The sequence below is a fragment of the Thunnus maccoyii genome, chromosome 5 (genome assembly GCF_910596095.1).
Source record: "Thunnus maccoyii chromosome 5, fThuMac1.1, whole genome shotgun sequence".
Taxonomy (NCBI): domain Eukaryota; kingdom Metazoa; phylum Chordata; class Actinopteri; order Scombriformes; family Scombridae; genus Thunnus; species Thunnus maccoyii.
The window spans coordinates 35,287,668-35,431,846 of record NC_056537.1 but is presented as its reverse complement, the minus strand read 5'-3'; the positions used below and the strand labels follow the sequence as shown (position 1 = coordinate 35,431,846).

Below are 144,179 nucleotides of genomic sequence, written 5' to 3'. Positions count from 1 at the left end.
TTACATGGCTAGGCACCTACCTGCATTAAAGGTAATTTGGACTGCATTTATATATAGCGCTCTTATCTAAAGCGCTTTACAATGTCTCATTCACCAATTCACACACATTCACACACCAATGGCAGCAAGCTACCATGCAAGGCCCTGGCCTAACCTGAGCATCAGGATCAGTTTGGGGTTTAGTGGTTTGCTCAAGGTTGTGTGTGTGTGTGTGTATGTGTGTGTGTGTGTGTGTGTGTGTGTGTGTGTATCTGTAACAGGTCATAAGTCATGACCATGACTCTTTCTTCTCACCTGCAGAAAAATACATGATAACCATGATTAAATTCAAATTAATCTAACATGGGTGGTTCAGTTCTGAAAGCGATCACTGTCATAATGATTTTAGTTATTTCATGAATGACATTTATTTTCTAAATGATGACATATAAATCCAAATCTACACTGTCTTCAGCTAATCACCCAAATACCCGATTTACATTAATGGTTCAATTTGACCTCAAGTGGCCTCTATACATATTCATACAGAGCACATCTGTTTTTCACCCAGGGGGTATTGGAAACATAATAGCACATGAATGATATGAGTAATTGGGTGATTGCATGGTAATCCTGCATACATTTCTAAAGATGGGATCCTAATAATCAAATTACTTTAAGTCATTTTGACTTGATTAGGCCCATATTCAAGATTCAAGATTCAATTGTTTGTTTTCTTATTTCTTAATGTTTTGTTTTTCTATGTTAGGTTATGTGAAGGGATGGGGGTTGGGGTGGGGATGGGTGAAGTCGGGATGGGAGAAGATGGTGGAAGGCTAGAAGGGGGAGGGAACGAGAGAAGGAAGGTACGTAGTCCTTAACAATTTCAGTGATTTCAATGATGCTACACTTACAGTATACTGCATTTATTTGCACTTGATAATGAAGAGAACAAACATGCAAATTTGTTCAACGCGTTTTCTCTTGCCTAATCAATAGCAAAAAGCTATGAATTATATCTTGGAATGTGAATGGTGCTAACAATCAGTTTAACTGTGGTAAAATTTTAAAACATTTAAAAAGGTTTTCTGCTGGACAGCCTTCAAAGAGATCTGGTGTTGCTGTATTATTTAACAAGAAATTAAATTTCAAGTTAAAAACATATCAAGAGACCCATCAAGAAGATATATTTTTTTATTAAGGGTTCCTTTGAGTCAAGAATAAACAGCAGCACCAAGAAGAAAACAGATTGTTAATAGAAATCAAGCTGTTACAAAATTCACTGTCAAATGAACATAAGGATGAAATATGGAATGAATTGTGTAAGCTAAAAATTAAATATGATGACATTATAAGGAACAAAATTGAATGTAAACCAAAAAGAGCAAAATTAAATTATTATGAATGTGGGGAGAATGCAGGAAAGTTGCTAGCTTCAAGACTTAAAAACAGATGACTAAAAATACCATATCTTGTATTAGATTACCTAATAACTCAACTACCACTGATCCAGATCAAATAAGTAAGGCCTTTACTGACTTTCATGAAAATCTTTACAAGTCTGACAGTGATGATGACCCTGATTCAACACAGGAACTCTTAAAGAGTATTCATCTCCCCTGCTTATTAGAGGAAGAAAAAAATGCATTGGAAAAGCCAATAACTCTATTTGAAATAAATAAAGTCATTAGCTCATTTTCTAAGAACAAAACTCCAGGGCCTTATAGTTATAATGCTCTACCAGTTCCACCAAGACTTCTGTGAGGACCTATCCCCTCTACTTTTGCAGGCTTTTCAAGCATCTTTCGACAATGGAAGTTTTCCACCTATGTTTAATTATTCCCACATTACTTTAATTAATAAAAAAAATAAAGATCATTTAATTTGTAGTAACTATCATCCATATCATTAGCAAATTTAGATAATTTTGGCCAAAATTCTTGCAGACGAATTAGTTCAGGTAATCGGAAAGCTGATACACACTGACCAAACTGGTTTCATGAAAAATCAACATTCATCTGACATCACAAGGAAATTATTCAGTATCATTCATTATGTAAAAAAGCTCTCTCATCGGGCAGCACTGTGTACTTTAGATGCTGAAAAAGCCTTTGACCAACCTTTAAAATTTATGGTCAATACCCTGCAATTTCATGCAGTGGATTAGGATGATCTACTCAAAGCCATGGCTTCAATAAGAACTAATGACTTTATTTCAAAACATTCCATTTTACATCAAGAAGCTAAACAAGGATGTCCAGCTTCAGTACTTTTACTCAATCTAATTACTGAACCATTAGCTGACAAAAAACAAAATCTGAAAAGAATATTAAAGGCATAAAATTTGGAAGTCAAATATATAAAATGATGTCGATGACCCCCGACACGCTGTTGTACGAGTCCTCTCCCCGAGTTGTCCCCTTCAGGGATTCCATTGCCAAAAACTCCTCCGTTATCTCAAAATTGTCCGTAATCCCTCTGATAAAAATTGAAAGTTGAGCGGTGTCCTTTGTGTCATTACTTTTGTCCAGTGCCAAAGAATATAACATCAATGATTCCGCTTTTTTTGTTTAGCTTGCTAGCTAAGTCTTCGTCAATTAGCTCAACACGGCGAGTCACTGTCTGGCGTGATAGGCTTATTTTTTCAAATTTCTTCTTGCTCTCAGGACACAAGATACCTGCTGTCTCTACCATGCACTCTTTGAAAAACTCCCCTTCGGAGAAAGGCTTCGTCCTTGATACTTCGATGGCAGTTTGTTGGATAAAGGTGTTTTGCTGAGCCTGTAAACTAGCTGCCAATGTCTGAGCCATAGCCGTCCGTTCTTGCGTTGACTGGTTATTAGCATAATTAGCATGCTTGGTGGAAAAGTGACAGCTGATGTTGTATTCTTTGAAAACTGCATTGGTTTCTTGGCAAATGAGACATACAGCCTTCGACCAGACTTCAGTGAAAAAGTATTTAGTTGTCCATTCATTATTAAACACTCGACACTCACTGTTGACTTTTCTTTTCTTTGGCCCACTCATTGCTGCAGATAGGTTCAGAGCAGTGGCAGAGTATTAACAGAGAGGCGGGCTGGCAAAGTCAAGTCAAAGTATCACTGTGCCTAATGCGCCACCTGGTGGCACGCCAGGCATCACAGGACATAGTCAAATGAATGCAGTCATAATTATGATTTGATTTGTTTTGGGCAATTCTGTACCAACCTTCGGCGGGCCGGACTAAAAAGACAAACGGGCCGGATGTGGCCCGCAGGCCATATTTCCCCCCCCGATCTAGAGACCTGATTTTCTGGTGACAGTTCTGCCTAATTCAAAGACTTAATAATGAGCTTGAATTCATTTAGGACACAAAACCATATGGAGGTTTAATTCAAGTAAATAATGACACCAATGGAACATTTTCACACAACAATGGTTGTTCTCTTTTAGTTTATTTCTACAGAATAGCATGATGATAATGCAAAGTTTCATTTATGTGGATCAGACATAGAATGTGGTTGTGTAAAGGAATAGAATGAGAACAGGGGCGTCGCTGGGCCTATTTTAGGGGGGCTTTAGCCCCCCATAAATTGTCTTTAGCCCCTCCACCCCCCAAAATAAATGTACATTATTAGTTTAAATCATCAATAGTTTTTCCTCATTCATTTTTCATTAAAGTCGATTGAATTGTGCCATTGCATCTCCAAATTCACAGTGTACCTAAAGCCCCAGGCACTAGGACCTGGGAGAGGCTGCTGCTGTTCTAATCCAGCATTTCCATTGGCTGTGCTCATATGTGATGCCAGCTCAGAGCCCACAGTAGAGACTGTAACGATTGTTGGAAACCACTGAAGTGACAAGATGTTGACAAAAACTTTACCAAGATAAACACAATATAAAGAGTGAAATAGTAAGTAGTAACAGAGTGAAGATACATAGCTCCAATATGAATCTGTGGCAAATGATGGTCAATGTAGCAAGCTATCAAGTTATTACTCATTTGTTACTTGCTTAACGTTAGCTAACTTTAGGGTTAAGTGAGGAAAAGATAAGACGGTAGGCAATATAACACTAATGTTATACAGTGGAAACCGCTCATATAATCACAGTTACAGTGATCAACCGCTTATATGGAACAAAAAGGACAGAATCATTCCTATACAAATGCTGTCTAAATAACGGTTGTCGGAAACCACTGTAGTGACAAGATGTTGGCTAAAACTTTACCGACATGAACATAATATAAAGAGTGTAGTTACAGAGTGAAGATACATAGCTCCAATATGTGGCAAATGGTGGTCAATGTAGCAAGCTATCAAGTTGTTACTCGTTTGTTACTTGCTTAACATTAGCTAACTAACCGCTTACATAATCACAGTTACAGTGATCAACCACTTATCAGGACAGAATAATTCTTTTACAAATGCTGTTTAAATAATTCGCTTATAGTAATCAAGTAGTCCGCTTACAGTGTTCATTTTGGGTCTTTTCATACATGAAAACATGGGGAAAAAATTAAATTTATGGTAACTCTATTTTTATTTTTATTCTTTACTTTACTCCCATGATACACATATGATATTGTAATTAGCGGCTGCTGCACCATTATCAGGGGTGCGGAGGTGAGGGGTGTGGGTGTGTTTATTTGTAACCATGGTGAAACAATCAGAAAATAATGTTTCCTTCCTCTCATTCACTGGCTTTCTCGCTACCGTTGCTCAATCTCCTCATCCACTCTCTAGCTCGCTTGACCGCTCGCTGCTTCTCTCTCTCTCTCTCTCTATCTCTCTCTCTCTCTCTCTCTCTCATCTGAAAATGAGTCAGGAAGGCCGGTTGTCTACTGATAGCGTTGTTGCTGCTCTCAACTCAGTTGATTTTCCTATATATCACATTACTGTGGATTAATACCTGCTGTATATTTAAACTTTCGCTAGTTCCACACAAGCACTCTCAGCACTTTTCTCTTAGTGACTTTTCTCGCCAATCGCACAAGTTGTTAGTTATTTTAGCTCTGCAGCTAGCATTAGCAGCAAACTTAAACTAAGCAATTAGCAATGGCTTCTCTCTCTCCCTCTTGTTCTCCTGCTCTCTCTTGCTCGGTGTGTCAAATGTTTAGTTATTCCTCTGCCTCCTTTAGTGATAGTGGTATGTGTAATAAGTGTAGTTTATTTGCAGTTCTGGAGGCAAGGCTCAGTGAATTGGAAAGGTGGCTCTGCACCATGGAAAAACAATCAGCAACTTATGTTGTTAGCCAGTCCCCAGTAGCCGGTGCGGGCCGACCTAGCATAGCTCCCACTCCCCCGGTAGTTCCCGAGCAGCCGGGAAGCCAGGGTGGCTGGATGACTGTCCGAAGGAAGCATAGCCCTAAGCAGAAGCCCATGGTTCACCACCAACCAGTTCGCATTTCAAACAGGTTCTCCCCACTCAGTGACACACCCGCTGAGAAACAAACTCTGATTATTGGCAGCTCCATAGTCAGAAACGTGAAGTTAGTGACACCAGCAGCCATAGTTAAATGTATTCCTGGGGCCAGAGCGGGCGACACTGAATTAAATTTAAAACTGCTGGCTAAGAAGAAATGTAAATATGGTACGATTGTCATCTATGTCGGCGGCAACGACTCCCGATTACGCCAATCGGAGGTCACCAAAATTAACATTGAGCCGGTGTGTACATTTGCAAAAACAATGTTGGACTCCGTAATTTTCTCTGGACTGCTGCCTAATCTGACCAGTGATGACATGTATAGCCGCATGTCACAATTCAACCGCTGGCTGTCGAGGTGGTGTCCAGCAAATGATGTGGGCTTCATAGATAATTGGCAGACTTTCTGGGGAAGACCTGGTCTGATTAGGAGAGATGGCATACATCCCACTTTGGATGGAGCTGCTCTCATATCTAGAAATATGGCTGAGTTTATTAGTAGACCAAAACCATGACAACCCAGAGTTGAGACCAGGAAGCAGAGTTGCAGTCTTACACACTTCTCTGCGCTTCCATTAGAGCAGTTACCCACCCAAAACCACATAGAGACTGTGTCTGTCCCCCGACCACTTAAATCAATTAAATCCAAAGTAAACAAAAGAAGAGTCATTCATAAAAATCTAGTAAAAATTAAAACCACTACTGCAATAGTACAACAAAATTAGATAATTAAATGTGGACTCTTGAACATTAGATCTCTGTCATCTAAAGCTGTATTAGTAAACGATTTAATCTCAGATCATCATATTGATTTATTTTGTCTTACTGAAACCTGGCTGTGTCATGAAGAATATGTCAGCCTAAATAAATCCACTCTCCCCAGTCATGTTAATACTCATATTCCTCGAGATACTGGCCGAGGAGGAGGAGTTGCAGCCATTTTCAACTCAAGCCTAATCATCAACCCTAGACCTAAATTTAATTATAACTCATTCGAAAGTCTTGTTCTTAGTCTCTCTCAGCTAACCTGGAAAACTTTACAGCCAGTTCTATGTGTTATAGTGTACCGTCCTCCTGGCCCATACTCTGAATTCCTATCTGAATTCTCAGAGTTTTTATCAAATTTAGTTCTTAGTACAAATAAAGTAATTATAGTAGGTGATTTTAATATTCATGTGGACGTTGATAATGACAGTCTCAGTACTGCATTTATCTCACTATTAGACTCAATTGGTTTCTCTCAGTGTGTAAATAATCCCACTCACTGTCTTAACCACACGCAAGACCTTGTTCTGACTTATGGCATTGAAATTGAACATTCAATAATTTTTCCACAAAATCCTATTTTATCAGATCACTTTTTAATAACTTTGGAATTCCTATTACTGGATTACACACCATTAGACAAAAATGTCCTCACTAGATGTCTATCTGATAGTGTTGTAGATAAATTTAAGGAAGCAATTCCATCAGTACTGAATTCAGTGCCATGTCTCAATACTACAGAGGACTCTTATGTTAACTTTAGTCCCTCCCAAATTGATAATCTTGTTGATAGTGCTGCAGGCTCATTAAGAAAAACACTCGACTCCATCGTCCCCTTAAAAAGGAAGATAATAAAACATAAGAGGTTAGCTCCATGGTATAACTCCCAAACCTGAAAATTAAAGCAAAAATTGCGAAAAATTGGAAAGGATTTGGCGTTCCACCAAAGTGGAAGATTCTCGCTTAGTCTGGCAAGATAGTCTTAAAACATATAGGAGGGCCATCTGTAATGCCAGAGCAGCATTAATAGAAGAGAATAAAAACAGCCCTAGGTTCCTTTTCAGCACTTTGGCCAGGCTGACAAAGAGTCATAACTCTATTGATCCATGTATTCCTATAGCTCTCAGTAGTAATGACTTTATGAGCTTCTTTAATGATAAAATTCTAACTATTAGGGACAAAATTAACCACCTCCTGCCCTCAACAAGCACTGTTCTCTCCCCAAACACAGGCACCTTAGAAACAGCTGTAAATCCTGACATATATTTGGACTGTTTTTCTCCATTCCACTTTTCTGAACTAACTTCAATGATTTATTCAGCTAAACCATCAACCTGTCTCTTAGACCCCATCCCAACTAGGTTGCTTAAGGAAGCCTTACCCTTAGTTAGCACTTCTTTACTAGATATGATCAATCTGTCTTTAGTAACAGGCTATGTACCACAGTCCTTCAAAGTAGCTGTAATTAAACCTCTTTTTAAGAAGCCTACTCTTGATTCAGGCATTTTAGCCAATTATAGACCTATATCTAACCTTCCATTTCTCTCTAAGATCCTTGAGAAAGCAGTCTCTAATCAGTAATGTGACTTTCTACATAACAATAGTTTATTTGAGGATTTTCAGTCAGGATTTAGAGCGCATGATAGCACAGAGACAGCACTGGTGAAAGTCACAAATGACCTCCTTACTGCATCGGACAAAGGATTTGTCTCTATACTTGTCCTGTTAGATCTTAGTGCCGCATTCAACACAATTGACCATCAAATCCTTTTGCAGAGATTGCTCCATTTAATTGGAGTTCCATAAGGTTCTGTACTTGGACCAATGCTATTCACCTTGTATATGCTTCCTTTATGTGATATTATCCGAAAACACTCCATAAATTTGAATTGCTACGCAGATGATATTTATCAATGAAGCCTGATGAAACCAATCAGTTAAACAAACTCCAAGCATGCCTTAAGGACATAAAGACCTGGATGACCTGCAATTTTCTACTATTAAACTCAGATAAAACTGAAGTTATTGTGCTTGGCCCTAAACACCTTAGAAACACATTATCTAATGATATAGCTACTCTGGATGACATTACCCTGGCCTCCAGCACCACCGTAAGGAATCTGGGAGTTATCTTTGATCAGGATATGTCCTTTAACTCCCACATAAATCAAATCTCAAGGACTGCCTTTTTTCACTTACGTAATATCGCAAAAATCAGGCACATCCTGTCCCAAAAAGATGCAGAAAAACTAGTCCATGCATTTGTTACTTCTAGGCTGGGTTATTGCAATTCCTTATTATCAGGCTGCCCTAACAAGTCTCTAAAGACTCTCCAGCTGGTCCAGAATGCAGCTGCACGTGTACTGACTAAAATTAGAAAAAGAGATCACATTTCTCCCATTTTAGCTTCGCTACATTGGCTTCCTGTAAAATCTAGAATAGAATTTAAAATCCTTCTCCTAACTTACAAAGCCCTCAATGGTCAAGCACCATCATATCTTGAAGAGCTCATAGTACCATATCAATCAATCAATCAATCAATTTTTATTTATATAGCGCCATATCACAACAGAAGTCATCTCAATATTATCCCACTAAAACACTGCGCTCCCAGAATGCAGGCTTACTGGTGGTTCCTACAGTCTTTAAAAGTAGAATGGGAGGCAGAGCCTTCAGCTATCAGGCTCCTCTTCTATGGAACCATCTACCAGATTCGGTCCGGGGTGCAGACACCCTCTCTATGGTTAAGAGTAGGCTTAAAACTTTCCTTTTTGATAAAGCTTATAGTTAGGGCCGACCAGGCTCGCCTTGGATCAGCCCTTAGTTATGCTGCTATGGGCCTAGACTGCTGGGGGACTTCCCATGATGCACTGAGCTCCTCTGTCCTCCTCCTCTCCATCTGTATGCATTCATGTAACATCAATGCATGTCACTAACTTCGCTTCTTTCGCGGAGTTCTTTTTGTGCTTTCTCATCTCGCAGGAAACCCTGGGTTCTGGGCCGAGCCTTCGTGGTCATTCACAGTCGTGTTGGCATCCTTCCCTGGCTGCTGCTGTGTCATTGTCATTGTTGTTATGATTGTTGTTATTCTGTCCAGCCAGGTTCTGCTTGAGGTTTCTACCCATTAAAGGGGAGTTTTTCCTTACCGCTGTCGCCAAGTGCTTGCTCATGGTGGAATTGTTGGGTAAATTAAATTATTGGTTAATTAAATTAAAGAGTACGGTCTTGACCTGCTCTATGTGAAAAGTGACTTTTGTTGTGATTTGGCGCTATATAAATAAAAATTGATTGATTGATTGATTGTTTATAATTAGTTAATGTCAGTGAAAAGGTCACATTGTGTTGATCATAACGCAATTTTATATCATTCAATTCCTCAACCTGTAGATGGATAAACGACATTTCTTCAAAAAAGGCAGCAGTTCTACTGATGGCCAGTCAGGTGAGAAGATTTTGTCAGTTCAGACAAATACAAATTTGAACTGGTTCATCACTCACTAAGCCCTGAGTTCTTGTAAATCTGAGTTTAATAAAATAACGCGTTACTGAAAACAGGCAAGGAGAGGGAGAGAAAGAGGATTGAGGAAACTGATAGGGCTGAAGGAGCAGGTCTGATGGAGGTTAATGATCAAGAGGAAAGCGAGTGGAAGTTGTTTCAGCTTTCAGTTAAAATTAATACTGAATTTTATGACAAAGGCATAAACCAGCCTAAATGATTTTATGACATTTTTAGTTTTAGAGGTTCACACATCAAACATCATAGTGTGTATGAATATCATACTTAGGACTTGCAACTTGTCTAACAGAGAGGAGATAGCATTCCTTGACTTCAATACCTTTGCTTGATCTGTGCCTGTTGTAAGTGGATGGATGGCATTTAAGTCATTTTGTGGCCATTTTTATAAAAAAAATTCCTCCCCCCAGGCCCCCTCCTATCCATAAATCTCTAGTGACACCCCTGAATGACAGTGTTTTTTAAATCATTCACATGGGGCTTATGTGAAAGTTAGATGCCTTTGGTCTCAAATATGACATGTCAGAAACTAAAAGCAAGCTGTTCTAAAAAAATGTGTTGTGTGTGTGTCCTTCATGTTCTTTCTTCTGTACAGTACAGAGCAGCAATACACACACAGAAGCCATGTTTGTTTACTTCTGTGATCATAAAAATGCTCTGGTTAGCTTTAACTAGCTTATATCGCCTCCTTGAGGACTTAATTTGATCACCTCTGTTAGCACTGGCTAAGCCAGATGCTGCTAGTTGCATTTGTGTATTAGCACAGAGCTTTTCAAGGCCAGATTTAGGTCCTGCCCCAGACCTGCAATTATGTTTTTTTTTTTAACCACAACCATGATCTTTAATACCGTTCTTTAATACCACTGCTGCCATACAACAGTAGAAAGTAGAAAGTGAGAAATTTAAAAATGTTGTCAATAGATGTAATCCAGAGTTTTTCAGAATTCTTCAATATCAACATTGTTGGCTATGGATATAATACAGAAAAGCCTTAAAACGTAAACCAATCCTTATACAAAAAAAAGCAGTCCTTGAATCCTTGATTTAAAAAAAAAAAAAAATGAACATCTGCTATTAGCTGATATACATTTTCATCACATCATCTGAATACAGAATTTTACATATATATGTATGTATAGGCACTTTTCCCCAAGGAATGTTTGTTTGGTGGCTCGTTTAACAAGCTGCAAGACAAGACATGTGTTCATGTTTATTAGTTATCATCCGGTTTTGATGATGTGGACACAGGCTATTGTTTCATTCACTACCATGTTTAAAGGAGGAAAGTATCATGCCTCATACTGCAATTTAATTCAACAATTGAGCATTGAATATTTTATATTTATTTTATTTAAACATTGGACATCTTGAATGTTGTTTTCGTTTAAGACCATGGGCAAAAGTTCCTTGCTGTAAGTGTTTTACAAAATATATGGAAAGCAAAGTTTTATTTGTCTCCCCCTTTCTTTTTTTTTTTTGCTGATCTGAAAAATGATCCGATCCGTGACTAAAATCCATGATACGATCCGAACCCTGAGATTTGTGATCCGTTGCACCCCTATCTTCTTCCACAACTCCTAAACTTAAAGAGTACGGTCTAGAACTGCTCTATGTGAAAAGTGCCCTGAGATAACTTTTGTTGTGATTTGGTGCTATATAAATAAAAATTGATTGACTGATTGATTGATCGCCTGTACAAAGTTCTCCCCTGGATTATAACTCTTTGGGCTGTTGTCAAGTTCAGCTTGGAAAGACATTCTGGGTTCATCTGGTTGATAAGGCAAATAATTTATTCTTAGATGCTGTAGTTTTACATGCTTGTAGTTGATCAGTGAATAGAAGTTATAATGCTGTATGTTTTGTGCTGGTCAGTCACTATGCCACATTCTGAGTTGGTCTGTTGCTGCGGTCAGTTATTTTTTATGTGAGAAAGTCTTTTCAAAGCATGTATATAATTTTGTCTTTGAAGAAGACATGAGACAAATATTGCATTTCCTCTTGCATCGGGTTTAGGTCTCAAATTCTGCAGTATGGGTTCAGTTGGGTCAGGTCTGAAAGGCTTCGGTATGGGCGGCAGTTTCAGGTCTCGATATTAGGCGTGTGCAATACTCTACTTTGGAGTGGAGTGGTAAGAGTGAACATAAATTGGTGTCTCCAACATTCTCCAAATGAGTGTAAGTCGAAGAAATGTTCCTGAAAGTGATGTAATCGAAGAAGTGTCTGTCTGACAGTCTGTGTGTGTGACTGTTTGAGTGTGTGTGTGTGTGTGTGTGTGCTCTGTGCTGGGTTAAGGACATACAAAAGCAAGTCAAGAACTAGGCTCCAGCTCACAATATTGTAAAGACAAACTCCAGCCCCTCCCTCCTCTATGTAATTACTGTCCATTTAGATGATTACCTGTAATTACTTGTTAGCTGTCAGCATCAGACAGGAACTCAGCCTCAGACACCAGGAGGAGGACAGGGAGGGCGTGATGGTGGAGCAAGGTAGAATTGGAGGAAAAGTTGGAGGGGACAGAGGTTGTGAGAAAGATGACAGAGGGAGGAGAACAAAGACGGGGAAGTGATGGAAAAGGAGGAGGGAGTAGTGGGGGAGAGGAGTAGAAGGAGATGGAGGAGAGGCAGGGGAGGTGGAGGAGAAGCTGAGTACAGAAAGCAGAGTGTTGACATGTGTTTCTGGCAGTGAGGGTCAAGCGCCTGCTGTCTCTTCTTTCAGCTGCTGTCCATCAGAGCCTGCCAGTGAATTAATCTCCCTTCATTTACAGAGATGAAGCAGACCTCTGACCACAGCAGTAATTGCAGGGCTACTGATCTGCCCTCTGATGACAGTGATGCTGTTTTTCCACAAGTCATATGACAGTCTATTAATGGTAAAAAGTGGAACACTGTCATTTCCTCTTTTTGTATATTCTTTTCTGGTGGTACAAGCACTTATTGCTGTGTTGTTGTTGATGCTTGCTGCTGGTGAGCATCTAAAATTCTATATATTTTGTTTAATTGTATAATATAATATTTTGTAAAATATATATAACAAATTCTCAAAAAACATAAAAGCAGGTATTCAACTATTGTCTTAGCCTCAAATAATAGCTGAGGTTGTTGCCAGCACAAGAAAATGAGGGCCAAATCCCTAAAAGCTTGGTATAAAACACTGAAGGGGATGGAATTATTTCTTCTATAATGGCTCATGATTTAGCATGTTTATTTGCACAGCACATCAGTACAACAGTCATGTCATACTCACCATTGTACTAGATTTTCTATTTTTCACAGACATACTTAGTCAATTCAGCTGCTTCGACTTTGCCATTCTTTTCTTTCATGTTAAGCTGCTAGAAATGAAACTCAGCATATCCTAGATATATGTTTTTAATTAAAAACCTTGTAGAAACTTATGATTTAATAACTGCATGTAATGTAATAAAAAATGCAAAAACTATTAATGTAATAATCCACCCTATAATGTAATAAAAATGTACAGTATGTAACATAAATTTTTGTGATAATGTAATGTCATTATATTTTGTAATTGTAATTACATTATGATTTTGAATAAAAACTACTTCTGTTAGAAAAGAGAAACTCAAGCAACAAGTCCACTAAACCATCTTTGATACAATGGCTAAAAGAACATTCAAGCTTGTTATCTATGGAAAAATTTACATTTGGTTTAAGAGAAAATCCAAGGACTGAAAAGATGTGGGCACCACTCATTAATTTCCTAAAAATGAGCCCCATGGAAGATTTTTCAATAGTTGAGACTTAAGTTTGACCAAACTGTTCACCATTAATACATTAGTACACAGATTTTTGATTTGTTTGTTTTGTTCCTTTGACATATATTATGTTTATAACAGAATAAATATAATACAGAAAACAGATTAGGGAAACATTGTTGCTACGGTTAATAAAAACACAAACATTAATTGCAGTTGTGACAGGATGGGAACTTCAGTCTTCTGCATGAAAGTCTAATGTGCTACACAGCCACTCTTACTTCCTCCTACAAAAAACACACTACTTCCTGTATTGACACTGAACAATGACATTTAATATAAATCATGAGGTGCTGAATTGTCCCATACGAACATAATCGCAGGAACAGTGGGCTGCATTGCAGGCCTGGACTGTTCCTCAGCTGCAGGAAAACAGAAAGTAGCTGAACATGAAGTAGCAAAACTGATCCCCACATTTTCCATAATGAAACTTGATAGCACCTTTAATTAGACCTTGCCTGCCTGGTAAACATCCATATCTTTCAACTCTACACCTCCAGTTTATAACACAGGTTTACTGTTATAAATCTTTAGCCTCCAAGCCCAAACTGAGATATGACATCACTGCAACTTCACCAGGGATATTTTCTCACTTGAAGCTCCTCCAGAACCACAGAAGACAATATACAACTGTTTTATAGGCAGGTTGGAAATGACTATGACCAGTGAACTGAACATGTGTGTGAATTGCTCACTTGAGGTGACACAGGAAGTCAAGTGAGATCCTGAGCCAAAAATCAGCTTCCTGCTGCAAAGAAATTACCTTGATGTTGCTCACACTTCCTGATCACTGGGCCCATAGAGCACGTGCTCTACAGTCTTCCGCTAGCTGAGCCGGCTAACTTCCAGTTGGATCATCGCTCACTTGAATGGAGATAAAATGATTCAATCATGTCACTCTTCTAGACTTTTTAAATGTTATTGGACCAAATGGATCAAATTCTGATAGTAAAATGAATCATTTTGCGGGGTCTGTGATGTTGTGATGTAATTACATAGTTTTGCTACTAGGTCACATTGGCTTCACACTTCCTGGGGGCTTAGTAATTCTCCTTCTACTGGGCATGTGCGGAGGACAGAGTCAGCCACAGAAAGCCAGCAAAAAAGAAATGGCATACTATTTGCGTTTCTGTGGTTGTTTCGTGACATTTTTGTTTTATTGCAAACAGATTACAACAGTTTCAGCAGAGAAAGGTGGTAGATAGTTATGTTTAACTCTAAACAAGCTATCAAAGTAGACAATAAAGAGAACAACGCTTGCATGAAGCCGTCCACCACTGTTGTTAATGTTATGTTTCTTCTTCGTCCTCTTCCAATTAAATTCAGCGCTACTGCCACCATCTGTTTTCTTCAAAAACTCTGTTTTCCTTACACACTACAAAGCCAAGCCAGCATTTTCACAGGAGAGAAAAAGATGCGTTTATGAATTTAAGATGGCTTAGTGTGGACATGGTCTGAGTCTGATTCCAGATTTAACCTCCAATTATCAAGCTGCCCCACTGCTGCAGTACATTTGAATCACTGTGTTGTTGCAGTAAATGGGAACAAAGGGCATGGAGTATATTGTATATAAAGGTGATACTACCTTTCAAGCAGCATTTAAAAAAAGAAATTAATAATTTGTTGTAGTCAGTGTCTTACTTGGCATATAAAGTTTAAACTGAAAAGAGCTTGTGAGTAATACAGCCAGAGGAGGGAGACAGTTTCAATATTATAAACTGAGCCATCAGTCTGCTAATCTATACTATGAGAAATTCTCTGGATGCACACATTAACCAAAATATTGTACTCCACATCCACACAAGCTTTAAACCTAGCAGGCTCTCTAATCACCTGCAACATGCCAAATGACAAATCCCTAATATCGGACTAGACGTAGAAACCTGTCTATATTTCTAGATAAAATAGCGGGACCATTAACATTAGGATGACGGGTTATTAACAAGGGTTATTAACAAACCCAAATTCCTGCCCATGACAGTAACAAGCAAGCCAGCAGTTCAATGAAGTGAGCCTACTATACATCTCATCATTACCCCTTGTGGGTAAGGGACCAGAGACAATTAATTGATTCTGACACATCTTTCTGGCAGACTCAAACATCCTGACTAGGCTTTCTTTTGTGATCTCTGACTGCTTCATCCTGGCATTATTGGCATCAACATGAATTACATTGTTGTTTGCAATAGTGGTGTTGTTTGCTGCGTGATGCCAGCACCTCAGATTAGCATCTATGTCGGAGTCTCTGGCCCCAGGTAAACAGTAAATTGTGGCTGGCAAAGCTAACCTAACATTGTGGGTAATGGAGTCTCCTATCACTGTGTTGTTTAACCCTGTTTGCAGGGGTGGGAGAGGAAAGCTGGCCTGCATGACTACCAACAGGACTGGCGAGGGTTGAAAACTGGTTTGCAGTCAGGAGGGGTGACTGCAGACCAGGCCGCACAACTTGTTGCTTGCTCTTGAAAGCTTTCCCACCCCCCTGATCAGTGACAAACTGAACATAGACATGAGATGAATGAAGAGGCCAGGACAGAATATTGAGGAGGGAGAGTGTAGATGAAGAGTTTAAAAACAGATTGGATTCCGGAGGAGTGGCTGCACTGGGAGTGAACTCCTGATTACATATCAAACTTGAACGAAAAAAATTGAAAATGGGAAATTTTGCAAATTAACACTCAAAAATCTTCAGAAACGACTCTATAGAAGAAGTATTAGCTATGATCAGCAAGAACAGAAGAGAAAACATCATCTTTGGATATATTTTTCAAATCAAAACAACTAGCTAGCTGTCAACTGCTAACTGCTACCCGCTGTTACCAATATTCCAAAGGAAGCTAACAGAAGAGTATTTTTTTGAAAACAAGAAGAAAACTTAAAGGATCCTTGCTAGTAATGTAATCCACGCATGCTGGAGCCTCTCTATGAACCCTGGACTCAAGAAGTGATGGCATATGACTGGGGGTCACTCATCGGGATGGAGAGATGGTCAGCTCATCCCCCTGCCGACTCTGCTACCAGATCAGTCCAGGTTTTCAAATGTGAATATCAGATTAAACATCAAGTAAGACCATCTGTACATCCATCTCAACATCGAAGGAAACGATCCTGGCCACATGGATCTTCTGGGGTTCCTAACCACCCAGATGGCAGCCTTTTCTCCCTGCTGAGGTCCAGAGGAGGTTCAGGATGCACCGGGCTGGTGCTGAGGGGCTTAAGAGGAGCTTCTACCCTCTGGCCACTGGGATCCTGGATGGGATTGCTACATAGGACTGTCATCCCAGGCCGTTTATCGTACCACAGAGCATGCCTGTCAAAAAGAGTTCAAAGCAGTGTTTCATCAGCAAAAACACCTGGGCTGTGTTTCATGGAGTGCTTTTTGGACTACTGTTGGCACTCATTGCTGTATTGCCTGTACATGTCTGTCTGGCCAGAGCAATCAACACTGATGGAAAACAACTGGGACACCGAGTGATTGAGTTTGGGACAAATGCTGGCTCATGGCCAGTTGATGCTCCTACAGTGAGTTTTCATCATAACATACTGGGATATTTTGCAATCTATTCCCCTGTACTGTGGCACTGACGAGCCCAGGTACCAGAACAAATCACTGATTGAGTGGACCGGTCATCTGCCACCCCATTTCGGAGAATAGCGGGTCTCCTCTTCATGCTGATCCTGCTCTCCGGAGATGGTCAGCTAAATCCTGAACCCGTGACCCCTGGAGTGCTGCAGAACTTTGATGCTGATTTGTGCCCGAGTGTTTCTAGGACTCTGGTGCCAGCGATGAATGAGCAGCAACTTTCTGAGCTGGGCTTCTCTCTTAACAGACTAAACTTTGTTAACACGAGGCATGATGTCTCAATGAATAACTTTTCACCACTGGGCTGTGGAAACCTTGATAGGTCCGGTGTCTCTCTCACAAAACCTGCTGCTGACACCATTGTGTGTCGAAACCCTGCAGTGAGGAGGCAGAGGTTATTCAAAACCTGTCAATCATGCAAAAGTCTTATGGGACCTGAAGCTGAAAGTGAGGGGGCTATTTGGTGGACATTTTAACATCAGAGGCATACTACAAAAAGCAATCAGACTCATCTTGTGTCTGACTCAAATCTGGACTTTCTCTGTCTGACTGAAACATGGTTGAAACAAACAACATCAAATGTGAATGTGTGGTTTATAATGTGGGTAAGACGTTAGAATATGTTGGGATAAAAATAATGTTATCCCAGCAAATGTCTTTTAACATAGGTTTCTGTAGGCCCCCTTCTGCAGATGACACTTTCTATGATCAACTCACAGAAGTCTTGAAAGAGTGCAATCTCAACAAAGAATTATTACTTATGAGTGATTTTAATGTGAACTGGGAGGATAAAACTAAGAGGAAAAAACTAAAAATGGTCACAGAGAAATTCCAGCTATAACAACTAGTAAAAGGCCCAACTAGGATTGCAAAATACTCCAGTACACAAATTGATCAGATATTTACTAACACACCAGAAAGAATAACTAAAAGTTATAATTTAATCACTGGCTTATCAGATCATGACCTAACCCTATGTGCGAGAAAACTGACTAAAAGTAGATTTAAGACCACGACAACTAAGACAATGATCCGTCAATGCATACCCAGAGCTAAGGAAGAAGAATTTATCAATGAAATTAACAGCTTGAATTGGGATGATGTACTGTCCTCTGATGATCTGGACAATGGCTGTGATACTTTTACTCACAGAATCAACTCTGTTAGGGAAAGATTTAATGTGAAGATACAGATAAAATCTAAAAATAAAAACAATTTACATTAAACTAATGAAATCTAGAGATGCTGCATTAAGGAAGGCAATTACAACTAGAAGAGTTGCTGACATGCTGATTTATAAATGTTTGAGGAACAAAGTTATCCAAGAGCTAAGAGAAGCTTAATCTCGTTTTTATCTCAATATTCTGAATGAGGCAAAAGGCAACAGTAAATTGATCTGGAAAAACATTGATAATCTCCGAAGGAGGGACGCAAAATCTTTAGGAGATTTTAAACTCAAAGTACAGGGAACGTTAATTGAAGATCATTTTGCTGTTGCTTCTGTCTTTAATAATTTTTTTCTTGTGTCTGTATATGAGTTAGGAAAAAAAATTATGAAAAACAAACTGGATATTGTTCCTATAGATGCTACAGGTCAGGTTTTCGAGCTGGTAGAGACTAATGAGTTACAAGTAAACAAAATCATCAGCTCCTTAAAAAACTCCAAAAGTAGAGATGCTTTCCAATTTGACACTATGTTTGTCAAATCACACAAATATATTTTAACTCCCCCCACTCATTTAATTAACTTTTAAACACAGCTCCTTTCCTGATGAATGGAAATGTGCCATCGTCACACCTATTTTTAAATCTGGAGACCGCCTTGAGGCCAGTAACTACAGACCAATAAGTATACTGCCAGTACTCTCAAAGGTTGCTGAGAAAGTTGTCATTAAACAACTGACAACATTTATTTATTTACTATACAAGATTGTACCATAACATTTCGTCACACTGCATTCGGGCAGTCAGCTTTCTCTGTGAAAGCCACAACTCAGTGGAATGCCCTACCTGATGATAGGAAGAACTGTAGTTCTATCAATACATTCAAGGCCAAATTAAAAAATCAACTAAAGACGAATAAGTTGTGTGACCACTGAGTCTAGTTTACATTATTAATTTTTAGTTGACATTGTGGGTGTATGTGATGTGCTGTTGTGTATGGTCTGTTCTGTGTGTTTTTTTTTGTTGTTTTTTTTGTTTGCTTTGTACTGTTTGTTGTTCTGCTGTTGTATGTTTTGACTGTGGAGGACTACGGATGCAAATTAGCTTCGAGTTAACTCCAGTGCAGTGTATCTTTAATATTTAAAACTGCACACTGTCCCAATCAATAAATCAAAAAAAGAAAAAAACAACAGTTTTTGAAACAGCTTCTGTGTTCTTGAGTCCTGACTGATAGAAAAAAAGTGCTGCAGGCACAAAAGATGTTCCAAAAGATATACATTAGTTTGAAAGTCATGCTGAGTCTCAAGAAAAAATGGAAATTTCGTGTCCATGAACACAAATAGATTACATTTCGTGATTATTTCACCAACTGCCGTGATATTGGTTGGCGTCCATAGCAACCACCACAGCAACCTGGCAAGACCTGAAAAAATCTTCGTAATAACCATGAATAAATCCATTTGTAGCTTTCGGGAAATACTTGACTGCATAGGGAATTGGCCGGGTTACCTCTTGGAAATATTCTGCATACGTTTTATCAGAAGTAAGTATGTTTGGTAAAAATAATAGTAATAGTAAGTAGTAGTAGTAGTAAGTATTGTTGGAGTCAAAAAGCTATACACGTTTCACATTAGTATCCTCTGTAATAGGGGCGTTGCTAAGCCTGTTTTAGGGGGGCCTCAGCCCCCCCATAAACTTTCTTTAGCCCCCCTAAAATAAATGTACATTATTAGTTATAACGACTTCAAAATCAGTGTGTGTCATCTAGACTAGTTTGTGATCAAAAGTTATTAAAAGATATAGTTATCATTGAAGCATGTGGCTGTGGCGTGGCTTTGAGTTTTGATGTTTCGCCATTCCAGAGTAAATTGCTATAACTTTAGTGTAAATGCTCCAATCTGCTCCAACCTTTCCATGTTTGATAAGAGTCCCAGCCTGAACACGTCTACATGACAATATTCAATCAGTAATGCAAACTGGCTCCATAGCGCCCCCTATGAAATTTCAAGGAAGCAGCCCAAGCAGCATGCAAAATAGTGGACAAAGGAAGTGATGTTTATCTCCTTATTGCACTGTCTGAAAACAGCCTGGGTCTGAACACATCTACATGTGAGTGACAGAAGCCCTTTGACTGCGCCATACGGCGACACACACAAGGGTGTGAGGGCCTGACCATCACTGCTTGCAGCTTTAATTGTATTTGTATTCAAATAAAAGTGGAAAGAGGCTTAAAAATCCTGTTTTTTTTTTTCTACACTTTTAATTTTAGAAAGTTAAAGTGTTACAATAAGTGTTTAAGAATAAACTATCTTACGAAGGAGATGCCCACATTGGGTCTCGAACTGGAGTCTCCCAGATCATAGATGACTGCACTGACTACTGAGCTGAAACTTTACTCATCACCTCATTGCAGACAGACCTCTACTTATTTATACTTATTTCATCAAAAACCCACTATTTGTGCTTTGCTGAATGATGTATTTGTATTCGGCACACCCCCAGTGCAGATACAATCAGAAGATTCAAGATTCAAGATTCAAGATTTAGTTCATTGTCATTTTCTTGTGTATTTGCATACACAAAAAAAGAAATGCTGTTGGATCACAATACAATGTATATCTAAAAATTCCCTTTAAAAAAAAAATGATAAAAACATATACATTCCAAGAGAAAAAAACAAAACAAAGCAAAAAAGAACGAGCAGTTAGCAGCACAGTGCATTGTTATAAAGATTATGATTACACTGTGTATGAGTGTTACTATTTTACCTAGATCATGATGAATTGTTCCTGTCTTGTACTGCAACTCTGCAACATCAGGAGATTCATCTGCTAAGATTAAAGGAAGTTCAGCATTATATTTGTAAAGAGGAAGATGTAGAAATTAAAATTGAGTGTGATATGGAACAAAGCAATTTTGCTATCTGGGGAGAGACTGAGATAGCAATGTAACTGACCTGCAAGCTGGTTTTTGACATGTTTTTTTTCTTCCCGAAGACAAATCATTTTAAAAATATTTGTATAAAACAAATATTCATAAAAAAAAAACCCCACTATTTGCGCTTTGCCGAATAATGTATTTGTATTTGGGCACACCCCTACTGCTACCCACCTGTGGGAAAACAGAGTCCCATCCTTGTCTTAATGAACAATGACCATTGTTGTTGTGTTGTGTTTCTTGTTAGGACAGTCTTCGGCTCCAAGCCATATGAATATGACAACAATCTGGCTTGCTTGTGTAGACTAGCTTCTTTATTTGTGAAGACATTCTTCATGGTATTAAATCTCATCACAGTTTCCTGTTTGTTTGTCCTATTATAATGTGTTTTAAACATGATGAAAATATAAGTAAAAAAACCTTTCTGTTCCTGAAAGGGAGCAAAGAGAGTGGCATAATGTGCTGCAGATTATATTTAGATCATATCAAGACTATTTGTAGGGCTGACTACAATGTCATGAACATCAAGGTGAATGTGTGATTAATATGAACAGGAACAAGCAGTGGATAAGGTATTATTATTTTGTCAGCTATATAGAGAAGAGAGGGAAACCTTTTATTCAAACTGAAAGTGAGTTAAATGTAAAAAATAGTCTCTGACATGAAGTTAAAAGTGATCAGAAGAGGTTAGTGCCAGTAGAGAAGAAATTCATAAATCACTTAATCAAAATATGTAATTTTGTGTGATATTTTATTTCCCAGAGTTCCCTGTGCAACACAGTGTAACACAGTTATTCAAGAAATTCATTGTGAATTCAGTTGTTCAGTGTAAAGATCACAAAATATGCAACTAAAATACATTTGTTACATATTTTTTATTCAGCTTATTACACAATACAATTGTTTAGATTCATCACAAATATATGTTATTGTATATATACACAATTACCACAAAGATATAACGCTACAAAAGTACTCCAAAGAATCAAAAGCTTAACTACTTCTACTACTAATTGTTGTGGATGGTACATGCCATCAAACACCACAGAAAAAAACCCCAAAACCATCAAAAGTAAAAAAGAGGGCCTCACATCATATACTATGTCATTGCAATGTGGTACATTGGAATACATTTGCATAAACAGCCTTGCACTGACACCCTGTGTCATTTTTCTTTGCCCATTATTTGTCATATCCCATGTCGTCATGATGAGAATAAAACTCTGACATGGTCCTCCAATCACAACACTGATTACTCCCTGTATCACGACAAATATATGAATAAAGCTCCAAAAGTCATTATTTATGTTGTTGGGAGCAGGTTTGGTCATAAGCAATAAGTAATAACTATTGAAGATAATTATTAATTATTAAAAATATATACAATTATTAATATGGATAAATCAAAACGGGGCACCACCCTGAGGTAAGGGACCAATAACCAAACAGTGAATATTGTCTCAAAAGGGGTGGTCATCCAAGAATGTCTGGCTGGGAGATATTAACATTACCAGATGAACAGTGAAGGTTTGAATTCGAGCACTGACCCCATCACCTAGCTGTTACCGCAGTATGTATGCAAACCACAGAAAACCTTCAAATGCACAACAGAGTTTATTAATATTAGCAATATCAATTATGAATCAATAATGCTTAAACTAACAAATATCTATCATAAAACTGTGAGTGCGTGTGCAGGGGAGGTGTGAGAGAGGAAGGAGGAGGACCAAGATGGCAGATGTGAATGTGGGGTTAAATCATGTGAGAGTCCCGGTCAAAATGGCAGACGTGAACCATGTGGGGTTATGTCACATGAGAGTTTCAGTCACCGCAAGATTTGAATGGAGGTTGTGATTAAATGGCGACTGCCAGTCAACATGTGCCTCTGATCTCTATGATGGCGTTGGACAAAGTTGAGCATCTGTGTTGCCTAGCAACACATGTCTGACTATGAAATAGCATGTGGATGAGTGTCAGAGCATGTGTGTGTGTACATGCAAGTGGGGTTAGTAAAGGAAAGATGGCGAAAGCACCACAGAACAAAAGATCTCAGTGATCAGAGATCAGTGGGAGATGTGGCACTTGCTTTATGCCCCACAGAAATGTGGGGTGTGAACGTACTTATTTGCTGGCCGTGGTCTGATTACACCAAATGAAATGCCACCCATGGTCTCTCACACGATGACGAACCAACACAAAGCGGTCCAAACAGTAGGACAAGCACCAAAATCAATTTAGCGTGACAAACACAACCAAAGCCAACAGCAGCAGCAGTAATACTTCAAAAGCATTCACAGTAGCACAACCGGATGCACAGTTCGTGGTATCACAACAATTAGCAATCAAACTTATAATAACACACTGTCAATAACCACTGCCCAGATGTAGCCTCCTACTTGGACCAGTTAGGAGAGCAAGTAAGTGAGTGTGTAGTCCATCGGTTAAGTCCAAACTTGGTTCTCCAGCTGGATGCTGAAGGAAGCTGGTGTCTTCACGTTATCATTCTGTCGCAGCTGGTCTTCTCGGTGGCTGAGCAGAGAGAGAGGTGAATTGACTCAACTTAAAGACGAGCAGGGCACAGAGGTTTGCTTCCTTAAGCGGCACAAGCCACATGAAAAGCATGGATATCTGCTTGGCTCTCAGTTTTATATCCTCAGTTATGTCATGGAACCCCTGGTGGGTTGCCGGCAGGTCACGTCCAATGGGGGACGAGAGTTTGAGCAAGCTGGATGCAGGTGTGAGTTTGCTAAGTCTGCTGGGAGCTGGAGTCCATTTCGGACTCTCATTGTCTAAGTTGGAGCTCTTTTCATTGTTCTTAGGGAGTGAGAGCTCCATGAAAGCCTGGCTTAGGCTGCTGTGTGGACACACAGGCCTGACACTTTGTTTTGGCCATGTGTGTGGCCCAACATTCCCCCCTTAGGTCTTAAGAGTGGGGTGCTGGCCACAGTCTTTAGAGCAACCCAAGGGTTGAATTGTTCTGTGAATTGGGTGTAATTTGAGATTTAGTCAGATTCAATCCATAGATTCCTGAGCCCAAGGAGGTGAAACAGTCCATGTATTCTTAAGCAAAAGGAGTAGAAAGAGTTCACACAGTTCATGGAATTCACAGGGCTATGGCATCTGGGCAGTCAACTGAGGTAACATCTGGGCAGGTTACTTCTAAGTAGTTTAGTTACTGTTCCCAGTCGTGTCTGTCAGGGTTGAGATAATGGAGGACAATGTTGTCGATGTGTGTGGTGGCTCCTGGAGGAAGCGTTAAGAACACCATCTGGTTTGGTAAGGTTAGTTTAGTGGTGTGTCATAGGACATTAGGACTTTGATGGCAGGTTGTAATGGTACAACTGGTTGCTTGGGGTGCCACTTAGGTCAGCACCTAACAATATCTTCATCAGGTTTGTGACTAACTTATTTTTAAGTTAGTCATCTGCACACAGGACTCATGTACAGAGCACAATAAAACAAAACAATCATATCTTGAACCCTCCAGAGCACATATCCAAAAGTAAAAGACCTCCCAGAAAACCCTGAAAATCTAGTCCAAATTTCTCTTTCCAATAATTCCGCAAAATGAAATAGTATTCCTTCCAGTTCAATTCAATTCAGTTGAAACAACAGTTCAGTTCAGTTTCAGAACAGCAAATTCAGTTCAGTTACAAAACAATAAGAAAAAATAACAAATAAGGAAATCAAAATATATTTCTCAGGAATTTTACCAGAGTACCTGCGAGTCCAATGAGTCCAGCTTGGTAGGGACTTTCTGAAGATCCCCACTGGGTTGGCAAATCTGAAGTAGAGAACCCTGTTGCCCACTTCATATGCAATGAGACGCTTTTGTGTTGTAGTAGGCTTTGGATCCCTTGGTGCTGGCTTCCAGGTTCTTCTGGGCCCACACAAACGTGGCCTGAAGGTGGTTGTGCAGGTCTGCACATCTTCTGGATGATACAGGAAGTGCAGCGAAGGGTAATTTCTCGCCCAGTAATCATCTCAAAGGGGATGACTATTGTGGAGCAGTGCAGGGTGGCCCTGATGGCCATCAGCACCAGGGGAAGTTTCACATCACCATCTTTGCCACAACTACTAACGTACTTTTTGAGCATGTTAATAATAGTGCGGTTGGCCCGTTCGACTTGGGATGGTATGGGATATGTAAGTAAATTTCCACCCCCAAGATTTTGTGCATGGTGGTCACAACATTTGATGTAAAATGGGTGCCTCGATCTGAGTCAACGGTGATGGATAATCCCCAGGACTTTGGTCGTCATGGCCATATCATTGGGCGCACTCAAACCACTTGGTGAATGTGCACGTGATGGTGAGGAGGTACTTGTTACCCCACAAAGACTTGGAGACCAGTCCAATCCAGCCAATCTGGAGATGGAACCATGAGAACGTGATTCCTTTGCCCTGAAGTGGCTGATTCAGTGGTTGGGACAGCTGGATCTGGCAACAGACCAGGCATCCTGCTGGAGGGTTTTGAGAGTTGCGCTGTAACTCCGGAGACCTCTGACAGGGTAGTCATGAGTGTGGGCCAGCATCACTCCCCTATGGTCCTTTGGGATGACCCAATGGGCTGGTCCCTGGCAGTTGGGAGTATAGACCAGCAAACCGTTTTCAAGTTTCAATTCTGGCTGGTCGCGGCAGAGAGCCTTTAGCTCTTTGGACTTCCACGATAGGGTCTGTGGGGCCCCTTGTGTTGTAGGGTTCAGTAACAGCTGCCAGATGGCTCCAAAAGCAGAGTTCCACTCCTGCATGGTGACCAAGTCTGCATTGCTGGGTTTCCGACTCAAGTGCAAGGTCTGTGTACAGGTTTGTTGGTTTTCTCATCTCTCTCTTGCCTGCCTATGGGTGATGGCTTTCACCGCACAGGCTTGGGCATTCAGAACTCCCAGGGCATGTCCTGTTCAGCATCAAGCTTGGCAAGTCAGTCAGCTTCATCGTTACTGTCTTTGTTAGGGCCGGAGGTCTGGGAATGACTCTTGACATTCTTCCAGTACATGGTCCAGAGTGTTTTACTTCCTTGTTCCTGGCATTTCTCATACCATTTTCATTCCAAATGGGGAAGTGAGAAATGAAGCTGTGGTGAATGTAGTTGGAGTCTGAGCAGATCACCAGCTGCACAATAGCCAGCTTAGTGGCTTGTTAGAGTACTGAGTATTGCAGTGATCTCTGTGTGATCATCCTGGTGCTCAGTTGGTAGTGGTTTGGCGTGGTTGACCAAAACAATACAGACTCCTGCCCAGATCTGGCTTTCATGGTGAAATGAACAGCTGTATACATAGACTTTGGGGAGGCCTAGGCAGACATTCTTGTCATAGCAATGGTGGTTGGAAGGAAGCAATGCAGTAGTGATGAGTAGGGACTGGAGAGTTGACTGTTTCTCACAGTCACAATGCTGACATTCGCCCAAGGCCATTTTGTGGTTCTGGATGTACTTGATCTCAACGTCATGGCCTTGCAGTGCCATCATCCAAGAGGCAATGTGGCTGTTGGATACCTGTCCCTCCCTCAGCTGATGGCTGTCCAGGAAGGCTGCTCAAAGCTGCTCAGGGGTTGGCTTGCGTAGGTGACAACCCACTTGTTGGTGTCGCATATCTGTGCCAGGGCAGAACTGAGGCAGTGGGAAGAGAAGCTTGCCTCTTAGTGAAACTCTGCACCTTGCCTGGCCTACCCAGACAAAGACAGAGTACAGTTTGTCCTTCATCCAGCCAAAACACTGCTCTTAGGGCTTTGCCCACTTGAAAGGCTTGTCTTTGGGGCAGCTGTGGCTCAGGAGGTAGAGGTAGAGCGGGTCATCCACTAATCAGAAGATCGGCGGTTCGATTCCCGGCTCGTCCAGTCCACATGTTGATGTGTCCTTGGGCAAGACACTTAACCACGAATTGCTCCTGATGGCTGTGCCATCAGTGTGTGGATGTGTATGAATGATTAGATTTCCACTGATGGGCAGGTTGGGACCTTACATGGTAGCCCCTGTGCCATTCAGTGTAAGAATGTGTGTGAATGGGTGAATGTGATTCGTAGTGTAAAAGCGCTTTGAGTGGTCAGAAGACTAGAAAGGCGCTCTACAAGTACAGTCCAATTACTTTACAAAGGAGCTCTATGAGGGGTGTTGCTATCTCTGCATAGTCCTTGATGAACTATTGGGAGTAGACAACCAGCAAGCTCCTGATATCTGACACACATGTTGGGGCTTTAATGACACAGACAGCTCTCCCAGCTTGGGGCCATCAGCACCCACTGTTAGACCCACATACTCAACATTGGTGTGGCACCACTTTCCCTTGGAGAGTGCCAGTTTGGGTCCGGAGGTGGAGAGCTGGTTGAGCACATGCCAGATCTCAGTCAGGTGCTCCTTAAAGGTTCGCAAGGCTCATGGCTTTGTGGAGGAAGATGTTGAACTCAGGTGCAGATTTTGAGTATCTGAACAGGCAATGGTTCCAGGTGTGCTGGTGGTTTCCAAAAGTGAAGGCCAGCTTGTACTCGTCAGCTGAGTTGACTTTCATTGTCCAGAAACCATTGGCCATGTTCACAGTTGAAAAGAAGTGGGCCCCTTTCACCTTGTCCAGCTCTTGAGCCAAATGGATCATGGGCCAGCAGGAAAGTGGGACCTGCTTATTTAGCAGGCGGTAATTTACAGTGAGGTGCTGTTTGCCATTTGGCTTTAACAGCAGCCAGGTTGGCAAGTTGTAGGTCGAGTTGCATTCTGTGATGATCAGCTTCTGCAGCAACTGGTCAAGGATCCCTTGGATCAACTTGTATGCAGCCAACGGGATTTTGTACCTGCGTACAAATGTCGGTGGCATGTTTGAGTCAGTAGTAATGTGAACAGTGTGGAGGTCAGTGACCCCGCAATCGTTTGAGTCGCTGGAGAAGATTGGCCGGAAATTGCAGAGCAATTCATCTGGTGGAGACTGGTTCTCATCAGCACCAGAGCAGCACTACAGATGGCTTTGCTCTGCAGCATCTTGTGACGGGTGAAGGTGATCATTTGGTAGGAAAGGTGAAGAGGACATTGGGCAAACTGAGTAGTGTAAGTTTCCTTTAATTTCATGTCTATAAGGTATGTAAGGAAGTAGAATAAGGATACTCTGTGATTATCTGAACTATTATAAGGATGGGTGTGCTCCAGTCCAGCAGTTCATACAAATAACTGGATATACAGTGCTGCTTGAAAGTTTGTGAACGCTTTAGCTCAGGCGGCTGTGGCTCAGGAGGTAGAGTGGGTCGTCCGCTAATTGGAAGATCGGCGGTTCGATTCCCGGCTCCTCCAGTCCACATGCTGATGTGTACTTGGGTAAGATACTTAACCCCAAATTGCTCCTGATGGCTGTGCCATCAGTGTATGAATGTGTGTGAATAGTTAGTTTCCTCTGATGGGCAGGTTGGGACCTTGCATGGTAGCCCCTGTACCCATTCAGCGTATGAATGTGGGTGAATGTGATTTGCAGTGTAAAAGCGCTTTGAGTGGTCAGAAGGCTAGAAAGGCACTATACAAGTACAGACCATTTACCATTTAGAATTTTCTGTATTTCTGCATAAATATGACCTAACATATGAGCAGATATTTACATAAGTCCTAAAACTAGATAAAGTGAACCCAATTAAACAAATGAGACAAAAAAAACATTTTTTTCATCTTTTTCATTTATTTATTGAGGAAAATTATCCAATCTAACATATTTGTGGGGGGAAAAGTATGTGAACCCTTGCTTTCAGTAACTGGTGTGACCCCCCTTTTGCAGTAATAACTTCAACCAAAAGTTTCTGGTAACTATTTATCAGCCCTGCACATCAGCTTGGAGGAATTTTAGCCCATTCCTCCTTACAGAACAGTCTCAACTCAGGGATGTTGGTGGGCTTCTTTGCATGAACTGCCTGCCTCAGGTCCTTCCACAGCATTTCTTTAGGATTAAGGTCAGGACTTTGACTCAGCCATTCTAAAACATTAACTTTCTTCTGCTCTAACCATTCTTTGGTAGAGCGACTTGTGTGTTTAGTCGCGTTGTCTTACTGCATGACTTACTTTCTGTTGAGCTTCAGTTCACATATAGATACTTTGACAATTTCCTATAGAATGTGCTGGTACAACTCAGAACTCATAGCTCCATCAATGATTGCAAGCTGTCCTGGTTCAGAGGCAGCAAAGCAGCCCAAACCATGATACTACCACCACCATGTTTCACAGATGAGATAAGGTTCTTATGCTGGAATGCATTGTTTGCTCATCACTAAACATAATGTTTCTTATTCAAGCCAAAAAAATTGATTTTGGTCTCATCCATCCACAGAACATTGTTCCAATCACCTTCTGGCTTGTCCATGTGGTCTTGAGTGAACCGTAGACAGCAGCAATGTTCTGTTTGGAGAGAAGTGGCTTTTTTCCTTGCAACTCTGCCATGCACACCATTGATGTTATCCTGTTGTTGGACTCATGAATATTGACTGTAGCCACTGCACAAGAGGCCTTTAGTTTCCTAGACGTTACCCTGGGGTCCGTTGTGGCCTCCCAGACTATTACACACCTGCTTTTGGTGTGATTTTTGTTGTTCAACCACTCCTGGGGAGGGTAACAATGGTGTTTGATGTCTTCAATTTGTACACAATCTGCCTGACAGTTGACTGGTGGAGTCCAAACTCTAGAAATGCTTTTGCAACCCTTTCCAGCTTGGTGAGCATCAACAACTCTTCTTCTAAGGTCCTCAGAAATCTCCTTTGTTCGAGCCATGACACACCTGTGTTGTGAAGCTCAGACTTTTATTGTGAAGACCCAGATTTCTCTTCTTTAAATAAGGCAGGACCTCCCAGACTCACACTTGATTGTCATCCCACTGATTGAACACCCAACACTAATTTCCCCTTCATATAAATTGCTAATCCTAGAGGTTCACATACTTTTGCCTTACACAAATATGTTAGATTGGATAATTTTCCTCAATAAAAAATGCAAAGGATGAATTTTTTTTTTCTGCCTCATTTGTTTAATTGGATTCACTTCATCTAGTTTTAGGAATTGTGTAAATATCTGATCATGTTTTAGGTCATATTTATGCAGAAATACAGAAAATTCTAAAGGGTTCACAAACTTTCAAGCAGCACTGTAGGTAGTAAACTGCTACGAGACCTTCAATAAAATCTCCTGAGTTGTTTTAATCATATGGTCCCAGTCTGGGCCGTAAAGTATACCCCCGCAGGTAGGGGGGCCCCGCCCACCTGTAAAACAACTATCAACTATCAACGTAGGGTTCAAGTCATGATATTGTCTGTATTTTGAACATAAAAATAAAGCAAATATTTAAAATAAAATAAAAACTTTACTGGTCCATAGTTTTCTTTGTTTGATACGTCAGGGATTTTTGGTCCAATCAATACATTAGGCGGGAAATTCAAATCAGTACAGCTCAGGGACAGCATTGGCACCGCTGTCAGAGACACTGAAACGAAAATATCAAAGCGGTGCCCAAAAATGGCACAACAAAGAAAAATCTGCGGAATTTTCTGCCAAACTTAGGAAAATCAATACTATATTTGGAACGGTAAATCCTGTCAGATGTGAAGAAGGATGCAGTATGTTAACAGGTGGGTTCCTGCATAGTTGACAGTGTTTAGTTACTATACAGTTATCGACCATTTTTGCAAGATGAACAGTTGTTAAACAGCCTTGTTGTGTGAAGTTAGTTAGCCTATATGTTATGCTGAGTTTTTTCAGAATAATATAATGTTATAAGGCTTTCACATAGCCTAACCTACAGGGAATTTGTCTTTAGGCACAAAAACGGCTATAGCCCACATAAAGAGAAAAATATAGCTACTGCCACACAAGTGTCATAAATACAGGATAGACTATTTCATAAATAAAAACACAAGCTATGATAAAAATGTTAAAGGAATGTTAAAAATTCATCTTCAGCACCAGGACAGGGAGAGCGCAGGCCCACAGGGTCCAGTTTCAATGTTCAGAGCCACTACAGGAAGTAACATGTCCTTTATACAGCAAGACAGGAAATCAAGTCAAGCCAAATTTCATTTGTACAGCCCAATATTACAAATTTACATCAAGTGACTTTAAAATCTGTACAGCAATACAACATCCTCTTTCCTTAGACCTTGGATTTAAGGAAGTAAGCTTGTGGAGGTCAGGTAGTTATGTATACACATATAACATGTATACACAGTTGACGCAATTTTTATTGCTCTGTATTGAAAGCCTGGAAATGGCAAAAAGTGCGCAAAACTTGCAAAATAAATTCAAAACGGCCAACTTCCAGTTGGACTTAGGGTATGGCTCCAAGAGGATTTTTTGTGTGTCTGGACAAGGTTATGGTTGAGGTTAGGCATCAATGTCTTCTCACTCAGCTGACCAAATTTTAGATGGATCTGGTTAACCTGCTAGGAGTAGTTAGTAAAAGTATGGAGCCTATGACTTCCTGTTGCCAGTAGGTGGTGCGATTACTATGGTTCACTATTTTCATATATATATCTTCAGACCACGACTGTTATCAAACATGTGAAATTTAGAAAAGATCTGATCATGTGGAGTCATGTTTTGCAATGGCGAAACATTGAAATTCTCCGCGACGCCACGGCAATGGAGTTCAACGCAATCTAACAGTCTTGACAATATAGTGTCATTAAGGTCTTGATAAAGGACCAAATTTGAGGTGGATCAGTTCAATGTTCTAGGCAGAGGTTGTTAAAGTACAGCACCTTTAACTTGCTGTTATTGCTCGGTGGCGCTATAGGTATGACTCAATATTGACACACAGATGGGTTCAGGTGAGGATCCTCATAAAGCATGAGAAATTTGGTGCAGACTGGACAATGTACTTTCGAGTTACAACAACTTCCTGTTTCATGGTGAAACATCGAAATTCGACGCATTGCCATGTGAAAGGCATTCAGTGAAATCTCAAGATTTTGATAACTTTTCATGACAAAGGCCTTTAGATCAGGGGTTCTCAACTGGTCTCACTTTGGGACCCATATTTTCCCATGCTCATTAAGTCGCAACCCACTTTTATAGAATTCAAATCAAGCAAATTTATTTTTCAAAAATATCCTTTGAAAACACATGTATGTCATCTTTTTTTAACATAAATTAGGGATGCACAATATTATCGGCACGTTTCGGTATCGGCCAATAAAAGCTCTAAAATGAAAAATCGGCATCGGCTATTTCTGCCGATTATGAGAGGCTGATTTGTTGCCATCTCCTCCGCTGCCTGACTGTGCTTCCCTCCACGGACTGCTTCACCCTTACGGTCCCGGTGCTTCCTCCGCAGGCTTCCTAGCAGGTGGATGTGACTCCCCTCGTTGAGACCTGCTGATAGACATAACAGTGGAGCAGCAGAAAGAGACTGAGATAGCGATGTAACCGACCTGCACACTGGTATTTGACATGTTTTTTTTTCTTTCCAAATACAAAATATTTAAATATTAAAACATTTGTATGAAACAAATATTTGTAAAAAAAAACCCCACTATTTGTGCTTTGCCGAATAACGTATTTGTATTCGAGCACACCCCTAGTATGTACCTTATGAAACACAGCTGGCCCATAGTATGGGATGCACTGATTTTCAGTGTTCTCCTTTTTCATGGGATGAGGTGGTAGATATGCAAGAGTGGTAGGAAAGGTGGCATATCACTGCATCAGCTTTATTTGAATCACAACTATGTTCCCTTTTAAAATTTCAATTTAACACACTGCCCGTGACCGCTTTCTGAGCTGTGTTCCATTCAGTTCCATTATAAGAACTGTGTATGACCTGATACATTCAAAATCATTTAATTTGGTCTTATACTGAATACCTGGATGATCCTTGGAGGATTCATCATTGTAGTGATTCCTGGCAGACTTCAGCAAACACTGGAGCACTGTGGCGGAAGTAAGGCTCTCTGCTTCTCTGATCACCTTTCCTTTAGAGGAAGTATGCCACTTCTCCAGCAGTTTGGTGGCTATTTCTGGTCCAAAGAGGAGGCTAAAATCTTGAAGTATCTGCAGCAAGACAGAGAAAAGAACATCTTTTGTTTAATAGACATTATCTGATCATCAAATAATAAGCTTTTAGCTATGAATTGTGGAAACAGAAAAGGATGCTAATACTTATAAGCCCTTTAGTATCCAGCAGCCTTGAAACACTGAGAATACAGTGTGTGATTCATTGGGGTTGTGTATGAGGCACTGTTTGTACTTAAAAGTCTCCTTCATCTTCTGCAGGATGATTTCTCTGTCACTGGTGTCAAGGATATGACTTCTTTACAACGCTCTTCATCTAGCTCACCACCAGTCAGAGGCAGCTCCCTTTCCTGTCTTGGACCACCTCCTCCTGTGGTTTGTGTTTTTTGGTTCCTGGGACACAAGTTTCATCTTTCTCTGAAATGTCTTGATCCACCATGCCAGAAATCCAGTGCCACTTTGGCCGCCATAAAAGTGTTTCTTAGCAAAGACAGACACATAATCCAAGTTCAACTTCATAATCAGCAAATCGCAGCAACCTCCTTTTAACAATCTGTTCATAGAATAAATAAAAGTCAGGAATCAAATAGTCAGCATTGAGGGTGATTCTGAAATAGACATTCCTCTGTAATTGCTGATATCAATAGCAATGGAGAGTATGCATTCATGCAACTTTTTTGCCTGATATCATCCCCCCTCACAGAGTGGCCAAACAAAGTTGCTAAGGCTGCTATGAATGGGGAGAGCTATGCACCTATCTAAATCTAATGCATTCCGATTCAGAAGTCCTGCAGTAAATCCTAGCTCCATGAAGGTTGTAATGTTCATTTTTTGTTGAAACTCATTTTGGAGGCTGTAGTTTGTTCTGCTGTTCAATTGCATCATCTAACACAGGTGGTATTTCTAGTATTTTGTGCAACCCATTTATATCAGTGAGGGTAGTCAAAATATTAGAAACTCCTCTCTATATACACAATATAATTTAAAACAGCACAGTACTACAGCCTCCAAAATAACCATAAAATTGAGAGCACCTCTCTAAAAGTTTTTTTAAAGCAACTTTAGAACCTTGATAAAGGGCAATAGATACATGTAAGGTTAATTATTGATGTCCAAAACTGGCACAACAGGTCTATCCCAGCAGGGGGAACCACAACCACATGATGTAAGTTACTAAAACATAAAATAATTTATAAAAAAATAAATAGAAGATAAAAAGCAAAAGATAAAACAAAAGAAACTAATAACAAAAAACAAAACAAAAACAAAAACAAAAACAAAAACAAAACAAAACAAAAAAAACCCCACACAAACCCATTGTGTTCAACCCATTGGGAAGTGAGGGTGCCAAGGGAATGTATCCAATACACCTCCTTCTGAAAAAGGATTCTGTTCCTGTTACCACCTCTCTGTGGCATATTGACTGTCTCAATGCCTTTGCCAATGAAGTTCACTCAAGCTGTGGTTATGACTATTAAAATGCCTATAATACATTATATTATATATATCTTATACATTATATAATGATATGAAGTGATTTGGGTAACACAACTCAAGAGTTTCATGCCAGAGCCACATCAATGCTCAAACCTATCTTTAATCATGTCAAAAACTTCAACTTGTATTATTTTTAATTCATAAAGATAGATCTTCACTATGACATCAGAGAAGTAAAGATGTTTTCAATCCTGCCATGTTTGAAACATTTATGTATATATATTTACTATACTAACTGCTTCAGATTCACAACTGTTTTTCACCTAAGTTACTCCACTACTACTGCCAGGCTGCAGCTAGTTGACAACGCGTTATACAGCTTGAAGTTGAGGGCTGCCAAATCTTCATGTCGATTGTTGACATATGTTACGTCAACAACATTAGGTTCTCTCACTGGTACAGAGTTAATTCCTCAGAGCCAGCACAAGAACCTCAACATGTCACTCTAAAATAGCCTAACACTAGAATTTTGACTCCAGTGAATTTGCTGTGCGGTTATTTGTCACACCTGAAAGGCTTCTCAGTGCAAATGTACTATTCATCCACTTGCTGAGTCACTGGCAAGCCTCCAACAGTGTGACAGAAAACCTGCTTAAATATACACCGCAATACCTGTTAAATCCTGTTGAGGTCAGCAGAGAACAAAATCAACACAAAAATGTACGCAGAAAGAAAACTGATTTTTTTAGCTTTGTGGGGACTTTTATTGAGAGCCGAGAGCCACCAAGCACATCAGGGGAGTCTCTAGGACTTCCAGCATTTTGGTCCCCATGAAATTTTCTGACCCACAAAGATTGAAAAACAAGAACACACGCACACACACACACACACACACACACACACACACACACACACACACACACATACACACACACACACACTTTTCTCACACTCCTGAGCAAACTCTCAGTTCACACTACTCTAACTCAAAACCTTCCTCCCCCTCCTCTCTCTCTCTCTAGCAGTCTCTCGGCCCTCCCACTCGCTCTCCCTCCCTCCTCAGAGGATCAGCTCTGTCTCTCTCTGCACTTGTCTCTTCAGTCAAGGAGAAACTAATTGGAGGAAAGAATAGAAGAAAGGAGCTGTTGGAAAACTAAACGAACCAAAACTTTAATTCTCTACAGCATGCCACAAAAAGGTAAGTTTGCTCTCTCTTTTTTTTCTCTGTCTCTCCCTCTCCATCTCTCTCTTCTCTATCTCTATCAGTTAAATGATGAAGTTAAAAAGTTACTGTTTGTTAGCAGATGAGACCAAGTTGGTTAAGTGTGGAACCTGAAAAAGAGAAAGTGAAGATTAAAATGTTTCTGTTCAGAAAGAAAGTTAAAGGAAATCAAGAGCAGTTTAGAATTTCTAAATTTAGAAATAACAACTGAACAACTTAGCAGCTTTAAGAACAGACAAACAAAAGAAAAGGATAAGCAAAGAAGGAACAGTTGACAGGTCTGAGGGACAGAATAACAAAAAAGAATGAGGAAGGAAGAGAGAAAGTTTTCTGATCACTTTTCTGCCTCTCTGGTGCCTGAAAGGTTTTATGAAGACAAAGGTTCAAAAAGACAAAGAGAGCAAAAGTGGTAAAAGTTTGAATTTATCTTGAAATTATTCAAATGCAATGTGCTAAAATGATGTAGTAAAAATCTAATAACTGCATTATTGACCAATTTATCCCAAACTTGAAATTCTTTGTTATCGAAATTTAAGATTAACAGAAGCTTATGTTTAGTTTCTGAGAAATGCTGAATTTATTATTATTATTATTATTATTATTATTATTACATTGAATCACAGGGTCCACCTTGAGAAAAAAGTAAAAACAAAAGAATACATGCATTGATGACTACCTAAATAAACTGCATTGCCCAGTCACCTCTCCATAATATTGGTAGCCTAACATGAAAATTACATTTGTGTTAACATTCTGAATACTGAATCGGCTTCAGATATATACAGTTTTGTCGTATTTGCAACTTCAAGCCCTAGAAATGTAACATGTATAGACTAGCTGTAAAGATATTGATTTGTGTATGAACAGCATCTTTAACATTTACCAAGTATTGTTAGTGTTACATATATAGACAGTTTTTCTTATCCTTCATTAATTTCAGTGATTGGTTTTCAAAGTCAAAGACCTTCGCCCAGTCCAGGGTCGGGCAGCAGAGCTTAGTGCGGGTTAAGTTCCGCCTATCCCCGCGGAGGAGACAACATGCTGACTGAGCTTAGCACTAAAAAACAAAAAGTGACGCTGCGCTGCTGCCGCTCATTGATCTCATCAACTGTGAGTGATGCGGATTATTATCCGCTCAGAGCTGCTGGATCATGCCAGCTGGCAGGAAGATGACAGTATTTGGAGATTTTCTTAAGATTCAATAAACTAAAAATAAATGAAGGTAAACCTTCTTTTATTTTTAGTCTATTGACCATCTCTGAAATCTACTCTGAGAATGTTTGGACTTAGAGATCCATTCAGACCTCATCTATTGTATTACATAACTCATTTCCATGTCTAAATTCTGATATGACAAAATTGCGGATGTTATATGAGCCCCAATGATCATTAACTTCAAGTGAACACTTTTCTTAAATTCGTTTTCAAATATTCCGCACCAGCCTGTGTCTTTTTACCCGAACGGTGTGGATATGAACTTTATAAAAACATTAAATTAATTTAAAGCCGGCATATGTTAGTTCCATTAATGTCGGCTTCATTCATACAGACACTTCATTATATATATACATATATATATATATATATATAGGCTTAATAAAATATAGGTGTTAGTTGTAGAGCAGCTGTTTCTTTAGTTGGTATTTAAACTGAACATAATGACGGTCCGTGGCTGTAAATCAATTTACGACTTACCCTCATCAGCTTTTTAAACCGATTAAATTATCTGGTTATCCAGTGATGGCCCTCCTTTATTTCTTTTGAGCTGAACTCAGAAGGCCTAGACTAAAATTGAGCGAGTGTTGGAAAGGCCTGCATGCTGATAAAAATAAAATAAAAGAAAAAAAATGTAATTTTGATATTGAATCACATTCATAAATTCCTAATCAGAAAAATCCGTCTGCTCTAAGTGTAATACAATACATGCTCTTTGGAGTGGGGGCTTTTTAAATTTCAAAGCCAGCCTGTATACAAGACAATAAAGTTCGTCTAAATTGATTATCTAATTAAGTTAGGCGTTAATTAACGTCGTAATTAAATCGAAACCAATTAACCGCACGATTAATCAGACCGGAATGAATCCATCCAACATGTGAATTTGAAACATTTCATTTTTTGTGTGTCAGGGATGGGGCCGATAGCGGAGCGGGCTGCTCTCATGTGCCATATGTTCTCAGGGAGACACGAGATTTACTCCAAGTGCACAAACGCCTCTGTATCTGCCGCGCGCGCACCTGACCCACACACACACACACACACTCGCACACACACACACACACACACACGCACGCACACACACACGTATAATCCTAATGTAATGCTGTTACATTACATTAGTGGAGAAGACAAGCCATACCACTGAGAAGTTATATAATTATTATTTTAATAAAGATGAATCAGACTTGTTTCCTTCCTTTTTAGATTTTTTAAAAATTCATTCATTCCCTAAATACAACTTTTTTTTGTTAAAACATGTCACAATGTGGAAAATCGATCGCGTAAAGTTGACCTCTTCATCTAAACATACACAGTTTCTTGGTTATTTTTCCTTCTTTGAAGTGTAGTGGACAGATCTCCCAAATATATTGATAATAGCCGACATATAATCTTGAGTAGAATGCAAGAACAAACTGTAAGAACAAATCGAGGAGCATAAGCAGCATTTAGAGCTTGACTTTGAACTTCTGAATTCAGTTGATTTAACTTTTATCTTTGCGTAAAACATTAGTGCAGAGAGGGCGGAAAAACATACTCATAAAAGTGTGTTTATAATATACAGACATTTAAATAGGCCGCACAAAACGCCACAAATAAAAGCTACTTTAATATAGAAACGGAGAGTTTTCCAGACTTTACCATTTATTCTACTGAAACGCTCATACTTACATAATACATTGTTCGTTAAGTGCTTCGAAATATGAAGACATGACAATTTTATTGAACAGTTATCAGAGATGGTGATATTGATGTGTTTTCCAAATCCCCGTTAAATGTTTACAAGGGTTATTACATATTATTACGATAACTGTATTATTGATACAGCCTAATAATAATAACATACTCTTATCTTAATAATAATGATAATAATAATAATAATAATAATAATTATTATTATTATTATTATTATTATTATTATTATTATTATTATTATTATTATTATTATTATTATTATTATTATTATCATTATTAGTGTTATTCCTATATGAACACGCAGTCTCAGTCTTTAAAGTAGAGTAAATCAGCGGCACTAGCTGGAGTTTTTGCGGCAACAGCACTTCTCTCTCGGCTCTTTTCTCTTCATATCAGCGCGCTGAATGCGGCTGAATGAAACTTTTATATTGTCATCAGTGTGTTCAACAGAACTCCTTTATGTCAGTTGTACTGGTCAAATTGGGCTCCCCGCCGTGGTTTTGTAACGCTGGTTTTTTAACGAGCCGCAACTAACGAGGCAACGACACCAAAATCCCGCCGACACACAAAGGCGGGCGGGTATTTACCGAGCAGAGCTGTTGCTCCGCTCCTCCAGCTCTTTGTCTATTTTCAGATAGAGAAAAGCGCTGAGTTATAGCGGGGGATAAGGTGCCTATAGCCTGCCTGGGTGTGTGTTTGTTCCTGTGTGGACCTGCTTCATGTTCATTATGCAGGTTGTTAATGACAAGAGCCCCAGAAAAGGAGAAGCTTTGAAGTCTTTTTGGTTAACTGCTTTTAAACTAACCAAAAAGGCCTTGGTTTTTGAGAACTGGGATGAAGTGAGAAAAAAATATGCATGTCTATACATAACTGAATGTCATGTACGTTCTACATTAATGACTACACATAGTTAAACTAGTCATCCTGCAATGCCTAATCATCTCTCCATAACAATGCACTGAAAATTTTTTGAAAATGAAAAAGTTTTTGAAAACTTGGAAACATGGATTATTATTATAAAGTGGGGGTCAACCAGCAAGATGAAGTTTCACCTGTTTCAAATACAAACATTTAAAAAATTACCATTTTCCTTGAATGTAGTGCATGTGATCTGCATTTTCTGCTTTATTTTGATACTGCCCACATTCAAGTTGATTTGAAAATAAAATAAAAAAAGAATGGAATGTAAAATAAAATATGTGACTGATAACAGACAAAATTACCTGTTAAATGATTTGCAGTGCGGCAGCCTTGTAGGAATTACAAATATTGTGTAAAAGCACCAAACTAATTAAAATTTTGCTTTGTATATGTTGACCCAAGACTTTACATAATGTTGTACTTACCATTTTATGCACAAAAATGTAGAGATTAAAATATTATTAAGAATCTTTACTGCCTTTTAATATACTTATGTCTTAGAAATATATTATGACTGCACATCATTACCTGTCAATCATAACAATAATATATTTTTTAAATCAAAGACAAATGCAATGACCAGAATTTATTTTTAAAAAAGTGATTAATTTGGCTCAGTTCCAGCAGACTTGGGCTATGTTCTGGCCCCCATGTAGCTCCACCAATCTGAGGTTTAGTTCAGAGGTAGTTAAGATTAGGGTCAGAAGTCAAGGTTGAGGTTAGTGTGAGGAAATACTAACAGTGGAAATAGATGAACAACAGTGTATCTGGATTTCTCTCATCTGCATTATGCAAAGCACACAGAGTTTACAGTTTACTGTGAATGGAGTCATTTCTCCAACCTCCTCCTCAGTATCTTTAGAATGTCTCTTTGAGCTCTGCAGAACTGCATCCTACAGTCTGTATTATTGCAGCTGAGAACAGCCATATTCATAGTCCATCAAATGCCTCACAAAGTTCACGACTTGTTGGACTTACAGCATTGCCCTTTCAAGAATACTCTTTATAGACTCACATACGTAACAACTGGAGTCAGATTACATGTCTTCATTCAAAGTAAACCTGCTCTATTAACTATTGCAGAGAAAAAAATAACTTTGAAATCTCTCCTCTTTCACCTGTAATTAATGCAATGAAAATGGATTTCAGCCCCAAATTTATTGATTTAGTTCTCTTCTAAATGTCTAGATATTCTTGCAATAACTGAGTTGTAATAACTTACATCATATTATATTATGTAGGCAGTGTTTTCGCAGTTAGTGTACTCAGAAATCAGTCTGCTTTGCCATTTTGGACTGAGAAGAAATCAGAACTTACAGATGTCAATCAAACTACAACTCTGGAAATGTAAAAACCTAGAAAATAGTAGGGATGTGCAGAGGGCCCAGTTCTTGTGTTTGTATCTATATTTGTTGAGGCGGCAAAATTATTTGTATTTGTATTTGAATAAAATTGGAAAAAGGCTTAAAAATCTTGTTTTTGTTTTTATTACACTTTTAATTTTAGAAAATTAAAGTGTTACAATAAGTGGTCATGAATAAACTACCTTACGAAGGAGATCCCCACACCGAGTCTTGAACTGGAGCCTCCCAGGTCATAGACGACTGCGCTGACTACTGAGCTAAAACATTACACATTGCCTCATTGCAGACAGACCTCTACGTATTTATACCCCCATAACACAGAGACAGCACACTGTGTAACATGTAGGGAAGAACTTCAAAGGCGATTCTTGCTTTGCACTTTTCATTTATTGTCTATTTTTTACAACCTAACTTTGTGGAAAGGAGAAGGGATACAACACGTTATGGAGAGTCCCTTAGGAGCACTTTGCTTGTGTCAGTAGCTCAGCTTTATCTGGGGAACACCCTCAACTCCAGGAGTGATGCCCAAATTAGGAAATGTGCGTTATGTAGCAGGTTGATGTGACTCCCCTCATAGAGACCTGCTCATAGATATAACAGTGGAGCAGAAGACATAGACTGAGATAGCGATGTAACCGACCTGTGCGCTGGTATTTGACATAGGTTTTTTTTCTTCCCGAAAACAAATCATTTAAAAAATATTTGTATGAAACAAATATTCATAAAAAACCCACTATTTGTGCTTTGCCGAATAAAGTATTCGGGCACACCCCTAGAAAATAGTCAGCATTTTTAGCTCCCCAGACAGTGTCAATAATAATTTCAAGACCAACCGTTTTAGATAAGAGTTTACACAGGTGATATGATCATTTATTGCTAATCTGAATTTGGAGACAAAAGAAATCACAGTTTAAAGTAAATACTGTGTCACTCTGCTGGTTACTCACCTTTTATGTGTTCTCTATTGAGGAAGTTTTCTTCCTTGTGTCTGCAGTCAAAGGGACCGATCTTGTCGTCAAGATATCAAGCTGCACTAGTTAGGAGGTCAAGATACATCAAGAAGTTACTGTAACTCTGTATGAGAAAAGTAATGATTAAAATCTCAAAATTCTAAACTGGTCATACTGCAATGTCAATTAATCACATGAGTAATCCTTTGGACAGATTAAAACAGTGGTTTACACTTGGAGCACTGCAATAGGTGCAACTTCCAGGTTCTTTGCAGTAAAACACATCTAATCTTTTTTTGTCTTTTTTTGGGACATCACAATTATTATCAATAATTTTAAAGTGATTTAGAAATGGTCAGCCCAGTCGCTAGAATAAAATGTTGGCATTGTACGTTTCTGCAAACCATGGATACGTTGAATCTCTATGTTTCAATGTGTTTACAGTTTTTCACAGTTGCTAAGACACATTTCTTGAAAGCTTCCACCCTTTTCTCAAAACTGTAAACACAAAACCCAATTTTCAAACTATGCTTACTAAACCTCTGATTCTTCTTGCAAAATCAAACAATCACCTCAAAACAGTTTTATCTGTGCTCAAAATCAACAGTGTTTTCAGATCATACACACAGCCAGTCAAAATAAAAACACTACTGAGCATTCATTACACACTACAACAAAAAATGGAAAACACAGTGTTCAGGGCATGTAGCTCCAGAAAAAAATGTTTATTGTTTATAATACAGTAAATGCATTTTGCATTTTCCAAAGGAAATATTCACAACTCAGTGACACAGTTTACATATCGCATAATGTAAGTACTGCAAGCAATACAGTACTGAATGTCTGTGGATTCAGCACTTGCATACAGTAAAAATACTGTACTGCAGAAGGCCAAAGGACAAAGACAAAATGTAAATGAAAGGCACATTACAGTACACTGCAAATGTCACTGCAAAATCAAAGTCAACAAGTGATTCATTCAGCCTCAGCTTCATGTCTTTGTGCTGGGTCAGGCCAGAGGATTTCATCTACAATGTTCTCCTTAGCCAGGCAATGGGGGAAAAACCCTCTGGTGTGCCACATCCAGCCTTGGCAAGACTCCACACCTATGTCACCACAGGCCAATTCCATGGTCTCCAGATTTTCCCTGGTATAGGGTTTTCTGTCATAAACCTTCCACTGCCATACACAGAAAAACTCGTCTATTGGGTTGAGGAATGGGGAGTATGGTGGAAGGCAAACATTTATGAATTGCTGGTTGATGTTGAACCACTCCTGTATAAGGACACTGTGGTGAAAATTGACATTGTGCGAAACTATGATGTAGACATGATCCTGCTCCTCACGCCCAAACAAGACATCCTGAAGACCATCCAGAAATGGAAAAAGATGTTGGGTGTTATATGGCCCTAAGGTGGCATGACTGTGGAGAACCCCACAATTACTTATGGCTGCACAAAGTGTTGCCTTCAGGGACCCATTGGTCAATTATCTTCCTGCCTAACCTCCTCTGTGTCAGACTTAACCCATCTTCATCCGCAAAAATGTATTCATGGGGGTTTTCCATGCAATCCAATTCAAACACTCTCTGTTTGTAACAACTGATATAGCTTTCTAAGTGCTACAGAAAGATAGACCTATGCGGTAGTGATGAACTGAAACATCTATATAGTAAATTTTCAACGACCAAAAAAGCAAAAAACGAACAAAAAAACTGTTCTCTTCTCTGCATCTCCTGATTATGGTGGCCACAGAGAATCTGCTGATATTGTGTCTTTGTCCTGCTTCCCTCACTGCCATTCCATGAACAAGAACATGGTCTATCTTGGTCTTGCTCTTCCTCGTCCTCATCCTCTTTCTCCTTGTCCACCACCTCTTACACACACTCTTTCTCCTCTGCCTCTCAGATTGTTTCCATCCATTGTTGGTATCAACCTTCAACTCACCTGTGCCGCCTGTGGACTCTGAACTGACTTATATTGGTTTCATGACATCATTAGCAACAAGTGTGAACAAAGTGTGAACAATTTAGAGTCATAGTATGTAAGCTATGACATTTGTGCTATAATTGTGTTTAATATCTGCCACCTGTGGTCACTATTATGCATCAGAAGTGTATCACAATGTAAATTTGTTTGAGTGAATGAGAATGTGTTTAGAATTTTGCAAAAAGAGTACATCAGATCTGCACATTGTGTCTTACTAGGTAAAAGGTTTTGCCAAAAGAGTGATCGATTCAATAGATGGGTTCAGGCCACTGAGCATTTGGTTTTGGAGAATGGGGTTTTGTGTTTTAGCAGTTCAGAAAAACTGTATCATACTAACATTTCAACAATAAGTATCATAGGGAAAGTGATGTAGTTCAGATGACATCTATATAAACTCACCTCCATGTTAGGAGGAAGATGGTTGGGTGGTTAGCTAGGTGGTTGCACAAAGTTCGAAAAGAATCAAAGCAGCAGAGACCACTGCTCACTCCCCATTTGAACTGACAAAACCAAATATTTTTAGCGAGACATTGGGACATTTACAGCTGTTTTTCTGATGACGAAACCAGGTATTTTGACCTAAACCATGATCTTTTCCTAACCCTAATCAACCAAAGGTTAGGCTTAGGTTTTTGTGCCAAAGCCTAACTCAACCTTAATGACAGTGTAGTCACAACATAAAACATAATTATTCAACTGAGAACAGCCATTTAATGCAGCATAAAAGGTCACGTGAAAAGAGTCAAACACAATCAACATTGAAACGTAGAGATTCACTGTATCTGTGGTTTGCAGAAATTTACAATGCCAACATTTTATTCTTGCGATTGGGTTGAAATTACACAGAATATGGAAATTCTGCATCATTGTGACCAAATATGTGATAATTATTATTATTGAATTCACAACATTTTTATTCAATAGTATCTCAAGCCTAATTTTCTACTTTTTTAATCTCTTTGCCTGTATTGTCTAACAAGTTTGTGCTAAATTTCTATAGAGACCCAAACTTTTCAAAATTAAATCAAAGACTTTTCAATTAAATCAATCGAGCAAAAAAATATATTTTTGGTCATAATTATATGATCCCCCCCCCTCCCCCCCCCTTTGTAGCAGGTGAGTTTCAATTCATCATCACCAATCTCTAGGGGCTATCAGTAGGTGATACCAAATCAGATATAAATAAATCACGTTTTAGCTTTATTGCTGCTTAGTTTATTAACAAAAACAAGCCCTCCACTGTGTTTGATGTAAAGCTGCACTGCTTTTCAGTTTGTGTCTGCAAGTCTAAGAAATGGACACCCAGTCTGCGCTCATAACTTTAATTCTGTCCAGACAGTGTCTCAACATGTTTTTCTATAGTTTCACTATTTCCTCCATATCCCTACAAACACATTTTAAAAGAAAGGAATTTATGTTTTCTATTTTTCGCTGTTGAGAATTCATCTCCTTTGGAGATCCAGGAGGATACTTTCTCTAACTTTACTCTTCAGTTCAAAAACAAACATCAAATGCTTCTTAAAATGATGGACAATGTGGGAAAACACTGACCAGAAATTATAATGCTTAGGATTTTTTCCAGGTTCCACATTTTACTTATTTATCAGTTGTAACTGACCATGTCTAGGGACAAATGTGTGTGTGTAATGTCTTGTCTATGCATGTACTGTCCATTATAACACATTCAAAGAGGATTCCTCTGTTTGTACAGATTACAGAAGTCAAACAAGCTGGGAGACTGGAGTGGCCTCCATGATGCAAAACAGTGAGTTACATCTCAACATTATATATTGCTACAATCATGTATTGTTTTACTGTCACTGTATCTATACCAGTGCAATGAATACATGTATTTCATATATCATCAACAGCTTGATAAACAGACAGATTTAAGCCCAAAGTGTTTTCATAATAAATGTATGTATTTAAACAAACAACACATTCTTCCATACCAATCCACATAAAATACTCCAGCTGAGAACTACCACGTCAAATTAAATCAAACATTAACCAAACCAATATTTGTCTGTGGGACTTAGTTATCCTCTCAGGCAGTGCTTACTCCCAGGTTGTGTGTAGCCTCCAACAAGCCTGACACATACTAGCAAAACATTCTACCAATCTGAATCATCTGGAACCCAAAAACCTACATTGACCATTTAATGGAGACTGTTTGAAGTGCTTAACAGTAGAGGTCGTTGTGGGCCTGATTACAAACAGTCACGGAAAACCTAAATTGCGCATAGATTAAATAAAAAAATTTGGAGGTAAACACCAACCTGACAAGCTGAATTCAGAGCAAATAAACCATGACACATTTACCTAACAAAATAAAATGTGGAGTAAAATGTTTGAAGATCCTTTGGCGCTCACTGGAACTGATCACATATTATGATTATCAGTGAGCTCTTCAAACAAGTTCTTGCTAATCTGGAAAGCTATGTATAATGTGCATTCTGTACATTTCAGTCTATTTATAGTTTTGGCATATGGTGCCATGATGTGATTATGTATAATAGTTGATTCAATGAATGATGTCAGTCTGTAGTGTAATCTGATTGGTCGACGTGGGTCAACCAACCTATTTAAGATGGTTTATCCTTTTGTCTTGTAAAATAACCTAATGAAGGTCTGCTTACCAAAATGTTGTCCCCATTAAATCTGTTCCAATTGCAAGGGAAGAAGACAATGTGTGTAGTTCTTTGTTCTACTATAATCTGGAATTTTTAAAAATGAAACAAAAACAAGCAACAGCATAGATGCACTTGAGATCACAAGACTGCAACCTACTATCGTTCCATTTCATAAGTGACTGTCATTTAGGCCCATCTGAATTAAAGTGAATAAGACAAAATAAAATATGTGTTGACATTAAACAATACTTTATACTTTTATTTAATTTATTACAACTTTGGTATTTACATGCCAAGATTCCAGATTTACATGCAAGATTTCTGTGTTTACGTTAACTCCCCACAAGTTGTAGCTTTGTGGGGTGGAAACATACTTTCAGAGATGTGTTGTTTCTTCTGAAATGAAATCCATGTCTATTCAATGACATTAAAAGATTGGGGGTGAGGCAAAAGCATGAGTCTGTCATTGTCCACATCTTACTTATCTGAGTCTGAATCAACAACAAAAGCTGTCATATGAGGGTGAATGACAGAAACAGGAAAGTCCAGATTTTTAAAAAGTTGCTGAAACTCACCATCCTCCAGTCTCCTCACAGACTCACCTAGTGTCTTAAGAAGTGGGAAAAGCAAAATATCATTATCACTGCTCAAACCTGGAATATTGCTAACCAGATGTGTGAAAAGAAAATGAAATATAACGTAAAGTATACATGTTTGTCTCTGAGTTTGCCTGCATTGTTCCTGTGTGCGACTTAGGCTTTTTAGAATTTTTCACATTTTCATATCATAATTTCAGATTGGACCAGCTGTGCAGTCCATCATTCTCATTATCAGCAACAATAACATACTGAGACTGTACTCACCATTTTCATGGTAACATGGTGAGTACAATTTCATTATTACTGATAAGAATTATGGACAAAACTATAAAAATAAGACCCAAGTTGTAATAAACCGCAATTATCCTTTAATGTTTGCTTTAAAATGGATCAATACATTGAATTAAGACCTGTTGAGATACATTCTAAATGCCAGTGTCCATCAAAAACTCTTCAATTATGTGCGTAAATATACCTCAAATATTATGTTTTATTTATTTTAATTTAAAATGCGTTAAATCAAACTGCTGCACTGTTTAAATGGTACATGCAGTATATGGACTGTTGGGTGGGACTGACAATGAACTCCACCTGATTTCTTCTTTCTTACTGCGGGACAAGAGGTCCATGCTGTCTGCAGTGAAGGTGTGTGGATTTCTTCTCTCTCTGTGTCTTTGCTTGTTTCTTTGTCATGCATTTCTTCTCTGACCAATATCAATCCCACACAGCATTGCTTCTACCTCCTGCACTCATCTCACCCTGGATGCTGCTGTTGGATGAAAACCTGGGAACTGCTCTGAATGACTGAATGACTCATTTTTGTTTTGATGTGAAAGACAGCGGTGTGTTGGTCTTGTAATGTGCCGGTGAAGCATCCAGGAACACACTCAGAACAGTTTTTGGTTTGTGTTGGGCAGTAGCATTTGGTTGCAGGTAAAAGACAGACAGAGTGCTATTATCACATCAGCTCCATTTTAATCAATTCTAATTCCAAATAGTGAAAGTGGAGCAGCTGGAGGTCGTACCTGAAGGTGAACACTAATATTCATTTACTAAGATCATTAGTGAATGAAACACAGGTTACATTAGGAACTGACTGAAATGAAAGTGTGCTTCATGAGTGCTGACATTCTGTTCAGCATCCCTGTCTTATGTGTATGTGTGTGTGTATACATGGGTATACAGTATGTGTACATAAGAGAGATAGGCGATGTCTAGGTGACCTATTAAATGCATACTAGTTTGTGTAACAAGAGTTGAGTGGAGTGTATTTTTGAATCTGGCTGGTGATCAGCTAAACACACAACCATGGAGATAAGAGACTTGAAGCTAAAGGAGTGAAGAGAAGAGACGTTTTTATGGAGGTTTTATAACAGCTCAGCAGGTCAGGCTCTCAGCTGTTTCTCAGGCCATGTCCAATACTAACTTGAAAAACACATCTATGCACCTCCACTATGGGCTACCATTCCACTAATCCAGATTTTTTTCACAACTAAAAACAGAAATTTTTGAAAACACCCCAGAGTGCATGAATCCAAAATCGATGGAATCTTAGTTTTAGTGTAAACTTAAGAAAAATTGAACAAATTCATCAAATCATTGTCCGTTCACAAAATCCTGGTCAATGACCTGTTCACAGTCAGCTGATGTCTTTTTCCTGTCTTCGGGGTGTACCAGCAGAGAGCAGGTGTTCAGACTGAAAATGGCCCTGCATTAAACCAGCACAAGGTACTGCCTTTGTGGCAATGTGTTGCTTAAGGTACTGAATACTGTCCAGGAAGGCCTGTTCAAGTAAACAGATTTGTGAATCTGAAGGCTTGTCAGATGAATAAATGCTGCACATGGACTTATAATACCCAGAGATAGGGTTTTACTATTCAGGAAAGTCACAGTGACAATTATCTTATTTTTAGTCAAAACAAACTGTAGAGATATTTAGGGCCTGAGCATGAAAGTGCCATGTCCAATGGTCTCTGGCACTGAAAGTGGAAGGAGTCTATCCTAAGGATATTATAAGATTATTATTTATTTGTATTGTTCTTCAAAGCTTTTTTATTAAGGTGAATGCTGATAAGTATTCACACTAGGGGCCCAGTGGTCCCTGGCACTGAAAGTGCGTGGAACCTATTGTTTTTGTAGAGATTATTATTAGGGCCTAAACACAAAAGTGCCAGGGCCCAACTGTTGGTGGCACTGAAAGTGCAGGGAACCTGTTGTTTTTGTAGAGATTATTATTATTAGGGCCTGAGCATGAAAGTGCCAGGGCTCAACAGTCCCTGGCACTAAAAATGTGAGGGACCTATTGTTTTTGTAAAGATTATTATTTTCCCTCCATGCCATTGCATTTTTGAGGGGCTAAGGATGTTTGAAAACTCATGAAAATTGGCACACAAGTCAGAACTGGTGAAAATCGCAAAGTTCTGTAGTGATTGGGTTCGGGTGTCGCCAATGGGCTCCATAGCACCCCCAAATGGCATGACATGGTTGTAGCAAAATGGCTCAAGGGCACCCCGTAGCAAATTTCAAAGTCAAAGTCCCCACCTTTAATTCCGATGTAGATTTATGAAATTTGGCAGGCAGATGTATCATCTCCAGGCTTTAAAAAAAGTCTCTTGGAGCCATACCCTAAGTCCAACAGGAAGTCCGCCATTTTGAATATTGCAGTTGTGCATTTTTTTTTCGCAAAGTGAAACCATTGACAGGAGTTGTATTTTAACAAACTCCTCCTAGAGATTTAACCTGAGTGACTTCAAATTTGGTAGGTTACATCTAAAGACCTTTGTGATGCTACATTGCGAAGCTTTTTATATTTCATGGAATGCCCTTGGCGTGGCAAAAGATGTTTGGGGCAGTAAATAAGAAGTTGCTGTAACTCCACTTTACATTGTCCCACATGTCAATATTTAGTCATAGTCATAGTGCCACCTACTGACAACAGGAAATCAGCCTTGTGTGACAAACATTATCCGACTTACATGAAATTTACATGGTGTGGTCTACACACAATATATATATATTATATTGACATATACTTAGTGGGTGCTCTCTGGCACCACATAGTGGACACAGGAAGTGGTATTTAACTCCTTTGTGCAACGTCAGATATTCATGACAATGCATACACATGTCAGGCAACCTTCACTTATTGTATTGCTACATTAATGACCCACTTGGGTAGCACCGTCTACTGACAACAGGAAGCAAGCAAGTTCCTTTTATATCAATGAAATTTGTAATGTGTGGTGTACATTTGACATACAGCAAAATATAAGGGTTTTCCACTGGCACTTTTGGCTCCACTGATTCAAACCATGCCATGTTGATTTGCGTTTCCATTACCAGTTTTACTGCACCAAGTTGGCGAGCCAAAGCGTGCCTGACCGGCCTCCAAATGGTTAGCAATGGCGACTCTCTGACTGCGGCCAACTCGTGACAATCCCCTTCTCCCTGTTTCTCCCCCTCAAACAAGCAGTGTTAAAAGACTCCATACATCTGTGTTGGAGACCAGAGAGACAGATGTTTTTGAATGCCTGTGTTCAGCTCTCAGTATTGTGGTAGTTTCTAACTAAATCTCTGTGGTTTGGAGATTAGTTTCTTTCCTGTGTCCCTGTTTGTACTTTCAGATATCTCCTTTATTTTACTGTTTCCTGATCACTTTCAGTCGCATCAGAGCCATATTAAGTTACTGCAGATGAAAACATTTCCTGATGCTGACCTCTACATATTAAAAGCTTTTAAATAACAAAATAATGGGGGAATCTTATTGTGAAGAATATATGAGAAATTAAATTTGTCTATCCACTGTTTTACAGCTGCAGCTTTGAACCATGTTGCTTGGCAATAAAAGCACTTAGATTGCGGCACGCCTTGACGTGCACAAATGTGTGAGGGCTCAATCATCACTGCTTGCAGCTTTATTATTATTATTATTATTCCCCCACTCCATTGCATTTTTGAGGGCCTTGGGATGCTCGAAAACTCACAAAACTTTGCACCTATGTTCGAACTAGTAAATATTTTAATTAGTATAACAGTTGGGCTTGGGTGTAGTATTTCGGCTCTATATACAGTACAGACCAAAAGTTTGGACACACCTTCTCATTCAAAGAGTTTTCTTTATTTTCATGACTATGAAAATTGTAGATTCACACTGAAGGCATCAAAACTATGAATTAACACATGTGGAATTATATACTTAACAAAAAAGTGTGAAACAACTGAAAATATGTCTTATATTCTAGTTTCTTCAAAGTAGCCACCTTTTGCTTTGATTACTGCTTCGCACACTCTTGGCATTCTCTTGATGAGCTTCAAGAGGTAGTCACCTGAAATGGTCTTCCAACAGTCTTGAAGGAGTTCCCAGAGATGCTTAGCACTTGTTGGCCCTTTTGCCTTCACTCTGCGGTCCAGCTCACCCCAAACCATCTCGATTGGGTTCAGGTCCGGTGACTGTGGAGGCCAGGTCATCTGGCGCAGCACCCCATCACTCTCCTTCTTGGTCAAATAGCCCTTACACAGCCTGGAGGTGTGTTTGGGGTCATTGTCCTGTTGAAAAATAAATGATGGTCCAACTAAACGCAAACCGGATGGAATAGCATGCCGCTGCAAGCCGCTGTGGTAGCCATGCTGGTTCAGTATGCCTTCAATTTGGAATAAATCCCCAACAGTGTCACCAGCAAAGCACCCCCACACCATCACACCTCCTCCTCCATGCTTCACGGTGGGAACCAGGCATGTAGAGTCCATCCGTTCACCTTTTCTGCGTTGCACAAAGACACGGTGGTTGGAACCAAAGATCTCAAATTTGGACTCATCAGACCAAAGCACAGATTTCCACTGGTTTAATGTCCATTCCTTGTGTTCTTTAGCCCAAACAAGTCTCTTCTGCTTGTTGCCTGTCCTTAGCAGTGGTTTCCTAGCAGCTATTCTACCATGAAGGCCTGATTCACACAGTCTCCTCTTAACAGTTGTTCTAGAGATGTGTCTGCTGCTAGAACTCTGTGTGGCATTGACCTGGTCTCTAATCTGAGCTGCTGTTAACCTGCGATGTCTGAGGCTGGTGACTCGGATGAACTTATCCTCCGCAGCAGAGGTGACTCTTGGTCTCCCTTTCCTGGGGCGGTCCTCATGTGAGCCAGTTTCTTTGTAGCGCTTGATGGTTTTTGCGACTGCACTTGGGGACACTTTCAAAGTTTTCCCAATTTTTCGGACTGACTGACCTTCAGTTCTTAAAGTAATGATGGCCACTCGTTTTTCTTTACTTAGCTGCTTTTTTCTTGCCATAATACAAATTCTAACTGTCTATTCAGTAGGACTATCAGCTGTATATCCACCTGACTTCTGCACAACACAACTGATGGTCCCAACCCCATTTATAAGGCAAGAAATCCCACTTATTAAACCTGACAGGGCACACCTGTGAAGTGAAAACCATTTCAGGTGACTACCTCTTGAAGCTCATCAAGAGAATGCAGAGTGTGTGCAAAGCAGTAATCAGAGCAAAAGGTGGCTACTTTGAAGAAACTAGAATATAAGGCGTATTTTCAGTTGTTTTACACTTTTTTGTTAAGTACATATTTCCTCATGTGTTAATTCATAGTTTTGATGCCTACAGTGTGAATCTACAATGTCAATAGTCATGAAAAGAAAGGAAACTCATTGAATGAGAAGGTGTGTCCAAACTTTTGGTCTGTACTGTACCTCATTTTTGAGGTGCTAGGAGAGCCCAAAAAATTAGCTCATGCATTAGAAATTGCGTAACCTGATATCTGCTATGATCTTGGGTTTGGGTGTGGCAAAATGGTCGAAGGGCTCCCCCTAGAAAATTTCAAAGTCAAAGCCCACAACTATAAATTTGATGTTGATGTACAAAATTTGGTAGGCAGATGTAAGATCTCAAGATTTAAAAAAAGCCTCTTGGAGCCAAGTCTAACAGGAAGTCAGCAGTTTTAATCTTACTGTGCAATTTTTTTTGTGCAGTTTGAAGCCATTTAAAGGTGTTGTACTTTAATGTCCTTCTCCAAGAGATTTAAGCTGAGTGACATAGTTCATCAAATGTATACACAATTTCAAATATGTCATCTCCACCACACAGGAAAAAATATTTTACCCATTCACACAGTGTCCAATAATCCTGAAAATTCAAAGCCGTGCCAACAGACCTCCAATAGTGATACCACAGCTGCGGAGCTGGGCCTGTTCATCATTACATGCAGCTTTCATATACATAGTACATTTCTGTTATAAAGTAATCTACCAAGATTGTGCACTGCGAGGTGCTGCATTGGCAGCACCTCGCTAGATAGTGTTGTAGTGCAGTCTGGCAAAAGTTAAGCCAGGACTTGCGTTTTTTTTTACTAGAGCCCCCTGCATTGGCACCTTTTGTATTAACCAATTATATTTTCATGCGGGGCTAAAGTCAGTCTGAAGGCAGTCTGAGGTGTTGAATGGTTTGTGTTTAGTGCTAACACAGGTAGCATAGACCTGTTCAGACACTGTCAGGAGCTGCATGGCGTGTGTGATCACTTATGTGGAATGTCAATGTTGCTGATCACAGAGTACAGTTTTTGTCATTGATCTACATTTATTGTATGTTTCTGTTCTCAGACAACTTCGCAGCAGAGCAGAAATTATTGACCTGCCAAACAAGTAGATTCTATCACCCGTGATTAAATGAAATGTTTTATGGTCATTCAGTTGTCTGACAACAGAAACAGAGTATGTCAACTAAACATTGAGTTGGTGTCTATTAAAACACAGTATGATCAGAGACACAGGAGGATACAGGACACAAATTTAACCTGCTGAGACCCAGCAGAAGAACCACACATGATGGCTGATCAACAGTTTTGCTGTTTGCTGACAGAAAGCAGGAGGAGGATTAGATGTGGCCATTTTAATGTTGTTCATGTGTTTCACTGTCACTTTATTAAATGACCTGAAAACACTAGTGTCAATGCAAGTTGTTTCCATAAACCAAACTTGCATATTCATTCAATGCAGAGAGAGTTATCCACCAAGTTGGATTGATTGAGATACATACTGTATGTCACTGAGTATTTGTCTCCATGTTTGCACTATTTGCTGTTTTGTTTCAATACACAGAACTTTGCAGTAACCCCATTGTGTTGTTAGAAGTATGATAGTGGACAGATTCCCCCTTAAATTCCAATAAGTTTCTCTGAATGTACTGATTTGCAGCAAAGCTCACTTCTTGCTTTCCTCTTCACTCATTCATGATATGAAATACATTTTTATATAATGTGTGATTTAAACTAAACAGACATGCATAGGGTATGATGTAAACAATAAATATCAACATATTATAACAGTATAATAACAGTACATGGTTGAAGGAAATTGAGGTGAAAGTTTTTTGTTTTTTTTTTAAGTCAAGTTCACTTTGAGTGAGCTGATTTAACGTGAAAGCTCTCATCTGCTCTGTGTGTGTGTTTGTGCGTGTGTGCGTGTGTGCATATATATGTGTGTGTGTGTGTGTGTGTGTGTGTGTCACAGAGGGACCATAGCCAAATTGACTCCATATGTCTGTCTATTAATTGTGTGACAGCAGAGGAAAGCCTGGGTGTTGTCCTCTGGGAAATGACACTGTGATTAACATTTCTATGGCAAAGCGATTGAGCCTAAAACATAAAGTGAACATGATGGGAGTCAGCATGAGGGAGAGTTAAGGGGTGAAATAATCCACTGTCACACTGAAAGTCAACAGTAGCTTCCTGAGGAGCCAGAATGACTCTGGTCTGAAATTTAATTAACCAGAAGAAAAGTTCAAAGCCTTGACAGTGTGAGGTGTATTGGAAGGTAAACCATCTGTGGTCCAGGTCATCCATCGGTTTTTCCAGTGGAGTAGCTCCACTGCAAAGGAGGAGGGGGTTGGAGTCAGAGAGAGTCTGCATTTGCCCCTCCCCTTTGTCCTCTAGATGCATATAAATGAATGAAAAATAGACCCAGAGCAGGTCTGTCTTCTTTGTTAATTAAATAACTAATTATTTCATTAACCAGTAAAGATATGATTACAAAGACTTCCAGGAAATTACCATTTACCTTTAGCTCAATTTCACTGTTGTTATATTACTGCTGCTAATGCTGCCTTTTTGTGTGTGAACATTCTCTCTGTTACTGTATGTTCCCTTCTTTGCTGCATGAATTTCAGAATGTAACCTCTGTCTCCTGTGTCTTTTGTCACCACTTTGACAATGTATGTAGCAGGGGTGTGCCCGTATACAAATACATTATTCAGCAAAGCACAAATAGTGGGTTTTTGACGAATATTTGTTTCATACAAACATTTCAAAAATTATTTGTTTTTGGGAAGAAAAAAAAGCCCATGTCAAATACCAGCACACAGGTTGGTTACATCGCTATCTCAGCCTGTCTCCTCTGCTCTGTTGTTACATCTATCAGCAGGTCTCAACAAGGGGAGTCACATCCACCTGCTATTTTCTATGCCTTCATTTCAGATTTGAGTGGCTGTGTTTGCTCAAAAGATTTGTGCTTTGTCTTGTAGTTGTGCTTCACAATCACCATGGTCTCAGAACATATGAGACATACTGGTTTGCCTGTAGGAAAAATGAACATGTAAGAGTCTGTCCATTCATGATTAAAAGTTCTGTTTTCACTGTCTATTTTCTCTTTTTAGAGCAAGCCATTTGAAATTACTTTTCTCTGACCTGCTTGTTTCTCCAACTGCTGTCTCTCATCTCTCTCCTATGTGTGCATCTCACTGGAGTCACAATGCTTATCAGAATGCACAGATTTGATTGGCTGAGTAGCATCACATGAGATGATTTACAATGCATGCAATTGATCTGTGAGCTTAGAAGATGCTAGAAAAGCTGCACCAGTTAAAATAGAAATGCTCTGTCAAAATTTAATAATTCTCAATAATTTATTGGTTATATATCCATGTCCGGATAGGACAGCATCTGGGTCTGGGCCCAGACCGCAGTCCACCTATTAATGACCTTGGGTCTAGGGTTTTATTATGTTTAATTATGTTAGGGAAAAATTATGGTTTTGGTTAAAAGAAACCAAAGTTGACCTTTGGTATAAAATAGGAAACCAAAAGTAGTCTCCCATCTGTACCTCAGAGATAAAGCTGAGCCACTGACATAAGCGCTCTCAAGGGACTCTCCATAACCTGTTGTTCCCCTTCTCCTTTCCACAAAGTTAGGTTGTAAAAAATAGGCAATAAATGAAAAGTGCAAAGCAAGAATCGACTTTGAAGTTATTCTCTACACATTACACACTGTGCTGTCTCTGTGTTATGGGTGTATAAATAAGTAGAAGTCTGTCTGTACATTTGGGATGCACTTGGTTTTAGCTCAGTAGTCAGCACAGTTGCCTAAAATCTGCAAGTGCCATAAGATAATAAGTAAAAAAAGTACCCTCTTAAGTTCTTGAATTGAATTACATTGATTTTTCTGTATTCCAGTACAGTTTCTTGAGATACACTCATCTCTAGAGAATGCTGATGTTTGTTTGAAACAGATTTTTTAAGAAGGTCTCTTGAATAAAATGGGAATTTTTGCAGTGTGTTTGCCACCTCGCCTATATATTTAGAGTGCAAGAAACATTGCTATTCATCCTTCTGTTGATGACTGAATGGAGCATCTAATGAAACCTCTTCCTCCAACCTCCTTTGTGTGTGTTGGCTGGTTGTATGATTTATTGAGAGGTTTATAAATCTGCAATATGCTTTCCCCCACAGAGCCATTAACAGACAATAGACAATTGATTTGGTGTAAATCCCTTCTTAACCTGCACAGTGTCACAGCAAAAACTGCTGTTGCTGAGGGGAACATATCAGACTTGCAACATGTTGATCAGCAGACAGAGCATTTCAAATTTCACACAAAAACCTACAGAACTGCTTGTCTGCAGCTTGATCCTTTCCACTTACAACAGCTTTTGTCCCCCTCCTGTTAAAGTTGGAGTTTGGCTTAAGTGCTTCAACTGAACAGTGTACTCTTAACTGCGCCGCTGCCAAAAGTGTAGATGACCAAATGCTCTGACATGTTTATTTAAACCCAACTCATCTGAGTTTACCAGGCCTGGGAGTGTTTTGCCCCTAGTTACGCCTCTCAGGCTGTGCCCAAATCCCCACACTCCTCAGGTGGGATTGACAGAACCACCAACACTGTTGCATGTTTGATGACAACAGTTTGATGGATGGATCATATTTTGGGCTGCATGACCATGTGTAATTATAATTAACACTTACAGTGTGGGTCTTATTCCAAAACAATACTATTTTAAAGGAAGTAAAATAAGGTGTTTCGAATTGTATATTACGTTAAAAAAAAAAAAAAAAAAAACCCTATTTTGATTCAGTGTCATGTCCATGAAGTCAAATTAGATTTTCAATTGTGGTAATGAATCAACACATAATCTGTATTTTTGATGGTATTTCTGAAAAAGAGAGCCTCACTATTAGTGAAAGTTAGTTAGTTAAATAAAAGTTACAAAAATGTCTTTAGATATACACATACTGTATATAAATGAATAGTGGTTTGGCAGCAGTCTGAATCTAGATCATATTGCTTTATCTGAGTAAAGATAATATTCATTTATAGTTGTAGACTTCGGTGTAGTCAGAAACATCTGTCCTTACATGTAAAGGGCATGGGCCAGAATCAGTAATATTCAATGTATTACTGCAACACACCCTTAACATCTTAAGAAGCTGGATTATAACATTAAAATTTTAAAGTTTTGCGTGTAAAGACAGAAAAATCTTCCATAAAACACGTGTGACAAGATGTTTTTGGCCTTTGTTCTCTTCATCACACCTGCTGTCCTCTCTCCTCTTCTAATGCATGTGCCTGATCAGTGTAGCTAATCAGCTCATTGTAGTTAGACTTCTGTGTTCATTACTTCTCAGATTCCCCTGCTTTAAACCAAAAAAACCTGAAAACTTTTTTTTGTTTTGTGTGTGTGTGTGTAGGTCACAGTGGAGTAAACCAGCTGGGAGGTGTGTTTGTGAATGGGAGACCTTTACCTGATTCTACCAGGCAGAAGATAGTGGAGCTGGCACACAGTGGAGCTCGACCCTGTGACATATCCAGAATACTACAGGTAAACTCATCAACTTTATGCACTTCACTAACAATGGTAGTGGGGTTAGGTGTTCTGCATCCAGTTGCCCTGAGTAAGTCATTGTACATCAAGACTGTCTTCACAGAAGAAAAATTATGGCATCTCAAATGCTTAAATGTGACCTATGTTTACATTTAACTGACACGCTCTGGTGTAACTTATGACTGCTATTTGTCAGGAACAAAGGAGAAAGCGGTGTGACATTGACACAAAGCCATGCTGTGTAGCAAGGAGGTCGGTTGATATTGGGTTGATAAAGTGACTTTGACATGGGAGACCACTGCTGGTTCTTACCATTAGTCAAAGTGTTCTATACACCATTGCCATGATCATTCCCTAGATTTTAAAATCATCTACAAAACTTGGTACTTCACCCCATTTGCCCTTGTGATAAATAATGCATGTGCTGTTTTTGTGTCCAGGTGTCTAATGGCTGTGTGAGTAAGATCTTGGGCCGGTATTACGAGACAGGCTCGATCCGTCCTCGTGCAATCGGAGGGAGTAAACCCAGGGTGGCCACTCCTGAGGTGGTGGGTAAGATCGCACAGTACAAGAGAGAGTGTCCGTCCATCTTCGCCTGGGAGATCAGAGACCGACTGCTGGCAGAGGGAGTCTGCACCAATGACAATATACCCAGTGTAAGGTTTTTAAATCTTCTGTTCTTCATGTCAGTTAGAGGGCTGGGCAGATGTTAGCTGGGTTGCTTTTTATTTTTTTACAGGTTGCAGGAGGGCACGAATTTCACAATCTGATGCTTTTCCAACCCATGATGCCTCTGTTATATCACTACACACTGATTGAAAGCTCTGTATGTAGAGCAGCTAGCTCAATTCATGAATTAATATGGGTTAGGTTAAGTAAAAAGTAGCAAAATACACCTTCAAACTTTTTTTAAATAGTGATGGTTGCTATAAAAGTAAAAATTGTAACACTAAAAACTCTAAACCTAATGTGTGCAAACAGTTGAATGGCCACTACTTTTTACTGAAGATCACAAATTGCAATGCTTCTGAGATAACTGCCATGTAAATTATTAATTTGATACTTGTCATAAAACCATGATGCTACTGGAGTCTTAACGTCAGCTTCCTTCTTCTCACACTGTTATGCAAAGGTCTAAAACTCAATGTGGACACACAATAAATTTCAACTATATACAAGCCCTCCGCTCCCTCATACCCGTCTGCTCTCATGCTCTGTCTGCTTTGTAATGTAATGCTGCTTGAGATTGTATTTCTGGAGAAGAGCAGCTTTCTACGTGTTGGTGAAAAAAGAAGTCTAAACTCCGCTTAAAAATAATCAATTTGAAGATCTGTTTTTCAGGTCAACCTTTCTTTTAGGTTTACAAAGAGACTTTTTGGTGTCCGATGGGCTGCAGTAAATCAGAGTGTTGCTAGTCAAAAAGAAACTACATCAAACATGCCTTACAAAATATGGATTACATCTATAAAGGTTCTACACAATTCATTGGCCAGATGAGAGGATTTATGCATTTGTGCCTTCAGGCCAGCTGCTCTCTTTTTCTTTCAACATTCTCTCACCGTCCGTGACTCTTTGAACAAGATCAGAGACTACTTCAACCTCCACAGTAGGGTATTGTTGGAAAGATGCTCATGGCTGAAGTTTGGTGGTTGGAAATGTTGTCATCTGTTGCATTCCTCTGTATCAAATCAACCAGTCAAACAGATAATATGAGCCCAGTTTAAAAGGACACTTTGGTTTTGAACTGGATCTGATCCATGTGTGGGAAGTCATTCTATTAACTCATAGTAGATTTAATGATTAATGTGTAATGTAAAATTAATTATGTCATGTAAAAATGGAATTGCTGAGACACTGACATGACAGGTGTAGCTTCTACAGTACACAAAGCCTTTAACATTACCCTGTGATGTGGAAGAAACAGACCACATTAAATCTCTGTAGTGTTTCCTTTAATGGACACAATGAGGCTGGCTGAAGGTTGAGTGGGCCATTAATGCTTTAGTTTTTGACAGTGTTTGGTTCAACAGCTCCTGTCCAGCAATATCCATATCTAACAAAATAGTTGTAGTTTGTTTAATAATCATGTTATTGTGTTCGTCACCAGGTTTCATCAATAAATCGAGTGCTCAGGAACTTGGCCAGTGACAAGCAGCAAATGGGCACAGTGGGAGCTGAAGGAATGTTTGACAAACTCAAGATGCTAAGTGGACAAACTACCTGGGGAGGACGTTCAGGGTGGTATCCTGGGACTATACTCACTACCACTGGTAAGACACTAATTCATACTACTTGGAACAATAGTACAACTGCTATTTTACTGCTACTACATTACTAGGGCAACACTCACTACCAGTACCACTACTAAGACACTAAGGGCACTATTTTCCTGCCGACACAAAGCCAGCGCAAGTTCAAATGCAGTCTTGCAATTTTCCTCAGGCGCAAACCTATTTTTTGTGTCTGGTAATTTCCTGGCACCAAACGAATGTATCTGCACTGACGTGGTAGGACAGGCACAGCTGAGGCTGTGCTTATGCTAACTAGGTGGTGCAGTGCAATTTTGGTGCTCATTTTGATGAAACTGCATTCATGTTAAAACCAACTCTTAGCACACATTTTAATTTTAATGTTGGCAGAGGTGCATGCACACAGACATCTCTAAAATTTCAAAACACCTTAATTTATGTTCAGTTTTCCCCCTTTCAGTTCAGCTCAGAATGATACATTTGTTTCATCTACAGTCTCTGATTTGAGAAAGAGGTTGTGTATAACTTTATGCATAGATGGCACAGCAGAGATGACTTCATTCATTATTTACTAAATATGACAGGATCTGACAGTACTTAATATTCTGTATTTTCTCAACATCAGGCTGAAAAACTGACTCAGACTCAGTTTAACAATAAGTTTAACAGTAAATTTAACAGTTAGTTTAACAATAAAATAATTTGAAGTAACATAGGTGTCCTCAGGATGCGCCCTGAGCGCCATCAAATTTGTCTGGACATTCTGATTAGTAGTGTAAATGCAATGCGGCCTGGACCACACTGAGGGACCACCTACTCAACTATATATATATATATATATATATATATACACACACACACACACACACACACACACACATATATATATATATACACACAGTACTGTGCAGCAACAAGAAGAATGATGAGTCCTGCAACAGATGGTATGATATGGCCCCCACAGAGCTCTGATCTCAACATCATGGAGTCAATCTAGGATTACATGAAGAAGCACCTGAGATGGCATAAATAATAAATCCACAGAAGAACATTCTTTCTCCAGGATGGTTACAACAACCTACCTGCAAGTTACCATGAAAAACTATGTTAAAGTGTACCGAGGAGAACTGCTGCTATTTTAAAGGCAAAGCTGCTCACAGCAAATATTGATTTCATTTAGGTTTCTGCTGTTTACTCAACTTTGTAAGAAGTTATAAAACAATTTATAGCAATATTTCTGGAAGCATTCTCACTTTACTTTTAGTGTCTAAGACTTTTGCACAGTACTGTATATACACATATATATATTCTGATGCAGCACTAGAGCAAATCAATAGGACGGGCATTTGATTTTTGTACAGGGGCACATTGCATTGTATATTTCTTTATCCTGTTATCAAACATGTTGAACACAGTTTTGGACAGAGCGGACACCAGGTCCTCCCGCCAGTCAATAACAAACAAATTTGGTCTTTGCAAATAGAAGTGATGTCTGTGTTTATTTGCATATAGAGCGGGGGAACTGAGATCCGATCACAAGTGGTCACTCAGGATGCATGTGGAGACGTATTTTAATGCCAGGTGTAAACAGACATAAAGCTGTCCACTTGTGGTTGGATCACATGGGACAGATGTTAATGCCAGGTGTAAAGAGGGCCTAAATCAGTTCCGATCTGACCCATTATTATAAAACCTAACCTGACCTGTGATCAAATACAAACTCAAAGCTGCTGCTGTGCAGTACTGGCAAGGGCTTGGAGCACAGGGTACTGTGGGAGCGCACAACTGTAAAAATAAACTATAAAAATGAATAAGTTAAATGTAAAAAAACAACTTTGGTTTTCTCCTGCTCCACCCAACTTGATGGTAGAGGATCACAATCACACCTCTCCAAAAATCCTGCTTACCATACACACAGTTGGCACAGCATGGATACCTTCATTCATTATTTAAATATTTGGACAAAACAGTGATAGAACTTATGTGCTTTTCAAACACTAACCATCAAATTTACAACCCCAATTTTGTATGTTTGGGATATTGTATGAGGACTGTTTATTTTTTTTCCATCTGCACCTACGTTCTATTTCAGCAAAAATAAGGCCCTAAGGGTGCTCTTTTCAATAAGATTTTACAAGACTCCTGGCACAAGTGCACAGTGCACAAAAACTGTTATAATATAACGGAACATTTAGATCTCAGGATGACAACTGAGCCAAATCCATCCACTCATGCAGACCATAATATGCAGCTGAAACCTCTACAAAAAGGTAGTGAATGGACCTTGAGTTATTTAGTTAATATTTTTGTTGTATTTTTTTTTTTTCTCTTACCCACAGTCTGATGTTGGAAAAAAAGACCAAAGAATTCTACATTTATTTTCTGAAAAAAAAAACACAGCCACATCCAGTTATACTGTCAGTTGTTTAGTAAAAGGTGTTCTCATGACTGAAATCACTTGGACGCCATAATGTGAAGTCAACCTCCTCTGGTGGAAATGTGAATTCCAAACAAGTTGTAATTGATGGTAACAGAAGCATCTTGGTTTGTAGGCCATGGATTATTGTGATACTGATGCACTGCACACAGTATTCCAATACCTATTCAGTGGTGCCCATTCATTGTAGTGTAAGGTCATCTTCATGTTGTGTGGCCCACAGGTGTATTAGTGTCACTTTTCCTGTTCCTGCCTGCAAAGATTTTACAAATTTTAAAACTTTTAAAAAATATTTGTGCCACAATTTAGACATTCAGAGGCATCCACAGCACAAAATGAAGGCCTGGAATAATAGCTATTAAAGTTGCAACACTTAATGTGATGTTGCCATAGAAAGGGCACTAAAACTGAAATTATGCTGGCTTCATCTAAGATTGTATCCAAGATTTTTATATGATTGCTAAAGTTAGGCATGATTTATAACAAATGAACAAAAAATGTCTATCACCTTTGCATCTGTATTTATTTGTATTTTATTCTGAGAGCGACAGCTGCACCAAATTTCCCCTCCAACCTGAAAAATGTACTAAAAAATCATTATTATTTTATGGCACAGAGGAAACACTGTATAGAGTGGACACCTTCTTTCCTTTTTCCCTCAAAGTGTTGGCTGTTGGCCCCATTTGCTCTGGGACAAGGCTCATATGCTGCTGCTTCTCCTCTAGCAGCACCCTGGGATTACAACAGTGAGACAAAGTCATGCTATACTACCATGGCTGCTGCCTCTCCATCAGTCAACAGCATGTTTGTGCCTTTGTGTGTGTGTGTGTGTGTGTGTGTGTGTGTGTGTGTGTGTGTGTGTGTGTGTGTGTGTGTGTGTGTGTGTGTGTGTGTGTGTGTGGGTGGGTGTGTAGGGGAGGGGAGAGGAGAGGCAGTGTCTGGTCTCATTTGTGTCTCTTTCTGCCTGACTGACTGTGACACTGAGCAATAGCTTCATTCTGTTTTGCAGTCTGTGTCTGCTGGGGATAATGAATAATTAGGCTAGCACCACAAATAACATATGTTCCACAGGGAGCTGGAGTCAAGCTCCCCTCTGTTTAGAGATCACATGTTGGAGATCTCCGCTCTGAAGAACCTTGTACCTTCACTCATCCTTCACTGATTTGCATGGTTTGATTGCAAATGAAGTAGAACATCATGGATTTGAGATTTACATATTGCATTTTCTACTCTGATCAAGGCCAGAGCTTTAATATATATACTGCAATCACTGCTGGAGTTGTTATTGCTGATATACCTGCTAGATAAATTACTGTTAGAAGATAGTAAGCTTTCACATCACTGTCTCTGCAGCTCTTACTGTCCCATTCTGCACTTACGCCTTTAAAACCACTCTTACAACATTTTATTCATTTTCAATCAATTTCTCTTATCAAACATGAATAAACAGGAACAAAACACAAGTACAGAAGTTAAAGACTTATATTAAAGTCCCAATCAGTAATTTTTATTCACATATATAAACAAAGACTTTGACTCACAGTATAGATTAATATTATGTGTTCCTTTTTTCCCAGCTTTCCATCATTGCAAGGCCTTGGGATATTATATGAGAGGAGCCAAGAAACAGAAAGGGCTCGACTTACAGTATTACAGTAAAAAGGTTGTCTTCAGTTAGCCTGAACAGCTGATTAAGGTTTGAGCAGTTCCACAAACCCTCTCAAAGCTAAAGGGATCAGGACATTGTAAACCTGGTTTAAACAATCCACATAACTGCACAATATATGCATAAGTTTAAACCACAGGTGTGACACATTTACAGGTAAACAGACAACTACACAATTACCACTGTGAAACACTATTGTACAAAAGTAAAATGCTTTTTTCAAGCATGAGCAAATGTTCTGTAGAATGATCAGAAAAGGCAAAATGTAACTTGGAACATAAACTCAAATACTGTACTAGAGCAAACTTTACTGGAGCATTTCCACTTTGTAATCTTTCTAAATGAAATGTGCTACACTTTTAACACCACTGTATTTATCTGATGGACTTGCAGATTCATATTCCTAATTCTGTGTGTTTGATTATTCCCTCCTTCCATGCTGCAGAATGTTCACAGGCAGAGGGAGGGGAGAACACAATATCAGTGAGTTCCAATGGTGAGGATTCAGAGGAGACTCAGATGAGGCTTCAGCTGAAGAGGAAACTGCAGAGAAACAGAACATCGTTCACACAGGACCAGATAGACGCACTGGAAAAAGGTGTTGATCAGTACATTATACACCATTTCTCATTTCTCTTCAAAATAAAGTTAGCAATTTGTGCTAATTACTGAAATGTCTATATAGTCTTTCATTCTTATGTATATTCATTTGAGTGTGCAGATTATAGTGTGCACAAGTTTGTTTTTGTACTTACAATGTACAAAGGAAAAAATGGGACATTTCCAGAACAGGTCCCACACTGACACAAAGCCCAGTGACAGCTCAGAAAGAAATTTGACAGTATCCAATCAGGAATGGTAGATGCTAATGTCTGGCTGAAGAACAGACTTGTCTATCATATCCTTTTTGCTGTCATACAGTACATGTGATAGCATGTTCATGCTTAGTTTACTGTCATACAGTACATGTATATTATTGTGTTCATGTTCACCATCACTGACATCCAGTGCATGTTGTACTTGATGCTTGCAGAATTTCACATCATCATGTTAACATCTGGGGTTTGGTCTGGTGTGACTGGGCTGAACTGATTCTCACTTACATCTTATTACTAAACCTAAGAGACTGTACAAAATAATTGGGGTGGGGAGATAGGGTGTTCATCTAACTCTCAGCAAGAAAGCAAATATCTAATATCCATAAATATTCATTATATTCTCAGTTTCTTCAGATGAAATATTGGTTCTATTACCTAGCTGATTGTGATGAGAAAATTAAAGCCCTGAAACAGAAGTACTGTTAGTAACTTGCATATGGCAAAACGCACATTAAACCATCGCTATAACTAACTATTTAAAATTATTTGATCCATTTTTTTTACAATCTTGTAAACAAAGACTGATATAAAATGTAAATCTGGGATGAGAAAAAGTCAAAAGACCCTCTTGTACTTCCCCCCAAACCATGCTCCCTTCAGCAAGAACACAGAATGCATAACTCTCTTTTCAGTTTTCATGAATAATTTTTCCCAAGTGCATAAGTTCCCAAGATCATGTCTGCCTGTGCAAGACATATTTCCACTGTGTGTTGTCAGAATTAGCTGAATTAGCACAAAATACAAGAGAGTACCATGTAAAGTGATAGAAAGACAGCACACACACTCAGAAGCATATAAACATAGCAGAGGAATAACTGTATCGCAAAAAAAGATAAGAACATAACTTTCACTCATGAATTTTCCTTTGACAAGGTCTCATGCACAATGCTTCAGTTATCTGTGGCAACAGCTGACAGTGAAGTACAATTTGGAGATTAAAATCTTAAGAATATAAGCTGAAATGGTTTGGTGAAGATGGCCAAGCATAGAAAAGGAGTGTGAAAGAGTACAGTTTAGAATAGGCCTACATTGCTCTGATCATAACATTAGTTGTGCATGTATCCAGCCAGAAAGGAATACTGACTGTGAGAACTGATTCAGTGAAGCATCTGTTAAAGAGTAGCAGCCACTCACAGCACTTCATTACTTCTGATGATGGGAATCAATACTTCACTATCTTCACATCACTCTAACCTTAGTCTTCTGATATCCATGAATTAGACACAGCGCAACTAATATTATCATGTAATGACACAATGTGTTTTGGCTCCAGAATTTGAAAGGACTCATTATCCAGATGTGTTTGCCCGAGAGCGCCTTGCCAACAAAATAGACCTACCAGAGGCACGGATACAGGTAAGTTGTATCATTTATAGGATTACAGCTCAGTGTGTGTGTGTGTGTGTGTGTGAGAGAGAGAGTCTGTAATGTAATAATGCATGATTTGTGTTGAACACCTAACATTACTAAAATGAAATTAATCATGATAAGTTGCCTTAACCTTGCAATAACCAGTGTTTTTCCATGTTTGTGGCATGTGTAGGTTTGGTTTTCCAACAGAAGAGCAAAGTGGAGAAGAGAGGAGAAGCTGAGAAATCAACGTCGTCAGGTGTCCAACTCCTCCAACCATATTCCCATCAGCAGCAGCTTCAACGCCAGTGTTTACCAGACTCTACCACAACCTACTACACCAGGTATTGATTAGGACAGATACTATAAGTACATATAGCCTACTACACATTTGACTAGCACTTATTATGAGCATAATAATTGTATCAATATTGTTTTTAAGGGTAGTTTTTAATATGTGTCAACAGACCTTTTACCCAGGGGACATTTTGACTTGTCATAGTAGGAAAAGCACAGGTGTTGCTAATAACAAAGACAAAGTTTCAGCCATCATTCATTTTATTATTTGCGAATGTGCTTTTCCCACTGTGACATGTCAAAATGTGAGAAAAGCCTGTTGACAGTGGCTGTGTTCAGTCAGTTGCAGTGGATTCCTGCAGACAGAACGGGTCAGTCCAAGTGAATTTTATTTGCCATCGGTGGAGTCCTGTGCAGATATTTACAGTGGACATAAATATCTGGACAAAGTGGAAATAAAAAAAAATAAATAAAAATAACTAACTAACCAAAAATAACCCTTTTCTCAAAAATAGGAGAATACACACACAAAAAAAGAAATCAACTCTAAATTGCACTTTGGCTATGCCCCCTGAGATTAGGCCCAAAGCAGGAGCTGCAGACTGAAGCTGTGTCTGTCTCCTGATGAAGCCTCGATTCACCCCAGACTTCTCCCTTTTATACAGTTGGACTCCACCTACTCAAGAGAACAATATCAATTATTTCTTACAAAACACTCACAAGGACAGCAGTGTTAAATAACAATATACCATCAATTAGAAATTCATTTAAGTTTACTCTAAAATATGTTTTTCCTTAAAAAGAGCACTTTAACAGTCAAATCCCCGAAAAGAGGCAAAACACCCCTCCCACTCTACCGCACTAAGTCTCTTCCCCTGGGAACACCTCCACTTAACCATGTGGACTGCACTAACTCCAGTTTGCCAGTTCCTGGTCTTACAGAAGAAGAGAAAGCACAACAGGGGAAACAGGTGAAGCACAATTGAAACTCAATAAACTGAGTACTTGTCAGACAACTACAATGTGTCTTCACAACATTTTAAATGTGTGCATTTTACAAGTCAATTTTAACAAACACCTACACACCAAGTAAACAAGCTGTTGCATAAAAACCTCTAACCAACAAGAAGATTGAGAGGAGAGGGCTGCTAATGCATGTGTGTGTGTGTGTAGTATATGCCCTACTTTAGGGCATGGGGCTTCCCCGTGACCGTTCCTGATGTAAATTGTCATTCTGACAGTGTTCGACTTTATTCTAGTTAGACAAAGGTTGCTTCTATGGCTCCTTCTATTTACACAGCATTTAACACTTGAGAACTTTGACTTCTTTTGCTCAACAAAAAACATATTTTGTAGTAAAACATGTTGATATTTCTCAGAGTCAAGTATCAAAAAGTATCTTTTGTTTATCAGTACTTTGGTATTGTATCAGCAATAGTATTGGAAAATGTCAAATACCCTAATAATAACCCAGTTTCACAGTGAAAAAACAAGAGAGGTTAATAGAAATCTCTCAGACCAATCTTGCATTATAATCTACTTCTCTCCTCTGCCCTATCATAAACACCATACATTCCAAAAACTCACCAAAATTGCCATGATTTTGCTAAATACACAGCATGGTTAGCTGTAAGTCACGTGCATATCTTTTGCCATTGCTTGCTGATGTTGGCTCATATACAAATGTTAGCTGTGTATTTAACCATATTTTGGTAACTGATTTTAACCATATGAAATAGTTTGTGACATTGAAAAATGTCACATTGGAACAGTTTGAAATCATATTTACACATACTAAGAGTTTATTGCTTAATGATTCCCCTTGTCAGTCCTCGCAAAGATCAAAATTGCAAAATCTAGAGGTAACAAATAATAGACTTGTATAACCTCCTGATAATACAGCTATGCTATTGTATATGACTGAATCCCAATGATATTTAGGTATCTGAGGACCAATAACCTCCTCTCATAGCTTCTAACTAACTGGTGACTATCCAACTTGTTGATCACAGTAGTCTTGCTCATTAAATATGACGGTTATGAATGGCATTCTCAGCCCTGGATATTGTCATGTGTAGCAATCCCAACTCCAACTTGATACTGACTCTTAAGGCCAGTTTAGGAGTTGGGCAGGTGGAGGTGTGGTTCAATCCCTGACTCCTCCTGTCCACATGTCGAAGTGTCCTTGGGTAAGATACTGAACCCCAAATTGTTCCCGATGGTTGTGCCAGCATCTTGTACGGTAGCTTGCTGCCATTGGTGTGTTGGTGTGTGTGTGAATGTGTGAATGAGCAGTAGGAGCATTATAAAGTGCTTTAGTTAAAAGCACTAATATAAATGCAGCCATTTACCATTTTCTTCATTCTCTCCATTCTAAATCCCTGTATTTCTAGTGTCCTTCTCATCAGGATCCATGTTGGGAAGGTCAGATCCAGTCCTGTCTAACAGCTACAGCCTTCCAGCCATGCCAAGCTTCAGTATGGCTGCCAGTTTGCCCATGCAAGTAAGATTATTTTAAAAGACAACACAAGAGACACCTGCACCACCACCCCTGACAGTAAAGATGACACACATAGTCTCAACACAGAGGCTCTGGCAAAAGAATACAGAGTTGTCCAGCAAAGACATTCAGCCTGTCTCAACTTTTGCCACAACATATGGTCTCATATGTTGTGGCCACTGCAGTGGCCAATCAAATACAAGCAAGTGCAAATTCTTAATAGACTGCTTTGTGATGTGTGCATGTTATTGACTCTTTACCTTATGATTGTCCTGTTGGAGAATAAAACAACTCATGCCATGATGAACTTTCCACTTGTAACATCCAACTTCATATTATAAACAGTTGTGCAGCGTTTTGGTGTCTGATAAGCTTTCAAACTAGTAGATGTACAATATTTCTTAAAGTGGACTTCCTGCATTCTATGTCATCATCTCACCTGTAGCTGTAGGCAATGGCCCATACCAAAGCAGCACCTTGTATGATTTTATTGCAGGGCTGTTTTTCATCTGAAAACCTGTCAACTGGAACCAGACAATCTACATGTTATCACCTGTTGTGGGTATTCGGGATGGATCTGAGACAACTACAGCTGTGCCAAAAGTTTTGAGAATGACACAAATCTGCTGCCTCAGTTTTTATGATGGCAATATGCATATACTCCAGAATGTTATAAAGAGTAATCAGATGAATTGCAATTAATTGCAAAGCCCCTCTTTGTCATGAAAACAAACTTAATCCCAAAAAAAACATTTCCACTGCATTTCAGCCCTGCCACAAAAGGACCAGCTGACATCATGTCAGTGATTCTTTTGTAAACACAAGTGAGAGTGTTGACGAGGACAAGGCTGGAGATCACTCTGTCATGCTGATTGAGTTAGAATAACTGACTGGAAGCTTTAAAAGGAGGGTGGTGCTTGAAATCATTGTTCTTCTTCTGTTAACCATGGTTACCTGCAAAGAAACACATGCAGTCATCATTGCTTTGCACAACAAGGGCTTCACAGGCAAGGATATTGCTGCTAGTAAGATTGCACCTAAATCAACCATTTATCAGATCATCAAGAACTTCAAGGAGAGAGGTTCAATTGTTGTGAAGAGGGCTTCAGGGTGCCCAAGAAAGTCCGGCAAGCACCAGGACTGTCTCCTAAAGTTGATTCAGCAGCGGGATCGGGCACCACCAGTGCAGAGCTTGCTCAGGAATGGCAGGAGGCAGCTGTGAGTGCATCTGCACGCATAGTGAGGCGAAGACTTTTGGAGGATGGCCTGTTGTCAAGAAGGGCAGCAAAGAAGCCACTTCTCTCCAGGAAAAACATTAGGGACAGACTGATATTCTGCAAAAGGTACAGGGATTGGACTGCTGAGGACTGGGGTAGAGTCCTTTTCTCTGATGAATCCCTTTTCCGATTTTTTAGGGCATCCGGAAAAAAGCTTGTCTGGAGAAGAAAAGGTGAGCGCTACCATCAGTCCTGTGTCATGCCAACAGTAAAACATCCTGAGACCATTCATGTGTGGGGTTGCTTTTCAGCCAAGGGAGTGGAGTGAATAAAGAATGGCACCAAAACATCCTCCAAGAGCAACTTCTCCCAACCATCCAAGAACAGTTTGGTGATGAACAATGCCTTCTCCAGCATGATGGAGCACCCTGCCATAAGGCAAAAGTGATAACTAAGTGGCTCAGGGAACAAAACATCAAAATGTCGGGTCCATGGCCAGGAAACTCCCCAGATCTTAATCCCATTGAGAACTTGTGGTCAATCTTCAAGAGGCGGGTGGACAAACAAAAACCCACAAATTCTGACAAACTCCAAGCATTGATTATGCAAAAATGGGCTGCCATCAGTCAGGATGTGGCCCAGAAGTTAATTGACAGCATACCAGGGTGAATTGCATAGGTCTTGAAAAAGAAGGGTCAACACTGCAAATATTGACTCTTTGCATTAACTTAATGTAATTGTCAATAAAAGCCTTTGACACTTATGATATGCTTGTAAATATACTTCGATATACCATACTAACATCTGACAAAAAGATCTAAAAACACTGAAGCAGCAAACTTTGTGAAAACCAATACTTGTGTCATTCTCAATACTTTTGGCCATGGCTGTAGCATGGCTGACTGTGCAAATGTGCCTCAGTTACTCTTAATATCTCTTCAATGGTTCAGTGGCACATTAGAATGAGAGCTGAATGTCTTGTGGGAGAAATATTCACTTTGGAAATTTGGAAAGAGTTGTTGGGACTTACTGAAGATACTTATTTATAGTTTGGGATTTGTTGTTGCCAGTACCATTTGGCCATTTTTAAAACTCTTTTGCACTCTACTTCACTCAGCCATGGTGGTTGCCACTTAAGTAAATTGTTTAAAAAGTCTGAATAAAATTTAACCCTCATATAGCTTGTTCCCATAACCCTCCCCATGCAGAAATAAGGGCTATCAGTTGGGTGATTCATTATTAAAGTGAATTGACCTCACAAAAGTGACCATCATAGTTACAAGGCTGTTATTCTAATATGACACCTACTTTACCTGGTGGTGAATAGCTCATCAAAGTGTTAAATGCTTTAATGGGTGACATTTATATTTTCAGGCATCCAGTCAGACTTCTTATTCCTGCATGCTGCCCACCAGCCCAAGTGTAAATGGAAGAAGCTATGAGACATATACCCCTCCACACATGCAGCCACACATCAACAGCCAGTCAATGCCCTCCTCTGCAACATCGTCAACAGGTAGGAAGTTACTAACTGCCTGCTGTTTGATACTCTTTATTCCCTCCTCTTCTCTCTGTCAGCACTGATAGGGTGCATGTAGATACCTAGTGAAATAGAGACATGGCAGGAATTAATTCTGATATTGTTTGTGTAAGAGATAGCAATATAACATCCTCTGTCCTTAGACCCCCGATTTGAATAAGGGAAAACTGGACAGATGTGCAGTAGATGCTGTGTGTACAGAATAGAACAAGAAAGACAAATTACAAAATACAGGATAACGAACAGGATAACAAAATTATAATGGATTTATAATATATATGAAGAATGTGATAAAAAGGATGCCAAGCAGCCCCCAGTTTCCACCAAAACAGAACAGGACCTGAGCCATGTGACCTCCAGCACCATGGAGACCTGGCAGGAGGACAGACTACACATGTGCGCAGGGGAAGCTCACATCACACCATTCACATACACGGGAGCAAAGACTAGAAAAGACATTATTCACACAGGAGAGAGAGAAGGTTAAAGACATCATTCAGAGAGAGAGACATGAGGTGAGGCTGAACTCCTGTAGGATGGGAAACCAGATCCAAAACCTCAGGAAATGGCAGCGACAGCCAGGGAAGCAGAATGGATCCAGGAAAGGTGCTGGTCCAGCAAGAGACACCTGAGAGACAAGAGAGGACAGGGGGAGAAAAAAGGGAGAGAGGGGGAGAGAAGAGAGAGTGGCACACAGCTTGGATGCTCATGTGCTTGTGGAAGAATGAAACTTGAGGTTACAGAGATGCAATGGGTATCAGAACAGTTGCAATAATCAATAATCTTGTCAACAGAACAGCTCTTAGTAAATTCATTGAGGCAGAAACCAACCTACTGTGCAGTATAAGGTCATGAGGGACTCAATTAAAGACAGCTAATCGTAGATTAAGGCAAAAAGGTGAGTTTTAAGTTAAGATTTAAATACTCAACAGACCGGGACACAAACTATTTTGTGGCTATGGTGAAATAAATATTTTAGGGCTGGTTAATATGACTGTTCTCATTATAGGTAGGCTACTACTTAATGGTATGATGGCCTAATAACAATATAGGCTGAATATGGACATGGCTGTTGAAACTGTAGAAGTAATCACTTCCCTCCTTACATATTGTACTTAATTTGCAATGGGGTGTTGTTTACTCTTAATGACAATGCACTGATTTGCACAAGCTGTAGTAAAAGAGCCTGTTGCCCTTTTTAACTTTTGGTACACACTGGAGCCCTTCCAAAATACGGATGTAATTTCTTAACCCAACTACAAATATTAAAAAAAATCAAATCACTGAATTTGACAATATACTAGACACTGTAATTTCCTCGAAACAAAACACTCTTGGGTAATCTAAACATGGATAGTCAGCTGTGGGAAATGTTAAGTCACCAGGTAGGCAGGTATCCTTAAATCTTTAAAATTGTGTTTGTGGATGCGTACTTGTCTGTAAAGAGTCCAAAAACCCACCTCAGTCTACTTTTGCAAAAGTCCACTGGGCCAAAAGGCTTTGGATCCTTGCAGGTCAGGAGCTGGGTGATTTCACTTCGATATTCCACTGCTGCTTCGTGCTCTTCAGCAAACTGAATGACAGCTACTGCAGATGACAGAAAAACAAAAATATTTTACCATTGCTGTCTGTGTAATAGCCAAGTTATGATCAAAACATGCCTTTTTAAGACAAACACAGGAGTAATATTTTGTAGAACAGGTTACACCTAACAAGATTTTAATTACCTATGCTAAGACACTTTTAAAGACATCTTAATAGCAATCTTAGCAATCATAGGGGAAAATGCAAATAAAAAGAATGTAAAGGAAATAGGATATGATGTAAAATTGTTGATGAGCAATACCTTTTGAACAGACTCTAGCTATGTCATTGTGTCCGTCTGATATTCAATGGTGAACATATAGTAGAGTGTGAAGAGGACAGCCAAGGTTGTGGTGAAGTCAGGTCTCCATCAACAGCATCCATTTTGTCATACACAAGATATGTACATAATGGTATCTGGACAGTGGTGGCTGGTGACTCAAAAAATTGGGGAGGACAGGAGGAAAACCAACATTGAATGTTACAACAAACCGTATCCAATCATTTTCCCTAACCCGATGAAATCGGAGAGGTGGGGGGCAATTTTATATGCCAATAAAACAATTTCAAAAACAAAAACCCCTGAGTGGTGAGAAGGCTGCTTCTTTAAAGACATTTAGCATATACATATTGTTTCTAAACAAAGAAGTACTCATTTTAGCTGTGGAGTGATTCAGATGTGTCATTTTACCAACAAAGTTCAATTCAAATTTATACTATTGTTCTATTGTGACAACAGATTCATGTTCTCATCAAAAACAGACATTTCATTTCACATTATTTTTCCTATGTATTTTCTTAGTATACAGAAATATATAAAGTACCACACTAAAAACACTAAAAACATTCACAGATCTTAGATTGTATGTTTTCATCAAAAAGTGTTAATGCATGTATCGAATACATGACTTACAAACTCTTATCTGTATGCATGACATACAAATTATAGCCTACAAAGACATATTAACACTTGTTATTCTAGTTACCTTAAGCTTATTACTCATTATATGGCTGAGCTTAAAAATGAACAATGAATAAATTGTCACAAGCAAGCAGCCAGTCTTCCCGCACACTCATTCACAAATCACACAAGGCCAGGGCAAGGCAAGTTATAGCACATTTCAACAACAAGGCGATTAAAAGTGCTTTACATAGAGACACAACATCAACAACCACTCAATTAAAAACTGGATCACTTTCAAATGAATGATTGAGTCCAGACAGCTTACTGTAACTTCAACAAGCAAACTACCTACAGCACATTATATGATCTCTGCTGCATTCTTATTAAGGAGATAAATTCACACAACAGCCACAGAGAGACATTTAACCATCAGAGAAGATATTAGCGACCAAAGAGACAGAGAGAGAGAAGCTGTATCTGACTCATGTTATCTGATGTCTTCTTCCTTCTTTCATGGAGATGAAGTATCCATGTCATAATGTCCATTTGTGGCTGTTGGTCATCTTGTTAGTTAACAGAACTTTGTTGCTGCTTGTTAACCAGTCTGATGTCATTAGCAACAATGACAAATAAGCTAACTCTCCTGGTTGTTTCATTTAAATTGTGTTGTTAATTTTCTATTGTTGTTGAGAGGAGTTCACTTCAGAGCAGTGGTATGTTGGCCTGCAGCACATCACCATAGTCCTGCTCTGGACAGCTGAGGCAGTGAGGCCTGAGGCTGCGCCTGCAGAGCGGAGCTCTCCAGCGGCTCCCCAGTGGTGTTGTGTCACTGCTGCATCGCCCAGTCCAAATCCATTCTCCCGTTAGCTTAACAACAGTTCTTAACAGTCCCTCAGGGCTGCTACAACAAGCCAACTGTTGCTTGGCTAACAGAAGCAGCTATCTACTGCACGAAAAAAGAAGTGAAACGTAACTGCTAAATCTGAAAAAAGGAAATTTGGACTATCAGCTTTACCGCATACAGTTGTAAAGATTTGAAGATGAAATTTGGAAATTATCGTTGGACCAATGTAATGTCAATATTGTATTCTGGTTGTTGATTGGCTAGGGAGGATGTCCTCCCTTGGGGCATCATTTTATGTATTTTGGCCAATCATAGATTAGCATGAAAAAAATATTAAATTGATATAAGAGATCAGACCCTGAGGAGGCCAGCAAGAGCCTGTCCTCCTCTGCCCCCCCCCCCCCCCCCCCCACCACTTACACACCCTGCCCTTTCTCCTCTTGCCTGCTCTGCAGATGTCACTGTTGAAGCATTTTGATCAGAATTTCAATACTGGATTTTTTTCCGAAGAAGACAGAAAAATTATTTTATAAATGATACTGAGATTTGGTAATGGGTTATTTCAACCAATTACTCTTTTTTATATTTTGATCATCTCCCTCCTGCCTCTCAAAAATAGAGGAGGAGCAACTTCTTCTGCTTCTATGGACAAGCCTCTGTTTCTGCAGTAGTATGAATATTACTGTTTTCAACAGTAGTATGATGGTTACTGTTATTTTCTTCAGTAATGTCATGGTTACTGTGATTTTCTAGAGTAATATAATGGTTGCTGTGATTTTCTACAGTAACATAATGGTTTATGTAGTAGTATGAATATTACTGTGGTTTTCTACAGTAGTATAATGGTTACTGTTATTTTCTATAGTAGTATAATGTTTACTGTGATTGTCTACAGTAGTATGTTTACAGTGATTTTCTGCAGTAGTGTGTTCATTACTGCATTACTGTGATTTCTACAGTATCATGTAGAAAATCACATTACCATACTGTGAAAATATTCAGAGTAATATACTGTGCAGAAACACAGTAAATTACTGTGGATTTCACAGCCCTTTTTTTACAGTGTAGGTAAAAAACTTCCAGTTTTCATTTTCGCCATTTACGTTCCAGTCTCCTGCAGTCCCACTTAAGAGTATGTGTCTCTTCATTAAACCAGAATGTAAACCTTTTTAGTTGAATAGTTCTGGTAGTAAGAGGTGACGCTAAATCCAGGGGACTAGAGAGAGTCACATATAAGTCACTAGTGAAATTTTCAACAGAGCCTGTCTCTGCAGTGAAAGGAACCAAGACTTCAGGCAACTGCTGACCAAATGTAGCTATAGTAGATGGACCAATGTGATGAGTGGTAAATACATCTGTGCCAACACTAACAGGACAGGCCAATAATGCTTCAGATTTAATGAGAACACAGCCATCTGACACAGCCTTATTGAGATGAATACTGAAATCACCAAGAATTAGAATCTCATCTGAATGAATGACAAGATCTGAGATAAATTCTCCAAATACTTCTAAAAATTGCAAATAAGGGCCAGATGGCCGATAGAGTATCACAATGTTGTATGAACAGAGTCTGTTCGTGGCTGAGGTCAATGGACTTAGAATAAGAGCCTCAAATGAGTTGAATTTAGTGTCAAATTTGGAGGTTTAACTGAAAATAGACATATATTTACCCCCACCTTGTTTATTTGCACCAGCTACATGGGCATAAGTATAGTTAGGTGGGGAAGCTTCATTTAAGGGAAGGAATATTTTTGGTTTAAGCCATGTTTCACATTAATACAATCATATCAAAACTATGTTGAAGAATCAGATAATTTATTAGTAAGGCTTTGGTAGACAGTGATCTGATATTTATAATAATTTAAACATCTTGTTGCAGTGATCAGTGGTAGGCAGAACTGTTTAGCTCCCACTAGATGAAATATTAATTGAAATTAGACACCTTGTACTATCAATTGACAGTTTTGAAGACCTGTGCTTTGGATGGTGGTCACACTTTTGATTACATTAGATATTTGGTTCTGTAGATTAAATGAGTATTAGGTGCTTTTTTGCACGTTTCTCTCTGAATGATGACGTTTGCATGTTATATTATCCATTGTGTTAAATCTTCATCTGAAAAGTAACTAAAGCTGTTAAATAAATGTAGCAGAGTAGAAAGTACAGCATTTCCCTCTCAAATGTAGTGGAGTGGAAGTATAAAGTAGCATCAAATGGAAATGTTCAAGTAAAGTACAAGTCCCTCAAAATTGTACTTAAGTACAGTACTTGAGTAAATGTACTTATTTACCTTCCTCCACTGCAATCTATGCTGTGAGAAATTCCCTGGCTAGATACAAACTAGTTGACTCCACATCTGCACTAGTTTTAAACCTAAACTAAACTAAAAAACTAAATGTAGACACCTGTCTATATTTCCAGATAAAAGAGCTGCTTTGTTCCCAGTAGGGTGAACATGTTTTTCAGCAAACCAGAGACAATTAATTGATGCTGACACATCTTTCTGGCCAACTCAAGCATCCTGACTAAGCTATCTTTTGTGATCTCTGACTGCTTTTCATCCAAACATTACTGGTGCTGACATGAATGACAATGTTGTTGAAAGTAGTGGTGTTGTGTGCCTGGGTTACCTGATTCTCCCTCTGTGATGCCAGCACCCTCAGATTAGCACAGAAAGCACAGAAAATAACACAGTAAGATAAATGAAGCGGTTAGAGCAGAATATAGAGAAGGAGAGAGTCTAAGAGTGTAAACAGAGGTGATTGATCTCACAGAGGTCTGAAGCACCGAGTTGAAAAGACACTGAAGGAACCATAACATAAAGAAAATTCATCCATGCATTTCCCAAACTATTAATTCTTTTATGGTTGCAGTTACTGTAAAAAAAATGGTTAAACTTATCTTACTTAAAGCTGCTCAAGGAGAAATTTGAGAGACACATTGAGAGCATTAGATAGGTTAAATACTTGAGCCCTCCCAAAAATCTTAAATCCTAAACAGGGGTTAAATCTGAACTGTCACATAGCAATTCTTCAGTTACTGGAGCATCAAAGACAAATTACTGACAAAATAGAAGACTGTTCACCCACCTGAAAGCTTTGATTATCAGCACAAAACATAATGTTGTGTGTCATGTTCAGCAACATTCCATCAAATGGAAATATTGTAAATGCATTGTGCATCTTTTTATACATGTTTTAACCAAAATTCAAAATTTCATGTTTGTTTTTGGAGTCATACTGTGGTGTCTCCACTAGTATGTTAAATAAAGTTCTGTGGTTCTGTACAATGCTTAGCTGTACCACATGAGTTTGTGAAGATGAAAGGTCCAGCAGAGGTTGTGCGATTAAAACTAAAACATGAAAACAGACAACTTCAAGAAAGTATATAAAAATAAACTTGGATCAACCGATCTTAAATTATACTTGAACTCAGATTAATTAATTGTTTGTTGGTGCAACCCATCTTCCATCCTCTTGAACCTCGGCTTTCTCTTAGCTCTTTCCATGACATCTGCAGTTTCTTTTGTTGTAATGCAGTATGGAATGACTCTCATTGCCTGCATTGTCTTTGCCTTAATGTTATATGCAATAAAACATTGTGTTTGTTGTGTCATAGCTGTCTTGACCTATTTGTATTTCTTTTACCAGGTCTGATTTCCCCTGGTGTCTCAGTTCCAGTCCAAGTTCCAGGAAGTGAAGCCGACATGTCACAGTACTGGCCACGTCTGCAGTGATGTCGTCTCTCACAGCAGTGACTCTTGCCTGCAGTGATCATCAGCAGTGACTGCAGTAACAGGACTGTATGAGTCATCAACGTATGACCCATCCCTACTCCACAGCTTGAATGTCATAAAAGGACCTGTCATTGTCACTGAAGCAGACTGCACCACAGCAAATTAATAAGGAGAAATGACTGCTTGCCAGAGAAAACTTTCAAACCAAAATCTTGAGACAAACAAGACAGATGGAGTTTGGATACAATTCCTTTTGAAGGACTTCTACAGTATTTACTGGTTACTATAAACCAGTGCAACTTCAGCTACAAGTGGATCAAAGGTCTTGAGGAGTTTTCTCTCCACATCATCTCCATCAGCTGCCATTCAATGTCTGACTTCTGAGGACACTTTGGCACAAGCTGTAGCCCGAGCTGTACTCAAGAAGCTCAGGAAGGTGGACTGTCCTTTGGTAACAGTAAACTCCAGATAGGAAAGAACTACTTCATGTCCATTTGGACATTCTGTGGGAAGACATATTACCTCCACTTTCAGTTCCTAATTTATATCATGTTACTGTTTTTTGCAAAAACAAAGATGCTGACTGAAATGTTAAAGGAAGAACTTGAAGTGAACTGTCTGCTATAAATTTGATTCATCAGCAGATTCCAAAAGCCCTGGCCTAGAATGTGTACAGAACTTTAGAATATGGTGATATGTGTTTGGTATTGTAAAAATCCTGACATGGTTTGAACTGCTAACTGGCATGGATTCTGATCTTCAACTGAAAAACTATGTGTGTTTGTTTTAATTCCAAAGTTGTTAGGTCTATCAATTTTACAGTAAACCAACTTTTGAAAGACTGGAAGCAGAACCAACAACTGGCTAGCTTATAAAGAGTGAACATTAGATTGTGTCTTGGGTATAAATCTGTTTCTTATTTCAAAGTGTAAAGTATTTGTCTTCTCCAGTGATCTGGGAGGGTTTCCATAATAAAGTTATTTCAATTATAATCTTTGTTACATTTGATATAACTGCTATGAAATTATTAAGTTTTGCATTTGCCAAATGATCCCTGGTGCACCTGAATGTGATAAAGAGTGTACAGTATGACGATTTTCAGTAATCCAGGTCATAGACGCATATAATAATTACAAAAGAAGTGGATTTTTGGTTTTAGTCTTAAAGATGTTATACTGCTCCAGAAGGATCACTTCTACTGACAGGTGAGGAGTCCCAGGTATTAAAACTATCTGGGTCATTCAAAGTCTGTCATATGACAGTTCAATCAGGAGAGACAAGTGAATAAAGCAAAATAATTGTTTATTATACAGATGATATTGCTGATTAAGTGTTGACAAAAGTCTTTGGCACTTAGACTCTACAGGGAGATTTTGAATCGTAGAACGTCAGTCCTGAGCAGCAGCAAGATAGATCCCCCCATGGAGTCCAGACACTGGTGGTGGTGGTGGCTGATGACTTCTGCTGGGGCTGATGAGGTTGACGAGGCGATGCACTGACGAATCTGCGAAGACTGGGCACTGATGGGGAGGTGGTGGGGTGCACAAAATGGCAGCATGAAAGAACTAAGGCAGAGAAGGAAATTTATTATTTTTAAAGACAGCTGCAATATGATAGGCTGACAAATAAAGGTGTGTCACCGTGCTATTGGTTAGATGTGATCAGCTGATGTGAAAAGCTGATGTCTTAATTGACACCCAGTGGAATGACAGCAAGGATTTATAAGTGAGCATGCATTAGGGATGGGAATGACAGATGGTTTGAGAAATAATACTAACAACCTGAGCATGCAAAAGATAGTCTTCCTGACTGAACTTTCGCTAATGCAAAATACATTAAAATATGGTGTGGAGGCAGGGTCCAAAATTAACACCTGCCAAGCACCAACTGCGGGTAGACTTTCCATTTGGCGAGTAAATCTCTGAAGGCTATCCACCACACTGGTGGGTACGTATTTGTACCAAAGTAGTCATGTTATAAAATATCTGGCATGATGGCTCAGAGGAAATTACACGTTTGTCCCTAAACAGCGTAGATACACGTACAGTTGAAGTCGGAAGTTTACATACACTTAGGTTGAAATCATTAAAATCATTCTTTAACCACTCCACAGATTTCATGTTAAACTATAGGTTTGGCTAGTTGGTTACTTTGTGCATGACACAAGTAATTTTTTCAATAAACAATTGTTTGCAGATACATTATTTCACTTATAATTTACTATATCACAGTTCCAGTGGGTCAGAAGTTTACATGCACTACATAAACAAGCACATTACATATACAAGTTGACTGTGCCTTTAAACAGCTAGGAAAAAATTGTGTCATGACTTTAGAAGCTTCTGAGGCTAATTGTGTGTGGATGTATTTTAAGGCCTACCTTCAAACTCAGTGCCTCTTTTCTTGATATCCTAGACCTCAGAAAAAAAATGGGGGACCTCCACAAATCTGGTTCATCCTTGAGAGCAATTTCCTGAAGGTACCATGCCTGAGGGTACCACGTTTATCTGTACAAACAATAGTATGCAAGTATAAACACCATGGGACCATCATACCGCTTAGGAAGGAGATGTGTTCTGTCTCCTAAAGATGAACATACTTTGGTGTGAAAAGTGCAAATCAATCCCAGAACAGCAGCAAAGGACCTTGTGAAGATGATGGAGGAAACAGGAACAAAAGTATCTATATCCACAGTAAAAACAAGTCCTATATCCTATATAACCTGAAAAACCGCACAGCAAGGAAGAAGCCGCTGCTTCAAAACTGCCATAAAAGAATCCAGACTACAGTGTGCAACTGCACATGGGGACAAAGATCTTACTTTTTGGAGAAATGTCCTCTGGTCTGATGAACCAAAACATGAAGTTTGGCCATAATGACCATCTTTATGTTTGGAGGAAAAAGAGGGACGCTCACAAGCCAAAGAACATCATCCCGGCCATTGAGGCACGAGAGTGGCAGCATCATGTTGTAGGGGTGGCTTGCTGTAGGAGGGACTGGTGCACTTCACAAAACAGATGGCATCATGAGGAAGGACAATTGAATGGATATATTGACGCAACATCTCAGGACATCAGCCAGGAAGTTAAAGCTTGGTTGCAAATGGGTCTTCCAAATGGACAATGACCCCAAGCACACTTCCAAAGTTGTGGCAAAAGGGCTTAATGACAACAAAGTCAAGATACTGAAGTGGCCATCACAAAGCCTTGACCTCAATCCAATAGAAAATTTGTGGGCAGAACTGAAAAAGCGTGTGCGTGCAAGGAAGCCTACAAATCTGATTCAGTTACACCAGTTCTGTCAGGAGGAATGGGCCAAAATTCCAGCAAGTTATTGTAAGAAGCTTGTGGAAGGCTACCCAAAATGTTTGACCCAAGTTGAAAAGGTTTAAAGGCAATGCTACCAAATACTAAGTGTATGTGAACACCTGATCCTAAAGGGGATGTGATGAAAGAAATAAAAGCTGAAATAATTTCTCTCTACTATTATTCTGACATTTCACATTCTTAAAATCAAGCAGTGATCGTAACTGACCTAAGACAGGGAATGTTAACTATGATCAAAGGTTCAAAGGTCAGTGAAAAATTTAGTTTCAATGTATTTGGTTAAAGTGTATGTAAACTTCCGACTTCAACTGTATGTGTTTTTTATGTGCATCTAACTCATTTTCACTGATTCAACATTCAACAACAATAATATGAATCTCACCGTTGTTATTCCATCATGTGGAATTCAAATGTTTGATCTGTTACTTGGAACTATTCTAAAGTTGAGCTATGCTCTGTGTTTTGATATTCCGCTCTGGTCTGTGTCATGCACACACATGTTGTCCACACCACACCATTGAAGTCCACAAACAAGATAGAGAATGAATGGGAAGTTACCTCTCTCTCTCTCTCTCTTTAGCCCAAATGATGTAAATCAGTTGTAGCAATGGAGAACTTTAATCCCTGCAGATGTTTGTTTTTGTTGGCTAACTTCCCTGATTCACCTGTAAGACATAAAAAACTGTCTGACATCTTTTTACTTTATACCAAAAACAAAATCTCTTCATACAACATTGTGTACCACATTGGTGAACATAAAATATTGGACTGTACTAACATGCTTTGATAATGCATGTTTACTGATTTATTTTATGGAAATTTTGCTCTGGCCTCTTCTTTAAGTTTGTGTTCAGCATAATACCTTATTATCTCAATGAAACATACTGAAATTAATGTATATGTGACACAAAAAGGCAACTTATTATTTTGGCTGCTAAAAAATATGCTTGGCTGGAGGATATTTTTTCATCAAACTTTCATTCAAAAGTTAATTTTGGACAGGTAGGTACTACTTGCAGGGCAGACTAGTGAGATACTGTGGCTAGCGAGCTAATCAGTAGCATGCTAGTACAAGCTAGTCACTTGTGATAATTGACTTGATGCTTCCCATATATTACTTTTACAGTCAATCCACAAAAACTCACTTCTTACAGTAACAGTGACGCAGAAATAAACTCAGCAGGCAGCCAGTAATAGTATCCGCAGGCTAACAAGCACTAAATGTACTGTCATACTCTGGTACATGATTGAATCTGGCAAGCCCCGAAGCCCCCAAGCGTTTTTTTTGGTATTCTTTGGCACATGGGTAGCACTTCAGCATGAACAGGAGAACGAGGGCTGTTGACGAGAGCTGGTATCATCAGCAAAGGAGCTGAATCAGGTCATATATACAAGTTTGTCGTGTGCATTGATCACAGCAGCGAGCACATTCCCCTTGTCAGCCCAGAAAGGAAAACATGTCAGTCACCACCTGCACTGCTGCAATGTTTTCAATTCAGAGTGTATTTCTTTGATGTTTCTGCTTTTGTTTTTGAATGTGTTTTATCATGAGGACTATATGTCACAAATAATGATACATAAAAAGTATGAAAACATAGGATGAAAACAAGCTGTCATGCATCTAAATAGAATGGGGTGGGGTGTTGCTGTGTGGTCGCTATGTTACACTCACTTTTTAATGAGGAATGACAATGTTCACACTAGCCTCGACAGGCTGAACCAATGTGTACCGCACCAATGAGGTGTAAAAGCACCCTTAATTGCCCATAGGCATAGACAGTAAGTGTTATTGGTTTACTGCTCATGTTTGTCAAATTGATAGACTGGCAGTCTGTCCAGCTTGCAGCTTGCCTCTCACTGTGCTTTTGGACAAGCTCCAGTTCTATGTGAACATACACAGGATAAAGCAGGTAGAGAAAATATACGGATGGATGGTAACAGCAGATGGAGAAAATGCATCTATCCCAGGGAAGTCTACCCATGCTGATACAGACTCCCTAAGATACACAAGAAGGGATCCTCACTCGGGCCTATCATTAGCAGCATCATACCTGACATACACCATTGCCAAAAACACCTAAAAACTATTTTAGCTCCTTTTATTGACAACATTTCAAACCACATCCAAAACTCCAGGGACTCCAGGTTTAAAAGGTAAAACTAGACATAGATGAAAATAAGGTGTTCTTTTCCTTTCACATATGTATATGACCACTGCGATAGTGAGGACCATAGAATACAATAATAATAATAGAAATAATAATAATAATAATAATAAACTTTATTTATATAGCACTTTTCAAAATAGAAGTGAGATTGGAAAGTGCTTTCATGGTTAAAACATGTACTACAATTAAGCAGTAAATAAAATCAAATACGACTGAATAAAATACCCCCGGTGTAAGATTAAAAATAATGATCATAAAATAAAAACAATAACAACAGTAGGAATAAAACAGATAAGACATGTTGGAAATAAAGCACTGTGGTATCAATTAAATAAACATTTTTGAGAAGCGATTTAAAAGATGTCACTGATTCTGCAGCCTCAGATTTTCAGGCAGGCAGTTCCAGAGTTGAGGGGCCTTGAATGCAAAAGCCCGGTCACCTTTAGTCTTGAGCCATGACTTAGGAACAGCCAGAAGAACCCTGCCTGAAGATCTGAGGCTGTGCTCTGGCTTGTAGGGAGTAATAACTCAGCAGTGTAGCTGGGCACTAATCCATGAAGTGCTTTAAAGGTAATCAGTAAAATCTTAAAATCAATTAAAGCTGCAAGCAGCGTTGAATGGGCCCTTGCGCCTCTGTTCACGTCAGGCCGCAGTGTAGGGCTTCTGTTATGGGCATGTAGATGTCGTCAGACCCAGGCTGCTTTCAGACAGTGCAAGAAGATACACATCACTTCCTTTGTCCACTGTTTTGGCCGCTGCTGGGGCTGCTTTGCTGAAATTTCGAAGGAGGCGCTATTCAGCCGGTTTGCATCAATGATGGAATAATGTCATGTAGACGTGTTCAGGCCGGGAGAGGTTTGGTGCAGACTGGACCATTTACAATAAAGTTATAGCAACTTCCTCTGTCATGCCAAAACATCAAATCTCAACGGTGTGAGGATGAGAATTTTCTGCAGGGTGAGACATGGCTGTCTTGCTCACACCTGTGTCATCAAAATGATGCAAGTTTTGGGCCCATTCACTTGCATTTCAATTAGTAAATTGAAAACTCTTGATGAGTTTGTGTGTAAAACAAATTAATTACCTAATTTTCATCAAGTCTAATTTTAGAAAAGTAAAGACTTTTAACCCACATGACCTGGTCAAAGTTTGATTGAAATGTGTACTGTCAGGTGTGTAGAGACAATAAGTAACTGCAGCTGGACACAGAAAAATAATATATTTGAATGGAGAGTGTGAGTGAACTAGGTGCTTGGGCCCTAATAAAGGAAAAACTGCAGTACAGAGCTAAAAATTTTAGTTTTGATTTTATTTTTCTGCAGCACTTTATCACTAAACTGTCACTCTCACTCCATTTTTTCCCTTCCCCTCATAGGTCATCCCCACTACTGAATTATACATATAAGACCTATAATTATTGTAAAATAAATGATAATAACACCAAACTTCATACAAAGTTTGTATATAATGTACTGTATGTATATAGACCTTTCTGCTGTATCCTACAAAAATGAGCTCCATTCAACCTCCGCACCCACCCCCCCTCCTATTTTCTCTCTCTCTCTCTCAGTTGGAGAGGAGAACGTCACTCCTCTTGTGAAATCTCCTCATAAATCCCATGACTTTGGCCAAATCTTACACTAAAAATCACATTTTTTGGTAGGAAATTTCGTGGGGAATCCATTGATACAGGTTTGAAAGTGGTCAGACTTATAGTTTAGATGTCAGAAGCCTTTGTTTGACACAAAGTCCATGCCTCCTCCATTCATTTACATTGAAAGGGGTACATGTGATGTGATGTGGCACTGCAACTTTCAGGGCTTATAAAATCCAAACCGCTCGAGTTTTTAACAGCTTTTTTCAGCACAGTGTCATAAGTCATGTATTAAAATTTGAAGCTGATACCATTAACGCCCTCTGAGGAGATAGTGTTTGTTCAGAGGCCAAAATTGAGGCAAAGTCTTACATTGACAGGCTAATTGCAGAATTCCTGTTGGATTTAGGTCAGGGGTGTCAGTGTATGATTTGTAGGTCTTGATGAGATGAATAATTGAGTTTTAGTTTGATCTCTCTATGACATTCCTACGGGCTGTGGCGTCCATTTTAGTTACATAGGTGGCACTAGAGAGCACATTTTGTCACTTTGGGGGTTAATTTTTTACATTTTATCAAATTTTTTACCGCACCTGATGTGTGTGCCAAATTTGGTGGGCCCTAATTATAAAATTGGCTGGTAACCAGTGAAGAAAGGTTAAAACAGGAGTGATATGATCTTGTCCTCTTGTATTTGATAAAAGCCGCACAGCTCCGTTTTGCACTAGCTGAAGGCGTGAGATTGTTTTTCGGCTTAACCCTGAATACAATGAATTACAATAGTCCAACCAAGATGATATAAAGGCATGTATGGCATTCACAAGATCAGGTCAAGAGAGAAAGACTTGATTTCTGAGATCATCATGCTTGGCTTGGCTTAAACATCAACTACTTCAATAACAATGACAGAAAAGTGGTTGCACCATGGGTTCACCAGTGTCTCCCATTTTGACCATATGGAGGATGGCGAAAGGAGTTCCCTTTTGGGAACAGCATCTAACTATTGCTTCATGTCCATCACATCGGGTCAAGATCAATGTCCATGAAGTGCATTCAGGTGTTGAACCAATGAAAAGTAAATAAAAGAAGATTTGAGATATGAGAAAATGAAAAGACATGAGGAATGGCAGTTAAGACCTGCAGATGGGTGGCAAAAGGAAGGGAAAACCTGTGGAAAGAGTATGCTTCCATATAGGGCACAAGGGCTCACTGAAAATTATGTCAAACATATGCTATAGCCTTTTGCAATCACCATGTCTCAGCCCAGTTAAACACCTATGGGAGATTTTGGAGTGGGTTTTAAGTACAACATATACAGGCATATCACATGCCCACCAAACACAATATAGACAGAAGTAGTAAAGGTATGATAGCTGGCATGTGTTGATTTGATAAATGTGATAAAATGGCTGCTTTTGTGGAGAGTTGGGTTGGAAAATAGGACAGTTTACATGTATCCTGATACAAACAGATACATCAAGACACTGCTGGTACATCTTGCCATGTAGCCAGCACTCTGAGCCACCATCATCAAAACAGAAAGTGAGGGAATATGTTTTAGAGGAATGCTGTTCATCCCCCCAGTGGAGTTCCTTAAAGAATATATGACAAGGAGACCTGAAGCTGTTCTGAAGGCACGTGGTGAAACAGCAAATTACCATCAGCCTATCATGTCAAAATGAAACTGCTGTTCAAGTGCAAATTTCTGGTTGCAAAGGGAAAGATTTACAACTGTATGAGTCAACGAGGATTGTGTGGAGTTAAGTTCGGTCTCCATGAGAGGATAGGAATAGAAACTGGCAATGAACTGGCAACCAGTATTCAAACCAAAGAATATAGAGAAAATTGCAATATTAGCGCACACACAAATACCAGACACATTACAACCAAAGGTACCACCAAAAATGTCATACACTGCAAATTCAGAAGTCAGGCATTGTTGAGTAGAAAAAAAAACTATTCATTGGCTCTCTCCCTCTGTCTCATTCATTCATTCAGCCCGTAATTTCTTTCTGTCTTCCATCAGCCAGCAGGTGGCTGCAAAATGAGAATGGGGTCAACCTCTCCTCATTTACCTAACAAAAGACTGAAAAAGAGAGAGAGAGAAAGAGGAGCTGATGGCGGTCAGAGAGAGAAAGAGTAAATCTAAGACAGATGACTCTAAAACTCTCACTCTAAAAAGTTATATTCCATTACATCTTACACAATCCACATCATGTCAGCTGCTATCAATTACTGTCTGCATCAAACTATATTATGGGAACTCTAATGATCAGCATTTAGAGAGTCATCAATGATGGCTTCCTACCTTCCATCACTGAAACAAGAGAGAGAGAGAGAGTGTGTGTGTGTGTGTGTGTGTGTGTGTGTGTGTGTGTATAAGGTGATGTACCACACCCTCACAGGAGAAAAAGGTTTCTAAAGGCTTTTTAACAGCTTCAGCATTCATCCAGACCTGCCTGTTCATCTCATTCAGCTCACATGAAATGGAATTTAGAGATAGAGTTAGCATTTGGAGACAGATATGTCTATATTAATTGCAGTTGTTTTGCATCTTTTTCGGTTAACAATTCAATTCAATTTTATTTATATAGCGCCAAATCACAACAAAAGTCATCTCAGGGCACTTTTCACACAGAGCAGGTCTAGACCATACTCTTTAATTTACAGAGAGAGAGACCCAACAATTCCCCCATGAACAAGCACTTGGCGACAGCGGTAAGGAAAAACTCCCTTTTAATGGGAAGAAACCTCAAGCAGAACCCGGCTCTAGGTGGGCAGCCATCTGCTTTGACCGGTTGGATTGAGAGAGAGAGAAGGGGGTGGGGGGTTTGGGACACAGAGAAGCAGAACAACAACAGCAACAACAACAACAACAACAACAATAACAATAGATACATGACTAGCAACAACAAACAGCAACAACAGCAGGAACAGCTGGAGAAGGACAGAAGGAGGACAAAAGGAGGACATCCCCACACCGGCACGGTTTATGGGGTTTCCTGCAGATGAGAAAGCAGCAATAACTGTAAATGGCTGCAGGTGTTTGAAAACTGCACCTGAACTTCTGTATTTTGATCATGCTAATGATGAAGGCAGGCTGTCTTACTCATTTCGTCAATCACACTCATCCCCACACATATACCAACTAGGCAACTATACAAAATATTATAGAAACCACCAAAAGAACGATGGTGCAGGTTATATTTTCTTAAAGCACCATTGTTCTGCTGTTGAACATATTCAAATTGCTTTACTAATTTTTCAGTTTTTCTGAACTGCTATAACACGAAACCCCATTCTTCAAACCAAATGCTCAGTGGCCTGAACTCATTTATTGAATCGATCAATCTTTTGGCAAAACCTTTCACCTAGTATGAAACAATTTGCAGATCTCATTTACTCTTTTTGCAAAACTCTAAAAAAATTCTCACTCACTAAAACACATTTTACATAGTGACACTTCTGATGCATAATGGTAACCACAGGTGGCAGATGTCCACAATTACAGCACAAATGATATCATGAATCATGATAAATGAATCATAGCTTAGACACTACAACTCTAAATTGTTCACACTTATTGCTAATGATGTCATGAAACCAATATAAGTCGGTTCAGAATGCACAGGCGGCACAGGTGAGTTGAAGGTTGATACCAACAATGGATGGAAACAATCTGAGAGGCAGAGGAGAAAGAGTGTGTGTAAGAGGTGGACAAGGAGAAAGAAGATGAGGACAAGGAAGGGCAAGACCAAGAACAGTAATTTCAGATCAAATTCGAGCAACTGTGATAGACCATGTTCTTGTTCAACAAATGACAGTGAGGGAAGCAAGACAAAGAGTACAACACAATCTCAGCAGATATTCTATGGCCACTGTTGGGACGGGCAGTAGTGCGTTTGATTATTAGCAATAATTCAGATATTGTTAACCTTAATCAATAATTCGGGCATCAACTGTTGGATCTGTGAGGAACACAGTTGATTGTTTGCAATAATTATCAATTATCAAAGATAATTAACTAATTATAACAATTAATAGAATTATTAAAATGAATTAACAAATACGGGGCACCACCCGGAAACCGGGACCAATAACCAAACCAGGTAGTCTCATAAATGGGAGTTCACCTAGGATGTTAATATCTGAGAGATATCAACACTCAAGGGAGAACAAAGAAGGGTGAATTCGAGCTCTGACTCCTTCAATCAGCCACTTTTCACAATGTTACACACAATAATGACAGAAGAACTTCTCTTTAAAGATATAACAGTGTTTATTAAACTTAGCAAAATTAACAAAGTTAACAAATGCTTCATTCAATGAACAACTATTCTAAAATCTAATCATACCAAACAAAACACAACAGCTATGTAAAGGGTTGAACACACGCAGGGGAATGCATGTGTGTGTGTGCGTGCGTGTGCGAGCGTGTGGTGTGTCAAGATGGCGACGAGGCCTGATGTGCTGACGTCGTCGGTCTGCGACACGGACGTGACTATGGGAGGAAGTCACGTCGCATCAGAACCGGATGGCAGAAATATGGCGGTGTCTTGGTTAGACAGAAGCAAGATGGCGCCGTCTGGTGGTCGGCGTCTTGCACTCACCCACTTCTGTGAAAAACACACGTGTCTAATGGCGGATAAGGAAAGACAAAGCGAAGCTTTGTCCGACATTATCTGACCATCAGATGTGCAAAAAGATGTCAATGCGTGTATGTGTGTGCGCGCACGTGTATGTGTTAGTCAGAAGAGAGGGAAGAAGGAGAGAAAGCGATCGGGAGAGGAAGAGAAGCGGTTCCTTTGTCCACAGACAGCGTGTGTACGACCGACAGTCTGTAACGCACGTTGTCTGGTTTCTGACCGACAAAGCAACTTACTTTCTCCCTCACGATGGCACAAACACAGCAGTAGTCCCGAGCGGGACAAACACGAAACAGTCTAGCGTGGTGAACACAACTAAACAGGCAGCAAACTTAAAATACTCCTAAGAGTAAACAGAGAAAAATGGACTCGGCGGTCCGTCAACAGCACAACAAACAATAGCAAAGCTAAAAGCTAAATGCTAAACAACAGCAACTGATGCTGATAGGAACACACAACTAACACTGCCTCTGCTCAGACTTATGCCTTTTACTTGGTCCCTTCAGAAAGCGAGCAGGGTGTGTGTGTAGTCCGTCTTTATGTCGGGCTTTGTCCTGGACTCGGATGCAGACAGTGGCCGTTCTCGCATGGTCGGCGAAAAGCATGGCAGCTGGCTCTCAGCGGCGTGGCGGAGAGAACAGCAGAGTCGACTCGGTGAAGAAGTTCTCTTCCCTCTCGAGGGAATTTGAGGATGCTGGTTGCAGCAGCAGTCTCTCTCGGATCCGGGAATGTGTTCGGGTGAACACGGGTGAAGTCTCGTCTCATCCGGCGAGGGGAGTCTTCGATGAGGGGAAAACACGTGCGTGGGGTACCCCCTTTAGTCAGCTGACTCACAGAGGAACAGGAGTTACCCCTAGCTCAGTGACATGGGAAAGGCGTGTGCTTCAGGGCACGTTCAGTTTTTAAAGGGGCTGTGATGTCACGTCTGCGTCATCAGGACGCTCCGCTGTGCAGGAGCGTCTCCGCCAATGAGACTGTATGTTAACTGTTCCCTGCTGAGGTGTGAAAATCGCAAAGCATCCTTGGAAATGGAGTTTGCAATGGACTCCCATTGTCTGTCAGCAGCATTTTGGCCCTATTCCTTTGTCTCGGGGGAAACAAAGGAACAAGCACCTCGTGGTCAGGCCTGACAGGTTACATGTAGGCCCTCTCTGTGTGACCTCATGGTTTGAGGCCCAACACTATGCTAATTTTAGTCCCTCCCAAATTGATAATCTTGTTGATAGTGCTGCAGGCTCATTGCAAATAACACTCAACTCCAGCGCCCCCTTAAAAAGGAAAATAATAAAACATAAGAGGTTAGCTCCATGGTATAACTCCCAAACCCGCAAATTAAAGCAAACATCACAAAAATTGGAAAGGATTTGGCGTTCCACCAAAGTGGAAGAATCTCGCTCAGTCTGGCAAGATAGTCTTAAAACATAGGAAGGCTCTCTGTAATACCTATTACTCCATTAATTGAGGAGAATAAAAATAGCCCTAGGCTTCTTTTCAGTACTTTGGCCGAGCTGACAAAGAGTCATAACTCTATTAATCCATGTATTCCAATGGCTCTCTGTAGTAATGACTTCATGAGCTTCTTTAATGATAAAATTTTAACAATTAGAGACAAAATTCAACAGTCTCTGCCCTCAACAGGCACCGATTTATCCACAAACTCAAGAACCCAAGAGGCAGCCGTGAAACCTGACATACATTTGGACTGTTTTTCTCCGGTTGACCTTCCTGAATTAACTTCAACAATTTCTTCATCCAAACCTTCAACCTGTCTCTTAGACACCATCCCAACTAGGCTGCTTAAGGAAGTCTTACCCTTAATTAGCACTTCCATACTAAATATGATCAATCTGTCTTTAGTAACAGGCTATGTACCACAGTCCTTTAAAGTAGCTGTAATTAAACCTGTTCTTAAGAAGTCTACTCTCGACTAAGGCGTCTTAGCCAACTATAGACCAATATCTAACCTTCCCTTCCTCTCTAAGATCCTTGAGAAAGCAGTTGCCAATCAGTTGTGTAACTTTCTAGATAACAATAGTTTATTTGAGGATTTTCAGTCAGGATTTAGAGCGCATCATAGCACAGAGACAGCACTGGTGAAGGTCACAAATGACCTCCTGACTGCGTCAGACAAAGGACTTATCTCTGTACTTGTCTTGTTAGATCTTAGTGCCGCATTCGCCAAGTGCTTGCTCATGGGGGAATTGTTGGGGAATTGTTGGGTCTCTGTATATTAAAGAGTACGGTCTTGACCTGCACGGAGTTCCACAAGGTTCTGTTCTTGGACCAATACTATTCACTTTGTATATGCTTCCTTTAGGTGATATTATCCGTAAACACTCCATAAATTTTCATTGCTATGCAGATGATATTTATCAATGAAGCCTGATGAAACCAATCAGCTAACTAGACTCCAAGCATGCCTTAAGGACATAAAGACCTGGATGACCTGCAATTTTCTGCTACTAAACTCAGACAAAACTGAAGTTATTGTGCTTGGCCCTAAACACCTCAGAAACACATTATCTAATGATTTAGCTAATCTAGATGGCATTACCCTGGCCTCCAGCTGCACCGCAAGGAATCTGGGAGTTCTTTTTGATCAGGATATGTCCTTCAACTCCTACATAAAACAAATTTCAAGGACTGCCTTTTTTCACTTACGTAATATTGCAAAAATCAGGCACATCCTGTCTCAACAAGATGCAGAAAAAATAGTCCATGCATTTATTACTTCTAGGCTGGATTACTGCAACTCATTATTATCAGGCTGCCCTAACAAGTCTCTAAAGACTCTCCAGCTGGTTCAGAATGCAGCTGCACGTGTGCTGACTAAAACTAGAGAAAGAGATCATATTTCCCCCATCTTAGCTTTGCTGCATTGGCTTCCAGTAAAATCAAGAATAGAATTCAAAATCCTTCTCCTCACCTACAAAGCCCTTAACGGTCAGGCACCATTATATCTTAAAGAGCTCATAGTACTCTATTTCCCCACTAGAGCACTGCACTCCCAAAATGCAGGCTACAGTCGCCAAAAGTAGAATGGGAGGCAGAGCCTTCAGCTATCAGGCTCCTCTCCTGGAACCATCTTCCAGATTAGGTCCGGGGTGCAGACACCCTCTCTATGTTTAAGAGTAGGCTTAAAACTTTCCTTTTTGATAAAGCTTATAGTTAGGGCCAACCAGGCTCGCCTTGGACCAGCCCTTAGTTATGCTGCTATAGGCCTAGACTGCCGGTGGACTTCCATTGATGCACTGAGCTCCTCTCTCCTCTTCTCCATCTGTATGTATCCTTTTACCATTAATGCATGTTACTAACTTGACTTCTTCCCCGGAGTTCTTTGTGCTTTCTCATCCCCAGGAAACCACATGGACCATGCTGAAGTGTTGGCGTCCTTCCTCTGTCCTTCTCCAGCTGTTGCTGTTTGATGCTGCTAGTCATGTGTCTGTTGTTGTTGTTGTTGCTGTTCTGCTTCTCTGTGCCACCCTCCACCTCCCACCCTCTTCTCTCTCTCTGAACCCAACCGGTCAAAGCAGATGGCCGCCTACCTAGAGCCAGGTTCTGTATGAGGTTTCTTCCCATTAAAAGGGAGTTTTTCCTCACCGCTGTCACCAAGTGCTTGCTCATGGGGGAATTGTAGGGTCTCTCTCTCTGTAAATTAAAGAGTATGGTCTAGACCTGCTCCATGTGAAAAGTGCCCTGAGATGACTTTTGTTGTGATTTGGCACTATATAAATAAAATTGAACAGAAAAATTGAATCCTGATGATGTCATAGTGATGGGTTATCTTGGCTTGAGCTTGGAGACTACAAATTTATAACAGAGGGTCACTGTTATATTTCCTTGCATTGATGTGCATCAACACTCAAGGAAAACAGCTATTTCATTACTTTGGCTCCCCAGATTGCTACACTGCCACTGCCAGTTTCCAACTACTTAATCTGTATAACACAAACTGGGGTTATTTCCTTGACTGCCCTGGTTTGGTATCTTGGTGTGGTACAGTGGGAGGAGAGGTGCAGCAGAGGGTGTGTAATCCTATGCCAAGAATGAGTATGTCTTGTCAGGACAGGTCAAAACTTCTGTGTACTTGTGTTCCACAATACTTTGTCACTTTATTTGGTGAATGCAAGCCAATATAAACCTCCCTGAAGTCACACAAACCCTGTCCCAGGGATGCCTCGTAACCTGTAACTTAAATACGACACAATGACAGAGTGCTGGTGCACCTCAGAAATTAGAATTAATTCAGAATGCTGCAGCCAGGATTTTGACAAATACAAAAAAAGAGATAACATTATCCCTCTGCTCCCATCCCTGCACTGGCTACTTGTATCTTTTACAATTGATTTTAAAGTCCTTTTACTTATCTACAAAGCCTCACATAATCCAGCACATACAATCCTTCACATATGAGCAACTGCCTTTCATTTTATGTCCCAACATGAACTCTCAGATCTTCCACTGCTGTTTTAGATCTCCCCACAAGTGTCCCACAAGAAATCTGGAGAGGCTGTTTTCTGTTTTTATGGCCCTAATCTGTGGGCCCTCCAACACCCTCCCCCTGGATCGTAGAACAGCATATTCCCTTGGAATTTTTACAGGGAAATTTAAAGACCTAATTTTTTAATTTGGCTTTTAATTTAGGTAAACGTTACTCATATAATGGTTAATGTTTTATTGTATTGTGATCAAACTATTTTTTTGTTTTGTTTTTCTTGCTTTGTTAAGCACGTTGGGCTGTATCTTTGCATGAAAGGTAATATACAAATAAAGTATTATTATTATTATTGTTGTTGTTGTTGTTGTTGTTGTTGTTATTATTAATAATTTATGGTGATCTGCGGGAAGACTGTGGAGGACTGCCAGTAAGATGCTGAACTTTAAAATCATTTCAGAGACTGTTTCCCTGGTGAAGATCAGTGCTGCTACCAAACCAGTTTGGGTTTTGCACTAGCTTTATGCAATGGAGGTCAGTAGCCCATTTATGAGTTGCTCGATAATTTAACTCTTTAGTGTTCATGTGTGCAAGATGGGTTGGCTATTTTCTATATTCTATTGTCTTTTGGTTTTAAATCTATTTGTGAATCTGGTGATGCTTGTCAAGTAGAAGCATGGGGAATGGTGATGATAAAAAGTATTGATTGTTAACTGCATTTGAAGTACATTCTGGTTTACTTTTGATCACAGATGTGGTGAGATAATGAATGATACAACCATGAATAGTAGTTAGTTGCATCAGCTTTTACCTACAGTAGGTTATGAGCTTATGATAGCTTAAAAAGGGTTGTTTAAAAGGGACTGCATAATTTAATACTACTTAAAATAAATTGTTGTTAAGCCAGAAGTTATGACAGCAGTGGACATTGGCTTTATTTACTTTTAATGTGAGAAAATGTATAAATTCAGTGAAAGAAGACACTGATGCTTAATGTTTTCTTGCAATATTTACAAATGCGTATGTATTTTTTGTTGCCTACTATACATTCATTTGCAGTAGCATATGTATATATATATATTTTTTGTTTTCAATTTTTTTGTATTCAAAGATTTTTTACTGACTAATGGAACTAATGGAACTATATAACCGAATTATAAAACTAAACCGCTGAAAGGAAAAGCTGTTTGGTCATTGAGTGGAATCCATTTAAAAACCTTCAAGTAGATGCATCAGTCTCTTTCAAGTGGGGAAGCTGCACATACTCTTAAAACATAACTTGACACATACAAAATATTAGACCACATTTTAAGCTCTACTTTTATTTTACATATGGCACCACAGAGGTATTTAACTGCAGATGGTTAATTGTATGGATCATTGCAATGCAGAATAAAATCACAAACTACTACGTGCACAAAACATTCATGGTTACTGGACCATCACTATGTCCAGAAAGGGGAATTCAAGGAAGTAAACCAACGGAATTCAACTTCCAATCTTCAGTGATTATCAATTTGGTACACTGGATGGTGTGATTGCCACTCCTGGAGGGAGCCAAGCCCTGCACCATCATTGCCTGGGCCCACTTTTCAGGAAAAGTGGTTTTCACTAACCGTGGTGAGGCAATGTCATTTGTGAACAATGACTTAAAGAACATGTCCTAAGAACTTTGATGCCACTCTGTGTGTTTATATAGAGGATCAATTATACTATTTTGACATGACTTTTTGCCATTCAGATAGTCCAGTTTGACTTTATGCAACCACAGGATTCTTTTTCTATGTGAGACTGTCCATTTGTTTCATTTACTCCAATCAGCCATGATTGGCAGCGTAGTTGAGCTAGCTTCTTTCTTTAGTTAGATACCGTTCTTCTGGGAGCTACTCACTGGACTTGGGTTTAGCAGTTCCAGGCTTAGAGGGACATTTGTGCTTCATTTGGGGAATCACAAAATGCACAAGAAACATTGCGTAGGATGCAGCAGTGCATCCCGCACAATGTTTATATTAATAAATATAGTTATTATCACATTAATTATTTCCAGAATATGTAGACTCTCCCCAATCCATGCATCTCATGAGATCATATGTGACTCACAGCCAGAGATAATAGGCTGAGAAGACAGCTTGCCCGGCTCACAGTGCGTGATTGGTGGACTTGTGCGTCTGTCTTTTGAAACTAACCAATTGACAAGGCTAGGATGACACACACGTCACAGCCTCTCACCCAACAGTCACCGTGTTTTAATTCACATGATGAAGAGCAATACGAACATAAAAGAGATCCATTTGCAGATGGGTGAGTGTAATATTGAACTTTGTGGGTAAATGTGACCATCTTGGCTAAATGCTGCTTCTATGAGCAATTCGTAGAATTAATTTGTGTAAAAATAGTCATAAACTTTGTTTGACAAAATTTGCTGTCCATTGGTAAAGGTTTGCTCTGTGTAAAAGTTATTTCCTATTTCCTTTTGAATGATCTTAGCAATAATGAATGTTCTTCATTGTTTTGTTTTGTTTTTCTTTTTACAGAGAGGATTCATAGGTGCCAGGGCCACCCCCTCCTTCCTTCCTGCCTTCCACATCACAGTCATCCTCAGAATAAATGCCTCCACCAGCACAAATACCTTACATCTGTGTGTTTTTAATTTGAAAGTGTGAATAAAAATTTGTTTGAAATAGAAACTGTAATGCTTATTTGTTCATGTTATCTCAGTCCCTCATTTGGTGATAGAGTGACAGACAGTACTTCTATTCAAAAAACGATGACAAAATTTAATTGACATTTTTCATACATTTATCTATTATTTTATTCATATATAATACTACTTTTGTGAGCCTAATACTTTGGTAAACCCCTTTCAAGCACAAAAACAACTGGTTCACATGAGTAAAGGTACGTTTTCACATGAGATATGAAGAATTTCTAAACTTAGAATTCCAATTTTCAGGTTTTGGGCCACATGATCTCTTTACACAGTGCTGTACGTCAAAATTGTGACTCATATTTCAGAAAGCTGAGATTGTTCTCAACATTTTGATATGAAACACTTGAGTATTACTGTATAGGCAAGTGCCTTTAAAAAGCAAATTTAATAAGATATATAAAAATTGGGAATACCGTTAGACCCCAGAGGGGTGGGTAGGGAGCATGTTCATGGGTTTGTTAAAGTGTGCTATTGTATACCATAGTATATGGTTTTTATGTTTTGTGTTTTACTCTGCTATTTTGGGTGGATGCTAGATTGTCTTCATCTCTGAGTGAAAGGTGCAGTGTTTAGGATTTAGTGGCATCTAACAGTGAGGTTGCAGATTGCAACAAAATGAATCCTAACATTGGTCTCATGGAATGTGAAGTGTTTCAGCCATGTAATTAAAAGGTGTTGCATTTTCTTGCATCTGAAATCATGGAAGCCAGACATTTTTCTCAAGGAAATGCATATTAGTGTAAATGAACAGTGCAGACTGAGAGCAAATTGGATTTCTCAGGTTTTCCAAGCACCTTTTACTCACAAGGCCAAAGGTGTTGCTATTCTTTTTAGTAAAAATATCTTGGTTCGCCTTGATTCTATGACAGCGGACCCATAGGCAGGTATCACGTCATATAAACTTGTTTATATTTCAAAATATTGTTGCTATTGTGCTTCTGTGTCTTTCTTTCCCCCTCCCGCTTTCTTTGTCAACCTAACCGGTCAAGGCAGATGGCTGCACACCTCAGTCATACCTTCAAAGCAGGTTATCCAGCCTGCAGGGCCTGGGCAACAGGTTCTTTAAAATGCCTGTAGCAAAGAGGCAAAACTGATCAGTAAAAGTCTTTAAAAGTGTTCCATCAAGGTTTAAACAAAGTCAACTTTACAACATACCTTCCAGGAGACTAGCCTCTTCCCCAGCCACATGGGACAAAATGCATCAAGAGTGAGATCTGTGTGCTACCTCTATATATCTGCTCTTAATGAGACAATAGTCTCCAGGTGTGTGTGTCTGCCAGTGAGAGGCAGAGGGAGGAGGAGCTTCCATGGAGGGAGAAAACTGAGATGGTGGCATTATAAGCCTATCTATCACAGAAGCAAATTTGCTTGCCTCTAAACTTAAATTGTGATCAGGTAATGATTAAAGTTCTGGCCACAAAATTGGGTAGCCATACCTCAAAAATTGTATCAGACTGGATTTATCCCTGATAGAATTTCATTCAGTAATGTTTATCTGCTTTTGCATAAGCTATATTCAGGTAATGAAAAGGACACACAAGCTGCCATTTTATCTCTCGTTGCTCAGAGAGCATTTGATCAGATTGAATGCCCTTATATGTTTGAGACATTGAAAAAATTTGGGTTTGGGGCGAATTTAATACAGTGGGTCAAAATGAATTATTACAATCCAGTATCTTGTATTCTACAATTACAATTTACAATTTCATTTAGCAGACGCTTCTATCCAAAGTGACATACACCTGAGAGCTGATACAACACAAACAGGGTTAAGATAAGTTTGAGTCCAATAGGACATAGATGCCAACAGGCAGTGCACAGAGGCAATGCATAGAGTGCATACATTGCAGCAGATTTTTTTTCTTTTTTTGTTTTGTTTTGTTTTGTTTTTTTCTCTTCCTTCAGTCCATCAAGTGCAGAGGTGTTTGCGAAAAAGCTGGGTCTTTAGCCTTTTCTTAGAAATTGAGAGGAACTCTCAGGAGTTTGGTAACTCCTGAATGAGGGAGTTTGGGTAGGCAGGAGTCGTTTTAGTTTCTGTTTTGTAAGAGAGTGTCAGGGTTTTGAATTAGATGTGGGCAGCAACTGGGAGCCAGTGCATTCTGACTAATACAGACAAATCCCAACTTTTTGATTTGTAATGTGGCGTAAGGCAAGGCGATCCCCTTTCCCCTCTTCTTTTTGATATTGCTTTAGAACCTCTTGTAATCGGAATCAGAGGTCACCCAGATATCCATGGTATAAAATTTGGTAATTCAAGATTTAAGATTTAGTTTATTGTCATTTTCTTGTGTATTTGTATACACAAAAAACAGAATACTGTTCCTCCCAGCTCATAGCAGTGCAACAACAACAGAAAGGATAAAGAAAGTACATGTCTCAGTTAAATGTAGACAGCTCTTGCATGTCAATGAGTGACCAGCGGAGTTGGAGTTATATAATCCATTTTGCTGTCCAGAGAACATTAGACAACATGATTGTTGGACCTGCCATTTTGTGTGGATTAACAGTTAGCCTAGCTTGCACTCCCCTGCACTTGCCCAGCTACCACATCCTGTTGCACTGCTTTTGATGTTTCCTCTCCGGTGCAGCTCCAGGCAACGCAGTGCACTCCACATGAGACAAATGCACTCCACACAATGACACAGACGTAGACGTAGACATGGACAAAGACACTGCATAGTCATAACTAGGAGAGGCCGCTGCAAACATCGTCGCGCCACCATCACACCAGTTCATGGAGAGAGAGAGAGAATACCACCAACAAGGACCCCTTCATTTCTCTTCTTGACTTCACAAAATAACTCGTCTGTTAGCTTCCTCAGTGCAGTTTCTCCTTTGGAAGGTTGGTAACAGTGGCAGGTAGCAGTTAGCAGTTGACAGGTAGATAGTTGTTGTGATTTTAAAAAAATATATCCAAAGATTATATTTCCTCTTCTGTTCTTGTTGATTAATGTTGTTACCTCTTCTTTAGAGTCTAATGTTGAAAGCCTTGTGAATTTACATGCTGGTGATTTATTGATTTGTTTATCTGATTCAGTAGTTACAGTTCCCAACATCCTAAACTACATTAAATTAGTAAACTGTCAGGATATACAATTAACTTGGAGAAAAGTGAAACCATACCTCTTATAAATAATCTGAGCCCTGTAAAGTTTCACCTAAATTTAATTTTTCGGTCATGCTGGATAAGCTAAAAGCTAACATCAGGAACTGGAGGTTTCTTCCCTTGGCCGCATGCTATTAAAATGGTTGCACTTCCAAGGTTCTTGTATTTTTCCCAAAACCTTCCTATATATTTATCATTGTCTGTCTTTAAACAAATGGATTCAACTGTCCTCTCATTTGTCTGGGCAAATAAACCCCCTCACATTTCTAAAGCCCACTTGCAGAATAATGTAAACATGGGTTGCTTTCGCCTGCCTGTATTTAGGTTATATTACTGGGCTGCAAATCCAAGGGCTCTCACTTTCTGGCAGTGAGGTTTCCCTGATGATGACTGGTCTGCTGTCTCCCTACTTGGTTAAAAACCAAATTCCTGTCAGTTTCAAAAGCCTCTTTCCCAATGCTACTTTTCTTAAGAGTACAGCCAAAATAACTTTGTCAGAACTTCATTCTTTTCTCATTCAAACTCACTCAAGATTTTAAATAATTAAAATAATTTTAACCGAAAGCTTTAACAACTCACACTCTCTTTCTTATTGATCACCAACCTCCATCAGACCTGCTCCTTTAGCCCTGTCAGTCCCTTCCATCTTCCTTCTCTCCCTTTCCTTGCCTGTTTTAGTAACAGGTTATTTTATTTAACTCAGATTTACAAGAACTCAAGGCTTACTGAGTGATCAACCAGTTTAAATTTGTATTTGTCTCAACTGGCAAAATCTTCTCACCTGACTGGCCTTCGGCAGAGCTGCCGCCTTTTTTGAGGAAATTTCATACATCCATCTACAGGTTGAGGAATTGAGGGATATAAACTTGCGTTACGATCAACACAATGTGACCTTTTCACTGACATTAACTGATTATAAACAACCATCTATGTCTACTGATATGATTGTTTCGAAATGCTTGATAGGCATATAAGCTAGTCAGCTAGTTAGTACGGTGGAAACCGCTTATAGGGATCACATCCGTCTGGGTCAAATTGATCACAATAAACGGATGATTATTATAACCATTTTTTTCCCTTTTTCTTTATTTCTCATGCAGATTACCATCTAATTGATATTTGTATGTTTATTACATGAATATAGAGTAATGAAATGGGAAGCTTCACTATTTACTGAATGTTATTGACTATTTCAAATCACAGTACAGCTGTTTCAAATGCTTGTTCCCCTGCTGATGGCTTCCCGACTCATTTTAAAAAAGATGAGAGAAAGAGAGAGCACACCCAAGCAAACTGAGAGAGAGAGAAAGAGAGAGAGAGAAGCAGTGGTCGAGCGAGCTAGAAAGTGGACGAGGAGAGCGAGCAGTGGTAGTAAGAGGGACAATGAATGAGAGGAAGGAAACATTATTTTCTGATTGTTTCACGGAGATTACAAATAAACACACCCACACCCTGCACCTCCGCATGCCTGATAATGATGCCGCAGTCGCTAATTACATATCATATGTGTATCATGGGAGTAAGATTAAAAAAAATAGAATTACTGTAATTTTATTTTTTCCCCCATATTTTTTCATGTATGAAAAGACCCAAAATTAACACTGTAAGTGGACTATTGATTACTATAAGCGAATTATTTAAACAGCATTTGTATAAGAATGATTCCTTCCTGAGCTTTTTGATCCATATAAGTGGTTTTTACTGTATAATGTTAGTGTTATATAGCCTATCTGCTTGTCTTTTCCTCAAATAAACCTAAAGTTAGCTAACGTTAAGCAGGTAACAAACAGTAACAAAGTGATATCTTGCTACATTTATCATCATTTGTCACAAATTCATATTGGAGCTGGGTATCTTCACTCTGTAACTACTTACTATTTCACTCTGTATATTATGTTTATCTTGGTAAAGTTTTAGCCAACATCTTGTCACAACTTCAGTGGTTTTTAACTACCATTACAGTCTACCAAAGATGGTACAAGAATTACGGAGTGGGCAGCAGAGCCAATGCAAATGCTGGATTAGAGCAGCAGCAGCCTTTCCCAGGTCCTAGCACCCAGCATTCTAGGTACATTGTGAATTTGGAGACGTAATGGTACAATTTGATTGATTTTAATGAAAAATTAATGAGAAAATACTATTGACGATTTAAACCAATAATGTACATTTATTTTGGGGGGGGCTAAAGAGAATTTATGGGGGGCTAAAGCCCCACTAAAATAGGCCTAGCGACACCCCTGGTTTCAAGCATAAGTCTGATTATATTTTTGACTTTTCTCTTTGTCAAAAAATCTCATGTGCAAAGCCAAACCAACAACGACCTGATCTACTACCAGGTAATGTTTGTCTATCCAAAGCCTGATATATCTTACTGAATTCCTCTGTGCTAAAAAGTTCTATTGTTGTCCACTGTGTGACATTACCATGAACTAACACAAACACACTGTCCTATAGAGAACCAAATGCGTATTAATTAATTATCCACTGCTGAAAATAGTCCACAACACATGCAGTATTTCCTCCTGTCTGAGTAATGTTCACTAAAAACTACAGTGACCAGCTGTTTTGGGAAATTTTCAAGCTTTTTTTCAAAAATGAATCTATATATTTGTGAGCTGTTTTAAATAATTTACAGCATGTCTTCAATAGGAACTACTGGACCACCGACAGAGTAGAGTATTGAGAGTCAGATAGGTTGTAGTCTTTTCATGAGATTTGTTGACAATGAAAAAAAATATAGAATCACCAGCCTTATACTTTAAATTTCAATATTCAAAAAACTTAAGTCTAATAAACCTTATTGGAACCCAAACTGCTGGAATCGGTTTTAATCCATTCATCAACACAGTGCAAGTTAGTGGGATCCAAAAAGAGAAACAGAAAAGGAGGAATGAAAGAGGAGGGAAGAACAGAATATTGATAATAGATGAATGAAAGCATCCATTCATCCATCCATCCATCTCTCTAGTCAGTCAGAGAGACAACAGCGCGCTGTCACAGTCCTCTCCCACAGCTGCTGATATCTTCATACAAATAATCATCATTTACATTCTAATTAAAAATCATCATAATGTTGATCATTTACATCCTAATGAAATACATCTGCATGGTAATCACAGCAAGATGGTATTGTGACAGGGAGGCATTTTGCCTTTTCACTGACAAATAAAGAGACGGACAGACAGAGGGATAAAGGCAAACTGAAATGAAACCGCACAGAGCAGATGGGAATCAGCTTAGTGTTTGACTCACTTTGGCATCTCTATTTCAACCAGGGGGTGATGTTTTTTCCACAGAGACCTCTGTTCGCACCCTAATATTAGGATAGGATAGGATTATTTCATCAATGGAATAATCCTATCAAAGCAATTATTCACTCATTCAATCTCCCCCACTTAACTCTACATTGAAATCTACAATGATTTCACTTAGTTTGTGATATGAAGGCTGAGATGATTGATTTTTGCTCACATGTTCCACAATTACCACTGGCACCACTGTTGTGGTTGCAGTATCTTAGCTGTTCCTAGGACTGCGCTCTTCAGCACAAGAACAGGCACTCAGTACAAGATCAATAGAGGCGGGGATCTGCCACACCAGACAGGACCCCAGGTGCAGGCTGTGCAAAGATGCTCCTGAGACAGTTCAGCACATAATAGCAGGGTGTAAGATGAAGGCAGGAACAGCGTACATGGAACGCCATAACCAAGTGGCTGGCATAGTGTACAGGAACATGTGCACTGAGTATGGGTTGGAGGTCCCAAGGTCACAATGGAAGACACTTCCTAAGGTGGTTGAGAATGACCAAGCCAAGATCCTGTGGGACTTCCAGATCCAGACTGACAAGCTGGTGATGGCTAACCAACCAGACATTGTGTGGTGATAGACATAGCAATCCTAAGTGACAGCAACATCAAGAGGAAGGAACACGAGAAGCTCGAAAAATACCAAGGGCTAAAAGTGGAGCTAGAAAAGATGTTGGGACTAAAGGCAACAGTGGTGCCAGTGGTAATTGGAGCAGTGGGGGCTGTGACCCACAAACTGGGAGAGTGGCTCAAGCAGATTCCGGGTACAACATCTGAGGTCTCTTTCCAGAAGAGCACAGTCCTAGGAACAGCTAAGATACTGCGCAGAACCCTCAAACTCCCAGGCCTCTGATAGAGGACCCGAGCTCTTGAGGAAGACACACCACCACCCCCCCATGGGAGGGGGGTGAGAGGGAGATTTTATATATATATATATATATATATATATATATATATATATATATATATACACACCATATTTTCAGATCAGTTTCTGGAGACATATGGACATCATTTCTATAGGCATCAGATATCTGGTGATGACACTAAAAGCACAGATGAGAATTTTCACTACATTGTTATTCTCTTGGAGTGCTCTGCTTTTTTCTCTCACATATAACAGAGAGGGGAAAAACCCAGGGGCTACCAGGACTTCCACTGCAGTGAATGTAGGCAAAATTTCCAAGCTGGGCATCAAGACGTGCAGTGTAAACATTGCCTTAATACTAAATACATATATATACATACGATACATACTTTATAGTGCACTATATCTTCATTATGTACAGTATGTGTCTGAATTCTAAGTGTAAATGTATGCACTATATAATGGCCTCAAAAAATCCAATTCACCAATCCACAATTGAACAAAAAAGTGGTGTCCATAGCATGTACATGGTTGCATTCACCATGCACCCAGAGTACACAGTCACAGCAGACAACATATGAAAGGCGTTCTGCCACAACAACAGTAACACTAACACAGAAATTATTGGTGTAGCTCTGGAGCCCACCTATCCACAGGATTAAAAAGCAATATACAATTAATTAATAAATGCAGACCATATGCACCTAAAAAGAGGACACGTAATACAGGCAATACATATGAAATTAAACCTTTAAATTAACAAAGGGAAATAAAATACATGTGAAACAAGACCTTATGAATTATGTTGAAAAAGAAAAAAAAAGCCCATATCTCTGGATACAGTGTCACATCATTGTTTCACAGCAGTGGGCACAAAAGACCTGCTGTAGAGCAGCTCAGCATCCTTAACCACTCACTTGACACACTTTTTAGATTACTAAAATCAAACAGAGGATGACCTTCAAACTGAAGTCCGGTCTGAACTTGATACCACTAGTATGTCGGTGTACACAGATGCTGTTTGTTGACATTCATTTTATTCTATCAGTGTTTTAATTTATCTTACAGAATAGCTCACCGAACACACTGAAGACAGTTTTCATAAGAAATGTTTCTTTGGTGGAAAGAAGTTCAACGAAAACTGCTGACTATATGACAAAATGATCCAAATTCAAGCTCCACTTCCATCTTTTTTCTGGTGCTCTCAGCTCTATCATACAGTCTTCACTGAACGTCAGCGGATGGAGTTTGCTCAGTGGTCATGGAGATGGATCTGCTGACATGCAAGATCAGTAGGTTAATTTCGCAAGGACCTTCAGGACTTTTTGGGACTTTTCAACTGCAGATGAAGACAGTGTTATAGGCTTGCAAACCCCGAAAATGAAAAAAGTTACTCAGTGCACCTTGAGTTGGACTATTCCTGAGGTCAAGAATAAACTTTTTATGCTGTTGACAGTGTTTCTGTTGCTGTTGTTTTCATTTTTCAAAGCTGCATGTACCAAAACCTAAATTCCATTCACCTCTATAGTATTGGGGTGGTGGCAGAAATCTCAGAGATCTCAAAACCTGGACACATAAAACTAAAACTACCTTCATGGATAGATACTATCTGGGGGAAATGAGGATATGCTTTTTTGTAATTTGGATGACCCAATCTTAATCTGGCTTACTTTAACTGTACCATGAATCACTCAGCTTCTTTACTCACTGGATACATCAGACAGATGTCTGTGATGTCTGAAGGATGATCAAATGCCCCTTCTGATAATAAGATAGATAACAACTAATGAGATATTAGACTGCCTAATGGAGTTATAACCAAATGACATTCAGTGTGAACATCATGCTGAGTTTTGGTGTGTCGCACTAACTCCTGTGTGGAGCTATGCAAAGGTCTTTGCTCTCAGTATTAGAAGGTTTTCTTCAGGACAAAAGAAGGGTCGGGCTGCTCTGCACATCAAATGTGGAGGTCAAACTGATCCACGTATCAAATAGAGAGGCTGGCCCTGGCCACACATCACACAGAGGCTGGGCTGGGCCACACATTGGACACATTCAATCTGAGTCGGCTCTCCTATTGAGACAGAGAGCTCAGACAGACAACACACAACAGAGCAGAATTACATCACCTCTGGCAGCTCGAGTGCTCCTTCTCTTCATGGCTTTTCTCCTTTTCTTACCTTCTTCAGTGGACAATCTCCTTATGCCACAATAGCATGGAGGATCCTTTTTAGCCACAATGCCGTGCTGCTGCAGCATGGACAATCCCGTTCAGCTACAAAGCATGACATTCTCTGCTGCTCATCTTCAATTAGCTGTGCTCTGATACATCTCAATACAGCTTCAATACAGCTTCAGTACAATTTAAATATGGCTCAGAACATCTCAATTCAACCTCAGTGCTCCTCAATGCAGCTTCAGTACTCCATCCCTACATCTTAATACGGCTCAGTACATCTCAATACAGCTGCAGCAGATCTAAATACAGCCTCAGAGCAGGTCTGTGAGACCATTCAGCAGCTCAGATTCACTACCTGAAGCCCTCAGCATGCTGGGTTCTGTTGTGGATGAATGAGTGACAGAATGGAGAGAATTCCAGTTGGGATACTCAGTCAAGAGTTCAGCTTGACTCATAACGATAGGAGTTAACGGTGACTTAACAAACTGAATGGTTGTCAGCGCTGGCTAACTGAAGTATGTTGACTGACTCTGGACGTCCTGAGAATGACCAACACTGCCTTGGATCAACATTTACCCAACATAAAGTGTGCCAGTGTTTGCTGTCCTCTCCTGAGCTCTGAATAGGAGAATAAACACTGTAACTATGTAACTAACTTATCTGATTAATAATACTTCAATCAATCAATCAATTTTCATTTATATAGCGCCAAATCACAACAAAAGTCATCTCAGGGCACTCAGGTCCAGACCGTACATTTTACTTACTCTTTACTTACAGCCTATATCGACATTCACCACAGCCATCTAATTCTTGACTATCCTGAAGTAAAGTTGTATATTTAAACAGTTTTTGGGCATAACCACTATCAGTTATAATAACATACACTACATAGCCAAAAGAATGTCGACACCCTAACATTCCAGCCATAAATGACAATGCCATGGGCATTAATAAATGCTTTTGTATCATTCTTCTGGTTTCAGGCTTTCCACCAGCTGTTGGAACCTGGCTCTTGGGATTTGCTCACATTCAGCCACTGACATTGTGTGATAAGGCCTGGCTTGGAGTCTGTGTTCCAGTTCATCCAAAAGGTGTTGGATGGGGTTGAGGTCAGAGCTCTGTGCAGGCCAGTCAGGTTCTTCCACACCAAACTAGGAAAACATTTCTATATGGAGCTAGCTTGTACACAGGGACATTGTCATGTTGAAAGAGGAAAGGGACAAACACTGTTGTCTAAAATATCATTGTTTGATGTAGCTTTAAGATTCCCTTCATTAGAATCAAGGGGCCCAAACCAGGATGAACAGACCAAGACTAAAAGTAAGCTTTTTCACCAAAATGAAAGTCTTGTGGCAAAATGCATCGGAGTATCTATCCAAAATTGAAACCAAATAGCACTGAAATCAACTGAGATGTCAAAATAGACATTTACAAAACCAGGCAGGTATATGAGTTGCTAATACATCTACAACCACTGCATCAGACCTGACATTTACAATTAATCAAGTCATCTAGGGGTAAATAAAGTCCATATGAGTATTTATTTGCACAAATAAGCAAACATTGATTTATTCACTTTCTCACATTAATTCTTACCTGGATAGACATACAAACCTGCAACCCATCAACACACACACACACACACACGCAAGTATGCACGCACACATAGTTAAATCTGCCACGATTACACTTAAGGCTTCATTACTGTGATGGAGACGTCATTAACAAAATGGAGGGGGATTTATTCAGCAGGAGAGAACGTGCACTAAAGATTAAAAATCACCAAATCCTTGGACATTTTTGGGACTGCAGGAAGTACATGCACTGTAACTAATAAGAGAAAGACAGAGAATCATTAACAAAATGCATACTGGTCCTACACAGAGAACATTTGATGTGGCTGCATCTAGCAGGGATGGAGGAACACGTGGGTAGAGGCTTGTTCTGTACAGAATGACCTGAACATATGAAGTATTTTCATGTGCAGCTGCTCTGCATCAGTGATTTCTGTTCACTGACAGCATTCAGTACCAGTGCAGCAGCAGTGTGAAGATCTTTTTTGTGCATTTTAGTTCAACACCAACCTCCTGGGTTTGCATCCCTTGACATACTACTTTTGACATTTTTAATTTTTACCCATGACCACCATATCTCCCAGAGGGCCCTGGGTTGGAATTGAGCTGTCTCTGTGTAGAGTTTGCATGTTTTCCCTGTTTCTGTCTGCATGGGTTCTCTTGGCTGAGACCTTAAATTGCTTATAGGTGTGAATGTGTGTATAGATGTGACTCTTCTCTGCTTGCACTCCTCCTGGATGTGACTGACTAATCATATCCACCTTTGTTGCCTTTGTTGTGTGATGTAGTGCCTCTACTCATTTTCTCTGACAATTCATGTTATCAAAGGTTTTCCACACAACAGAAGTTGGCCCTTTTTTTGAACAAACTCCTTCTCAATGGAGTCAGCAGAAACATTAGTGGGTGTTCAGACAGAAAACAGTCTTGTGTGAAAACAAGACTAGCTCAGAATGTAGTATATGTCTGGACTGTGTATGAAACACTAGAGGGCTTTAATTTGAAACAAGGGATACAGGAAGTGGCAATACTCGGCCAAGGCAACTCAGTCAGTCAGTCAGTCAGTCAGTCAGGGATTTGTCAAATACTTTGGTTTATGGCCAAATACCTGCAAAACTAGTGACATTACTATACTATACTTTGTATACAGTGCTAATTAGCAAATATTATCAAGCTAACATGCTAAAGATCATGGTAAACAATATACATGCTTAGCATCAGCATGTAAGTATTGCCTTTGTGAGCATGTTAGCATGCTGACACTAGAATTTAGCTTAAAGTCCTCCCAGAGCCACTAGAATGGCTTTAGATGTGTTTTGTTCACCTCTGTGTTTGAAAGGTGCACAAATAAACTTGCTTTGCCTAATATGGCACCATAACTCCTTCACCACTAAATAAATGCTGATAAAAGGACATTAACACAAAAAATAAAAATAACTTTTATAAAGAGTAGATGTAATTCACAATATAGCATTGACTTAAGTCTGCCATAACATTACTATGACTTCCAAAAAAGTTTAGTAATATTTTTGAATAGGTATTGATGTGAAATGAGCAGCTTTCTAGTGCCGAAGCATCAATTATAAGGCTAAAGAGAGGCTCTAATAAGAGGCTTTACTGATGTGAGGGCTATGTGAAGAGAGGCCAGTCACCCATTAGGCACTTGTCCTCACAGGCTCTTTTGGCAGCATAAGAGGCTTTGGCTGCTCGCTGGCTGTATGGAACCTAAACAATAAACAACTGTAGAGAGCATAGAGCAGTCCTAATACAACTGTTGTGGCAAACCTTAACTAGATTAAGTGAGGAGGGATGTCCAATAAGAGGCTTTCACTGAAGACAAGACCTCTGTACAATGGACAGCTAGACACAGAGAGGTGATGAAGACATCCAGCCCAGATACTTGGAAGACTGACCTCCAGCAAAAGGCTGCAGCAGGGCCTCAGCTGATCAAGTGTCTCAATAAAGCCTCCTCACACAGGGCCAGTATAACTTGAAGACCTTGTGTGATTGGTGATAATTACAGAGGTCACCTCTGGTATTAATGCCCTGTAAATCTGACATGCCTATAAAGTCAAATTCTGACTACAAATTGTCTTTTAAAAGATAAGTTTGGGTTCTTTCAATGTTGTACCAGACATCTTGATTTTTTTCTTTCTACAAAGACCTGCCCTACTCTGCCTCTGATTGGCTACTACTCGTTGCCTTTGTTGGTTAGGTTTTGGCATGAGGAGTGAGATGGTTAGGGTTAGGGTAAAAATATCAGGACCAGGGCCAATCACAGGCAGAGTAGGGGTAGGTCTTTGCAGAATGCAGGTGGAAAAGAAATAATGCATACCAGATACTAGATTTAAAAACTCTGTATACAGTGAAATACACAGAGATTTATCTGGTGGTGATAGGCTTAATCAGCATAGTGTGAACTCGTTTGGCAAGGGCTTGAATGTAACGGACATTCATTTATATGTAAAAGTCCCCTACTCTAGCTTTCACCACTTCAGATTCACTGTGTATCGCTTAGTTTGTGCTAATTAGATCAATTGCACATTTGTTTGGTAATACTGTATGGTCCTCTGAATCACAATATGACCTGAAGCAACACCTGCATAGTACAATTTACAATTTACAATTTCATTTAGCAGATGCTTTTATCCAAAGCGACGTACATCTGAGAGCTGATACAAGACAAGCAGGGATCTAGTCAGGAGACAGCAACACGAGTAAGTGCCATAAAGTCCGATAGAACATAGGTGCCAACAAGTGGTGCACTGAGGCAATGCATAGAGTGCATAGATTGCAAAGAAGCAGATTTTTTTCTTTTTTTTTAAATAAAAATTATATGATAATTAAATAAAATAATAAGACCTGTATAATCAGCTTATCTTGACACGTTGATATGACCAAGTGTTTTAGTTGCCTAAACATACAAACAGAAGGCAGGCAGAACTTGAATCCCTGCCTCTGGTGTCAAAGTCTACACCAGCCAAGTGTACGGACCAAGCATTTCTAGGCTTAATTTTTATATTTCTTTACAGTTTAGCAGTATTGGGGCAGCATAATGACCGATAAAATGGATATGTCTCTAGACGACATTATCAAGCAGAACTGGTTACACCTAACCATCCACCCTGACCACCTCCCTATGACTCCCGTGTGGTATGATGTCACCCTTACTGCAATGGAAATGTTTTTGGTAGAATGTTTTTAGCAAAGCAAGTAGTATTATACATATTATATATTATAATAACATATTTATTAGAATCCAGGGTGTGTAGGTGTAATTTATAAAAACTTCTTCTGACAATTTTGGTGAAAGTTAAAAAAAAAGTTACAAATGGCCTAAGCTTATCTACAGCTTCCTTTAGCATGCATTCAAACTTAAAAGAGCCGTGCATTAAAACAATACATGGAGCTGTGTTGCTTAATGTACTGGGAGACATGAAATACAATCCAGGAAGTCGAGTTTGAGTGACAATTTGAAGGCTGACTCCAAAACAATGCACAGTGGTTTATGATACTCAGAAACTGGATTTTACATCTCATGGGCCCATTTTACAAAGAGATCTGCAAGGATTGCTTACACGCAAACAGTACCAGCATCCTGTTTCACAACTGACTGTCAGTCGCAAATTGTACATACATTTGTGAGTCCTACAGTCCTCTCACATGTTCATATATGAGTCACAAATGTGGTGTTTCTTTGATTAACTGTCAAAATGTTGCAAGTCGCAGCTGCATATTGCAAATTCGGTGAAACAGGAAAGTGACCATGGCAGCAACTATTTTAGCTTTTGTCGCAATGCAAGGTAAAGAGTAGAAATATGTTGTTGCCATTACAAAGTAACTTACCAGAAATGTGTGCTTCCATGCTTGTGACTGGCCAGTGACGCACCTTGCCAGATGACGTTAAGTTGAGCTAAGTTCAACTTTTTTGTTGGACAACCCTGTGTTGTTTTACTGGAGCCCCCTGTGTTGGCACGCCCAGTGCGCAGACAGACTGCCCCCATTCAAATGAATAAGAGCCCTACAATTTTTTGTCAGTGTGATGGTCTAAGATTTGTCTGCTTTCCCTCTGACTGATTTTGCTGCTCTGCTCTGTTTTAATAAGAAACTTTCCTTCAGATAAAAGTTTCATACATGACCCGTGTAATGTCAGTAGTTTTAAATATAACAATTATTATTATTATCATCTGATGTATTCAGTTAAGTTGTTCTGCTGTTTTACACAATAGCTGATCAAATTAGTTTATAATTTTATTATCTTCTGAAAAAAGGGTGAAACATTAAAAAATAATAGGGGGACTGACAAGAGTTGAGCTGCTGAAATCTGTTTCTCACCTAATAGCTAACACACACACACACATACACACACATACACACACACACACACACTATTAGGGGTGAGATGAGTCATCGAAATACCACAGCTGATTCACACAATATAAAATGCATGCACACATATGTGTGACCAAATATTTCTGGTCCGGAGGTTGGTTGTCTGTTTCCTGTAGCAGGTGTTTATGTACTAAATTGTTTTGAAAGATGTTTGATTTCAGATCGAATTTCTTTCACAAAGACTGTCCATACAACATCATGTCTGCACTGTGATAACGAAACTATAGTTGTATGTAACATCAAAACACACAGACTATAGTTTACCAAGTTTATAGTTTTAAGCCTTGTATAATCACATCCATACAGCCACTTGGAACATACAGGTTTCAGTCACTTAATATAATCTTTCTTTAATTCTCCTGAAGTTATTGATAATATTGTATGTTACATTTATTCATTTGGCAGATGCTTTTGTCCAAAGTGCTATATAAATGAGGTACAGTCCAAGCTGCAGTGCCTGACAGTTAGGGATGTGCAGAGGACCCAGTATTTGCATTTGTATCTTTATTTGTTGAGGCGGCAAAATTATTTGTTTTTGTATTTGATTTCAAATAAAAGTAGAAATAGGTGTAAAAACCCTATTTTTGTTTTTATTACACTTCTAATTTTAGGATATTAAAGTGTTAAAATAAGTGTTCATCAATAAACTCAGCAAATGTTTACACTTTATGCCCCAGTAAGGGTTGGCAAGATGGCGCCAGTGTGTCAGGCGGGCCGTCAGCTGCTCCAACTATTGTGTGTGTTTCTGCTGTTTCTAACACTTGTTGCACATACCGTCAACACTCTACTGGTGTATGATCGCCAAACGCTGCTAGATCTGAGAATCACCACCAAAAATCTTGTCAAATTTGATCATTACGGGAGAAAAACTGACCCTCATTTCCTATCAGATATCCCGACATACCTCCGCCACACTCTGCGGTGAAAACGGCACTGACCCCGGGGAAAGCGTAGCGGCTGTCTTGTGAGGCTGAGGGCCGGGTTAATACATCCTGATCGAGGCGGATATGGAGCTGGGCCTCGCCTGTGTGTCTCTCGACGTTCCCTGGACCCTGTTGCTGCCTGTTTGGTCCCGGTGGCGGGCTCGGATGTGGTGTTCCAGCCCCGCAGACCCTGCTCTCCTTGTCTCCGCTGGTGCAGAGTGAATCTGGGGATCCTGCGGCCTCTGTGTCGGGCCTCCTCGTCAGCTGTTCGATCTGACCTGCCAGCTCCTGCCAGGTTGTGTCTGGTCAACGCCAGATCACTTGGGAATAAATCATTTATCCTTAAGGATTTCTTCATATCCCGGGAACTGGATTTCCTCTTTATCTCCGAGACTTGGCTGAGTGTTGGTGAATCCAGTGTCTTCACAGAACTTTTACCTGACGAGTGCTGCTATTTTAATTCTCCTTGGATGTCTGGCCGAGGAGGAGGAACTGTGACTGTTTTTAAGAGTGACTTTAACTGCAAACAAATATCGCTGTCATCCTCTTTCACCAGCTTTGAACTGAGTCTGTTTGAGCTGGGGCATTCTCACACGGTGTTGTGTGCTGTGGTTTATCGGCCTCCTAAATACAACAGAGACTTTTTAACAGATTTTTCTGTGTTCTTGGCTGATATTATGCCTAAGTATGACCGGGTCCTTATCGTTGGAGATTGTAATATTCATGTGTGTTGCCCTGAAAATCCTTTGGTGCAGGACTTTTTAAACATCATTGACTCTTTTAATCTTGTGCAGTCTGTACTAGGGCCTACACATGAACGTGGTCACACACTTGATCTTGTTTTATCTCATGGTTTGCCTGTTTTTAACCTGGAGATCTGTGACGCTTTTTTTCTCTGATCATATGCCTGTACTGTTTGAAGCTGCTGTTTGCTGTCAAACGGTTAAACCTCGTGCTGCTGCTCGCACATGTCGAGTTATTAACCCTTCCACTGCTGCTCACTTCTCAGATGCGTTCAGTCAAAACTGCGTCATGCCTGAATCTGTGTATGAGGACAGATCAGACCAGACCAGACAGCATAAAACTAAATCGGAGGCGGAGCCCTGGCTGAATGAAACAACCCGTGCTGCCAGGCAGGATTGTTGAAGAGCTGAGCGAAAGTGGAAAAAGGACAAATTGCAAGTGTCTTTTCAAATGTTGAGGGATTACTGGCGTCATTACCAATCCACTGTGAAAGAGGCTAAAAGAAAATATTTTTCTGATATTGATATTGTTGGTCATTTGAAGCCCTCAGGTTGTCCAGATGAAACTGTCCCTCCCTGACTTTTTAAGGATGCTTTCCAGACTGTTGGACCATCTTTTCTCACAGTTATTAATAGCAGTCTGTCCTCTGGATTGGTTCCTGTTCATTTTAAACATGCCGTTGTGCAACCTTTGTTAAAAAAAACCTGGGCTGGATCCTACTGTTTTGGCAAATTTCAGGCCTATCTCTAAATTGCCTTTCCTTTCTAAAATCTTAGAAAAGGTTGTCTATTCTCAGCTCATGGACTTTTTAAATGAACAAAATATTCTTGAGATTTTCCAATCCAGTTTTAAAACATTGCACAGCAGCGAATCAGCGCTTTTAAGAGTTTTTAATGACATCTTTTTAGCTACTGACTCTGGTCACTGTGTTGTCCTTGTACTTTTAGATTTGACTGCAGCTTTTGATACAGTGGACCATGAAATCCTGATTGCTCGTTTGGAACAGTGAGTGGGCATCAGTGGCACAGCGCTTGAATGGTTCAGGTCCTACCTGTCACATCGAACCTTCTGTGTCAGCCTTGATGACTCTGTGTCCTTCACTGCTCCCCTTTCATGTGGGGTACCACAGGGCTCTGTGCTTGGCCCTCTTTTATTTTCCCTCTATCTACTCCCACTTGGCTCAATTCTCAGGAAACATGGCATTTCTTTTCATTGCTATGCGGATGACAGTCAGATCTATGTCCCCCTAAAAAAGTCAGACTACTACAGTGTTAAGCCATTGCATGATGATTGCATGATGTGTTTACATGACATTAAAGCCTGGATGTCTCTAAACTTCCTAAATTTTAATGAAAAAAAGACAGAAGTCATGGTCTTTGGTGGCACTTCTGTGACCCCCCTGGTTGATCTGGGTTCTTTGGCACAATATCACAAGCCAACTGTGCACAATGTAGGGGTAAAAGTGGACACAGACCTTAAATTTGACAGCCAGATTAAAGCTGTGGTGAAGTCAAGCTTTTTCCAGTTGAGGCAGCTGGCAAAAAATTAAACCAGTCCTTCAGAGACAGCACTTTGAGACAGTAATCCACGCCTTTGTGACCACTCGGCTGGATTACTGCTATGCACTTTATATGGGGGTTAGTGCGTCCTCCATTGCTCGTCTTCAACTGGTGCAAAATGCTGCTGCACGTCTTTTAACTGGCACAAGCAAGTATTAGCACATTTCACCTATTTTAGCTTCACTCCACTGGCTGCCCGTCCATTTTAGGATTCATTTTAAAATTATTTTATTTGCTTTAAAGCTTTTAAACCTCTCTGAGCTTCTGCACCCCTACACTCCCAGCCGCTCTCTCAGGTCAGCTGACCAGCTGCTCCTGACAGTGCCTAAAGCTAGGCTTAAGCTCAGAGGTGAACAAGCATTTGCTCTTGCAGCTCCAAAACTGTGGAATGGATTGCCGCTCCACATTAGACAGGCCTCCTCACTGTCTCATTTTAAATCTCTTCTTAAAACCCACCTCTTCTCTCTGGCCTTTGACACCATGTAGCGTGTTGCACCTTGTGTGAGCAGTGCACTTTATTTATGTTATTTTATTTGTTTTTATCCTATTTTATGTGATTTTGTCTTATTTTATTTTATTTGTTTTTATCTTATTTGATTTTATTTTATTTTATTACTTTTATCCTATTGTGGCCTTCATCGTTTTATTGTGTTCTGTTGTGCTATTTATTGTGTTTTTTTATCTTGCTGTGCAGCACTTTGGAAACCTTGTGTTTGTTAAAATCGTGCTATATAAATAAAGTGGATTGGATTGGATTGAAACTATTTTGCAAAGGAAGTCCTCACACCATGTCTCTACCAGGCCACGGATGACTACGCTGACTATACAGCACAGTGCTGCATAGGAGAGAGACAGAGACAGCGACCTGACCAACCTGCATGCTGTTATTTGACATGTTTTTCTTTCTTCCCGAAAACAAATAATTTCTAAAATATTTGTATGAAATAAATATTTACATCATAAAAAGCCACTGTTCATGCTTTTCCAAATACTGGATTCCGATACTGTCAATGTGTGCATCCTGTCTCTCACCTACAGCATCCACACAGCAGCACCATGCTGTGGACCAGCGCAGAGAGGACTCCCCTAAAAATGTGGCTGTATTTGGCAGAGCAAGGAAGGGCCTTTTATCTTTTTCTCATCCCAGATATATATTTGAGTTCATTCAATGGTTAGTTAAAAAAAAATTGTGTTTGCCATGTGCTATGGCCATGTGCAGAGGACAGCAACTATGTCTATGTAACAGGGCTTTATTTTCCCTTCAAAATCTGACTGTATGACCAATGGTAAGAAACAGAATAGACATTGATCACTGTAGTTAAAGAGGCCATATCATACCCCTTTTCCACAAGTTAACACAGTTCCCTGAGGTCTTAATAAAATGTATCTGACCTGCTTTGGTCAAAATACCACAAGGGTCAAGCGCCACAGCAGCCTTCTCGTCCTGTCTAAACAGCCCTATTCAGAATGGCTGGTTTGAGTGTAAATAAACTTAGATTTTGCTGTGATTTAATTGCAATGAATGGATCAAAAGGATGCCAAAATAACTACATGTCACTTTGTAAAAAGTAAGACAACAAGCAAATACATGTTAAAATGCTTGTCTTTTGAATGGAGTTTGGATCAATCAGAGCTATGCTAACATTGTAGCCGCTCCATCCACACTCAAAATGATGTAATCTTAAGGCATAAATATGGCAACAACGTTATTGTTTATACATATAGATATCTATATACTGTGTAACTTTAAAATTATGTAAACTCACCGGCATTTAAGATGTTTACTACTGATGACAGCAGTGGAGATGGTGTATGACTCCAGTGATAGCTCCAGCTAGGTTAAGAAGCAAGATTTAAGATAACTCCACTTAATCCCAGTGGTTTAAAAAATAAACTCCTCCCGCTGGTAAACTGCTCCGGATTAGAGCAGAATCGGGTGTTTATTCCTCCAGAGGACAGCAGCAGCAGCGACACAGGACTATCTGGCTCTGCTCTCTGGCCAACTCTTCTGTCAGCAAGCAGCGGCTCTGTCCCCCAGTCCAGCCCCACCATGTGGGCAAATTTTTCGCCCTTAGCTTAGCTTAGCTTAGCCTAGCTTTGCCCCATGTGATGTAAGAAGGGGCATGAAATCTGAATGGCTTGTTGAATCACATGAGTATGGAGCAAGCCAGACCACACCAAACTGACTGAGTGGTCTTATTTCACAGCTTGTGTGTTAGGAGGCTCATTAGAGACCCAAATACATGTGCATAAGCACTGAAAAAGTGAGATTTCATAACATGGCCCCTTAAATAGTGAAGTAACGTTATCTCTCCGGATCAACTACATGGGTTAACTGTGTCACATTAAGTTAGTCATCAAATGTTGCCAACATCTTTAGTTCTGTAATGAGTGAATTGAAATAAAACATGTTGACTGTTACAGTTTGGAATGTTAATGTGATGAGTTTATTAATGAATGCAAGTTTTTCTCAGTTCAGGTGAACACACACACTTCATTATATATTCTTCCACACTGACACCAAGACACTTGGAGCTTCAATTATTCAGCTCACTGTGAAAATTGTGTACCAATCAGCTTATTTAACCAGAGCTTACTGGTACTATGAGAGCCCATGCCCCACACAGAGATCAGATAGTGATTAGTGATTAGTGATTAACTTATTTAATGGCGCATTGTTTGGCACATCTGCCCCGAGGAAACAGTCCTTTCTGAGTCTCCAAAACCCTAAGCCACGTGACGCAGGCGTCATGTAAGTAATTTAGTTGTGAGGGGCCATTCATCATCAGTCTTATTTAGAATCTGGATAGGGGAAACATCTGTACTCTCCCCCCCCCCCCCCCCCCCCCTCCACTACACACACATACACAGTCTACCAGATTGTGTTTGTCATCATTTAGCTGGTGAGTACAGTTGTTTTCCTGTGGGCCCTTGGGGATCAAACTGACACACAGAGAAAACCCAAGGGTTTCAGCCAACCATGTTTCAGCCTGCCACACACACACACACACACACACACACAGGTAAACAACTTGCACATGCATGTGTGTGTTCCCATCAGGGAGTAGAAATGGTTCATGACAGACACCCCACCCCAGGGTTTCTATAGCAACAGGCATGTCATAACAGTTCCCTCCAGTGGTGTCTCCAAGCTACACACAAATACACACACACACACACGTACACACACACACACACACACAATCATCATTATCATTATCTTGTCAATGTTAATGGCCTGACTACATCTTATTGAAGAGGAGGAAAAAATAATAAAAAGACCTTCAGTTGAGTTTTATCATGTGGAGGTTCACAACACCAGACTGATGATTCACAATTGTGATATTTAATCACAATTTCACCCGCTACTCGCATTCCCTTTGACTGTCCTTACAATCATTTGTAAAGCTGTAAGCAGGTTGGTTTAGGTTTAAACACTTTTCTGATCAATTTAGATTATACCTGCCACAGTTTATAAAGTTTAAAACTAACTATGAAGCTAAAAAATAAAGTGGTTCCTGAGGATGGTGTTTAAGGAAAGGTCATGTGGTCATTCAAATCAAATGGGTGTATCCCCATGGTAGTACGAACAAACTCATTCATACAAATATCATGTCATCCATTATCCCAAGAATGAGCCACAGAGCTCTTTTCCTGCCCATGGATATAAAGCCCATGGAAATTTATCTCCATGAACTCAAGCCCATGGAGATAAATGGGGAAGTGGTTGAGAGGGTGGAGAACTTTAAATTCTTGGGCACAACAATCTCAAACACCCTAAAATGGGAAATTAATATGGACACTATAATCCTGAAATGTCACCAGAGATTGTACTCTTTGCAACAACTGAAGAAGTTCAGGGTTTCTCAAAGGGCCATGAGGCGCTTCTATAAGGCAGCGGTGGAGACGTTCTGACGTCTTATCTGGTATGGGAATACAAAAGCACAGGACAGGGCACAGCTGGAGAAGATAGTGTGTACTGCAGCCAGGTTAGTTGGCGATCTCCCCTCTGTGTCCTCTATCTTTTATTCCTGTATCCCTTTGATCCAGCAAACTGTATTTTTAACTTACTCCCATCAGAGAGAAGATGGCAATCTATTGGTACCAAAACCAGTAGATTTAAAAACAGTACATACCCTGTGGCAAATCATATACTGAACTCTTAACGATCCTGTGCCCCCCTCCATTCAGGGTCCTCCATTTAAAGTCTAATGTGTACTTTATATTTGCACTTTGCACTGCAATTTTAACTGTAATATGCACTTTACTTTGCACTTGCACTTTTCTGCAATCCATAGAATCGTACGTCTATGGTCACTGTGCTATGCACTGTGCACTTTGTATTTGCACTCCACAACTGTACTTTTTAAATCTATGTCTGTGATTAGGTTGGCATGTAATGACTGAGGTCAGGATAGGGAGTGGGAATATTTTACTCTTTTTTCTTTTTACCTTTTACCTTTTACTTGTGTAATTTTTATCATTATTGGGTATGGAAGAAATTATATGTGTATGCATGGACTGTATTTTGAGCTGCACTGCGCCAAATTCCAATCAACTTGTTGAAATGCCAATAAAGTGTTGAAATGAATTGAATTGAATTGAATTGAACTGAATTGAACTGAATTGAATTGAATTGAATTGAATTGAATTGAATTGAATTGAATTGAATTGAATTGAATTGAATTGAATTGAATTTTCCACTACAGGAACTTAATGACCTGCACTCATTCACTGCACCTCACCTGAACTGCAAGAACACCTAAGCTCGTGGTTCTAGGTTGTGCTATGTTTTCCACCGTGTTCTACAAAGCATAACATTTCAAATACATCACTGAAAAGACAATGCTGCATGGCGACACCTGGACAAATGTAGTCATATTCATGGTTTGGTTCTTTTCACTGCTCTGCTGATGTTAGCAAACTTCTGAACACTGGATTTAACTCAACTCACCAGTTCTTCTTAGTAAAACAAGATGGATGATCTTAGGGCAAGAATCAGATTCCACCGGGACATAAAAGACTGTCTGACTAAATATCTATCTATTTATTTGATCTATTGATCTATAATAATAATAATAATAATAATAATAATAATAATAATTATTATTATTATTATTATTATTATTATTATTATTATCCTGAGCAAAAAAACATGTCAAATACCAGCATGCAGGTCAATTACATCACTATCTCAGTCTCTCTCCTCTGCTCTGCTGTTACATCTATCAGCAAGTCTGAACGAGGGGAGTCACATCCACCTGCTACATGATGCATATTTCCTTATTTAGACATCACTCGTGGAGTTTGGGGTATCCTTAGAGATAAAGCTGAGCTACTGACACAAGCAAAAGCTCTCAAGGGACCTGTTGTTCCCCTTCTCCTTTCCACAAAGTTAGGTTGTAAAAAATAGGCAATAATTGAAAAGTGCAAAGCAATAATCACCTTTGAAGTTCTTGCTTCCACATTACACAGTATGCTGTCTCTGTTTAAAATGGTAAATGGACTGTACTTGCATAGCGCCTTTCTAGTCTTGCAACCACTCAAAGCGCTTTTACACTACGAATCACATTCACCCATTCACACACATTCATATGCTAAATGGGCACAGGGGCTACCATGCAAGGTCCCAACCTGCCCATCAGAGGAAACTAACCATTCACACACATTTAAACACTGATGGCACAGCCATCAGGAGCAATTTGGGGTTAAGTATCTTGCCCAAGGACACATCGGCATGTGGACTGGAGGAGCCGGGAATGAAACCGCAGATTTTCCGTTTAGTGGATGACCCGCTCTACCTCCTGAGCCAGAGCCGCCCCGATTAATGGGTATATAAATAGGTATAGGTCTGTCTGCAATTAGGCGATGAGTAAAGTTTTAGCTCAGTAGTCAGCACAGTCATCTATGATCTGGGAGACTCCAGTCGGAGACCCAGCATGGGGACCTCCACATCCCTAGCCGGGCTCTCTGCACATCCCTACTACATATATATGTCTATGGTTAGCATTAGCTGGTACAGTTGGAGAGAGTTCTCTTCTCAGAGCTGAACTTTCACTCATATTCTCAAAACATGACATGAGGAGGTTCTGAAGCAGGTGAGGAAGACAAAATATCTGACGGTCTTCTTAAGACCTGCACTGACCTTCTAACCATACTTTGATTTTATTGTGATATGGAGCCCAGACAGAGTATTTATTGACTTTTAACTAATTTCTTTTTCATGTAGTGTTGACATTATTTTGTACTATTTTGCACTGTATTGTCTATTTGGGAATCCAAATAGAAAATCCAAATAGATAATGAACAATAGATCAGTGGTAATCAATAGACAAGCCCAGAAAAAGCAAGCAAAGACATAGTATATTTTTTTCTTCTTCAAAAAAGTTTTATGAAGTTACCTGTGTAAACGCGGTGTATTACTTGATACTTGTGTTTTAATAAAAATCAGGGGCCCTCATGAATGAGGCCCTTCCCTGTTCTTTCCAATAGACTCACACACTGGTTCTTCTCATTGTGTGTGTAGTGGTTTACATAGAAACAATGCAAACATGTGAAGAACACTGTGCAGTCAGTGAAGCAGCAGTTATCTGTGACTTCAGTCTGTTTAGTGAATGATAGTAGACGCACACTCTCATTAATCAGTGTAAACACACATATTCTCTACATGGAAGTAAAGTGTTAAGAGATTTCCATAACAAGTGATTTTGCTGAGCCACTGAGCAGAGAGTTGGGAAGTAAAGCAAGTGTAAATAGTGTCTTTGTGTTGCATTTACACAGCCTGATGGAATGAGCACAAATGAGCCAGAGTGCTGATTCTGGTTGTAATTGTAGTGTGTGAAGTGGTTTATCCAACAGATGAAGACACCGGGGCCAGACATGTGGGAAGGGAGTGGTACTGGGCAGGAGTGATATGATTGTTGTGTATTCAGACAATTCATGCGGCAGACTTGAGGCAGACTTCATTTAACCCATTTTTCTCTGCATCTGTCCTGTCTGTCTCTCAGCCTCTGAAGACAGACACAAAGTCAGTGGAACAATCTATCAGTGTTTGAAATGTAAGACTTTTTAAAACAGTGTCTGGTGCAGAGATACATATGACTCTTAAATCTCCATCATTAGAGCTATTACCTCACCTTTGATGCTCTGACCAGCACTTTGATTCATGGTCAAGGAGTCTTGAATCCTGGTGGCCAGATTTGTATGACATTTGCAGAAAGTGATGGTCCGCAGTGCGTTAATTGGAATAAAGAATGGTGCCAGTAAAGCAGCAGCTTGAATAGTATTCATATTCAGCACTTGGGTTCACCAGTCATTAGCTCATCTGGGAATAATAGTACCTTGTATTTGAAATACAAAACACTAGTAGTAAATATTTGTGTATTCATTTGGAAATTAGTGAATTATCAAATAAATTTCCCCCAAAATCTGCCAGATTGCAAGTTGTTCGTTGTGAAAAGGGAATTACACATTTTAACACAGTCCTTCTAAAGCTGTGTGAAGAAACATTTTTTGTTTTTTCCATGACTAACTCGTCTGTGACTTACAAAACACAATATATTTATTATAGGGCATGAAAGAAAGAAAAGGACAACAAACTGAGTGAAAAAGTATAAAAAGTAAAGATGAAGAAAAGGGTTAAAGTATGAAGACAGCTCTCCTCTGTCAGATCCTTCAATGCTCTGTTCATCTCCTCTGTCCTGCTGGGTGGACGAACAGCAACTGACAGGTCTGCTGTCCTTCTGTGCTTCACTTCAATATGACATCAATGTAAAAGCTGAGCACCTAATGACAGAACATTCACTCTCTGTCATTAGGTCACATCTGGAAGTCTGCTCCTGCGAAGCTTTTATACTATTTGAATGTCAGAGGAGAATTCTCTCTGAATCGAGGCCTTCAGCTGTCCACACAGCTGCTCAACATGTAACAAGGGAATCTTATCTCTTTGTCCTCTTTGGACACCATACAGCCCTCAGCAGGTAATAGCACATGTTTAAAAGACTATATTGATATTTTTGCATGTTTTAGTCATTTTTAGTTGTGGAATATGTAATATTTCTGCTGGTGGTCAGTGTTGGTCTATATCTTGTGACAAGCTCATTGGTCTCAAATATACAGTTTCATTTTTAATTAAAACATTTACTTTAAATTTAAAATTCAAAGTAAGTTATTCAAAAAGCTGGTCACTGTATGTGCAAACATTACTCAAAGGACGGAATATAGCATTTGTTGGGGACTGTTTTTAGTGGCGGAAGAATCCACATTTGATCTAGAGAGTATTTCCAGCAGCAGGACAGCATGTGTGTGTTTGTGGTAATGAAGGAACATGTCACCCAGTGCAACAGTGTGACACATTGGTGTTGTAATAGTTTTTGAACCACACTGGCTCAGAAGCACAATACATATCAGGCTTTGGATACATACACAGTACTTGTTGATATGATACATTCATTGCTGGTTTTGTTCCTCATGGGATTTGATGACAGTAAGAACAATGTAAAATATCACCAGTCATATCCTTCATATTGCTCTTTAAAGATAGAGCTGCATTGCTTGCACATTACTTGGTACCTACATTAATTTGAAACCTTATAAATTAACTAATTACAAATATATTTTCTGCACTCCCTGAATGCAGGCTAACTTGTGGTTACTAGAGTCACCAAAAGTTGAATTGGAGTCAGAGCCTTCAGCTATCAGGCTCCTCTCTTGTGGAACCATATTCCAGTTTGGGTCCAGGGGCAGACACCCTCTCTACATTTAAGAGTGAGCTTAAAACTTTCCTTTTTGGTAAAGCTTAGCTTCTAAGTTAGGGCCAGCTAGGCTCCCCTTGGACCATCCTTTAGTTATGCTGCTATAGGCCTAGACTGCTGGAGGACTTCCCTTGATCAATGTAGTCAGTACTATTACCATATTATCAACTTAGCTTCTTCCCCGGAGTTTTTGTGCTCTCTCATCTCACAGGAAAATCCAGAGTTCGAGGGGATGGTGTGGGGATGGCGGGGTGGTCCTGTGTGTGTCTGCCTTGACACCTTCTCCTGCTGTTATGAGGGCCTGAGCACCGACAGTGCGAAGGCCCAATTGTAATTCAAGGAATTATTATTCTTCTCTGTGAAGAAAAGCATTTTTGAGGGGCTAAAGGTGCTCGAGAACTTATGAAATTTTGGGCATTTTTTCAGAAGTGGTGAAAAATTTAATATTTTATAGGTCTTGGGCATGGGCATGGCAGAATGGGTCGATGGCGCCCCATTCAAATTTTAAGCCCCTCCTTTCAGTTTGATGTAGATGAACGGAATTAGGTAGGCACATGTAAAATGTCGAGACACACAAAAAAGCCTCTTGGAGCCATACCCTAAATTCAACAGGAAGTCAACCATTTTGAATTTGATTTAATATTTTGCACAGATTTTGCCATTTCCAGGCGTTGTATTTTAACAAACTCGTCCTAGAGATTTAACCCCACCAACTTCAACTTGTCATCTTAAGACCTTTGTGATGAAAAGTTATCCAAATTTTGAGTTTTCGCTGCACGCTCTTGCCGTGGCGAACTTTGATGTTTCGCCATGAAAGAGGAAGTTGTTATAACTGTAACGTACATTGTCCAGTCTGCCCCAAATTTCTCATGCTTCATGAGGGTCCAATCCTGATACATCTATGTGTCAATATTGAGACATACTCATAGCACCACCTACTGGCGACAGGAAGTTACATGTTCTGTACTTTTATGAGCTGTATCAAGCAGGATGAACAGATTCATCTGAAATTTGGTCAGAAAAGTTTTAAGTCTTTGTTGATTCCATATTGTGAAAATGGTGAGTTTTCACTGGACGTCTTTGCTGTGGTGGCGCGGCGAATTTCGATGTTTCGATGTCCCAGTCTGAAGGCAAGTACAGGCTCATATTGAGTCATAGTCATAGCGCCACCTACTAGTCTTAAGCGCTACTCTTTTACTAATTACTCTGACCAGGTTAGCCAGAGACACATCAAATTTGCTCAGCCAAGGTGTAAGACCTTGCTGATGACAACTCCCGAAGGTTTTGACTTTTCATCAAAAGCCGTTGCCATGGCAAAACATTGTTTGCCACAAATACAAAGCTGATTTTAAGGGGCTAGACATGCTTGAAAACTCACAAAACTTTGGACACACAGGTCTTATAGTCTGCAATATTCTATGGGTGGCAGGCATGGGTGTGGCAGAATGGCTCGACAGCACCCCCTACAATATTTCAACAAAGCAGCCCCCGCACCACATTAAACCTACATGTACAGAAATCGTGACACACATGTATCATGCCAGGGTGCGCAAAAAAGTCTCTTGTACCAATAGCTTAAACCCAACAGGAAGTCGGACATTTTGAATTTAGTGGTCAATTTTGGCAATTTTGCATGCTTTGTATTTTAAGAAACTCCTCCTACAGAATTCATCGTAACGACTTCAAAATCAGTGTGTGTCATCTAGACTAGTTTGTGATCAAAATGATCAAAATCTTGAGTTTTTGCTGAACGCCCTTGCTCTTGCAAACAATTTTGCTGACTCAATAAATATAGATACAATACAAATACTGGGCTCTCCGCACATCCCTAGCCGGGCTCTCTGCGCATCCTTACTACATATATATGTCTATGGTTAGCATTAGCTGGTACAGTTGGAGAGAGTTCTCTTCTCAGAGCTGAACGTTCACTCACATTCTCAGAACATGACATGAGGAGGTTCTGAAGCAGGTGAGGGAGACAAAATATCTGACAGTCTTCTTAAGACCTGCACTGACCCTTCTTGATTTTATTGTGATATGGAGTCCAGACAGAGTATGTATTGACTTTTAACTAATTCCTTTTTCATGTAGTGTTTACATTAATTTTTACTATTTTGCACTGTATTGTCTATATGGGAATCCAAATAGAAAATTCAAATAGATAATGAACAATAGATCAGTGGTAATCAATAGACAAGCCCCGAAAAAGCAAGCAAAGACATAGTGTATTTTTTTTTCTTCAAAAAAAAGTTTTATGAAGTTACCTGTGTCGCCCTTGCTGTAGCGACGTGACAAATTTTGATGTTTTGCCATGAAGCAGGAAGTTGCTGTAGCTTAAATGTACATTGTCCAACCTGCACCAAATTTCTCATGCCTGATAAGAATTCTGTCTTGAACACATGGCAATATTGAGTTATAGTGATAGCACCACCTACTGGCAACAGGAAGTCAGCCTTATATGACAAACATCATCTGATTCACATGAAATTTCCAATGTGTGGTCTACAGTTGATATACAGCAACATGATGTTTACTTAATGGGTGTTCTCTAGCACTACATAGTGGACACAGGAAATTATATTTAACTCCTTCATGCAATGTTCGATAAAAGTCTGGTCCTGGCAGAGAAGATTTGGCAAAGTTTTCATCGGTGCAAGCCACATCCTCAGCTCTGCTGCTCATCCCACAAATGCATGTTCCTTACAAATGTGGCACCATTTTAAAGGGAAATAAACAGGCAACAGTATAAGATTTATTACTAAGAAGCATTGTTACAACAAAGAAATAATCTACCAAACACAAATTTCCTTACTTTTTGTGCGATGTTTATTATTCATGTTCATAGTGTGAGCAGCTAGCATGAATTTAAGTTGATCATTTAGAGAGACTGATGATTATTGTGGCTTTCTGTGTTTTTTTATTTTTACTGTTAAAATTGCAGATATGTATCTAGTCAAGTAATTCATTACAAGTAGTAGAGCATGATTTCAGTGTGTTAAGGTTGATTATATATAGTAAAATGGATATGAATGAATGGATAGCAATGGCTGCCCAGTTTTGGCATACTAATTTGTCTTAAACAGTCTTTATAGATAAGAATGAAATGTTTGTTGGCCTCCTCAGTGCTGTTTCTGTGGCTCTGACTGATTATACAGAGACAATAGTGTGGCGGGAGGTGAGGGCAAATAGCCGGGTAGGGCAGGGGGGCAGGTAGTGAGGGGCAGATTAAGTAGAGAGGACAGGGCAGAGAGTGGGGGTCTGGGGCCTATTGGGGGCCTGTGAGCCAACACAGATTACTCACGCTTAACCTGGACTGAAGCAGCTTAGCACCAGCGAGGACACACTGCCTTTATTCTATTCTGCCCCATTCAGTGAACAGCTATCCCTCCCCAGACACCCCCATTCCAACACCTCCAACACACTGGGGGTTTTTGCTCCTTTTTTCTTTATAGTGCAGCAGAGCCTGAAGATGACAATGTCAGGTTGATACTTTTTCAGTCTTTATATTTAATACCCTGGTCCAGGGATATGTATTTTGAAACCTATAATATGGGTTTCAATAAAACTAGCCATTAATATTCTTGGTCACCAGCAATCGAATCCTGGATGACCCCTGCCCTTTCCTTTAGTGCTACCAACAGGCTGAAATATTGACTTCTTATGGAAAGATTTCCATGAAATGTACTGATACTGGTCCTATGCAAATGAACGCTTTAGAATTTCATGACCTCACAGCCTCTCCTCTAGCGCCGCACTCAGGACAAACTTTATATTTTTAACCCCACTATAGTTCTAAGCAAAGGCAGCGGGATGGCTTTAGGCATGGAGAGGCCAAAAAAATTTAGAAAAAAAAACACACTTTCCCATTAATTAAATATAATATTATATTACACACATTTTTAAGATGATAGAGCAAGCTTTTCTCCTCAGATTTGTGTCAGCAGCTGGGGGTTTTCCACAGGCTGATGGATCTCAGTACTGAAGTCAAGTCAACTCAAGTTAATTTTATTTATATGGCCCCAAATCATAACAGAAGTTATATCATGGCATTTTTCATATATAGCAGGTCGAGACCGTACTCTCTACAATATTATTTACAGACCCAACATTCCCCTATGAGCAAGTACTTGGCAATAGTGGCAAGGAAAAACTTACTTTTTAACAGTAAGAAACCTCGATCAAATCTGGGCTTTGGGTGGGCGGGCATCTGCTTCGAACGACTGGGTTGAAAGAGAAAGGGGGGGGGGGCGGGACAGAGATGGAAGAGAGAAAGAGAGTGAGAAAGAGAGAGAGGGAGGGTGGGGGGATGGGGGTTTGGGGACAGGATAAAAGAGAGCATAACACAATGCAAGTTCCACATAGTGGTGTATAGTAATAATAGTGGAAACTATAGTGGAAATAATAATAATAATAATAATAATAATAATAATAATAATAATAAATATAGCCACAATGTATGTTAACTATTCCTGCTTACTTTGATGTCATGGATGTGTAAAAGTTGCATCAATCAAGTCTGATGTGAATCGGATAGATACTGTAAGAGATGCTATCAAATAAGCCTAATTTCTTATCTCCACGTGGCAGCACTATACATATGAGACATGATTGAAACAAAAGCCTGATCTTAACCCCCCTCAACACTGCATAAATGAGTGTCATATTATTTCCTGTGTTCAGCATGTGGAGCTGGAGATGACACTTTGGAAATTGTGTCTAAATCTGATGAATTAAGTGACACCTTGGATTCATTTACTGGATATCGCCTGAGACACACACACACATATATATACATATACATATATATATATATATGGGGCAGACGGGACAAGACACACAGAGTAAGGCAGGTCCTGAAAAGTCGGCTGACTTTTCTGACTTTTCAAGTGTCTACCTCAAGCTCGGGTCCTCTACCAGAGGCCTGGGAGTTTGAGGGTTCTGCGCAGTATCTTAGCTGTTCCTCGGACTGCGCTCTTCTGGACAGAGACCTCAGATGTTGTACCTGTAATCTGCTGGAGCCACTCTCCAAGGTTGTGGGTCACAGCCCCCACTGCTCCAGTTACCACTGGCACCACTATTGCCTTTAGTCCCAACATCTTTTCTAGCTCCTCTTTTAGCCCTTGGTATTTTTCGAGCTTCTTGTGTTCCTTCTTCTTGATGTTGCTGTCACTTCGGATTGCTACGTCTATCACCACACAATGTCTGGTTGGTTAGCCATCACCAGCTTGTCAGTCTGGATCTGGAAGTCCCATAGGATCTTGGCTTGGTCATTCTCAACCACCTTAGGAGGTGTCCTCCATACTGACCTTGGGACCATACTGACCAGCCCATTGTCAGTGCACATGTTCCTGTACACTATGCCAGCCACTTGGTTATGGCATTCCATGTACGCTGTTCCTGCCTGCATCTTACACCCTGCTATTATGTGCTGAACTGTCTCAGGAGCATCTTTGCATTGCCTGCACCTAGAGTCCTGTCTGGTGTGGTAGGTCCCCGCCTCTATTGATCTAGTACTAAGTGCCTGTTCTTGTGCTGCCATGATTAGTGCTTCTGTGCTGTCTTTCAGTCCAGCCTTTTCCAGCCACTGGTAGGATTTCTTGGTATCAGCCACTTCTTCTATCTGTCGGTGGTACATGCTGTGTTGGGGCTTGTCCCTCCATGATGGTTCCTCCTCCTCCTCCTCTGCATCATGGGGTTTCTGCTGCCTGAGGTATTCACTTAGCAGTTCATCTTTGGGGGCCATCTTCCTGATGTATTCCTGGATCTTAGTTGTTTCGTCCTGGACAGTGGCTCTGACGCTCACCAGTCCTCGGCCCCCCTCGTTCTGCTTAGTGTACAGTCTCAGGGTACTGGACTTGGGATGAAACCCTCCATGCATTGTGAGGAGCTTCCTTGTCCTGATATCAGTGGCCTCTACCTCCTCCTTTGGCCAGCTTACTATACCAGTGGGGTATCTGATGACTGGCAGGGCATACTTGTTGATGGCTCGAATCTTGTTCTTCCCATTCAGCCGACTTTTCAGGACCTGCCTTACTCTGTGTAGGTATTTGGCTGTGGCTCACTTCCTTGTGGCCTCCTCCTGGTTCCATAAAAGTACTGCACCTGTAACTTCCTGTTGCCAGTAGGTGGCTCTATGAGTATGACTCAATATTGACACATAGATGGTTCAGCTGAGGACCTTCATCAAGCATGACAAATTTGGTGCTGATTGGACAATGTACTTTTGAGTTACAACAACGTCCTGTTTCATGGCAAAACATTGAAATTCGACGCATCCCAATGTCAAAGGAGTTCAATGAAAACTCAAGATTTTGATCATTTTTCATCACAAAGGTCTTGAGATGACACTGACCAAGTTGGAAGTCGGACGGGTTAAGTCTCTAGGGGAGTTTGTTAAAATACGACGCCTGGAAATGGCAAAAAAATGCGCAAAAATTGCAAATTGTAGATTTGTCAGATCTGAACTATTTAATCTCAACCCCTGACCGGAGCAAGTTGGTGCAGTTGTGTCACATTAATTTGTTAAAACCCTATTTTGCCCAGCCAGTCAGACAATGGTTTTACCATATGTCTCCAGACAAGTGTGAGCATTTGGAAGCAGAAGTCAGATATATGCTGGAAAATATTGCTGAGCTGTGTGCATCCAGTTGGTCTTCCCCATGCTTGCATGTAAGTATGTTTAGACCCTGTGCTGATCTCTGTAAAGTAAACCAAGTGACCAAGCCTGACTCTTTTCCACTCCTGCATATGGAGGACTGTGTGGACCAGGTCGGATCTGCTAAGTTTGCCAGTAAGTTTGACCTACTTAAAGGTTACTGGCAGATTCCATTAACTTCAAGAGCTAGGGAGATCACCGCTTTCATTACACCCAGCAGGTTAAACTCCTACACAGTTATGCCATTTGAGTTACATAATGCCCCAGCCACCTTCCAGCGCGTAATGAACAAGGTGGTGTCAGGTCTGGTGGGCTGCACTGTGTATTTGGATAACGTTGTGGTAATGACACTTGAGAGGATCACCTTCAGCGCATTCAGGCTTTGTTTGACCATCTGGGCTTGTCTGAATATTAATCTGGCAAAATGTGAGTTTACTAATGCAACAGTTACCTACCTGGGAAAGGTAGTTAGTCAAGGGCAGGTGCGGCCAGTAAGAGCAAAGGTGTTGGCAGATGACCAGTTTCCTGTTCTGACTACCAAGAAAAAACTCTCCTGTTTCTTGGGTATGGTGGGGTACTATTATGGATTTTGTAAAAAATTCTCCACAATGGTTGCTCCACTCACACCACTCCACAAATAAAAAATATCTGTTAATACATTAAGTTAATTTACAAATAAATGAAAAGCATTTGTGAATATCTTCCTAACTTTACAACTTTCGAACAGGCATTTGTGAACTCTTATTTGTGCATCAAAAAAGCATTTGTGGATCTCAGTTCTACGCTTGTGGATTTGCTTTTTACACACACAGCGTTTTGAGACAAACATTCCGCCAGTCCGAACGAAGTCACTCAGCCATTTTCAGATAGCATGTGATCGCCTGCTGACAACGTCATTTCCACATTTCAAAGTAAGAGTACGCAGTCTTTCTAAGAGCTGTCTGGAAGTTTATTCCAGCTATGTGTAACATAATAAGTGAATGCAGCTTCACCCTGTTTTGTTTTAATCCTAGGAACATTTAGCAGGCTGGTCCCTGATGACCTGAGAGGTCTACAGGGTTCATAGTGTGGAAGCAGGTCAGAGATGTTCTTAGGCCCTAAACCATTAAGTGATGTATAGACAAGTAACAATATTTTGATGTCAGTTCACTTATATTTTGCATTAAGTTCAGTTATATTTTGCATAAAAGTAGTCATCTTTTAAATGCTGTGCTGAAAAATGGCTAAATCTTAAACCCCATAATTTCCTACTGATTACAGTAGCATTGAAAGGTTTTGGAGAGATGTCTGGATGTCAGTCACCAGCATCTTCTACAGTGGCCCTCTTTAAGGTTGGATTGGTATGACTTCTGTTCTATTTACAATGCATCTTAATCATATTTACAATGTATAAAATCCTGCACTCTACTCTACTGTTCCCCCAGCCCGCAACATGAATGTTTACTGTTGCCATGGCAACAGATGCCGGTTCAGTAGCAAACATTAGCTTCGTGTAATCTACATATTAACAGTGAACAATAAAACTACAATACGACATTTCTAAAAAAAAAAAAACAACTATCAACACCAATAGCCATTCTATCAAAGACCTTAACCAGGGTGCTGTCACTTGTCATATCTTACAACAGTTAACGTAGCCTCACTGAAACAATGTAAGCTAACTAAACAAGGTGCAGTTCTACACAGACATTACAACTACATTAGTAAGGGTACACTACTAATAAGATGTTAATATGATTTTACCCATCTGAAAGAATAAATATAAAGGATGAGGTGACTAATAACCGTCAACTGAAGAAGTAGCCAAGCCACCGTTTTAGAGAGCTGAATGTTGCCCACAGCCATCTTCATGCCTTTCATACTCAAACAGAAATGTATATGAAAATGTGTGCAAGATAATATACATAGAACAAATTAACACTGTAAATACTCACTGTATGACATTAACATAAAAACAGCTCATAGAAAGACTGCATGATCTTACTTTGAAATGCAGAAATGACGTTGTCAGCAGGTGATCACGTGCTATCTGAAAATGGCTTAGTGACACAAGTGTATTTTCGTTCAGACTGGTGGAATGTTTGTCTCAAAACTGTGTGTGTAAAAAGCAAATCCACAAGTGTAGAACTGAGATTCACAAATGCTTTTTCGATTCACAAATACAAAACTGAGTTCACAAATGTAAATGTTAGGAAGATATTCACAAATGCTTTTCACTTTGTAAATACATTGAATACATTGAATTCATTTGTAAATGAATTCAATGTATTCACAGATGATTTTTTTTATTTGTGGATTTTGTTTGTGTATTTGCAGATCCGTTTTATATATTTGCGAAATATTTTTGTGAGTTTACAAATCTTTTTTTTGTAATTGTTGAACGTGTTTTATATTTACAGATAAAACTTTCACACACAGGTTGTCGATCTGTTCACACAAATCATTATGAAACAAATCTCTCTCCATACTGTACTCAGAATGAAAATGGTGTCGACTTCCCGGTTAGTTTCTTTTCTAAAAAGTTCAACTCACATCAGTTGAATTACTCCATCATTGACAAGTAGGCACTGGCACTCATCTGGGCATTGAAACATTTTGAGGTTTATGTGGGGGGTGAAGTAAGACCTTTAGGGATGCACACAGATCATAACCCTCTAACCTCTCTCCACTCACTCCAAAACCCAAATCAACAGCTTATGCATTGGTGTCTTTTTCTCCAGCCATTTCATTTAGACATACAGCATGTAAAGGGAGCTGAAAATACTGTGGCTGATGCCATGTCCGAAGCTATAACTGTTTAAGTTTACTTGTGTTTTCCTCCCTGTAGTGTCTCTTTCTGCAGTTCTGGCTTTTTTTACTCTTAAATTGCTTCCTAGGTACCAAGGTTGCTGAGAGGGTGGCCTCTGCTCAAAATTGGAGATTACCTGCAGGTTGTATAGTCATTCCCAGGTTAATATTATTATAACAAACCGTATTTTATGAAGATTCTTGGTTGTATTTATTGTTTTGACTATTGTGAGAGTACGTAGTGGTTGTAGCTAAATTTTGGGGATCCTAATGAGATTCTACAGCTCCGGAGGCAGAGATACCTGCAGAAAGCAGCAGGAGGAGAGAGGAGACAAAACATGCACAGACATTCCAACAGACAGGCAGGTCAAGTTGACTATTAAAAATTGTGATCATATCATCAAGGCTCCTACTTAGGTCATAGATCTCATAGTGTAAGGATTTGCAATTATATAAATGTCTAAACTTATTGTTATCTTAAAATTCTCCAACACAACCATAAAAAAAGTTATTGATGAGGTTGTGACACACTGCTTTGCCCATATGATGCCACCTAGATGGAGGACATCACTAATGTTGGCATGAGCACAGATGTATTTAGGATCCTCCTTCTACATGATTCTATAAATATGGATAAGATACCTTTATACAGTGACATACTAATCTGATTTGACAGAAGTTAACTGGAGTTAGACTAACTAATTCATTTGTACAACCAGCTATTGAATGGAGTGGAAATGTAGTCCAGAATGTTGCCTGCTTTCCCTCTAGCCCCCTGTTATTCTAAATAAGAAATGTAACAATAAATGTATATGAGCTCATTTAAATATATCCAAACTATGTGAGAATATCATCATGACAGTCAAGATCACAGTGCTGGCTTCCACTGCCAAACCTCTGAAATAGCAGCCAGGAAAGAGCAGCACAGGACCACATGCTGGGAAATCTGCCTTGACTTTACAGACCAGGACCGATCTGTTAATTGAAATGGGAACAGAAGAGATGAGGTGACACAATGACACCTTTTTGATCTGACTTCCTGTCTGTCACTCATCTATGGATCTTTAACGAGAATACGTGGGGGGAGGGGGCAATATTGTTGCACAGTTAATGTATTCTTCATTTTGGGCAAATTAAGGCTCAATTAGTTAAAACCATAGGTAATCTTGTCCTTTTCAATAACACACATCTGTCACATCCTGCCAGGACTCTCCGTTGTGTTTGGACTCTTTGTGTATTTGTTCTTTTGGGTTTGTCTTCACTCTGTGTCTATTAATGCCAGTTCTTCTTTATAGTTATTGAGCCTGTTAAGTTTTGTTTTCACAATCTGTGTCCCTAGCTGCCATTCTCCAACAGTCCACCAGAGACCCTCAGCTTTTTCCCCTGTGATGTTAAGTCTTGACTGAGTGGAAGACGGACAGATAGGATAGTATTGTATTGAAGGACCCCTCGAGATATTACTGCTTATTGTAGTTAACCTTTGTCCTGACATTGAGTTTGTGAATATGTGAACATGCAAAGCTGAAGTAGTGCTTTTGCCTTCACCAGTATTGTGAGACACACACGCACACAATTGCTTACACTCACACTGCAAGACAGAAAACAAAACACACGGGTTAGTAAAGCACAGCAAAATAACATGCGATAAAAAAACCCCATGAAGCAGAGGGAAAACCTTCACCCAGTGACCTGTTACTGGCAAAAGCAAGAAACTTTACTCACACAGCAGTTGGTTTACAAAAAGACAAAACAAAAAAATAAAATGAAATAAACCCCCTCTTTTACAATGAACAACCCATACGAATGTGCAGGCTACCATTTCTTTTTAACCCAAAATAAGCAAAAGTATATCAACAAAAACCCAAAATACCACTACTTTTTTCAGTGTAACCAGTTTTCAGTTTCAACCATAGACCATAAAAAATATGGACGTAGTCACCATGACGTCACCCATTGGTTTGCGAACTGCTGTTTTCAAGCCTCGAGTGTAGCGATTTGACCATCATCATCTTTCCCTTTACCACTGAGGACCATGTTGTAAGGGTGTGAGGAGGTCCAAGGCCATCATCCAGTCTCACTGGTTCCTTAGTTAGGTCAATGTTAGTCTTCAGAATTGAATAAACAACAAACAACAGCTCGCGGACTGGCCACAAAGCTGCTGCTACTGGGCCACAGGCTGGCCACTCCCGGGCTGCAAGCTGGGCATGAGACTGCTGCAGCTGCCACTGCTGGGGCACAGGGCTGCTGCTTCTAGGCCACGGGCTGGTCATGAGGTGCTGCTGCTTGGCCGTGGGCTAACAGTTAGCTACTGTTGTTGGGCAGCTGGCAAAAAACCAGGCTGCTGTTGTCCACTATACTTTTCAGTTCAGCAATCTCTGCTGACCGGGTCATCAGTGGAGCACTGAGGGACCCAGAATTTTGTGCTACACCTCTGTTGACAAAAGATGCAGATACAATGTTCAGTCAGATGGTTTAAACTTATGCAAGTTTCAGAGCTCTGCCATTTGTTTTTCACAGTATTTTCAAATGAATGGGATACACGGAGGGATAACAGTCAAAAATCCTGAAAAATAGTTAGCATCTTGCAAATATTCACTTACCGAGCACTTTATTAGGACACCTGTACACCTGCTTATTCAGGCAAATCAGCAAATCATGTGGCTGCAGTACTTCAGTACAATGCATAACATCCTGAAGATGCAGGTCAAGAGCTTCAGTTAAGGTTCGCATCAAGCATCAGAATGTGGAAAAAATGTGATCTCAGTGACTTTGACTGTGGCATGATTGTTGGTGCCATATGGGCTGGTTTGAGTATTTCTGAAACTAGTGATCTCCTGGGATTTTCATGCACAACAGTCTCTAGAGTTTACTCAGAAAAAAAAACATCCAGTGAGTGGCAGCTCTGCTAACAGAGATGCCTTATTGATGAGAGAGGTCAGAGGAAAATCGCCAGACTGGTTGGAGCTGACAGAAACGCTACGGTAACTCAGATAACCTCTTTACAACTGAAAAGCAGAAAAGCATCTCAGAATGCACAACATATCGAACCCTGAGGCGGTTCGGCAACAACAGCAGCAGGTTCCATTCCTGTCAGCCAAGAAGAGAAATCTGAGGCTCCATGGGCACAGGCTCACCAAAACTGGACAGATGAAGACTAGAAAAACATAGTCTAGTCTACTGAATCACCATTTCTCCGCTGAGGAACACAGTTGGGTAGGGTCAACAGCATGAATCCATGAACCCAACCTGCCTTTAGTCAACAGTTTAGGATGGTGGTAGTGTAATGGTGTGAGGCATGTTTTCTTGGCACACTTTGGGCCGCTTAATACCAATCAATCATTGTTAGAATGCCACAGTCCATCTAAGTATTGTTGCTGACCATGTGACTTCCTTAATGGCTACAATTTACCATCTTCTAATGGCTGCCTCCAGCATGACAATGCAACCTGATTTCATCAACATGATGATGTATTCAGTGTAATTCAGTGGCCTCTCCAGTCACCAGATATGACACCAATAGAGCAGGCTTTGGGATGTGGAATGGGAGAGTTGCAGCATGAATGCGCAGCTGACAAATCTGCAAAAATTATGTGATGCAATCATGTCAACATGGACCAGAATATCAAAGGAATGTTTCCAACATCTTGTGGAATCCATTACACTAAGAATTGTGGCTGTTTTGAGTGCAAAGGCAGGCCGTTCAGTGAGTATACATGTGTTTTGTTATGAATTAAACATAAAAAAGTGGAATGGTTCTTTATGTCCAAAAAGACCCCACCATGTCCCCGGGGCACATTAAACCTATTCAAACTTATGTTGTGTGTGTGTGTGTGTGTGTGTGTGTGTGTTGGCTTGTACTCTGCAAAGTAGACCAGCTGTTCATTAGAAATGTGTGAGCTGAAGAAACAACATAGATGATAATAACAGCAATCTCTGACTCATTTATGACAGAAAAGAACAACCAGGCACAGCGACAACACACACACACCTGCCTGTGATCATAAAACTGTTGTTAATTACAAAAGACAATAAAAACATGATAAACAAGCAGAATAATACAAGCAGCAACAACATGTCAGTCAGATAGAATCACTGACCCACACATCAAATTCCTCCTCTGCAGCCCATCTGACTCCATACAGATAGTCTGAAGGATGCACATACACAGCACTGGGGAACATCTGTTCATTAGAAGGTGTTAACTAAAATAATAATCATCAACATTAAAAAAAAAAAAACATAAAGAGCTCTCTCATTAACTGAATTCACTACTGGTGTTATTGTCTCTAATGGACCAACAACACACTAAATGCGTACATCCACTTCCCCCTGCCCCAGCCCCCCAAAGAAGGAAAATGTCCTGCCATTGGAAATGTTTGTGTTGGGTGAAAAGGCTTAGAGGCAGGGAGTATGAACAATGCCATAGCAACACAAGCAGCATGGTTCCCGTGTCTTTCTCATAGTCGGTCAGTCCACTACTTCCATGACGGGGCATCTTTTTGAGGAGGATAACAGAGTAAATGGATGAACCTGAGAGAAAGCTGCTGTCTCTGCAGGCTACACATGAGTAACAGTCAATTAAGTGAGGGTGAAGCCTGGGGAATCCCCATGTAACACTGGTTCATGACTTCAAAACAAGCTTACTGTAAATACACCTATGCAAACTACTAGCACATGAAAACACACTGGAGTGGAAAAAGGCCACATCTTATTGTCACCTCATCTCTGTACCACACCACACACACACACACACACACACACACACACACACACACACACACACACACACACACACACACACACACACACAGACTGAGAGTCTGCCCACCACCTGCTTCCCTCTCTTGGCCCAGTGACACTCAGTTTATAAGGAGTATGAGCGTGTGTGTTTGATTGATGAGTTGCATCTTGCTGTGCTCTGGAACACTTTCCTGACTTAAACTGCTGAACCAGAGAGAGGCTGTCTGAGTGTGTGTGTGTGTGTGTGTGTGTGTGTGTGTGTGTGTGTGTGTGTGTGTGTGTGTGTGTGTGTGGGTGTGTGTATCACAGTGAAACAGTGTCAGAGAAATGCAGCTGGTCAACAGAAGTTTCCAGGCAGCTGCTTCCTAAATAAAGCTTCAGTACACTTCAAAAACCAGCAAGTCTGTTAAGTGTTTTTAGCAGGTTTTTACACAGCTCACTGTACACATTTGAACTTGTACTGCTGCACAACAAAATGCAACACACCTTGAAAATGCTATAATAATAATAATAATAATAATAATAATAATAATAATAATATGGATTTTCCATTTATTATACACTGCACAATAAATATTAAACCAATCAAATGGTGAACATTCAACTGAGATTTAAAAATCACTAAATAAAAACTAATTAGGTAAAATATTTAAGCCTGTACACCTAACAACGACTACAGATATAGACTGATTGTGCTATGCTGTTATATAGACTACTGGCTATCAGGCTGTGGTTTGGTTTACTAATTCCTGCAAACATCCAGCTTTCTTTAGCTGGCTGTGTGTTCCACTGTTTTACTTTAACTTCTCTGTCATTTCACACTAGCCAGGTAGCATTCAATCAGCTTGTAAGACGCTGTCTATTGCCAGCCAGTTTCTTGTGCATATTGTCAAGATCTTTATATTTTTACATGTTACTCCAACTTATTGCAGGATTCTCAACAAAATCTGCATCTTGAAACATTAAAAGCGTGTGCATTTTAAATGTTTTAATGCATTCAAAGCTGGGAACAACCGCTTTTCTTGTGATTTAGGGGAAGGCTTGTGTAACAAGACCATTTCTCTTTTTTTGTTGTAATTAGCAACAACCATAACACTGCATTACTGCCCCCTACTCCCTCAAATGTTTCCTTCCCTATTTACATTACTACCACTATTATTGCTACTAATGTACATTTGTTTGGGAAGAACATACCAAACCATGAAAGTCAAAACAAAAAGCGATGATATAAAGGGTTTAACTGATCAGTAGTGAATTATTAGTACGTCAGTTACATGCCTAGTGTTAAACTGTATATCAAAGTAACAAAAGTGGGCAGATTCATCAGTGGAACACCTGACTAACATGGCAGCAACACAGCTCACAGCTAAGCAATACGCATTTGACAGGTAACTTAAAACCTGAGCACGGAAGAGAATATATCAAATAACCGCACATGACAACAATGTAGGCATAAAGTCAACATTGTCATGATAATGTGGCAATATTTAACATATTAACACACACACTTTTAACTCAATTTTAAACAGTCAGTAAAATCTGGTTTTGTCTGGCTCCTCCAATGGTGGAGAACAATCATTGAAGGGGCAATAAAGTCTGCCAGTACAAGTCCAGATTTTTGTTTGTTGGGACTCAGAGGGAGCAGTTTTGGTTATTAGCAACAATAAACAATTATTAAAGATAATTATTATTAAAGATCATTGTCATTAAGGCAAATTAATAACAACGGGGCACCTCCCTGAGATCAAGGACCAATAACCAAACAGTGAAAACAGTCTCAAAAAGGGTGTTCATCCAAGAATGTCAACATCTGAGAGATGTTAACATTACAGAATGAACAGTGAAGGTTTGAATTCAAGCACTGACCTCGTCACCAAGCTACTATCACAGTATGTATACAAACAATCATAGGAAACTTCTCTTTAAATGCACAACAAAGTTTATTAATATTAGCAGTATCAATTATAAATCAATAACGGTTCAATTAATAAACATCTATCATACAACTACAACTATCAAACACATGCAATAACAAAGGGCGGCAGTTATAAACAGCAAGACAATATATGGCACAACACCTGTCTGACTACAAAGTAGCGCACGTGTACAAGCTAGTAGGTTAGTAGAAAGGAGAGGGAGAAAACACTTGGGGTGGGCCCAAATACAAATACATTATTCAGCAAAGCACAAATAGGGTTTTTTTTATTTATTATATATATATATTATTATTATAGGGTTTTTTTTTAACATTTATTACGTGCAAATATTTTAAATATTATTTGTTTTCAGGAAGAAAAAAAACATGTTAAAACAAGCATTCAGGTCACTTAAATCGCTATCTCAGTCTCTTTCCTGTGCTCCACTGTTACATCTATCAGCAGGTCTCAACTAGGAGAGTCACATCCACCTGCTACATGGTGCACATTTCCTGATTTGGACATCACTACCAGAGTTGGGGGTGTTCCCCAGAGATAAAGCTGAGCAACTGACACAAGCGAAGCAGCGCTCTCAAGGAACTCTCCATAACCTGTTGTTCCCCCTCTCCTTTCCACAAACTTAGGTTGTAAAAAAATAGGCAATAAATGAAAATTGCAAAGCAAGAATTGGCCTTTTAAGTTCTTCCCTACATATTACAGGCTGTGTCTCTGTGTTATTAGGTGAATAAATAAGTAGAGGTCTGTCTGTACCTTTGCAATGCTATTACTTTTAACTCAGTTGTCAGTGCAGTCGTCTATGATCTGGGAGACTGGAGTTCAAAACTCTGTGTGGGGACCTCCCTATCCCTAAAAAAAAAAAAGAACAAAAGATCTAAGCGATCGCAAGGAGAGGTGGCTCTTGCTTTTATTTCCATAGAGATGTGGCATGCAAGCGTACTTATTTGCCGGTCATGGTCAGATTTCAACAAATAAAATGCAACCCAAAGTCTCACACAAAAGACAGAATTTGATGACATGGGACCATGGGAGTTGTTGTCTTCATTGTGTAACAACCAGCTTCTCCCAGTTAGGATTCATTATCAATACCTGGACTTTTCATTAACGCCCTTTATGTGATGTACTGGTAAATTTGCATGTTTTGCCATGAAACAGTAAGTTGTTGTAACTCATCTAGGCTTTGTCGAATCTGCCCCAAATTTCACATGCTTGATAAGAGTCTCAGCCTGAACACATCTACATGTCAATATTGAGTCACAGTCATAGCACCACAAACTGACAAAAGGAAGTCAGCCTTATCCCTAAACACCTTAGAAACTCATCATCTAATGATATAGCTACTCTAGATGGCATTACCCTGGCCTCCAGCTCCACCGTAAGGAATCTGGGAGTCATCTTTGATCAGGATATGTCCTTTAACTCCCACATAAAGCAAATCTCAAGGATTGCCTTTTTTCACTTACATCATATTGCAAAAATCAGGCACATTCTATCTCAAAAAGATGCAGAAAAAATAGTCCACGCATTTGTTACGTCTAGGCTGGATTATTTCAATTCCTATCAGGCTGCCCCAACAAGTCTCTAAAGACTCTCCAGCTGGTCCAGAATGCAGATGCACGTATACTGACAAAAACTATATACATATGTATTTCCACATATTAAGTATTGATGTACTGACGTGCTACAGTAAGCGTATCGTGTCATTTGCCGACTGCGTTCACTGATAGCATTATTGCTGCTCTGAAATCAATTGATTTTGCTATATGTCTCATTACTGTGGATAAATACCCGCTGTACGTTTAAACTTCTGCTAGTCCTACACAAGCACTCTTAGCTCTTTCTTTCTTTTAGCAACTTTTCTCGCTAATCCCACAGTTGTTAGTTATTTTAGCTCAGGAGCTAGCATTAGCAGCTAACTTAAGCAAAGCAGTTAGCGATGGCTTCTCTCTCTCCTTCTCGCTCTCCTGCTCTCTCTTGCTCGGTGTGTCTTATGTTATTCCTCTGCCTCCTTTAGTGACAATGGTAAGTCTAATAAATGCAGTTTATTTGCAGTGCTGGAGGCGAGGCTCAGTGAATTGGAAGTGCGGCTCTGCACCATGGAAAACCAATCAGTAGCTAATGTAGTTAGGCAGCCCCCAGTAGCTAGTGCGGGCCGACCTAGTGTAGCTCCTACTCCCCCAGTAGTTCCCGAGCAGCCAGGAAACCAGGGTGGCTGGGTGACTGTCCGAAGGAAGCATAGCCCTACGCAGAAGCCCACAGTTCACCACCAACCAGTTCACGTTTCAAACAGGTTCTCCTCACTCAGCAACACACCTGCTGAGAAACCAACTCTGATTATTGGCAGCTCCATAGTGAGAAATGTGAAGTTGGCGACACCAGC

General features: G+C 39.7%; 1 protein-coding gene and 1 long non-coding RNA gene across 2 annotated transcripts; one reads left to right on the top strand and one right to left on the bottom strand.

Moving 5' to 3' along the window:
* Positions 1-35,698: 35,698 nt before the first annotated feature.
* LOC121898116 (paired box protein Pax-6-like) lies at positions 35,699-80,343 on the top strand. Its single transcript, XM_042413050.1, has 11 exons — positions 35,699-35,711; positions 45,580-45,633; positions 58,064-58,194; positions 58,638-58,853; positions 60,305-60,467; positions 64,995-65,147; positions 66,701-66,783; positions 66,971-67,121; positions 69,468-69,577; positions 72,166-72,307; positions 79,317-80,343. Exons 1-11 carry the CDS (start codon positions 35,699-35,701, stop codon positions 79,400-79,402), a joined length of 1,302 nt encoding a protein of 433 aa, XP_042268984.1. The 3' UTR covers positions 79,403-80,343.
* A 344-nt stretch (positions 80,344-80,687) lies between these two features.
* LOC121898117 lies at positions 80,688-99,498 on the bottom strand. The gene is made up of 4 exons (XR_006096353.1): positions 99,436-99,498; positions 99,297-99,351; positions 83,287-83,393; positions 80,688-80,967 (listed from the first exon to the last, which is right to left on the bottom strand). It is a non-coding gene; the product is annotated as an uncharacterized LOC121898117 (long non-coding RNA).
* Between the last annotated feature and the right edge of the window lie 44,681 nt (positions 99,499-144,179).

What these genes read in the sequence shown, in the direction of transcription:
- LOC121898116 (XM_042413050.1), top strand. An exon ending in GGCCTCCATGATGCAAAACA is followed by an intron (nt 45,634 to 58,063) that starts GTGAGTTACATC and finishes GTGTGTGTGTAG; the next exon opens with GTCACAGTGGAGTAAACCAG. An exon ending in GACTATACTCACTACCACTG is followed by an intron (nt 60,468 to 64,994) that starts GTAAGACACTAA and finishes TCCATGCTGCAG; the next exon opens with AATGTTCACAGGCAGAGGGA.